Source organism: Micrasema longulum, unplaced genomic scaffold (genome assembly GCF_059751315.1).
Source record: "Micrasema longulum isolate JH-2025_06_02 unplaced genomic scaffold, ASM5975131v1 h1tg000362l, whole genome shotgun sequence".
Classification (NCBI taxonomy): domain Eukaryota; kingdom Metazoa; phylum Arthropoda; class Insecta; order Trichoptera; family Brachycentridae; genus Micrasema; species Micrasema longulum.
This window is the reverse complement of record NW_028277564.1, coordinates 581,485-725,663: the sequence shown is the minus strand read 5'-3', so window position 1 is coordinate 725,663 and position 144,179 is coordinate 581,485.

Genomic DNA, 144,179 nt, shown 5'->3' with positions numbered 1-144,179 from the left:
AAAAGAATTTGAATTAAAATCATTTAAGTATAAGGTAATAACAATTGTAAGAATATAAGTTTTGTTTGAATGAATATAATAAAAACTGTATACAATACAATGTAATACATACTGTATAGAATATAATAAAAACTATAAACGTATTTTTATTATTATATAAATATATAAAATGCAGTTCCACCAAGAAATGTCAGTAGAAAAACTCAATATATTATGAAAAAAATAAGTTTACGAGTATATAGATTCCACTAACTGTATATCTACATAATATCTAAATTTATTGCAACATGTGAAAAAACATTTTTGAGAAGGGAATATGGAAGTCTAGGCATTTATAGGGCTTATGATCTGTCACTGGCCACTGGCTGGTTTAAGTGGCCGATTTACACACTGAGTAACATTCACCACTCTAAATCACAACTCTTTTCAGTTCTTTTACTTCACAAAAGTCAACAGAAGAGTTGAAGATATGTGGATGTTTTAACATAGACATAATAGTGAGTGTTCCACAATGTGTAAAGTGGTCATTTAAACCAGCCAAAGGGCTCTGTAAATGTCTAGAACTCCGCATTTCATTTTTTTATTATTCCATGTCCGCTCCGTAATTGGAACATATAGTATCCACAAAGATCCTTCAAGCATCTCTGTCAGCTGCCAGCTCCTGTGCATCCTCCCAAGTCAGATTCACGTCCCGTAGCTCTGAGACGAACTGCAGGCAAACAGTCAGCAGTGGACGTCCAGGATGTCGAGAACCTGATGCCTTGTAAAGTAGGTAAACGTGCTCAAGGCTCTCAGGAGGCATCCGCAGTATATGGCCAAGCCAACCATATCCCTTCCACTTGGTGACAGTCGTCACCAGAGTTTGCTCCGTCAGTTCTCTTTTTACTTCATTCCTCACAAAGTCAAACCACCGCACACCCAAGATTCTTTTGAGACACATATTTTCAAAACTCAGGATTTTGCTGTTTTGGGCCCTAGGGTACCATGATTCGCATCCGTAGAGCAGAATAGGTGTTATATAGGTGGCATTTAATTTTTACTGATTTTTACTTTTTTATCCGACCTCCAGACAGCCTTCATACTGTTGAATGTGGTGCCTGCTTTTCTTCTCGCACTCCCAGAAAGCTGCCATTTTCTGTAACATATAAAGTATTCTTAGGTATTTGAAACTCTCGACCCTTTCGATGTTTTATTTTGACAGAGTCAGGGGATTTTGGGCATCAAGGCACGAAGTGTTACACAGTACATAGAGTTTTTTCAATATTGATTTTTAAACCCATGCATGCGGTGTACCTGTTTAGGCTATCACCAGTGGCCTGAAGACTTCTGACTGAATCGTCAATTATAACTGCATCATCGGCATACTCTAGGTAGAAGAGTTTTTGGGAAGACGAGATTGATATTTCTCGATCTAGTGGAATTGACTTCCTTAGGATGAAGTTCTCGACGTTGGCAATCACTTCTAAAAATACCTCTTTACCTTGCGCTGCTCGGAACAGCTTTTCCACATATCTCATTCCGGTCCAGTCTCTTATGTTGCGCAGTCAAGACGTTTTCCTTCTGCCAGGTCTACGATGACCCTCAATCTTGCCCATTTGTATATGTTGGAGGATTTTATACTTGTCTCCACGCAGAGTGTGACCCAGATAGGAGATCTTATGGACCTTTATACATTTTAACAATTGTCTGTTTTTTTTTTTTTTTTTTGCACCACAACAGGCCAGGAGGCCTAATTACAGTGGTGAATTACATCACAGAGCACCCAGGCTTGAGAAAAATCACATTTTAATTTTTGTTTTCTCACCGGGAATCGAACCCGGAACCTTCCGTGCGTGAGTCAAGCGTCTTGACCACTACACCACGGAGGCGTCTGTTGTAATAAGCTCTCACCAGGACCATTTACATTGCTGACTTGATCTGTCCGCATTACACGAAGCATTCTTCTGTAAAGCCACATCTCGAATGCCTCCAACCGGTTCATAGTGTGTGCTTTTAAAGTCCAGGCTTCTGAGCCATACAACAGATCAGACCAAACATAACACTTTACCATTCTGTGCATAAGTTTTAAATTCAATTTATCATTGCAGAATATTGTTATCCTTTTGTTGAAAGTATTACGGGTTTTTTCGGTCATGCATTTCACCTCCATATCTGGGTCTACAGTCTTTGGAATAATACTGCCGAGGGATTTGAATTGGCCCACCATTTCCAACAATTCATTTCCTAGCCGTAAAATAATGCTAGAGTTGTCTGCTCTGCCAAAGCCATCCACTTCGTCTTCTTTATGTTTATGCTTAAGCCCGATTAATTATTAATATTTAATAAATATTGCGACATGTAGCAACTTTACAGAAGAGCCAATCAAAGTTTTTTTTTTAAATTGAAAGAATCTAATACCTTATTATTTTAGCGTGATTCCTACATAATTTAAAATAGGATATTATTTATTAATTTAAAAAAAAATTTTCATTGACTCTTTTGTAAAGTTGCCACATGTCGCTTGGCATCTTTTTCCTTTCCAGCGTCGATATATTTATACACTTTACAAATACGTGGTAAATGAGAAATGAATATTCAAAAGCTTTACCTATTTGCCATTTGCTTAAATGGGTGCTCTCTTGTGACCCTTCTTAATGAAACGATGTTACCAACGTTAGTTAACTCCCCAGGAAAGGAATAAAAGATTCTGGGGATAGCAATCCGTAATAATCGTTTGTCATAGGAATCGAATATGCTCCTCGGATAAAAAGGATTTTTGTAGGATAGACTTTGTAACAATACTAAACATTCTTATTAAAAAATCATGATATTAAATTAAAGTGAGATAGAGATTTGAAATAAGCAAAATTAATTGGTAACCGTGGACGTTTTACTATTTTTTATTTTACTTCCTTTTACGTTTTTCATTATTTTTTGTTTCTCAATAATCTAAGTTCATCTTTTGCCGTTCCCCTTTCCTTAACAGATATGGCAAGCTATATATTATTAGTGATAAGAATTATGTTAAAATGTTTTTTTTAAAAAAAAGCACTTGATTTTGTACGTTAATTGAGTTTCTTAAGTGTAATTATAACTTAGTCAAGTACAAATAAGATTTTAGTAAGTCTAGACAGTTTTAATTATATTTTAAAGAAATTAAATGTTTGCAATCTATGTTGTCATAAATTCAGTGACTAATTATAAAAACAATTTTCAACACATAGTTTTTCTCTTTAGGTTTGTTGAAAAACAACTTGAAAATTAAAATACGTAAAGTTCTTAACTCTGGAAATATTTCAACTAAATAAAACAAATACAATATTGAACGTTTAATATTATTATCAAAATAGTTGTAAAAACGAAAATAAGCTTATGGAAAATCATCATCATTCCTTAATCCGCACCTGGTAGTGAATAGTGCACTGCATTGTTAAATAAAGTTCAGCGTATCTTGATCAGTCTAACGTTTTAGGTGCCAGTAGAGTGACAAAGAAACATTCCAGTGAAAGCTACCCTGTAAACAAATATTTTACGTAGACCCTCCTAGAAATCAAACTCAGGACCAAGAGCATGGTAGGCGAACGCGCCAATCACTGCACTACGAGACGGACATTTTTCCACTTGATTTCCTATTTGCAGGAGTTTTATCTGAGAACAGCTATCGAGTAAAAAACTCGTACAGAGTTCTTGTTCTATTTCACACTCAGAGTTGCATTTTTTATCCGCCCGGACACAGACAATGGAGTTAGAAAGTTAAAAAATTAATAGTATATTCCAGACGTTTTCTGTAAAAAAAACTATAATCCTGAAATACACGAATACTACGGTTCTATTTGTTAACCTTTAAACAATTTATAAATTCTAATTTACATACATACTAAAAAATATCAAGAATTATTATACGGCTAATGTGGAAGTTCAAACATTGTCAATTTTCAGATTTTCTGAGGATTCTAAGATTTCTAAGTGTGAAATTTGAAAACCAAAAAAATATTACAGGTCAAAGCTTTGTAAAGTAGATTTCCATATCCTATTTCCTAATTATTACTACTACTCTCCTTAAATATCCGTCTTTTATAAAAAACTGTTTATCTGTAGCATTTGAATCTTTATATTTGACAATGTTTTTCCTTCTTTCTATTTTTTCATATTTATGTATTTATTTCGTTAATATTTTTGGTTCTTATGTGTATTTACCTACTTGATACTATTGTTATAGTTATGCAATTTTATAATTTTTTGTTATGTTTTAATATACGTATTTTTTATATATTTTTTCATATTTATGTTCAATATATGTTAAAGGCAATTTATGCCGTTTATGTAAAATAAATAAAACAAATAAGTAATTACGCAATACATAAGCACACTATTATTTTTTAAATTGTAAAAAAGACAAGGCGTTTATAATAATAAAATCAAATCAAATCAACATAAAAAGGGCTTTTTTTTAAACACTTATTTCTTATTTTTTCTACAGATAGGTTTCAAAGCTACACTAGCCTCTTTACTAAGGTAAAGTTAACCAATTAATCTTATTTTATTTTATTTATAACACTGTTTACTAAATATTACATGTAAACATATAGAGCTAATAAGTCAAGTCTTTTTGTCATGTTATTCTCGTTTTAAGGAGGGATTTTATCATCACGAATAACCACAAAATTAGTGTTTCAAATATGTATTTTATAAAATTAAATCAATCACAAAGAATCGAGCATAAAAACGGGTTGAATTAATTATTGCGAGGAAAAAAAATTCTTTCGGGGCTTTAAAACAAATTTGTTATTTCAGAAATTGAGTGTTCAACTATTTAAAGTTTGTAAATTTAATTCAGGAAACGAGTCATAAAAAATAAATAAAGCCTAAAAAAACTCTATTAAGACCCTTACCAACCCTTAGCTGACGTTTTAAAAATCAAAGATATAAAATATTTATGAAAAACTCTTATCTTTCATTATTCCCTTTCTGCTCCAAATAGTGCATAAGGCATTGGGTTTGTATACAATCGTACAGAATTTGACCATTTTTGTTACACGAAGATAAGATAATTTGTTTTGCGCGTCAGATTCCAGTCCAGAGACTATGAAATATTATAATAAAAACCCCCCTTTTAAACAAATATTCCATGTTGACCAAGAGGCGGATATGTATTTGAACAACTTGTGATTGATAAAAAAGTTCACAGAACTGAATTGTGGTCTCGTGGTAGTGTAGCGGATTTGCGGATCAAAGTTCGCTCTTCGTTCTACCACAACTTACTCAAATGCCAATTTTTGATATGGTTATTGAGACTCATAAAAAACGGGTTTAAAACGAATTATAATAAATAAATAAAATAAATAATAATTTTAATAAATAAAACAATAAATAAATAAACAGGTATGCATACATACGCATATTTTTAAAAGAGTGCTTTTCCTATATCAGAGGATGATATTGCCAGTTGATTGTGAAAGTTTACTTTAAAAGGGCAAAAGAGAAGAGATTGGAATGCACATCTTAATGAATCCACCCAGACTGCCTCAAATTGCGTTGCACAGCCAAGCTCAAGGAAGAGCACTTCTGAGCAGACCACCAAGAAAATAGATCGACCGCTGGGAATCAATCTTGCAGGAGGCTAACCTTCTCTTGAAGAACAGGCCACAAGGCCAACAGTAAAAAGAAGAAGATGTGAAAGATGAACAAATTGATTTCTTTACGCCTTTACCTCTACTTTGTAATTCAAATGTGATAAATTTTCTTCCAATAGATCTTATTTCTTTCTAAAACTTGATCGGGGTAAAAACAGTTATTTAGAGTTCCCAATTCCCAAGTAAGTCCTAAAGGTTATTTGCAGGTTAAAGGGTGGAGTAGGGTTGAAAGCGAGAGCATGTTTTCCCGAGGGTTCCTGTATTAGCGTCGTTTGTTGGTGCCTATTATGTAATACGCTTCAAACTTTGCTTGAAAAATTCGCTGGCATAACTTTCCTGATATTATTTCGAGCATGGAGAGAATCTACTCAAAATGGCCTCATCCAAAACGGGGTAAATTGTATATTTGCGTAAAATATTTTTCCGTCTTTTGCACCCCACTTTCGTACTTCAAAGTATTTTAATCCAAGTTTTCACTAGCAAAATCCAAAGATTATTCATAGAGTTATCATTTTGAAGAGCATAACTCAATTTTATTTACATATCTTGTCTAATAAACGTTTTCAAGTATTTAACTATTCCTTGTGTATTTGTGTGAAAGTGTGCAAGGGTGAGTGACGTTGGAATTGTGTGCGTAGGTATGCCTACTAAGGTGGTTCGATTTCTTATTTTTTGGAACTTCAAAACGGCCCTATGCTAAAAATATGTTCTATGGCCTGCAAATTTAGAGAAAAATAAACAAAAAATATATTTAAACGATATTATTTGTCGCGAGACTGTTGGAGTTTAGGTATTTCAACATTTCATGGTGGTATTAAAATATTTTTTTTTGGTGAGGAAATTTTTTTAAAAGATAAAACATGGAAAATGGATACAATTTTTTAAAATTATGTTCATTGAGCAGTTACTGAATATTTTTTATGTTTGAAGCACTTACTTTGTGGAACATTATTATTTAATATATTAAAATAAAATAAATTCACTTTGTTTATATGTACCACTTATATTTTAAACAAAAAACAAAAACAAATTATTCAAAATCTATTTCTGTTTTCAAACAAAAGGGATTTAAATATTAATAGACGGCGGAGAAGGTTTTTATACATTAACAATTATTTAAATAAAATTTTAAAAGATTTACCGGATGACATAAAACCAGCATTTTACACAACCAATAATATAGGAAGTATACTAAAAAACACTAAACAAAGAACTGATAAATTAGATCGATCAGGCATTCACAAGTTGATATGCCATGGCTGCAAGTCATTTTATGTAGAAAAAAAATTACGTACTTTTAAAACTAGAGTTAAAGAACATATGAGATGTATTGAAAACAATATTTTTTATGAGTTTGCTGACCATATCCTAACAAATAGTCACTCATTCAACTTTGAAGATGGTGTCTTAAAATTGTCTTTATGTATATTTGTCTTATGTCTAGTACTGGAAATTCTATAAAAAGTCTGTCTGTAGAGTATTGGTAAGGCTTTTTGCTGGCTACTCTTAGTAAGGCTTTTTGGGATTTTTAGGATTTTTAAATATAAGAAGCGAAAAAAAAGTACATTTATTATATGTTTTCAAATAATATTTAGAAAAATGTAATAAAAGCAAAAGATACCGCAATTATAAGGTAAAAAATAAATACAAAAACCGGAATACCAAAATTTAAAACAGAAGTGTCTGCATAATTAATAGGCACAAAGCCTTTTAATAAAAACATTATTTCTTTATATATCTATATCTATATCTATATCTATATCTATATCTATATCTATATCTATATCTATATCTATATCTATATCTATATCTATATCTATATCTATATCTATATCTATATCTATATCTATATCTATATCTATATCTATATCTATATCTATATCTATATCTATATCTATATCTATATCTATATCTATATCTATATCTATATCTATATCTATATCTATATCTATATCTATATCTATATCTATATCTATATCTATATCTATATCTATATCTATATCTATATCTATATCTATATCTATATCTATATCTATATCTATATCTATATCTATATCTATATCTATATCTATATCTATATCTATATCTATATCTATATCTATATCTATATCTATATCTATATCTATATCTATATCTATATCTATATCTATATCTATATCTATATCTATATCTATATCTATATCTATATCTATATCTATATCTACTGTAGTAGTGACTGCCTATAGACTAGTTTGTGCAGGTATTGGCTCTATTGCGTTCCTGTATAAACCTGCATAGATAGGCCTGACTATTTATATATTACTTACGCCGTAAAATTCGCTAATAATTTATTCATTATTATTTAACATAACGTCCATATTATTTTATTATATATCTAACCTTGTGCGGACCCCCTGAATTGTCCAGGGACCCCTTAATCAACTTTAATTTTCCACGGACCCCCTGAATGATCCCGGGGACCCCTGGTGATCCGCAAGGACCACTTTGGGAAGCACTGATCTAGTGCAAAGCTAGTTTCTCAGAATACTTCGGCTTGAAACATATCCCATAAAAACTCCTCCTTATGGGTATAAAGTGTAAGGCGAGGGTGGTAAATAAATATACGAGTATGACTAGTAAAATCACGTATAATTCGGCTTTGAATGCTTAGCCCTAATTTAGAGGATTTAAATTCAAATGTAAGCGCCTGAAGTTTGATTTATTAATTTTGTCCATACCACGTAATAGTGCATTTGCATTAAAAATACATGAAATGGTGTGGTGGGAGATTTTAATGATAATATTATGCAAAATCTCACAATAATCTAAGGAAGATAAGTAAATTTCCGTAATTCATTAAATTTATAAAACCATAGTGAGGGTCTTTTAAATATATTGGTACAACTATTATTTACAACGTAATCAAATATTTCTCAATTCCAAAATTAAAACAACACCGCAACTTCATTAAACTCACAGAGGAAATTTCAGAGGAAATTTTTTCTTTAATGAAATGAACAAAGGAAATAAAAAATGTAGCCAGGAGTAAGGAAAACAACATATTTAAGAAAGAAGACAAAAAAAATATTCATAATTCTTTTTTTATTTCAATGGAACAGAGTGAGACAAATTATTGAAACATGTGCTGGCGGTGTACTTAAAGAGAAGATTCTATTATATAAAAAACGTTTATTGTTTTATTACAATGTACAGGGTCCAACTAAGGGGGCTTATAAGGGAAAGATTTTTTTTTTAAATTCCATCTGCTGATTTATTAAAATTCTATCGCTATTATTTTTTATTCTATTTATTTCTAAAATTTCTAATCTATCTAACCTTTGGCCTTTATGTCCAAGATGTATTTTTTTTTTGTTTCGTCAAAATTATGTTTTAATTCATTTAAATGTGATGCATAGTTTGATATATCGTTATTAAATCTATGTGAAGCAAAATGTTCTTTCAGTCTATATTTGATTGCTCTCCGGTTTTTCGTATATATGAACCAGGACAAGTACATGTTAATTCATATATTCCGCTTTTTTTCAAATTTGTTGACCTGATCTTTACTATTAATTAATGTTTGGCCCAAAGATTTTTTATTATAAAACGAAACTAAAAGATTATTTTTTTGAAACACTTGTTTTATTTTATTGCTAGTATTTCCGATATAATTTAATTTTACCCACTTTTTATTCTTATTTTTGTCGATAGATGTAAGTCCTGCACATGATTGAGTGAAAAAGTGGAAATGTAGCAAGTATTTTTTAATTAATAACATAAGTAAATTTAAGTTATTTTATCATTACAATGGAATTCCATCAAGAATTTTTGATAAATAATTTAAATAAAACAAATATATATGTTTAATCCATGTAAAAAATGTAAACTGTTGTAAAATTATGTATATTTTTCTAAATAAACATACTAAAAAAACATTTTAACAAAAACGAACTACTTTAAAAGACGTAACGAGTTCTTCTAAATCAATCAATGATAGTCTTGTGATATATTTCCGGTTTCCGGGTAGCCAACCCATCAATCATGAGAACTCACTGAAAAGAACTAGTGACGTCACGCGCGGAGTAATTAAAAAATCGTATCAATAATAATACGATACATGAAAAAAATATTTTTTTGTTAGTTTGATGGTCTATTAACAAATGAAAAAATGAAAAAAAACACCCAATTTCCTCATTCTGTAATTGAAAATATATATGCACGTAGAATTGAACCGACGAACATTTACTAATTAAAAAAAATAAATAATTTTGTTGATTTACTTTATTAAAAAAAAAACTTATTCTTCTTCTGGTGCCTTATCAGGACCCCCTGACGTTGGCAATCACTGCAGCGAAAGCATCTCAGTCCTGCGCTACTCCGCAGCCATTGGATGTACTCGCTTATTGGATGTACTCGCCACAGTGATTCCCGCGAAAAGATGACCAGAGTGGTTTCCTGTTGCTTTCTCTGGTTAAAAAATAAATAATAAAATAAATAAGTAAACAGGCACCGTGGCGCAGTTGGTTAGACGGCCAACTGTGAAACTGACGTCGCAGGTTCGATTCCCGCCAGTTGCAAGAAAGAAATCCAAGAAATATTTTTTTCTCAATTGGTCCGGGTGTTGTGGTGTATTTTTCATTACCTCCTTCCATATCCCCACTATCCCACCTGCTGACAAGCCTCAAAATAGAGGCTTAGCGGGTTATTCCTTTAAAATAATAATTTTAAAAAATAAGTACAAACTATTTTAGTTTTTTTTTATCATAAAGGTGTTTATGAAAACCCTACAAGATATGGCAAATAATGAAGTGGTAGTTAAATTATAATCCGTTTTTTCTTAGAAAAACATTTGATGTTAAACCCAAACACGAGAACAAACGGCAGATTAATTAAGTGGATTTAATTTATAACTGGTCACGCAAAGGTTAACTAGTAACCAAACGTTTAAATACGTTTGGGAAAAGCGAAGTGATATTTTATTATGTAAGATATATGTTTTGACTAACAATATTTTGGGCATTCCTAAATCTTTGTAGACAAATTCTGGATTTCCCTGGCGGGAGTAATATTAATACTAAAAATATACCACATCATTCTATAGTAATTCTTTTCCGTTCAAGGTACCAGAATTTGTAATGAGCGTCCTCTTCACGAAAAAATTCACCTTCACAACATATATATCCTTAGCACCCTGACTTCGCTTCATTTTTAAAAATTACCTTTCTTTCCTGGACCTTTTCCTATTTCCTTCCAAACTTACCTAATCCCACATTCCTCATTACATGTGCAAAACAAAAGTATTTTCGGCGGAAAAAATTAAGAAAGGCGTGCTGCGTTGGTTTAGACATGTAGAGCTAATGAACGGTAAAAGAACGGCTAAAAGGATTCACGACGCGAATATTAATGGTTTGAAAAAACGAGGAAGACTGAAAAAAACATGGCATGACCCAATCCAACAAATACTTGAAGATGGACATGCCAACAGTCAGAATAATCACCGCACGTACACGAGAAAATGTATGGATGTAAAGAAAGCGAGGTCTGTATTAAAAGAAAGAGTATATGGTATTATTTCCCCTTTGCCTACCCCTACGGGAAAACGGTAATTGTTTGTTGGTTTTTTATTCGCAAAATCAGTAATTAAAAAATATATTGCAGCTATTAACTAAATGTATATGAAAATGTCAACACGGATTATTAAATGTAAATTTTAAGTGTAGTTAAATTTGTATTATATTTTATGCAAAAAGGGGCTTTATTGGGGGGAGGGTAATTTTATCGAGGGGAGAAATCTTTTGTGTGCAAGCACGCGACTTTTATAAATCAGGAGTTGTTTATTATTTTGGGGAAAAGGCAAATACGTTTTTTATTTTTAACCATAAATCAGATTTTGAATAATCAGTAAAGGGATTTGTCTACCTAACTAAATTATTTTTATTCAACCCCGAATACACGTAATTTAAGATTTATTTACTGAAGAGTTAAAAGTATAAGATTATTTGTTTGTACTTGTTGGAATAATTATATTATATAGAACATCGGTTTTAACATTTAACTAAAGATTTTTTTGTCTAATTTAATTTTATAAATAGTAATATATATAAGTAATGGCATTATTGTAAAATAATGCGTGTTCATTAATTGCAGTCAGGATATAGTATATAAATAATTTGTTGCTATTTTTGTATTTATTGTCATAACCATTTGTTTACTCATTTGAACAACACGTTTTACTAAAACTAAACCTACCTATTCAAAATGTCATCATTAGCCGAGATAGTGAATATAATAGACAAAAAAATTTAATGATTTAAAAAGTTCCTAAAAGAGAAAATGATGAAATTTAACCAGTCACGAAATTTTTCTAGCCTGGAAGTAGCTGAGACGAAAAACATTATCACTTTACACAAGAAAAAAAAATCTAAAATGGAGCACGAGGTAAATAATTGAAAAAAACAGTATTTTATTTCGGAGCGCTACTACTACAGAAGGGAACAGGAGGAGAGGATTAAAAATATTTAAATCGAAAGAAACAAAGAAGATTTACTCTCAACTATATGCAAAATAGGTAAATCAGTCAGCAATGAAATTCAACCCAACGGTATCGATTTCATTCATCGGATTTATATTTCTATACAGATTAAATTTTGTCGGGTTAAAGGCTGTAGTCTTTAAAAAAGAAAAAAAATCATACGGTTTTGCCATTTTAAAACACAATAAATTCAAAATTAAACCGTTAAAAAAAGGACATCAACATTTGATTAAAAAAATCGTTGTCTAATGTTTATATAACTTTAATAAAAATAATTACTTTTCGACCGGCAGATGACGCCTTTTGAAATTTAGACTAAACTTAAGAACATTGGTACTCATGTAAAGACGAAGTATTCAAGTATTTTTTAAATTTTAAGGTATGTAATTGATAAAAAAAAGTGATTGAAGCAATATTATATTTTTTTGGTTTGAAAAGAAATACATGCATTGTAAATTACAGAAAGTTTGTGGTATTTTTTTAAACTCGTAAAATTCTGCTTTCAAGAATCGTTATAGAATAAATTCAGATCAAACCCCTCTTTATACACACAATTTATTTATTTATTTATCAATTTGAATTGTTCAAACTCTACGCAAACCTAACTGGATTAAATGGATTACAGTTTTTCTTTAAGAAAAAAAACACCGTAGGAGAACTGTGATACAATTGTAAACAAAATGAAAATATCCGATTAAGCATATTTTGTTATGAAAAGCTTTTCTCTTTTATTTCAACATAAAATTTTCGGTAAGCATTGCTTAATGGATGAAATTCGCAATATTGGCACCTTAAACCTAAACTGTCTAGCGTTGTGCTTAAACTTACTTCAGAACAACAAACCTAGAAATTAGTTTATTTTGAACAATTACGAAAATAATTGAACTGAAAAGGGAATTATAGTGGTCAAATTAAATTTAATGTCAAAAGTTAATTCAAAAGACACCGAAAACCTCTTTGAGAAGGAAGTATGAAAGTCTAATAATTCCCTCATAGATGAAATTATTTTTTTAAATCCCTTTCTGCACCACAATGCTTAAAATATTATTAAAAACCCTTTCTGTCTTTGTTTGCGTGAGATATTTATAGACAGCTTTCAAAAAAATATTTTAATAAAATAATTTTTATAAAAGAGATTCATTAGATCTAATTCATTACATGTTTTTTTTCGTATATATGCCTTAAATTTAAAAAAATTAATAATGTCGTTTTTTGTCTTACCTTTATTTATATATTTTTCAGTTTAAGACGTTCAATTTTTTTCATATTTTTAAGGTACTTTGAACTATTTAATTATTTGTTTAGAATACAAACAGATGTACAGTTAAAATGATTATAAATACAAACTTTAAAAAATGTATATACAGCCTGTACCTGGGAAGATAGATCATCGGTAGCAGAGCGATGGTGGACCCTAATGCCTATCAATTTATCTCCAATGTACGTTCCGCGGTATTCAGTCGTTTAAAAGTTATTCGGATTTGAAGAAATTTTAGTTAAAAAGTAAATTTTAGACTAGATGACCTAAGTGTAGCCAAAATATCTGTCTGTCTGTCTAGTTTGCGATCGTAATTTTCTTTTCAAATAGCTCAAAAGTAGGTTTTTCATCCTACAATACAGTTTTGAGTCGTTATTTGATTGAATTCCAAATAAAAAATATTTTTTATAAAAAAATCTGCCAACTTAATTTTTCAACTAACTTTTAAGGGCTCCTTAATATTTTTTTCAAACTATTTTAAAAACTACTCTTATTTATGGACGAGTAACCCTGTAAATTTCATTAATCTCGTGCTTTTTTTTTTGGCACAAAAATTTTTTTTAGTGCATTTTTGTTGAAAAATTAAATTGGCAGATTTTTTTTACAAAATATTTTAATATATTGATAAGTCAAATAATGATTTAAAATTGTGTTGTTGAATAAAAGGCCTACTATTGAGGTACTTGGAAAAAAAATACGGTCGTAGACTTGAGGCTGTAGTCTGGTAAAACGCACGCAAAATTACGAAATCATACGATTTCGCCATTTTAAAACTAATGTTGTTTTTTAATCGCGCTATAATAAAAAAAGAAATATTTGATAATAACAATATTTTTAAATGGTATTTCTGTTAAAAAATATACTTAAAAGTTTTATGTAACTAAAATATAATTACTTTTAGACCGGCAGATTACGCCATTTCAAATTAAGACTAAACTTAGGTATCTGGGATCTCAATAAAGACAAAGTATTAAACTAAAATTTGTTCTAATTATTTAAAGATAATAAATTGAAAATGAAAGTGGCGGAAGCAATTTTTTTTTTGTTTTTGAAAAGAAGTACAAGCATTTTAAATCACATACATTTTTTTGACCCTTTCTTTTATTACTAGGTAAAATTATGCCTTCAGTAATACTTATTTTTTAGAAATTTATATTCAAATATTTTAGTTGAAAACTTTTTTTACAAAATTGTATTCTCTTTTATTTTCAAAAGATGAAAATTCTGATTGAAATATTTAATTTATAACAACATCTCATTTGCGTTTTTATGACCTTCATACCTGCCCTTACCGAAACGATATGTTAATTAAATTTAAATTAAATTAAAATTATTGTTTTCTCATCGAGAATCGAACCCAAAATCTTCCGTGCGTAAGTTAAGTATCTTAGCAATTACACCACGGAGGCTCGGCCGCCATAAATATATTTGAATAAAAATAATCGACTTTTTACGAGACACAAAAATTAATTTAATAAAAAGTCTGTTGCTAAAGACATCACATTAATTAAAAATAGAGGCTGATTATAAAAATACAATATTTACATTGATGTTTAAGAAGGTAGTTTCCATATTTGACTGGCAGATAGGTTTTTCTAAAAATGCATCATTCCTCTTTTGTCTAAGCAGCATTGAACAAAGACGAAAATTCCCACTAGGAATTGGTTGCAGACATATCATACGTGTAGATGTTGTAATTTCCTACCTATAGAAAAAGATGCACTCTCTTTAAAATGAAAAAAATATCTTGTCTCTTACAAAAGTGCAATACAAAAGATCCCCGTTTGTATGATTTTTCGTAGTTTTACTTTCAACAGATTTTTATTTTCTGAGGTTGGGTTTGTTCTTAGACTATTGAAGTTAATTTCCTTTTTTTTCAAAGAATTTGACGTATATTCGTAACTTTGTTTTTGTAGTTCGGTAGTGATTAATTAAATATATAGGGTGGCCGGAGAAATGACGCCCAAAAGGAGAATGTAGGTGCTTCATATTGAGGGGTATCCCTTGTATGTTCCGCGATTTTGCGTAGTTTTTGAGTTATAATTTTTTTAATGAGTTTTGGATTGGATTGGTTTTATTTTATTTTTTAATTTCTGGAATTTTTTTTCGTAACTCATTAAAAAAAAAACATCTTTCACGCATAAATTAATCACTTAACTAACATGCAAATACTTAAATACACTTTCACCTTTATCATCACCGTAGTAAACATACTTAGTATTTACAAAAAAATATATAAATTACATTCAAAGTTAAAGGGGATGCAAACACCACCATGTCCGAATATGCACTAAAATTAGGTTAATAATATTTAGCGATATATTGCAGAATGTGTGGAGGTGGAGGTTAGGAAGGAGAGGGGCTAGAAGATTGAAAGTTACACAATTGGTTAATTTTTAAATAAAAAAGTGGGATACTTAAAAAAAATAAATTGATAATTTATTAGGGGAATAAGCCTTTTTTAAATATGAAACAACTCCATGTTGTCTAATTTAAGTCCTTTTTTATTATTTTAATGTAAAATTAAACCAGGTACTTCTCGAATCCGGTTGATATAAAAAATCGATAAGGGGTTAGATACTATAATTATACTTACAAACATTCATTAAAATAATTGGCCACAATGTTAGTACTTTGAACAAAAATTGGATATATTATTAATATTCAAAGCATTAACTTTGTGGTCTAACATTTTAATATTATGTTAATAAAATTTGTATAAAACCACTCACCGACTTATCTGTCTACCGGTCTATGCAAATCTACTATGGTGAAGGTATGTAGTGATATTTGCATGTTGGTGTAGTGTTGTTGTCCTGACGAAGAGACGGGTTACGTCTTGAAACCGGTAGACAGATAAGTCGGTGAGTGGTTTTATACAAATTTTATTAACATAATATTAAAAATTATATAGTTTTCAATCTGTTTTAATATCTGACAATCGGTTAAATTGATTTAATTTTTTTATAACATACAGATTATTGCAACATTGAAAAGTCTCAAATTCAAAATTTTATCGGAATGAAAAGCGATTATCAAATGGACTGATAAATTTTAGCTACTGCGGTCATAATAAATAAAATTCTTGTCGTGCTAAAGTTAATGATACGTGAAATAAATTTGATAGAACTACTGTAACGCTATAACAGCAATTAAGCGAAGTCCCGTAACAAAAAACACGGCAAAAAGGATCAACCCAAAAGTATAATCCCAGAGATTTGATAAGGAAGTTTACATTGCGAAAAACATACTATAAATTATTCGGATTAGCCATTTTCTAACGCAAAATCGAGAGTTTGTTAAACTGAAGATAGATTTGATAATGCTGCAAGCCTTTTTTCAAAAATATGATATTTGAAGTACTTACTTAGTAATTATACGTATGAAATGAAGCTATTATTTATACATTTTACATCTTAAGGTAAGTTTGTTGATTTTAATCATATTTTTTAGTTCATTTTTAAGTTTCTATTTATATAGATAAATTTGAAATGTCTGATAAAAATATGGTATTTACAGTGTAATATGTCGATCTCACTAAAACTGTCATTTTAAGTAATCTGTATTCTTCAAAGAGTGCTATTTTTTATATTAACAAATTACAACAGGGATGGAGAATACCTTTAAAAAGGGAAAATGGAAATCTAGGCATTTACAGGGCTTATGACCTGTCATTGGCTGGTTTAAGTGGCCACTTTACACACTGTGTAACATTCACCATTTTGCCTATATTTGAACATCCATATTTCTTCAACTTTTCCATTCGTTGATTTTAGTGAAGTTAAAGAGCTGAAACCTTTATTGTTGTAAAGAGATTCATCTGACTGAATTATTTCACATACTAGGCAACACCTAAAAACAATTTTTCAATTTTTTAACTTCTTCTTGGACCAGTTGGTTTCATTACAATATTTGAGTTTGTCCAAATGTTCGTAGACAAAAGACTGGATTTTATATAATTAGTCATTGAGTTAGGAATGTCGAAGAGTACAGATTGACGAGTTCTACGGACAGGAACTCGATATGAAATGTTTCTAACGATTTCTGGGCTATCAATTAAGTTATTAACAATTTTAAAGAGAAAACTTATATCTTACATTGCGAGTTGCGAGATTTTAAACCTTATGAAAATATTTCTTATTACATAAGTAAATTGTAATAAGAAGATTCAGGCTTGAGAAAAAAAGTATTTAAGTTTCGCGTTTTTACCGGGAATTGAACCAGGAACCTTATGTGCGTGGGTCCAGTATCTTAACCACTCTACCACGGAGACTGCCAAAAAGTTGAATATAGTTATGCAGAAAGCAGCCAGCCATAGAAATGTGAAACTGAGATAATAGAACTTTTGTAAAAATAGTGAATTATCAAATCTACACAACTGATATAATGTTTTTTATTTTGATAAATGATAAATAATGCATACATTCATTTGTTTCATAATACAATAAATAATTTGATTATGTACTCGTATTTGTAAGTCTGGCTGATCACATATCCTAAGATGTAAATTTTGCAGAAAACAGCCTGCCCTAAAAAAACTCTAATGTATGTTGGATGGGTTTATTTATTTATTTATATTATTTATATTTCCCCACTATGTGACGTTGAAAGGGGTTCTGGAGCGACAGTGAAAGGGACATTGAAAGTTGTGAATATTTGTTCTCGGTTTTTCTTACAGAATTTGGTTAGAACTACACCTGGATCCAATAAATCAAGTCATTTTTTTCCCTAAAAGGGTGGTAATTTGGTATGATTATTTTCGAAGCTAGACAGGAGTGGACTAAAAGAGAGAAAAAAAATTGTTGTTAAAAACAAAGTTGTTTTATTTATTTTATTATAATGAATAACAAAGTTAGTGCTTTAATACAAAATTTATATTTAGAATAAAATGTTGTAAATGTTTCCATCTTCCATATTCCCTTCTCCAAAATACTTTTCTTCTGTGTTGGCATTATTTCTAATCAAATGAAAATTTTTTAAAGTTGCATTTGCACTACAATATATCGTATTATATTAAGTGTTTTTGAGCCTCCTTGCTTGCGTTTTGAGTATAACGAGGAAGTTTAGTGTTTTTGTATAAATATTTTTTGTAGACTATCAAACTAAGCCAATAAGTTTATTTATTTTTTTTGTTTCGTAATATCATCGTTATGATTTTAAATTTTTTTGTAATTACTCCACCCGTGACGCCACTAGTTGTCATCGGTGAGTTTTCTTGACATTTAAAAAAAGAACCTCGTATGCATGAAAACACGCTAAACATGGCTTCCCGGAAACCGGAAATATATCAAAATACATTATTTATTCTTATTTGTTTGTAAATTTTTTAAACCACTTTAATTTTTTTATTACACTTCTAATCGTCACCAGCTTTTTATACTAATAATAACATAGGTAAAATATTAACAAATTGTAAAGATAAGGATGATAAATTGAATCATTCGGGAATTTGTAAATTAAATTGTTTAAATTGCCCAAATTTCTATATTAGAAAAACTTCACGTTTTAATTTAAAGTTAGAATCAAAGAACATATAAGATGTCTGAGTAATAATATTTTTTTAGAATTTGCAAATCATCGTATATCCGAAAACCATGAATTTAATCAAGAAACGTGTGTAGAAATTTTGCATGTCAATAAAAATGGTTATCGTTTAGATAATTTAGAACGATTAGAAATTAGTAAAGCTATTAATCAAAAACTTCAAATAATCAATTAAATTTAACTTCGAGTCCTCTTTTAAAACTATTCCCGTTATGATTTATTTTATCTCCTTTCTCTCTCTTTCTTTCAATTTTCTGTCTCTTTCATACAATATTTTATTATATAAATAGCAACGCGTGTAATTATAAGTTAGTTGAATTCCTGACGATGAGGTAGTAACCTCGAAACCGGTCGATGTGTAATAAAAAAATTAAAGTGGTTTATACAAATTTAATAAGTGTAAAATGTCATACCACAAAGTGAAAAATGTTTTTGAAAACAATAATACATTATTTATTGGCTATTCTAAACAGCTGTCCACCAGGACTTGTGAAGTTTTATTGCCAAATTGTGAATTTCAAATGTTTCTTCTTTATGTTGATTCTTCTATCTTCAATATATATAAATATGCATGTAAATCTTAATCAATAAATAAAAGTAGTTAATTTTTCTTGAAATGTATTTTAATTAATTTTTTCATGCATTTTCAAAAAACGTCGGCGTATAATTAAATGGTTTAATTTATACCGCGTGTAATAAAACATTTTTTACATCCAACTTTTCCGTAGCACTGAACTTCGTCATTGAAAATGGTTTTTAAAATTATTTATGTATTTTTAAGCAACGCACGAAACTGTTTAAAACGGGTTTGCAGCTACGCTTCCGCTTTTAAAATATTACGAAAGAGAATTAAAAAAGTTAGCGATTTTGTTGAGTTTGTTTTATTTTAGTTATGACTAAGTTTATGGATAAAATTATACACTAAGGGAACTTTAAATGATTCCGCGAGTCGTTAGAACAAACTAAATAGCCAAGCATCCATTATCACGTTTCCGTGATGAGTTCTCCGAAAGGGTAAGCAGTAAAAAAAAGAAATTTGAGAGGGAGAGAACAGGCCTGGATACATAAATTAAAATAAAAAAATAATAATCAAAGGATACTTCTTTTACATGTTTTAGATATAAATACAGGTCTGAGTGCTAGATGGAAACAGTTTCTTGGTCAAGTGTTTTCGACTTAATGGCAACTCTCAAGTAAAAATCCTGAAAAAGGAAATCAAGAGTTCGCCTCGTATTTCTGGCAAGATCGACATTAAAATTTTGGGTTTGATGGTGATTTTCCTTTCGTAGTAACGAACTCCTGAAGATGGAAATCGAACGTAATACGGAATTGGCTGTAACTAGAGGTGTTGAAACTCCGCTCCAAAGGTTAGATGGGCCTATTTCTTTTACCTAGACGTGAGCATGAGACTTTGAAATAAGCACTGGTGTGTAAATCACCATATAGTCCAAATGATTTCAGGTCACTGAGAATTCAGGAGTCGACTCCATTCTTATGCCTTTGTTAATGATCCAGGTTACTCTTGCGGTGCGTTAAATCAAACGGCCGAACATGTACTATGGAATTGTCTCTTTCTGAATGAGGAAAGGGAAGTAATGTTGGACAATCGGATGGATGTTACCAGACCAGTGTGGAATCCTGATTCATTTAAAAACAGTAGGAATTTCAGATTATTAACTCAAAGTAAGTCAAAAGTGATGGTATTTGAAAGAGGAAGTGAGGTTACCGACTGCATAATAAATGTAAACAACGAATGTCTTGAACAAGTAGAAGAATTTGTGTATTTCGAAAGCATGTTTTCAAGAGATAGAAAAGTAGAAAAATACGTTGAAAGGAGAGTGAATGCGGGCAACAAAATGAACGGAGCACCAAGCACAGTAATTGCTAATAAAAATATGTCAATCGAAACTAAACTCTCAGTGCACAACAGATTTTTAGTCCTAACACTTATGTATGGAAGTGTAACACGAAACTGGCAGGGAAAGGATGAAAGCCAAATGAACGCGGTTGAAATGGATCTCTTAGACGAATGTGTAGGAAATCAATGTATGAAAGGGTTACAAATGATGAAATCAGGCGAGAGTGTAAATCTGAGTCAAGTGTAATTGATAAGAATTAGAAAACGTCTCTGAGATGGTTTGGTCACGTAGAACAAATGGACGACGAAAAATTGGTAAAACAAGTATATATGGCGAAAATGAACGGTAACGTGAGACGAGGACGACCAAAGAAGACGTGGCATGATCAGAGCGAGAGGAAATTTCATAGAAAGAAGAGCCATAAATGCGTATGGAGAGAGGACCAGGGCGTATATACTCCCTCGCATAGTAAAGAGACTCCCGGACGTAATAAAGAATAGTGATATGAATAAAAACAAAGTAAAATTGATTTTAAAAATCTTTTTCTTAAATTATAAGTTAAGTGTGTAAAAAAAATATAAAAAAATGGGGAAACCAAACAATTTAAAACAGTGTCAAAAAAAGTGTTTGTTTATTATTTTTTATATATTTCGTTATCAAAAAAGACTTGATTTACTTGTATTTAATTTTTTTAAACTTTTATTTTATTGATATTTTTAAGATTTTTTAAAAAATATTTTATGTAAACATTATCATATTGTGTTACAAAAATGTTTAAAGAGAGAAATCCCTGCAAAAAAACTGCTTTTGCAGTTTGGCGGGAATTAAAAAAATTGTTTAGAATTAAAAAAAAAAAAAAAAAGATAAACCAAAATCTTAAGTCTGGTCATGTCAAAAGCAGACAGAACCGAAGGGCATGTATGACAAGATGTATTAATGTGTAAGAAGCTAGGAATATATGCCAGGATAGACGTGTGTGGCGGTCCATTCTCTCTGCCTACCTCAAGAGCAATAAAATCTTGCACTCATTTATCCGGACAATCGGAATTTGCCTGTATTAAATGTTCCTATAAATAGAATGTGCATCTTAAATAATTCAGTATGGAGTTTTGATCGATCTAATTAGTTTATTATAGAAATAAAAGACGAGTTATACTTTAATCCACAAATTTGGAACATTCTCTATCTTTGAAACCAGTCTCAAAGATGTCACGAAAGCGATGAAACCGGTCACTGGATATTCCAAATTTGTGAATTAAAGTATCACTCGTCTTTTATTTCTGTAATAAATTACAATGAACTTCCATCAAGAGTTTTCACTAACAAACTTAAACGTTTTAGATCTAATTAGTGTAACTTCCATATTTAAAAAAAAAATCTTGTTTTATATTTGGTATATGTATTTACTTAAATTTCCATTTAATCTTTGTTATTTGTGGAAATTTTTAATTGAGGTGTAATGTTATGACCATTTCCTTTAGTTGGACATACGATTAAAGCGTACTGTTTTTATCCTATTTATTTATTTTTTTACTAGTTTTTATCATGGTAAAGATAATATAAATTCACGAGTAATATTAAGTAAAATAAAATATATTTTTATTTATTTTAATTATATAAATGTACACGGTACAAATGCCTTGACATAATCATAAATACATTAAAAATAACGACAACAATAACAAACAACAAACTATGGCGCCGTTTCCCCGTAGAGGTAGGCAAAGAGGATAGAACGCTATATCACTCTGTCTTTGCATGAAGATCTCGCTTCCTCTACATTCATACATCTTCTGATGCACGCACGCGATTATTCCTTCTCTTGACATGTCCATCTTCAAGTATTTGATGGACTTGATCGTGTCATGTCTTTCACGGTCTTTCTCGTTTTCTGCATCCATCAACATTCCCATCATAGATCATTTTAGCCATTCTTTTGCTGTCCATTCGCTCCACATGTTCAAACCAACGCAACACCCCTTTCTTGATTCTGTCGATAATGCAAGTCTCAGCATTACATAGTTCACGGATCTCGACATTTGTGCACCTATCATACATCGTTTCGCCACACATTCGCCTGAGAGATCGCATTTCGACAGCATTTAACCTACTTTCAAAATTATTTTTTTCGATTCCACACTTCGCTCCCATATATTAGAGTTGGCACTAGAACTCCATTGTAAACTGCTAGTTTTGCCTCCGGCGATAAACATTCGTTTGCCAAAGTAAATTTCAGTGCACCATTCACCTTGTTTCCGGCACTCATCCTCCTTTCAATATCTTTCTCAGTCTTTCCATCCCTAGTAAACATACTCCCGAGATACACAAATTCTTCTACTTGATTCAGAATATCTTTGTTCACACTGATCTCACATTTAGTTATATTTTCATCCCTTTCAGAAGCCATCACTTTCGATTTATCAACATTCACTAGCAAATCGCCTTTCTTGCATACATCGTAGATTTTTGTTACCAAGAATTGCAGGTCTTCTTTGCTGCTAGCAAGAAGCACGGCATCATCAGCATACAGAAGTTCCATAAAGAAACTAAAAAACAATAAAAAAACATATAGTTATACATATTCAACAGTTGATTTTTACATTGTACTATATTATAATACTATGCGATACATTATGCGTAACATACTTGGGTAAAAAAATAAAAATAAAGATAGCGTAGTAAATTTAAAATGGCAAAAATCATACATTTTTAATTTGTTGGTATTGTTGCAGTACATTGAATGCCCTAAGTATAATACAAACCGGATCATGCTAAGAACTCAAGGGTTCACAAGTTCACAAATAAAATAAAAAAAAACTAAAACTAAAAATAAAATGTTAAAATCGAAAATCTGGTCATTTGTAAATATACAGGGTGTTCATTAAACCCTGTCACATCCGAAACCACGATGATCAGTATAAGCAAAAAGACATATTGGCACATTAAAATATTTTTTTAGAATGAATAAGATTTTTTAAAAAAATATCAAAAAAAGCAAATGGTTATTTACTTCTGCAGGGATGAAACGAGGAGGAGAAAAGGGGGAATCTGATACTGCGCCGTGCTTTCTTCTCTTCTTCCCTGCAGAAGTAAGCAACCATTTGTTTTTTTAAAAATATTTTATTTAAAAAAAAATCTTTGTTCTAAATATTTTTTAAATATGCCTCTATGTCTTCTTGCCCATACTGATCATTGTGGTTTCGGATGCGACAGGGTTTAAAGAACACCCTGTATATTAAACATATATTTAATTATAAATTTCTTTTTCTCTTTTAACAAATTAAAATGTTAACAACAGTCAGAATCCTAAACTATTTAGTTCATTTTTATAATTGATTATATTTATAGTTAAATTTCACGGTGATGCCGACGTACAAATAATTCAATAGTTACGGCATTTTTATGACTAAGAATTAGTTTATGTTATTTTAATTATCAAGAATTAAACTGTTTATAAATCCGATTAAGGTTATATTGTATAATTAAGAGTACGCCATTAGGTTCTAAATTGGTCAGGATTAAGTTTAACGATGTCGACAGCCACCAGATGGCAATATTGCCAACTTAGATAGAACATTTACCGTAAAATGTTCTTAAATAATACATTTATACAAAAAAATTACTTAACGATGTCGTCTTTATCAATTTGAAACACTTATTTTTATGAGTTTTTTTGTAATATAAAGGGAAAAAATATAAGAACTAAATATGGAATCTAGGCATTAACTCAAATGTAAGACCTTACCTTCATGTTAACATCGAGATCGGTTGCGTTTGGTGTACGGATATAGCGCCCTATGCACCATCGGGTGCAGATAAGGGAACGAGGATTATTCATTTTTTAAATTATTACAAAAGGGCGGAAATACAAAAGGTAGACATTTACAGGGCTTATGATTTGTAATAAACTGGTTTAAGTGATCAGTTTACACACTGTGTAACATTCACCAACCTGCCTATGTTTGAACATCCGCATTCTTTCAATTATTTGGAAAAGTCAACAGATGGAGGAATTTTAAGAATATGGATTTTCAAACGAAGACAGAAGAGTGAATGATGTGCAGTGTGTAATGTTTACACTTAAACCTGCCAATAACAGGTAAGTCATGTAAATGCCTGGACTTGCAAATTCCCTTCTTTTCGATGTTCTGCATCTCTTTTGTAATATGCTTATCTCCATAACTCCCTTCGGGATTGCAGCATTTTTTGTCTACAACTTTTGAACAAACTGGAAGAGACCATTGCAGGAGACTGATGCGAGATATTGCATAGATTTTTTATAATATTAAGCGTGTTGTCCAAATGTTTATAAAAATATATGCTCACGTAATCATTTTTAATTTTGCTATTATTTAATAATGTACAGGCTTCCACTTTCCATATATGTTGTATCCCAACACAACACAGGGCTCTTGGCCTCATAGAGTTAGGGATACGTTATTTTTTTTGTAACATATATGTATTTATATTTGTATGAATAAATAAATAAATAATCCAAAATATCGTTAAATAATAATAAGATTACACGTTCTGCGGCGCCATAAAGTTCGAAAGCAATGGAAAATTCCTCTTGGAGACTTTTTGATTAAAATACTGTGATTGAAACAAATAAAATATTGACAAAGTTAGCCTCGACGTCCACGTACGGTTACTGAATCAGGTTATTCATGCGTCCGGAAACAGCCTAATAAAAGATACATACATTCTTTCTTGTGAATAGTTACATGCCAAAATGGCACCCCATGAATTCTTCAACAAAGCTTTAACGTACCCGAATACACAGGCACAGGGGGTCGATAAAACCTTAGTTCGCCATCGACATTCCAGGCACATTGCCCAATTTATTTTATATGTATTGGGTCATTCCCCGGTAATGAGACAGGCATCACCTTAGGTGCCATGAAATACATTCCACGTTAAAAACTACAGCGAAAAGTCACGTAAAAAATCTAAGGCGAAACACGACATTTTTTCTTCTCTTTGAAGAGGAAAGCGTTTTTAAAATTGAGGATCAAATTTTGATCGATAGTAAAAAATAAATACGTAAATTATATCATTATACATTTATTCATGCCTAATATCAGATTTAACTTGTGTCCGAGCGCATAATAATATCTTATAATATATATACACATGTTCCTCTTTCTTTGTGTCTACTCATTTAGTGTCCATGCGGCTCGACTGTGGAATCATCTCCCATCCACTATCAAAGATGTTACTACATTATCTCTGTTTAAATCACGTCTGAAGAAACACTTCCTTTCTCTTCCTTAATCTCTTCTTTTTTTCCCTCTTTTTTCCTTTTTCCCATTGAGTAATAGTTTTGATTTAAGGTAATTTATAAACAAATACGTTTTTTAATCTTTTTTTTCTTTTGAATATGTTCTGTAATTTGATTCATAAAAATAAAACTTTTATTTTATTGGTTGGTTGGAAGAAATTGCCAATAATTAAATAAATATACACAGAGTTATACATTTTTACATATATCATTAAATATTTGTACATAACCACTGACCGAATTTTCTGTGTCTACTGGTTTCGAGACATACCCGTCTCTTCATCAGGACACCAATTAAACCAACACGAAAAACCCAATATACACCTTCACCATAGTTACATAAAAATATAAAAGCAACACGACAAACATTTTAATAAGCAACCCTTACATGCACTGATTAGGTTATGAAAATATTTTATGTTATGTTGGTTTTATATTTCCTAGTTCGTGTTGGTTTTATATTTTTGTGCAACAACTATGGTGAAGTTGTATAGTGAGTTATGCATGTTGGTTTAATTGGTATCCTGGCGAAGAGACGGGTACGTCTCGAAACCGATAAACATAAAAAAGTCGGGAAGTGGTTATATACAAATATTAAATAACATTTGATAAAATGTTTGACCACTAAGTTAACGCTTTAAATATCATTTATATGTATATTTGATGTAATTACTTTCCTAAATAATTATACATTTTCTTAAGAATACAGTTTTGTGTCGGAAATAGAACCCGAACCCCGGATGTGTGCTTTCGACTTATGGCTATTCTTCATTAAAAATCCAGAAAACGGAAATCGAGTGGGGATTAGTCCGATTCGTACTGCAGTGGTAGGCGCATTTGCCTGCCATGCTTGAGGTCTTGGATTCGATTCCCAGCAGGGTGGACATTTTTAATCGTGGTTTTTTTGATGTTCCTGCACTACAGAATAAAAGTATCACCTTACCTTCGATGTAATATTCCTCGATACAGCACATCATTTTTCAGCAATTCATTTTCTGTTCAAAGGTGATAGACTTCAAAATAAGCTACCTCTTCGTAAAAAAGGCACCTTCTCTGGCAACCTTAAAAAAAACGCCTGAAAAATTACTAAATATTCTTATAACCCTAACCTCCCGAAATGTTGATGTTTTGTTAAAAATGTTTTTACTCCCCTTCTTTTTACCCTTTAATATGTACGTATATAACATAATGTATTTTGATTTAAGTTAATGTGTGTAAGTCTTATCTCTCTATTAAAAAAAACCGCTGTTATTTTGAATTAATTAGGTTTTTTCATGTATGTGTCTTCTGACATAATATTTTATTTTTTAGTACAAATTTTTGACCGACTCTTCTTATGACGAGTCTGTTTTTTTGGTTGGCTGGAAGATATTACTTTTAGCAATGAGTCCGCCAAAGTAATTATGATCAAGATATGCTGAAATTAGAGCATGAATTCTGAACTTTATGCACTACTAAAAGCGGATGAAGAAATTATGATAAGGATACTTTATTACAATCGAATTCAGAAGATATCGATAAACTCTTACTTAAAAAATATATACACTCTACCAAAAAGTGTCTTTTACGCAACTATGAATGAAATACTTTTTTAAACAAACTATCATGCCGTTTTCCGTAAGGGTAGACAGAGAGAATAGAACTCCACACTACTCTGTCTTTGCATGCATACCTCGCTTCCTCTATATTTATACATCTTTTTATATACGCACGAGCATTATTCCGGCTTTTGAAATGTCCATTAAAATTGAAGAAAAATAAATATTTAATTACCGACATATTTTTAATACGAATTATTTCAGACAAAAGAAAATTTAAATATACGTAAGTAAATAGAAATAGCATTAATATGATTGTTTGCAAACAAATATCCCAGAATTATAATAAATTAAATAAAACAATAGAGAAGAGACAAATGTCGGAGAAATTTGTCGTTATGTGTATTATATCGCATCAAATATCATCTAATTAAAAATAAATAAAAGTTTTAAACTGATTTCAACTAAATTAAGAAACATGAGTACTGAAAATTCACTTTAAAAAGTTACATTCATGGCTTGTTAAGTAGCTTAAAATATTTCCAGTAAGCAAGTCAAATTGAAATCTTAAATCATCAAATTATGTAACAAACGAACAAACAAACCATCCGCCGTTTCTTCGTAGGAGTAGGCAGAGAGGTAAGAATGCCACGTCACTCTATCTTGATACATACAGCCTTTGCTATCTCTACATTCATACATCTTCTCATGCACGCACGCTGATTATTCCTACTCTTGACATGTCCATCTTCAAGTATTTGATGGACTTGATTGTGCTACGTGTTTCTCGGTCATCCCCGTGTTTTGGATCCATTAATATTTGCATCGTAGATCTTTTTAGCCGTTCTTTCGCTGTCCATTCGATCTACTTGTCCAAACCAACGCAGCACCCTTTTTTGATTCCTTTCAACTGGTTGGTACCATTTACAAAAATAAAATAAATATTTTATCGACGAAGAAAACTGGTAAAACCACCCTTTATAGAGAAGGCGACTCGGGATAGGGAGATTCCAAACTTTTTATGAAATATGATCTGTATTATAATGCCATCAGAGAGCAGGTATCGTAAAATGATTGCACGCACGATCCGTACTTTTCTTGAAGGAATGAAATTGGAAACAAAGAAATAGGGAATTGAATGACGAACTAAGAGATGTGAATTTGAATAAGTGCCTTGGATATAAATATAATACAAAAGTATATAAATATGGATGTTTGAAAACTTTGAAATATATCCATTCTTCTTACATAACGCTTCAATACACATCGTAAAAATTTTCAAATAATAAATCAATAATACTGAAGAATTTCGAGAAAAAATTGCTTCGTCTCTACGACTTACTGTTGAAATCTTTGAACCTGTATCAAAAAAGGCGAGAAAATTTTGGCTATAAAATAACCATTGATGTGGAAATTGCATATTAAATAGCGTGTCCAAATTTCACCCTGCCACGATTTACCGTTTCGGAGGAGTTTCTGTGACGGACAAACAAAAATACACACGTATCTTCAGATTCATAATAAAGATAAAAAAAGGTTTTCAAGAAATTAAAAAGAAAACTTTTATTTTATATTTTATTCTTGAAGCACCCTCTCAATTTTCGTCCACAATTTAACATTTTTCTCTAACCCATACGGTGTCTATGGGGCTCGACTAGGGAATATTCTTCCATTCACTTTCAAGGATGTTTCTACAGAAGCTCTGTTTAAATTCCACCTGAAGAAATACATCCTTTCTCTTTCTTTAATTTTTCATTTTTTTCTTTCTTTTTATTTCTTTTTTCTCATTAAAGATCAGTACTGATATCCATTAAACAGAGTACACATATTTATAAACATCATTCTATTTTAATGATTATTACTGTTTTATTATTTTTTGTTTTTCTATTTATTTCGTGTAATTTTTTTCTAATTTATATTCGAAGTTATATAATTTCAAATTACTAAATAACTTTAACAGTGAAAGTTGCCCTCTAAGCAGAAGAATAAGTTTCTTCACTGAAAAATTACAGTTATAAGATTAACTAAACATATAAATGTAGACTGTAATAGAAAAAAATACAGTATTATTATGTAACTATTAATTAATTGATATTGCTAGTTTTATTTTTTTTCTCACATACGCTTTTAACTTTTTATAAAAACATATTTTGTTAATTGGTTGGTTGGGAAAACTTGCAGTTTGGCAAAAGGTGAGTCCTTTTGGCAATAGCTTAAAGCAGGAAACAAAAAAAAAGAAAAAAAAATATTTTAAAAAAGGAATAACTCGCTAAGCCTCTATTTTGAGGCTTGTCAGGAGGGGTATGAAAGGAAGTAATGAAAAATACATCACAACACCCAGACCAATTGAGAAAAAAAAAATTTTTTTTCTTGCAACCGATGGGAATCGAACCCGCGACGCAAGATTCATAGTTGGCCGTCTAACCAACTGCGCCACGGATTAAAATAACGATAAAATTTAGAGATTCAGATCTGGCTAGTAAGATAAACTGTCGATTTAGGGGTGTAATGTTAATTCGCCTTCTTGAGGTGCACCCTGGATAACGCTAGATGAATTGACACTGACTGACGCCAGACAATAGGGATTTAAAAAAAAAAATTAACTGTTAAAGGTCTATGAAATACCGTTTAGTAAAAAAAAATTGCGAATTATAAGAAGCATAAAGAATTATTTTTAATTAAAAATTTTAAATTCGGGCAAAAACGGTCATTCCATTGGCCACGCCCGTAATACGTCACGATTCATGTTTATTTATTCCTAGCCATTAAAATTAGTTAAGAACATTATCACAAATCTTGACGTCACGATAACCAAGGCCGAAAACGTCGCGTTTTTCTAGCAACGTGTTTTTATTAAATTTCTTTTCAACATTTATGTATGAAAATATTTCTCCACAATATCCATATTGATTTTGAAAATTCAATTAATTATTCTTAATTAATTTCATATGTTTTTATCGGTATTCGTAGTATGTGATATTTCCCTATTCCTGCTTTATAAGGAATAAAGAAAATAATATAAATATATATACAAGTATATATAAAAATTTACAAATAAAAATACGTAAAATACCTACTTTATCTTACAAAAATAATGAGTATAAATATTATTTCGACACGTAGCGAAATTAAATAATTATTCTATGTAAATATGTATGTATCCGAGGTATTTCAGGACTTCATGACCTATATAATATATTAATTTTTGAACGATCTTTTCAAAACTTCACTTAAAATCGAATTCCTTTGATCTCGCAATATTGCTGCAAGGTGGATTTAGGAGATTTAGTCTGGAACGATCTTTCTGCAATTGCTGCTATACGAACTTCGTATATTATATGCAGTGGCTGAATATGTAGTCTTGTACGTACACGTTGAACTCAGACCGGAAGGAAGTCCGTAAAGGAAATAGCCAATCCGGTGGACAGCCTTTATCTAAAGCCTGATTAAGACGTTCGAGGTAAAACTAGAGAAATGCAGGAAACCGTGTTTTTAAAATCTAGAAAAATTATTACAATAAGTCGTAATATATCTCTATAATAAAAGATAACCCTTTTGAGAAATAGAAAAAAATGATTGTTTTCAATGCAGCACAGTCAAAATAACTACACAAAAATACTACAGTGACTTACCTGTGACTATTTAAAAATATATATTAGAAACAAATTTATAATCATACAAAATCCTTAAGCGGTTTCTAAAAATTATTGATCACATTTTTTTTCCAGATACATTTCCGTATATCTAGAAGATTTTTAATGTGGCAAGGTGGCTAAAATTTGGTTAAGTGACTTTGTTTGTTTATTATTTAAATAATGCAAGACAAAAAAGATAGTAAAAGGAAGATAATACTTCGAATAATTATTTATTTATTTTTACATAAACGGCATAAATTGCCTTTGACATATATTGAACATAACAGCCAGGATTTGTAGACGGTACCACCTATTTCATGTACCAATAAGTAAAACATCGTATGTTAAAAATGCTTTTTTTCGTAGGACTTTTTCAATGTACAATACAAAATTTAAAAATATAGGTTACACAAACATCACTTTGTCAGATTTAAAATTTACACTAAAAATGTATTATGTAACTTAGTAGACATTATAATAATAAATATGTACATCTCGCATCCCCTCCTTATCCTCTCTTCAAGCATTTTTGTCCTTATCCCGCCCAATTTACAGTAACTTAATGTTCTTAAAATAAATATTTAAAAATCTTTGATTATTGATGAGTACATGAAAATAACATTTTCATATGTATAAATTGTATGTATTTATTTGATATGTAATATATTTTCTTTACTAACTTTGTATACTATGTGGAAATTAGTTATTAGTTCTAAGTTTATACACTATATCTGTTTGTTTACTAAAAATATGTATGTAGAACTGTTGATTTCCCAAATAAAATAAAATAAATAAATAAAATAATATGTAAAAAAAAATTTATTTTTTTTTACACCACAACAGGCTTTGAGGCCCAATAACATTGGTTAATTATATCATAGTACACCCAGGCTTTAGAAAAAACACATTTAATTTTTGTGTTCTCACCGGGAATCGAACCCAGAACCTTTGTGTGTGAGTAAAGTGTCTTAACCACTACACCACGGAAGCCACCAAAATCGACTATTTTAAGGTTAGAGATTTTTGCCTGAAGGACGACGATATAGCCCTTCTGGGTAACTCCACTAATAAACCAAAATATTCCAACCAACCAAAAAATACTACTAGTCAAAATAAAAATTTGTAAAAAAATAAAAAATATATATGAATACACCTTTATTTTTAAATAATAGCGGTTTTTTAGTAGATAGATTTGGTTTGCACATACAGACTTATTATTTAAAATACAAACGTTATACGCATTTTTATGGATCATAGGTACTAAACTTCTAGATAATTTAATACTCTAGAGGTCTAGTACCTCCCCATAGGAGATCACCAAATCTTAACGGGCAATATACCCGCCATTATATGTATAAACATTGTACATATATGTTTATTTGTATAAAGTGTATAAAAAAAAACATATTTGGACATATTCAAAATATTGTGAACTTACTATTAAATAATATCACGAGATAGACTGATGGTTTTACCTTCACCTAAGTTTTTCCAAGGTAGTCAAGGGTCGACTTATTCTCTTTGTTCTCAATATATTAAAGATTCTTCAGGCTCTATAGAATTCTGTATAAAGATGGGAGAGCCGAAATTACAAAACAACCTGCACTGTTGAATTTCACAAAATCCCGAGAAAATACTTTAAGAAAACATTAACATGTCATAATAAAATTAAAATGAAACAACTTTGTTTTTAACCACTTATTTTATATTTTTTCTACCGATCGATTTCAAAACTACACAAGCTTCTTTATCAAGGTACCTTTAACTAATGATTTTTTTTCTATTTTATTTTTATTTTATTTTTGATACATATTATGGAACTAATAAGTGCTTTTGTCATGATGTTCTTTTAATTACGGAAAGGGCGAATACATAAATTTAATATTTTATTCAAAAAACATAAGTATACAGTCCTGTATTTCAAAATAAAATAAAGATATTAAATTTAATATTAAAAACACAAATTATTAAGGTTTGATAAATGAAATAAAAAAAAAATCGTTAGAAAAGAAAGAATTATACATTATCGGCAAACGCATTTTTCTTTGTTCTTGAAAATGACTTTTCGGAAAAGTATTTTTAAACAATGCGGAAGTAACACAAAAAATTGGGTATAAAAACGTATTCTTACTCGTGGTAAAAATTAAAGTATTCAATTACATGGCGAATTTTCTCGAAAATGCATGAAAATAGTTATATAAATGGTTTTAATAAAAATGAACTGCTTTGCAACGTCACACATTTATGTGTCCACATGTTTGCAATAGCAAATAAATTATAGCGTTATTATTTTGTTGAGGCAACCGGGTGGTTTAGCCTATGTTTTTTTCTCTTGGAAGTTATGTTTCACTGTTCAGATGTGTGTTTTGATTACTCACCAATCAGAACTCGGGATATCGCGGGACATTTCGATGTTTCGGTGAGGATTTTAAAATTATGAAACTTTAAAAAATCATAGCAATGATAATATATATGAGCCTATATAATCGTATAAAGCTTTAAAAATTCTTTAAAATATTTGTGAAGAATACAGAACGTTTCTTCTAAACATAAAATTTGTACTCGTCCAGAATGATTTAGACACTTATTTACTTCTGACTAAATTATAAAAAAAAAAAAAAAAAAAAAAATAGTGCAAAGATCCAGTTTTCACAAATATAATAAGAAAACATGTTACACAGTGAAGAGAAAAAATAACATAATATATAAGATAAAAGAGAAGAGCAAGAAGGAATTTGTTGAATTAGTTAAATTTTATTTACCAAACCTCAATAATACATCTCACAATATTTTTTTTTTCTGGGATATGTTTTTAGGTCGTTTCGTTGAGGCGTATATTATTTAACTTTCTTATTCTTGTTTTTAAGGCCCAAAATTACCCGCAAACGAGTGGAGGCGTATAAAAAACGTCTTTAGAAATTGTACAAAAACTAAATTATTAAAATCGTACTTTATAAAAATTTATTTTTTCCCACAAATCAATTATTTCAGGAAGCTGAACTTTTGGAGCTACGAGAAATCTTTTTTCAGAAATGTCTAAAATATTTTTATGCGCGGATATTTTTTTCTAAAAAAAATAAAAGATTTAGGTAAAGATTGAATAGTCCACTTATTGTAAATCCAGACTCGCGCAAAGACATTAAATTTTCATACCTCCGTTCAAAGGAAATCGTTAAGATAATATGATAGAGATGAATGAATTTAATTTGTTTCGATTTAAAATTTGTCGAAGTTAGGGATTAAAAAAGCAGATTTAAATGCAACAGAAATCCAACTATCTGAACTCCGACTATCCAAATCACTTACAGAATTTCAGAAAAAAAAAATTAAGACTGAAACGCACTGCGATTTTCAAAATAATGATTCTGTTTACGCGCGCTATTGTCCTTCCCTCCGCGAATTGTCCTCCCTTTCTCCACTGTTCGTTTTGATTAGTCAGTCAGTGTGTGAAAACGGATGATGACAGTCAAACAGCTTAATTTTACCGAGATATTCAGCAAGCAATCACTTTCATTTACAGTACGGTACGTACATGCTGTACATTAGTACAGTATGTACAGTATACAGCACTTATAACTATGCTTAGTATGTAAAAGTATTGCCTTTTCATTTAATTACCTGATTAAAGCCTCTTTTTCTAACATAAAGACAGTAATGAATTAAAATATACCCCATTTTCGGAAAAAATCCAATTATCTGATTTTTTTATTTTCTGAATGGGGTGCGGTCTCAATTGATTCTGATAATTAGAGTTCTAATGTAGCTCAATTTTTTAATAAATAATATTTGCTAATTATTATTATTTCATGTTTATTAAAAAAAACTGTTTGTTCTAATATTTTCACTTCTTGTGTTTTTGATATCAGATTTATCGTTTTCTTCTGGCAGCCTTGGAAATTTAAAATAAAATATTCACACACCGAGCATGCCTCTGTGGGTTTTTTTTGTTTATGTAATAAATAATAGTGCATTTTGTAATTGTAATATATGTATATAATGGAAAGTTTTTTTTCAAACTCATTCAGCTTCCTTCTTTATCCATCTTAGAAACTGCATTACTAATCGTCATCATCATCAGCACCATTTATGGTTCGTTTTGAAATTTAGTTCCTACGCCAGCCGACAAGTTAAAGTATTTCGTTCGTTCTTTGGTCCCAGTTCGGCCTTTCTTTCTAATTGTTTGCAAATATTTTCTCCGAAAAGTCATTCCATTTGTTGTCGTCTTCATTTAGGCATGAAGAAATGGAATGCCTTTGCCTGAATTAGATTTTATGGACTATCGCATTCTGAGAGCACAAAGGAATTACAATAAAACGATCAAATTCCGTATCAAAATGAACGCAAGATGAATAAATCTGTATTGAGTATTTTTTTATTTTTCAAAATAAAATTAATTTATTTTTTCCGTTTATTCTCTACATATTTTTTTCTACAAAATGTTATACATGTCTGTTGTAATTTGTTGATCTAAATAACTCTCTAGGGGATAAAACACTGAATTTTGTATACAAACGTTTGGAAAAACTCAAAATGTTGTGATTAAACCAACTGGCCCAAGGAAAAGTAAAAAATGAAAAATTATATCAGGCGTTGTCTAGTAAGCGAAATTATTCTATTATATGAATCTCTTTACAACAATGGAAGTTTCAGCCCTTCACTGAATTCAATGGATAGGAGAATTGAAAAAATAGGGATGTTCAAACATATGCAAAATGGTGAATGTTATGTACCGTGTAAAGTGGACGCTTAAACCAGCCAACGATGGCCTCTGTGGTGTAGTGATTAAGACGCTTGACGCACACACAAAAGGTTCCAGGTTCGATTACCGGTGAGAACACAAAAATAAAACGACATGCCATAAACCCTGTAAATGTCTGGACTTCCATATTTCCTTCTCGAAAATGTTGTCTGCTGTAAATTATTGATTTTAACAATCTGTGGGGGTCGAAGTTCAGTGATGACACACGCACACACGATTTTACTGGCAATATAGGGCAACGACCAAAGAAGCAAGTCAGCTTTTTATATTTAATACAATAAAATCATGTTCTGCGCGAGCATCAGTATTTTTTTTATTTATTTTTATTTATACATTTACATTGTCCCATGCCGAGGGAAACATTAAACAAAATGTGAAATATACCTTTAATTAGTTATTTAACAAAGTTAAAATAATATAATAATTAAAAAAACGTAATTAATCTAATTTACCTAATTATCATTAACATAATAAACAATATAAACTGAAATAATCATAAAAAACAACTAATTTATATACACCAATAGACCAAGTTTCATAAACAGCTCACACATTTTACCTATTAAGATTTTTATGTACAAACATTCCATTTCCTTCTAATATTTATCAAGGAACGTAGAACTTTAGCACATATAAAATCAAATGATCAGTTTTCTTGAAATATTTTATATATCAGTCTTTCGTGACCCTACCGAGAAAAACATTTCAAGACATTTATTCCAACAGGTTGAACTAATTACTTTACTTATAGTTTGATGTCACCTAAATCCATTGACGGTGTTCCGATTTGCCAGGGAGCAAAAATTTACGAAGCTGAAATATCATTTTATCTAAAATTCTTTCATGACTATAATTTGCAGGACTGCCAGCCAATTTACTTTGACTGTATAAAAATAGAAAATAAACATTTTCTCGGTTCGAGAATTGGACACTTTCTATCTTTGAGCTTTAAGCTTCAAATAGTAAGGTAAATATATAGCTAAAAAATGACACTACGAGGCTTACAAACATTATCAAAATGCCAAAATAAAATAATTATAACTCTGCGTTACGCGAAATATCAAATTTTAGATGATTTATTTTTTTAATATTAAGCGGGTTATGGTCTTCTGGCTAGGTTGCGGACTCATGGATCAAAGTTCCGAAATTCGAACCCCATTCCAAAGCAACTTGATTCCTTTTCATTGAAAACGGCTTAAAAAATTGAAATATTTGGGTAAATGGATAATAAAAAAAACGACCAAAGACTGGTCATTATCTCTGCCTTGTGCCTTGTTTTACATATTAACTTTCTTAATTTTAAAATGTTTTTTTTTGTGCGATGCGATGTCTGATAAATTTTCTCTAAGGGTTTAAAATACGCATATTTTGAATTACCCGAAAAGGAGACGTTTCGCGTCGATTCAATATCGTGCCAAACGGCACGTGTTACGTTACCGCGTCAGACGCGCACTTCGTAGTACAATAAAAAAAAACAGTAACCTAGAAACATATATAAACCATAGTAATCGAATTTGTTTATTTGTACCAGTGCTGCATTTGGGGAAATTGCATATACTACAAAAACTGAGAGGATACCCATTTTCAGTATATAAAAAAGTTTATGTATAAATGTTTCAAAACAACATTCGGTTTTTATGGATCCCAATCAGATTCTTTCTTGAGGTTTGGGAATGTTAAAATAATATTAACTAATATTCAATATATTTTTAAAACCGTATTCCTACCAGTGCACCCCTGTAAGAAATGAAAGGTTATATTTGAATATGACTTATTTTAAGTTTTGTTTTTTTTATTTTTTTTTAAATAAAAACCTTTATTAGCATAAATAAACAATTAACAATACATTCAGTATAAAAATGGGACACGTAAGGTTGAACTTGCCAAAAAAGAGTCTGGCTCTTGTGTTTGGCAAGTTTACAAAATAACATAAAAAAGAAACAAAAAATGCAAAACAAAATAATAATAGAATAAATAAAAAATTAAACAATTTAAAAAAAAATGAGAAAATATAACACTAAAAAATTAATCGTTGTTAAATTAATCGTTAATAAATTAAATGTTAATCGATCATAAACAAATACTTCCAAATGAAAGGTTACACGATCCCTTTTCCAAAGTTTATTATAACGGTTTTCGCAGGCTTTGACGATACAAGCAGGTATTTTGGCTTTGATTTTAAACGTCAAGCTTGCGTCACACCCGTCTGGCGGTCAAAGAACGACTAATAATCACAGAGCGTTTGCGCACCAGGCTCCTGCTCAAGGCGCATCTATGTGTATCAATAGGTCGACGACCTGCACTGATAGTTATAGCATTAGAATCGTAAAAATCCGAGGTAAATATTTTATATGTTATCGACGCTATTCAAAATTTGTGAAAGTATAATATTAATCGTTCTTAACTCGAATGTTATTACTAATTTATAGCACGCGCTTTTATCCCTACAAATTTTTTCGCATATTCCTATTCTACTCGTACAACATTTACGTATTATAGACTCCTCTAACATGTGCAGTAGGTTTGCAGACTCTCGCATTCCAATGCGACGCCCTTCCGCCATTCCTCAGTGACCCGCGCTTACCTCTTGCCCCGCAAGACAAGAAATTTTATAAGGCCTTTAAAAGTCGGATTTCTAGCTCCAAAAATCAGAGTAATCCGGGCCGTCTTCTACCATTTTGTTAACGTATCTTCCTGGATCTCTCCGGTAAAGACACTTACTCAAGGCTTTCCCAGCTTAATCAGTCTGCTTTCCTTGTTTGGAACTTTCTGGTTCTAGGAAACGCCTTGACTCTCACCCCGTGAGATCATGTTATACTGATCGGTCCCTGCCACCTAGTCGCTAACCTTATTTGGTTCAACCGGGTACTTTGGCCAGACGTATAATTTGATTAATCCAGATCATAGTAATTAATCCCGAGTACCTACTCAGTGAAGCGCGAATACTGGCCTTTAGGCCCTTTAGCAAACTTTCGAATACGGTGCCAGACATCATATTACTAGAAAGAGAGAGCTAGACTGCCTTAACACCATGTGTTCCATCGCCCGGGCCATCCGAAATCGTAAATCAACTCCGTGTCGTGAAACAATAGCTCAAACGCCCCTCAATCTGTAAAATCAGTTCTTGTCAACCAGTGTAACCAACAACAGTGTATTTCTTTTATTTTCTACTACCTGTACTGTGTCATATATATGGACTAAAATAATAAATATATTTGCAATATAACCAAACGTGTTACAAATTGTAAAAGAGTTTCTTTTATTGGAATATATAATGTACAAAAGGTTTAATTGATGTATATTTTATCCGTGCACTCCTCAGGCATAATGAAAAGCAGATTTCAATTGATATAATTGAATAAAACAGCTGTTATTAGTCGATATTGTAATTCCTTCTCAGTTGGGCTGAAAAATCAATAACATTTACATTTAAGGGGAGTCAGTTGACGAATAAATTGTAAGCGTTCTCCGGCTTGAGATTATATTGGAAATGCCAGGAAATGAGAACCCGCATTCCCATCGACTTTTTAAATCGTATTTCTTCCGGAATTACACAAAAATATTTCAAGTTTAAAAGTTTTTAGGCTGGGTAATGTAATAAGAACATATGTACGAACTTTATTTGCGGAAAATATTTTTTTCCTAGAATTACTTACCGCGGCAAAACCGGATATTTCAGATAACTACATAAATATGTACGTCGGCCTCTAATAAGGGGGATTGAAATCATTACGCAAAAATGAAATTTCATTTATATCTCGATTAGAATACCAATATTTTGTATTAAAAAATGGAAAGGAAAAATATTATTTTTATAAAGTTACACACCCTTTAGTTGTAACACAATTTAATAATTTGTATTATTCTTATTAAGAAACTTTGCTGGTCTGTCTTTAAACTGAATTTTTTTTTATGTTACTATGTCAATGTCGACTGTTTGTTTCTTTAAAATAAATAAATAAATATTACATTACAATAGTAATTTGACGCATCTAAAAAATACAGAGATATTGCAACATAATGTGAAATCAGACATTATTCTTCTTTTGCCTTTCCCTTACAATAAGGATAGTGTTTACTGATATTGAAGAACGTGTCTTAGTCCTAATCTAGTTGATCCAGAGTATTATGATAAGGGTTCAAAAGATATAAACATATATATTACGATATAATATATCACGATGATATGCAATAATATTTCAATAAGTGCCATTTTTCAATTTCAATTTAATTTACCTATTTCAAAAATAACATGTACCTAACAAACTTAAATTTAATGCATACATATTATAAAAAAAGAAAGTGTAAGTACATATAAGTGACTCTAGTCAAAGAAGTATGAGAATCCTGCTCCAAAAAACCCCTTTAGATATTTGGAACAGATCAACATCCAGAGCGATATTGTTCAGCATAGCGGTAGCTCTTCCAACAGGCATAACCATCGGCTGGTTAGTTCTGTATATCGAAATTTGAAACAATCCATGCTGTCTGAGGTAATTATCAGGAACATAAAATCCAATGCTCGTCATAATCTCAGAATTATCAATCATACCGCGCAACAATCGATAAAAATTTACAGTCAAATAAACATTCCTTCTAGTCTCTAAACTGTTGTAGCCAAGCGTACCCTGGAGAAACTCAGTTGGGTAGAGCCAAGGATAATACTTGCACTCTTTCATATAGAGATATCCCAGAAACTTTTTTTGGATTTTCTCTATCATAAGAGAGTACTTCAGTTCATGTGGCCCCCAAATCATCGAGCCACTCTCGAATCTACTTCGCATCAAGGAGTTCGCATCAAAAAGTTCACATCAAGGATTTTCGAAAACCCTGGCAGTACGCAGAACGAATCTTAACACCTTCAATGCTTTATCACTGATTGTCTCTATGTGATCATGAAAAGTCAGAATGCTCACTTGAGATTCTCAGGGTACCATACTATGTTTCTTGCGTGTTGAGGACCGGAATGGGGATTCACCCGGAGCAGGAAAAAGTTTTTCAGTAATAGCATCTCTATAGAGATAATTTTCATCCTTTGAGAAAAAACAGCCACTTCAAAACGATTTAAAATTGAAATAAACTACAAATAAGCCCCAAAGTCCTGGCTTGAAAAAAATGTTCATAAGACAATTGACAGTTCATAAGACGGTATAGTTAACATTCCGTCAATTTCTATTTACCACATATTACAAAGCCGGCTTTATAGATATGTCGATACGTGTTGTCAGACAGATTAGAAAAAATGTGGAAAAAAATTTTTTTTTTTTTTTTTTCATATTGGCACTATTTTTATCAAATCTCACGTAGTCTTACGCATGTGCTCTAAATACCCTAACTTTTCAAACCAACTTCAACAGTAAGATGCTGTTATGTGTTAACGTGGCAGCATCTAGCCGAATTAATTTGGTGTTCAAAATTGACTTATTTTTGTTTGGTATTTTAAATAGGCTTTTAAGAAAAAACAAAGTGGCCACCTCAGAACGATTAAAAATTTTAAACAGCAAAAATTGTTCGGTTGAACAAATCTGTTGTCACTTTTAATGCGTAGCGGTGTGTAAGACAAAGGGTCCGTAGTGTATCTTCGTGATCGCTCGGGAGAATTCATCCTCTATTCATATTGGAAGCAATTACTAAAATATATACTATTGATAACCATTGATAAAACAAAAGATAAAAAATATAGATCAACAAATTACAACAGGGATGGAGAATACCTTAAAGAAGGGAATATGGATAATATAGTCAATGGCTGGTTTAAGTGGCCACTTTACACACTGTGTAACATTCACAATTTTGCCTATGTTTTAACATCCATATTTCTTCAATTCTTCAATTTGTTGATTTTAATGAAGTTGAAGAGCTGAAACCTTTATTGTTGTGAAGATACTCATTTGACTGAATTATTTCACATTCTAGGCAACGCCTGAAAACAATTTTCCAATTTTTTAACTTCTTCTCAGACCAGTTGGTTTTATTACAATATTTGAGTTTGTCCAAATGTTTGTCCAACTGTCCACAAACATTTAGATCAACTCAAATATCAACATATAACAACAGAGATGAAGAACATTTAAGATAAGGTAATATAGAAGTCCAGGCATCTACAGAGCTTACGACCTGTCAATGGCTGGTTTAAGTGGCCACTTTACACACTGTGTAACATTCACCATTCTGCCCTCATTCGAACATCTATATTCCTTCAATTCTTTCATCCTTTGATGTTTGTGAAGTTAAAGAGCTGAAACCTTTATTTATGCGGGTGAGATTCATCTAATTGAATTATTTCACCTACATACTAGGCAACGCCTGAAAATGTTATTTTTTTAAATTTCTATACTTCTTCATGGACCAGGTAATTTATCAACAATATTTTGCTGATAAATTACCTTACCTTAAATGTTCTTCATTTCTGTTGTAATATGTTAATATAAACAGCTCCCCAGGGAGTTGAATCCAGTCTTTGTCTACAAAAATTTGGACAAACTCAAAATATTGTTGAAACTCAAATATTGTACAAAAATATAGATTTACACACATTTTTTTGGGAAGTAACACTGTTTTCAATCATTTTTGCGTTGTTGTTATTACAAAGCCAATAGTTTTTGAGGCGTTCTGTGAAAATGTGATCTCTCTCGTTTTTGTTAAATTTTTATATAAAAGCATAGTATACATAGTTTTTTTAACATTTTTTTTGATTTATTTAGTACTTCATATATTTTAAATTTAAGAGGAAAGTTAAATAAGTAATCATATTTTTTAATGCACCTGATGTTACATCAATTATCTCAATTTGAGGTTGGCGAGGCTTAACTTATTTTTAAATAACCATCCGATTGTAAATGGCAAAAATGCCGTTGAGAAACAAATAAAATAAATTAATGACGTTATTTTTATGTGTCAAATACAACATACAAAATGTATACGTTTTAGTGCTTAAGACGTACTGCTTTAGATTGCTTCAACTCCGTCAACAAGTTATTAACATTAAAATAACACGAGTAATTATGTATGTTAATATATGATTACGTTTACCATGTTTAATTAGTTTTGCGGTGGTAAAATAACTAAGGCCAAGAAGGGGATGTATCTAACAATCATGCTGGAGGCAGTATAGTTAAAAATTCACGAACAATTAAATACAATATATAGGTCTTAGGGAAGTGCTGGGCAAGATGGTATAAATATATTTTTTGTAGATATCGACAATTCAGCAGACATATATTCTTGTTAAACATGAATGTGGGATATGTATATTGAAACAATTTCATATAAAATTAAGCGCATGATGCATTTTTTTCTTCGCCTAAGGAATATACAAAGACCAAAGACTTGAAATCCTTCTACTTTGCACTGGCAAACTCTATCATGGCGTACGGTGTAATTGCTTGGGGTAGCTGTATCAAAAAAGAGTTGGACCCAGCAGAAAAAGCGCAAAAGTCATTGATTAGGAACCATTCTGAAAAAACCGATATCAGACTTATTCTTTATTCAAGGAGTTTCAGTGCTTGATATCGGACAGCAATATTTACTGAGGGCAAAGCTGGTCGCTCACACTAACAGAGATACACATTCGTTTCTTATGATTATGAGACACGGTGTTCCAGTAGCGATTTGAATTTCCAGAAAATGGTTAGAACTTTTTTAGCGCCGAGACAATACTCCTACATAGGACAAAAGCCATATAATATAATGTCACAACTATAACAATGTTGTAAGAACCACAAGATAAAGAAATTACTGACCACATTCCTCAGTAAAATTGGTCACAGATAGTCTGAGGGGTTGATGGTGGCTGTTAGATGGCCAGCACATGTTCTTATTTGAATTGTAATTATTCATTTTTAGTTTTTTATTGATTGAACTTTTGGAGATCCTCATTACTTTTCACTCGTTACATAATATATTTTACTATATTTATAAATAAGTTTTTTCAGTACATATATACATATACATATATACACGGTTTTTCAGGACCAGACCGCGAAACTTCAGAAGAACATTCCTCTTGCTTTAAAAAAAATTGAAATAAAAATTTTCCAAAAAGTCATTAAAAAAAATTCATCTAAACTCAAAATAAAGTAAATCCTTCATTTTTCGGACAAGCGTCCCTCCACAAACCCCTACCCTTCTCCTACCTAGTTGCCTCCCTTGTCCGTGTCTGGTGCGTATCGTTTCGTAGGTCAAAAACGTTTTTATAGCATTTTTTTTTAAAGCTTACCGCGAGAAATGTTACTCTGAAATTTCGCGGTCTGGCCCTGAAAAACCATATATTTTACTTTAAATTTTGTTTTTACTACGAATTTTACGGGGTTTTGAAATATGTTATTTACTATGTCTTTAACAACATTTTTTAATGTTTTTTTACGATGTATTTTACAAATGCTTGAATCTGAAACTATGTGATAGTGCGGCAAAATAAATGAAAGTCTCAAGGGAAGTATTTAATTAAAAACATTTAATACGCAAACTGCTCACCAAAACACGACCGGTTAATGATTCCCCGTTTTTACACATACTTATTTCACCTGTTCACACCAGATAGTACATAAAGAAATGCATGATTATCTGTTTCATGAAAATAAGTTGGCCAGCTTTAGCTGCCAGTACAGGAACATGAATGAAGAACATATTAGTGTAGAGCCATTTTGTAAAATCAATATTACATATCGAAATTTCAAAAAAAAGAATTCGAGACTTCAAGCATGATAGGCGAACGCGCCAACCACTACACTACGAAACGGACTTATTTTCACTCAATTTTCCTATTCAGGACTTTTACTCGATTCGAAAGTACATGTCCTAGATCCTTTTTATTTAAAAAATAAAGAAATATTCTCGTATTTATTTAAAATTAAACACTTCGTAATTTTTTCAACATAAGAGTTTAATATATTATAATACAACTAGTTTCAGGTATTCTGAATTACCCATCATCATAATATATTAAACTCTTATGTGGTAAAAATTACAAAATGTTTAATTTTAAATAAATTCAAAATGTTTTTCCACAAAGTAAATGCTGAAACAATTAATAACAAAATATTTTCGTTCTTATAATTTACTCAAATATTTCAATTTTGGTGACCATTTTCAACGAGTTGTAAATAACTCACTATTAGAAAATGGAAATCAAGTTAGGGCAGAGTGGGATTCGAACCTCGGACCTCTGATCCGTGAGTCCGCAACACTAGTCACGGGACGACAACCCGATTCTGCTTCTAATTCCTACATAACACTGTATTCTTAATCCACCCCGACACTATATCTTATATTATACTTATCTGTAATATTCCAAACAGTTTTACATGTTCAAAACTAAAGGTTTATGATGCATTTTCACAAGTTTTCTTTTGTTTTTGTTTTTACGCAATGACAAAATAAATAATAATGACTTAATCAAACAAACTTCAGCTTGAGAAAAATCTAACTTTCTCGGGATCCTACTAGAAATTGAATTCGGAACCTTCCCACGTAAGGCAAGGTTTCAATTATGTTTTCAATTATGTATTCAATTATGTTTATTAAACTTATTAAAATAACATATTTGTTGTAATTTACAGTCATTAAACAATATTATGCTGATTTATTTTAAGATATGGAATGATTTTAAAATAATAATTATTCATAGCAAGTTTTCTTATTAATTACCTGTATAAATAATTTAAGCAAAATAGTGACATTTACTACAGAAATATATCCTTTAATTTTTACAGGATGTAGTCGTGGTTTAAAAATCGTACTTTCTATATTTGTATACTGATTTTAATCAAATAAATATTTATAACAAAATAAGTAGTGTACCTTGTCAGCTAACAATACTATTAAAATTTGTCTTATTAAGTATAAACAATTAAATGCAACAGCGATTAACAAAATAGTCATTTACTAGAGCAATGTATTTTTATTTTTTACGGGATGTAGTCGTGGTTTAAAAATCATACTTTCTATATTTGTATACTTCTTATACTGATTTGAATCAAATAAATAAATATATCAAAATAAGAAGTGTACCTCGTCAATTAACAATACTAACAAAATTTCTCTTATTAAGTATAAACAATTAAATGCAACAGCGATATTTTTTTAAAAAAGAAATCCTTTTTTATCATAAACAGCTTACTCCGTGACCGTTTTACCCCGAGATCATTTTACTCTTGCTTTCCCTACATTTGTGAAAGAGCTCTGAGCATATCGTTGAGATACAGCCGCTATCAAACGTGAATTTAATTAATATTTTATTAAGATTTTTGACACAAAGCTTTGTTGTTAGGTCTGGTTTGTGCGAGTATTTGAAAACAGGACAATGTTAGCTTTAATGAGATATGGCGATAAGTCTCCGTACTACTAGTAGATACTAAATTATAAACCTTAATTGGAATTCTAAAATGTTTAATTTTATTTAACGGTACACATTAAAAAAATTTACTGAAGACTGAAAATTTATTTAAAATGATATTTTTTTTCTAAAATATCTTGAAATAGAATATGCCCGGATGTTTGTAGACATCATCATCATTTTCTTACCCGGACTTAGTCGTGCATAGAACACTGCGTTGGTACTGCATCAATTGTTACAGTATTAATTACAGCGTACCTTGATAATTTTAAAATATCCGAATTTGACATGGCATGTAATACGAGTAAATCTAAAAATATTTAATCAAAAACAAATTTCCCGTAGATCTGAAGTTCCTCATTACTTACGCTGCAATTATACGACGAAATTGAATTAATGTGACACTGTTGATGTTAATGTCGATGTTTAGGTCCATATCTTCAAAATGTGCCAGAAGTTTATTCGCGTCCCCTTCAGCGCAAGCGGACAACTGATCGCGGATCGTGGTCGTGTCGAACAGTCGTAAATCGCATAATTCGTAAGTCGCATAGGTCCTAAGTCAACGAATAGCAGTAGATGGAAACTAACCTAACCAGTGAAATTATTCTGAATGCGTTTAGAGCACGTATTTAGTACGTAAATGTGCATTATACCGCGCTATAAATGCGTTCATAATACCAGTCCAGAGAACACTCCGTACTCATGTTAAAATGCTTTAGTGTTATATAGATTCCCTGGTAATATATATGTATTTAAATGAAATAAATTTAAAAATAAATATTCGATTGTAGATGCTAGTTTCAGATGAAATAAATAAATATTATAATTAAATTGTTCTTGGACCATATTTTAAAGGCGTAAGGCTAATAAATAGTTATTTTAAAGGGAATAGTTAATATTTGTTGCGCAAACATCGCTGAAAAGAAGTATGGAAGTAAGGCTAATTTTTTGCCTTCAAAACCTCTAAATATATTTACAACCCTTTTTCAAATGCCCAAAACAAGTTTTTCCTCTATGTTTTTCAAGTATATTTTACGAATTTCACTCGCGTCACATTCATCACTCGACACGGAGATTATGCGAAAGGCTCTACTTGCACGTAAAACGCTTGTATTGTATTTTTACATTTTGCGAATGTTATAGGGGCGGTAATATCGTTTGTACGAGTTTGTAACAGTAACACAGTAATACATTAAAAATATTTCAAATAAACTAGAAAAAATATCATGTGAATTCTTTAAAATTTAATTTTCTACACGATAAGTGTGTCTTAAAATCTACATATTTTTTTAATACTGATTTAATTAAATAATGCAATGGAAAATTTAAAGGTATTGACGTATACACATGTAGTCCACAAATACACATTACGATACAAATGTAGTTCTTTTTCTTCTTTTCCATATCCAATCCTTAGTGGAGAAAATGAAAATCACCAGTTGTCTACAGGAGGATTTATCGCCAGTCAGTATTTTCACCTCTACCTACGTCGATCCAGCGCCCTTTAGTTCCGCCGAATTAAGTCGAAAGATCCGTCATCGACGGCCTTACAGGACGGCGTGAGCCCGCTGGTTTAAAGAAGAGTCAACTTGGGTTATCGTTCTCCTGAGACATGCGTAGCACGTGTCAAAGCCAGGTCCACTGCAGTATCCTCAAGACGCTCGTTATAGAAGGCTGCTGCGTCCGTTTTCAGACTTCAATATTACTTATAAAATCGAACCACATTATACCTAATATTCTTATCAAGCACTTACTCTCAAAACTCAGAAATTTAGTGTTTTAAGCTTTGATAAGGTGCCGAAATTTGCACCCGTATTTTATTTTTTATTTATTTATTTATAATTTTATTGTAAAAAATACTTAACAGGGAATCTATATAAAACCAATTAATGTAAAATAAAATTGTGTTAAAGAATAAAGAGTGTTCTCTGTTTATAATAAATAGTCTCCATCTTACATGGCACAGCTTGTTCTAAGATGGAGATTTTCTATCTTTAGATCATAAGTAGTCCTATACTAATAAAACAATAACATTGACACCCCTGCACTTTTATCACTAATTAATTTTAATGTACCGATAAGGACAACTCGGCAAACCTACCAATACTGTGGCAACAATACTTCGACATCATATGGTAAAAATGCAGTCATCAATAGACTTCACTCCCTAGGCAATAAGTACCAGGACGTTGGTGACTCATTTTACATGAAATTTAGTACATATGGAACGGCTCTTCTTCTTTATTTCATTGGCAATAGTTCTAGGCAACTATTTGTTACTATTGTTAAAAATTTGTTATAAACTTCTTTATTAGTGTTTTTTATATTTTTTCGTTTCTTTTCTTGAGTTAATTTATAAGTAAAAAATATTTCTCTTTTTCATTTTTTTTACATCATTATATACTTTTATACATAAACATATACTATTTACCTAAATATTAGTTTTAAATAATAATACATAAATATATATATATATATATATATTTTAATGTTATTCAAAATTGTTTTCTTAATTTTTTTTAAAACTGGTTCAAAGTATTTCTAATACCAAATTACCAAAGTATTTCTAATAATTAATTATTTTTATCGATAATTCTATAACCGGCAATATTTTATTCTTTTATATAGTTTATATTTCTTATACTTTCTAAATTTGTTGATTAATAATATTGTTTTAAATGCTCTGTATTACTTATGCTTACATGTATGTATATTTAATTGTATTTGTAACTAATATGTAAAAGGCACTAAGTGCCGTTTATTTCAATAAAATAATAAAATAAAAAAACATAAAAAAGTAAAACTACTTAATTATAAATGCCTAGCTTAACAAATGTAAGAAATAAAAAGTCATTATTATACAAATATAAAGTTTATATTAGTGCCAAGAATACATGTTACTTAAACATAAATAATATGGTATAATATATAATAAAACAAATATAAAGCAATGATATACATAAACATATAAATAATATGTGTACCAATTATATAAAGTACCACGTTTTTTAATTTACATATATTTTTCAAAATAATCTCTCGCTACACTATTTATATGTGCAGTTATTTTTGTTTTAAAATTTGTTTTACATTTTAAGTCTTTTATAGGAGTACTGGCATTATACAAGAGTTGAATAACCTGCATTTCGTTTTGACCGAGTACATACTAGAGTTCCAGACAACACGCATTATGTTCAAAATATAAGTTAATTAACATATGAAGTTAGAGAGGAAAAATCTATAACTGGTAATTCTAACATGGAAGAACAAATAATGGTCTGTGTTTTCTAGCTCTTAAGTAGTTGTTTGGTGCATATAATTTTATGCGCTCTAAAGTTTTGAGATTTTACGGGTGCACGGAAATTTTAATTAAAAAATAACACAAAAATCATACGACTTCACAAAATTAACAGTTTTTATTTTAAATAAAAAAAACATTTGCATTTTTATGATCCACCCAAATATTTTATTTTGATGGCGATTTTTAACTCGATGTAAATAGCTCAATATTAGAAAATGGGTATTAAGTTCCGAACTTCCTAAAAGTGGGATTTGAAACACGGACCTTTGATCCGTCAGTCCAAAACACTGGCCACGGGACCACAACCCGATTCGGTTGAAATGATTGCATTAATACGGATGTGTTATTACGTGATAATTTAATTCATTCAAAATACAGGCCGTAAACCCGTAAACGTCTGAAGTTTACCTCTCTTAGAATAATACATCAATTTTTTTACTACCATCTATTTTATTTTATTAGTTTAGTCATATATAGTGGCTTTTAAAAAAAAATCAAAGCTTTTGAATTACTTAGGTGAATTGATCGTGTCCAATTAATTAATTCAAGATACGTTAAAAAAATATGCCATTTTTTTCTCAACCCAATGAAGTATAGTGCAAGCACTCCCTCCACACAGTCAAAATTAATTGAAAAAACAAGGGTCTTCCGATCTTTCGCTCATACTTAAAACAATTTAGTTTTAGCGGAAGAAAATTGAGAAAATCATTTTAAAATTTCAATTTCATAAACTGCTATTTTTATTGAATGTACGAGTATGTCTACTGCCTTCATTTTCAGTTACAGTAATTTTCACGGAAGGCTTACATCAGATATTGTCATTTTTCTTCATTCCAAAAAAATAATTTTCACAAATATATATAATCATAAGTTAGAATGTTTTTATGCTTTGATAAATGATAAAAAATACATGCATTTGTTTTTTTATTATACAAAAAATAATTTAACCATGTATTTGATCAGTTTTAATGATTTTTAAGGTATGGCTGCCAGCCCAACCAAAGGTAATTCTTTTGAAGAAAACAGACAGCGTCAGTAGAACTCTGATGCATGTTGTGTCATTATGTATTGATCATATTATTTTATACAACAAATATTTTGAGTATGTCTAAATGCTTGCAAACTGGCTGGATTTCCTCCCTAGGAAGTTATTCATATTTGAATTTGTTGCAACAGAGAGGGAAAACATTTTTGAGAAGGGAAGGGATGACAGGTCATAAGCCCTGTAAATGCCTAGACTTCCATATTCCCTTCTTAAAAATGTTGTCCCTCTCAATTGCAACAAATTTGAATATTATTTTGTGTTTATGTATAATACTTAATTGTGAAAAATCACTTAATTCATTTGTTATAATAATTTTTGAAATAATGTAATTATGCTTTAAAGGAATTTCGGTGATTTTCTATGTCTGGCTGACCACACAACTTTAAATAAGCATTTTGCAGAAAAAGGACAGATCTAATATCTTATTAAATCTCTGAATGTTTGAGGTGACATTTTGAAATCATGACATTTTCAGATGGTTATTTTTTTTTTGTATAAAAGCGGCATGGCTGTTTTTAGCAGAACATAGAAGTGACCCCTCCGAACCCGTAAACACCAATATCTACTTTTTTCAAAATTGTGCTTTCTGCTGCTACATTCTTAAAACAGGCATTTTTTCCTTAGATGTGGATACTGCCGAGGAGATTTTATCCTTTGTTTGGATAAATTTTTAGATTGTTACATTTTAAACATATTTAAAATTTGTTCATTGTGTAAGATGGCTCTTAAATAAACAAGTACTTCTTAAGATTTAAGAGGAAATCCAAATGGAAATATTGGATTTAAAATTGCTTCCGATAGATTCTCAAACTAAATTATTCAACGGCTTATAACTTCACCCAGATAATCCTTTTGAAAATATTACTAATCTGGAGCTAAAACAAAGAGGTAGGCTCACTGTTCGATTTTAGGGGTTGAAAAAATTGATTCCGGCTTTGAAGTCTGTTGTAAGCCCATAAAGTTATTTTAACCTCAGAATCAGAACCGACACTAACTTTCTCTTTATTCTATTTGTTTATAAAGTTTGTAATATGATTATAGAGGCATAGTACGCAATTCAATAAGTAGTTTTTGCTTTAGACTATTATTTATTTATTGATTTATTTACACCTTTTATCAAAATACAATTTTACTTTCACTTTGCCCAGCTAACAAGGGTACATACCGCGTTCCAAGCTAGGCAATTACATTCTTATATATAATAATAGTTAACAGATGAATAGAGAGCACAGACAAATAAAATATAAACTTATTTGCATACACATTTTGATACATATACATACACACATACACATATATATATTTATATACACACATATATACACACACATATACATATACCCATGCGCATACACATACATACATTCATAAAAACATAGATAATTTATTTATGCGAAACTTTATGGTTCATTAATTAGTGTTGTTTTAGATCACGCATTTTTTTCTCTTAGTTAAATAATTGCAGAGCGATTTAAAAAAGAATCACACCTATTTAAAATTGTTAAACAGGCTCTCTAGAACGAATATCTATTTATGCCTACATGAGAATTTATATTTTAAATAAATAAATTTATTTTACGTGATAAACATGATTTATTTGAACAATACAATATATCACCTAGCAGTCGGGAGTGGTTGTATGCTCACGACAAGTTTCCACGTTGAAACTATAGGTACAATGTCTATTGACCAATGGGATACACAATACACACGCGCCAAATTATTACACCAGAAATCTAGAGCGTCGACCGAAGAAAGCAACTTAGCATTTTCTCCAACAGATTACATTTATTTTATTTATTTAATTTTACAATATGCCCAAAGGGCTTTTACAAAAAATATACAGGTAAGTACCAACATAGTAAGTAAAATTTAAAAAATAAACAACGCTTTTTTGTACACATATAGAAATAATAAAAAGCATACTACTATGCAAAATAAAAAGTGCAACTTTACATAGTAAAAAAGAAATAAATATTGATATAAGAAAAGTAATTGAGTTAAAAAGCAAATTGTTAATGACTTGTAAAGAATTTAAACAAAAATAATAAAAAAATGGTATTTACAAATTAATGAACAAACAAATAATAAAAATTAGTTCACAGTAAGTATATATAAGATAAAAATATAATATATGAGACACAAAAATATTTGATACATTAATTTTAAAAAGAGATGGGATACTAATAATACAAATCAAAAACAGAGAAAAAAAATTATGAAAAAGAAAGTTTTATTACGACATTAATAATAAGTTTAAAAAAGTGCATTTAAAAACATATTGTGTAGTTCCGTTCAGTTCAGTTCAACTCAGCGTTCAGTGTTCACCTTGTCATGTTAATTTATTTAACAACTTTATATACATATACAATTTACATACATATGCATAAGGGCGGGCATATTGCCTTAAGGCAATTTCTTCCTACTTGCGCAAACCGAGAAAATTAGTGGTATATTTTTATTTTATAATTTTTTTGCATAAAATAAATATACATACTTAATAACAAGGAATCTGTAAAAACAAGTGAATAGAAAATGAAAACGAAGTGTTCTCTGTTTAGGATAGCCTCCATCTAACATGGCTCAGTCTGTTCTAAGATGGAGGTTTTTTATCGATTATAGTAAAAGTAGTTCTATACTAATATAACAATAACAAAAAAAACTAAAACCACCTTATTATGAATGCCTAGCCAATCAAATATAAGAAATTAATCATCTTTATCATACAAATATAAAATAATGTAATACATAAAATATAAATAATATGTTTACCAACTACTACGTTTATAAAGTACTACGTTTATTAAGCTACATTTATTTTTCCAAAAAATCTCTCGCTTCAATATTTATATGTGCAGTTATTTTTATTTTGAAATTTGTTTTACATTTTGAATCTTTTATATTTGGAATTAAATCATTGAATGTTTTTGGCACAATAACATTATATTGCTTTTTACCAAATATACATATATGAACATGTTTTTGGTATATTATGATATTTTCATTATAGAACAATATATTGATAAGAATATATATATATTTAAAGAAATATAAATTGACTAAATATCTACACTACACAATGAAGAGAGGTGGGGGTAGAGAGGAAAGGAAAGATGAGAATGGACAAACGCAAATGTGCAGGAAGTAACCTTTCATACGTGATTTGAATGTATTATATTCACAATGTAATAAATATTGTCGGCCTCGTGGAGTAGTGGTCAGCGCATTTGCCTACCATATAAGATGTTTTATTCCCGACATGGTTGGGATAAAACATTTATTTATAAAGGGTGTTTTTACACTAGAATATTTCATAGGACTTGCATCTGAACGGTAAAACTGATAATTTTACCTTCATTTAACAAAAATGATCAAGATTTACTGCGATTGGTGTGCCAATGCAGTGCCCTATGCACCATAAGGTGCGGAAAGGGAATGATGATGATGTTGAATAAATACACATCGAACATCAATATAATTTCTTCTGTCATCTCCAACTGCTGTATGAATTCTCCCCTAACAAAAACTAACGCAATCATACAAAACTTACAGGGTTGTTTGTCAAAATTCGAATGTCACATTTGCAGTCGTGTCATTGTTTCACAAGAACGACAATAATATTATTTTTGTCGTATTATCAACAATAATTTTTATTTTTTTTATTTTCTTTTATTCAGGAAACATACAGTACAGTTACAAAGTTTAATATTTTACACAATTGGACTTAATTCTAATGGACCAGTGAAGTTTCCATATTAAAAAGCAATTAAATCTAATGTTAATTATGAAAGTATAAAAAAGAGAAGGAAAAAGAAAACATAAATGAAAGTTGTTTAAAAATTTAAATTTAAGTGAAAAAAAAATATATTTTAAGGTTTGTAGTTTGTAGTGAGTATTTACAAATGGAAATAATATTAAAAATGAAGAAAACTTGTAAGAGTAATTAAGAATTAAGAATGGAAATAAAGAATGAAAAACATACTCAGATGTAAAAATAAAATAAAATAGTAATAACATTTTTTTTTAAAAAAGGAAAAACATAAACACATATTTATTTTAAGGGATTCAAAGAAACGATGAGAAGAATCTTTAAGTGAAATATAAGACAGTAAATTTAAATTTAGGTCAATTTAAAAAACATCTTCAATCTATACCTTAAAGTCTACTTTTTGCAGTTTTAAAGTTAAAAATGCAGAAGTAATAAAACTAAACTATTTTCTATCTGAATAAAACCAAAGTCCACTTTTGTTGCAAAAATGCTTTTTTAAGTTGAAAAAAAATCTGAAATCCATTTTGTTTTAATTAAAAAAACATCAGTAGTCCCACACTTTTTTAAAATGTACTATTATTGACTATATATTATCATAATCATCATTATTCCCTTTCCGCAACTTATAGTGCATAGGGCACTGCATTAGTAAATTAATCGCATCGTATCTTGATCATTTTTGTTACATGAAGGTAAGATGATCAGTCTTACGCTTTAGGTGCCAGTCCAGGGATTATGAAATATTATAGGGTAAAAACGCCTTTTTAAATAAATGTTTTATGTCAACCATGTCGGGAATCGAACCCAAGGCTTCTCGCATGGTAGGCAAATGCTCTGGCCACTACGCCACAAGGTATTTTTATTTTTTATTTTTTTTATTTATTTATATTTTTCATTGATAAACCCTTACGGGTTACATACATTTAACAACATATTTTTACTTTTAAAATTCACATTCTACTGTTAATAATAATATTTTTAACATCTTTTGTAAAGGTTGTCTGAGTCTTTTGTTGAGTTTTGTCTGGCAGTTTATTGTATAATTTCAGTCCACGGTTTATAAGTCACGATTGTCCTTTTCTCGTTTTAAAAGGTTGTATATGACATTTTTCTGATATTCTCGTATTGTTTTCATGTTTACTAAAGTTTTTTTCAAGTTTTAATTCTTCGTCTACAATTACATCAGTGGCTAATTTATGAATAAATTTTAATGATTCTAGTTTAAAGAGTTTAGTTACATTTTATTGTTTAGTTTGTTTAAAAATTCTTTAGTTGCTGTTAGATAGGGTAGGTCATATACATACTTTAATATTTTATTTTAGTCTTTGTAGTCTGTTTATGTCATTTTGATTTCCTGTTCCCCATAGTAGTTGCATTTAACATGTTTTAGTTTTTACATAGGCTTTATACATTATTTTTTTTCCTTTATTGGAACAAAGTTTTTGATTTAGAAAAAAAAGACTCGATAAAGTCGCCAATTTGCAAATTAAATTGTTGATATAAATTGTCCAAGTCAATTGTCTGTCTATTGTTAGTCCTAAGTATTTAACATGTTCAATTTCAGTTAATTGTTCATTATTTATGTTAGCATCTACTTTGTGACATTTTTTTCTAGATTCAAAATGGATAATACTGCATTTTTTTTCATTAAGTGTAAGTAAGTTTGTGTTTGTCCATTTAGTCAACATAGTAAGGTCTTCGTTTATGTCATTGTTTGTTAATATGTCTGTTTGATTTTTATAGAATAGTCAAATATATTACTTATATTATCTTAATTGTAAACGTAACAAATAAAAATGCTGTTATTGGTTACCAATGCCTACGCATCGTTAAACGGAAGTTTTGAAAATAATGACTTTATTAGTAAAGTAGACCTCCCCATTTTTGTTTCCATGGGTTTCATATTTATATTATACAATATAATGTTTGTTTGCTCTGACGTGCAATAAATATATTTTTATTTGAATTTCTCCAGCAATATTTGGAGTAATCTTTCTAGCGAATCCAATTTCAGGGAACCACCCGTCATATCTGGTTCAACATTAATATCAAGCGGGTATGACGTCACGAAAGTTGTCACGGAACAAGATGGCGCTAACTAACTCCTGCCTAATTTCTTTCGTTTGTCTGACTCGCGGTGATGTAATCCAGGACGTCCGCGTCCCAACGGCTGCCAACTACACACGGAAAAGCACTAGAGACAGAATTGTCGGAATTTAATATAGTATGTAAAAAATGAATAAACTTTAGTTTAAGGCTGAAGTCTGGTAAAACGCACGCAAAATGAGGAAATCATACGATTTTGCCATTTTAAAACAAATGTTTTTTTTAATCGTGCAATAAAAAAAAAAACATAAATTAGATAAAAACAATAACTTTTAAAGGTATTTCTGTTAAAAATATACTTAAAAGTTTTATGTAACTAAAATATAATTACTTTTAGACTGGCAGATTACGCCATTTTAAATTTAGACTAAACTTAGGTATCTGGGATCTCAATAAAGACTAAATATTGAGTAAAATGTGTTGTAATAATTCAAAGATAATAAATTGAAAATAAAAGTGGCAATGATTAAATTTTAATTTTTTGTTTTCAAAAAGAAATACAAGCACTTTAAATCACATACATTTTGATGATATTTTACTTTATTTCCACGTAAAATCATGCCTTCGGTAATACTTAAAAAAAAAAAATTGTTGAAATATTTTAGTTTAAACCTCTTTTTTTAGAATTGTATTCTCTTTTATTTAAAAAAAGATAATTCTGGTTGTAATATTTAATTTATAAAAATATCTTATTGACGTTCTTATGACCTTTATACCTGCCCTTACCGGTACCGATAAGGGCGTTGAAATGGAGTAATCTGCCGGTCTAAAAGTAATTATATTTTATTTACATAAAAATTTTAAGTATATTTTTTAACAGAAATAATTTATGTTTTTTTATTTTTTTAATTGCGCGATTAATAAAAAAACATTAGTTTTAAAATGGCAAAATCGTATGATTTCCTCATTTTGCATGCGTTTTACCAGACAACAGCCTTAAGAGATATACAAGGCTTTGATTATTTATGTAATATTATCTTATGAGTACTATTTCTGTATCCAGAAGTATGAAGATAAGAGTTTTGTTTGTGAGATAGAACCAGAATCCTGGACAAGTGTTTTCGACTAGATGCCTGCTCTGTTGGTGTATTTACCTACATTTTTTTATATCCTTGGCTCGATTTCTGACAAGGTGGACGTAAAATATTGATTCTAAAGGTTGTTTAAACTGCAATATTTCAATATTCCCGGACTGGTATCTGAGAATATAAAAGTGTTCTGAGGTATAAATTTAAGTACCCTGAACGAACGAATGTTTTCGATTTGATGGATACTGTCAGGTAAAAATACTGAAAAAGAAAATCGAACGAATATAAGTCTGCCTCGAAGGGCAGTGAATGGCACGTTTGCCTACTACAATTGACGTCCAGGGTTCGATCGCTGGAAGAATAAATTCGAAATGTTTGGATGTATTTTATTTGGGACAACACACGTGGTAGGAACTTAAGCTCGCCGTTATAGGGGCACGGGAAGAAAAATACTTTTTACCACCGCTAATGAAGATCACGTAAATATTGTCCTCAGAGTAATAACTCAAGAGAAACCTTATCTCTATTGCGTAGAACAAAAATGCTTTAAATTTTTGTTTTGGTTTTTAGTTTAACACAAACGTGTAACGGACGATTTCGGTTTTCGCTTACAATTCTCGGCCTGAGTATCTACGGCCCGTTGTATTGCTGTAAACTGTCGCTAACTTCGTGCTTGATAATAATGTGATAATTTTTGTCCATATGAGTGGCTATATTTGCCAGAGGCGTGTTAATACTTTACAATAAAGACACATTTGTTGATTAATTTCAGTTGTTTCCAAAATTTTAAGTTACTAACATTATGAGAACACATGTTCCAACTCAATGGGACTAAAGTCCAGTGTTGAGTTCGTACGAATAGAGCATTAGTGGAATAAAACAGCATTAAATATAATAAAAGAAGTCATAATATCATACATTTAACATATAAATATTTAAAAAAACAAAGATAACTTTTTGAAAATGATGAAATAACACCATCACCAATTTTAATAAGTAATAATCATTAAGGATTCCAATTTAAATCCCCGCTGAAAAATTGAACCTGAATTTTTACCGTAAAAATTGAACCTTGAAAATTTATGATTTAAAGCTAAATAGAGAGGTATCTCTGAGCAAAAATCGTGCAAGTTCTGGGTACTATATCATTAAAATTCTAGGAAATCTTCACGACAATTTTGTAGAGAACTCTCCGTTGTTCAACGTGTGTCAATGCTTTTTGCATTTAAAATTGTCTCCCATCCAGCATCTCAGTACACTTGAACAACTATTGAGAAATAAACAGTAATTTTAATGGTCGGGTTGTGGTTTCATTATTTATAGCTTGTTAAAAATGGCCCCCAGAACTGAAATATTTGTGTAAATCATTAGAAAGCAAATACATTTTTTTAAATACGAGAGCTTATGAAAAAATATCATGAAATATTTTTTACAGCAGCAACTGCTAACGTAGCATCCATTTACACTAATAAATTCAATAGTCTGATTCGTTGAGATTGTCAGTGTCATGTTTGAATAAGTTGTGACTTATCAGATGGTTTCCAGAGCCAAAAGTGTTAGGTCGTGTTAACCGTGCCTGTCGCGTATATGATTATACCATATGACAGGCATTTCAAAGTTTAGACAGGCGTGCGGCCGGTATTGGTCTGAGACAAGCATTTTCCAATTTTGTGCGCGTTTCTAGCGAATAAATTATCGCGCCATGGCGCGTTGCGGTATGAACGATGTAAAACTGTTTGACGAGTACGAAGTTCTCAAAAAATATTGAAAAGGCTAATAACAAATTATCTGTAAGTTAAATTACCCAATGATGCTATTTCCATAAAAGTAGGGACACGAACACTCAATTATGACATGACTGAAATACCAAAAGATTTGCCAGTTTGTAATTTCAATTTTGACGTAAAGAATATAGAGGGTATATTTTATTTCATCAATACCCAGCGGAGGAAAAAAAAGGTTTAAAAATGTATTGAGCCAGTAAAGGCGATATTGGTGACATGAGAAAATTTCAAACTTTTTCGTGAAAATTTCTAATTTTACACACAAAAAAGATCTGTTAAAAAAATGGGTAAAGATAATGAAACAATCACATTATTTTAATAATACGTATTGTATTTATTACTCAAATCTTATTTCAATAAAAATATTCATTAGTTTTTTAGCGCTTTTTACCTAAAACAGGCATTTTTCAAAAATCAGTCATTTTAGGTACGCTGAACAGGAACAGGCATCCCTTCATTCTAAATGAAGAACTTCAGCCCTATATGAAATTAGATACAAAAAATGTTTTCTTGCACTTGCTAAAAATTAGAGCATCAAATTGTGCCGTAAAATATCTTAAAAATGTACGAATTTTTTTTTTTTAAAAATAAAAACGCACTACTTTGAATGACGTCACTGGTTCATATGAACCATCCAATGATATGAGAGCTTTGAAGGATATCCGGTTTGGTCACCATACACGAACCAATCGGAAGAGCTGTCATAGAACAACCTCTGACGTCACACGCGGAGTTATTTCAGAAATACAAAACTTTAAAAAATCATAGCGCTGGTAATACGATATATAAAAATGGCCTAGTTTAATATTATATAAATAAATAAAAAAAGACACTGAACTTCCTTATTAGTTTACTCTAGTCGCGCATCATAGATTTCTTGAAAGGATTTTGTTTAAAGTTGTAAAAGAGTGTCAAAGAAGCTCATGAAATATAAAAATCAGTGTATGGTGCCTAATAATCAGTGTAATTTTCTTGCCTCCTCTTTCACAGTAGTAGCCGCTCGATTGTGGAATAATCTACCCACTAATGTTAGAGACGCCACTTCTTTATTTACATTTAAGTCAAGATTGAAATGTCACTATCTAAACATTTAAATTGTTCCTTGATCCTTCTTTTTTCCTTCCCATCCCCTCTCTTCTCTTCATAGTATAGTGTTATTATTTTTTTATATATTTTTATTTTTTTAATCTTCGTTTTTATTTTTTGTATAAAATTGTAAGATTCAATATGTCCATGTATTTATAATTTTCTCAAATTTAACGGTTTGGGTAGGTAGTAAGAAATTGCCTTAAGGCCATATGCCCGCCCTTATGTGTATGTGTATATAAAGTATCAAATTAAATAAATAAATAAATATGGTGATAATATGGTGATGCTTAAGACTGTTTACAAGTAGTATGAGCGATTTTAAAGCGCAAATGAGTCGGTTGAAGGAGGAGCAACGGTCGGAATGTCTTTCGGCTTAAAAAGAGACGAAAACGTGCAAAAAGTAAAAAAATATTTGATCAAACAGGTAATTAACTATTCAAGAGCTTACCGAAGAACTAAGCATCTTATCTGTGTATGAAATTTAAAAAAATAACCAACAATTATTAAATAATCATTGTGTAGAATTGTCTTAATAAATAACTTATTTTACTTCTTTCAAATTGAATAAACGCCTCACGGTTCAACCCCGTCCCAGGAATATGTCTTTGTCTGTTACTTGGCCACCATTAATTAGTGTCACCGCTGTTCTCGACAGGCGTCACCGCGAGCCAGTAGCAACTAGTCGCTTGTCATTCCGTTTGACGCTACAATATTTATACCGAAATAATTCCGTATTCCTGTTTTGCGAAATCATACAAGAGAAATGTTTCGTTTTACCAAGAAATAGGTACAAAATACAACGCTGGATCTTTCTGGAAAATACAGGTCCTATTCCCGATAGCATATTCGAAAATACCTGACGGTTTATCCATTTAGTATGCTTCTCGGAAATACGTCTCCCGTTCGGGATGATTCGGGATCACTCGTTGTCACTCGTTATTAATTAGCACTGTTTAATATTGCAACTCCACAAAATTGCACCTGAGTAGCGTTTGCAAACGTCACTCAACTTAAACATTCTCGTTTTCATGGTACTATCTCGGCTACGCCATAAATGTCTTATAAAAAAATTTGGTGTGTTGGATAACGTTTCCGGTATCTAAATCAGACCCGTCTGCTATTAACGAAGCAACTTCGGGTGGATTCCGAAACATTCCGAATGGATAACGCGTCGGGTATTTACAAATATGCTTCCTGGGGTGGTATTCCGAACGCGTTTACAGCGCGCTATAATCCGTATTTAGTATGTAGAAACGCGCTATACCGCGCTATAATTTCGTTTGGAATACTAGCCCTGACATGGTTAACATGAAATGTTTATTTAGGTGTTTTTACACGAGAATATTTCATAGTTTCTGGACTGGCATGTACAGCAAACCTATTTATAATGACAGCAAATAAACTGCAATTGGAGTTCCAAAGGAGTTTTCTATTCACCGTTACGTACGCACAGGGAGTGATGATGAACAATGATTCTAATAAAAATAAATAAGTATTTGCTTTAGAATCATATTTGTAATATGAAATAATCTGTTATTGTGCCTTGATTATATTTATTTTCTTAATTAAAATTTGTTAATACAAGTAAAAAAAATATTGCGTAATAGGAAAAAAACATTTATAAAGAAAAAAAAAAAATTCAAACAGAAACCGAAATATGTCTTAAATAACTTATAAATTAAATATATGTACATTTTTATTATTAGAGCGCACAGAGGAATATGTTTATGTGTGCCCTATTTGAAAATTCAAAATAGACAAAAACAATTTAAAATCTTGGAAGTAATTTATTGTACTTTCGCGATATTTTTAAGACCAGTCTTTCCATTATAAAGTTTTATTAATTTATAAAAAAATAGTTAGGAAAGGAAAAAAATTAAACATTGCGTAATAGTAAATAAATTGATTATTTTTTATATGAAAGACCTTTACTTTTATAATTAAGATTATATATATATTAATAACAGCCAGGCAGTCTCCGTGGTGTAGTATTAAAGATACTTGACTGACGCACAAAAGGTTTCAGGTTCAATTTCCGCGAGAAAACAAAAAATAAATATGATTTTTCTCAAGTCTGGGTGTATTTCGTAAAAAATGTATCAAAAAAGAAACAGTCTCGAGAATATCATGTAAGCGATGAAACCGGTCACTGGTTCCAAATTTTTGGATTCAAATATTACTTGCCTTTTATTTTTATAATAAATATTTAATTAAAAATTTTCTTTATCGTTTTCTTTGTATCTTGACTGAATATGCTTTGGAAAAACTTTTTTAGGAATAGGTACGTATTATGTGAACATAAAATAAAAATATTATTTTTTTTACAAAATTTAATCCGCTATCGGAATAAATAGAATTTTAAATGCGTAGCTTTCAATAAAGGCTTTGAGGAATGATAAAATATTTACGTTATATGCTGGTTACGTAAATTTATCTAATAGGAAAACAACTTGTGGATGAATTAGGGTACACAATGATGGAAACAAGATAGAAATTGCAGGTAGAAAAGCAATACAAAGTTTTGTTTGCAAAACATAGTTGATGCATTGGTTTACCACTAGGTCTGACCTACAAGTATTAAATTAGCTTTAGGCGGTTCGCTCCCTTTAACTAGGAACTAATTTGTACAAAACTTACTTTGTTGTTTGGAATAATTAACCTTCTTGGTAAGTTGTATTTTAAATACTAATTATTGGAAGAATACTAATGTATATTAGTCCAATGAGCAAAACAAATTGATTACGGTAGCAGAAGCACAAGTTTACGAGTAAATAGTTGAAAAAACCTATGTACTATGACATCAATATTTAATAATACTTATGCAAAATGTGTTTCTTATCCACGTCATGGCGCTGTTTTAAGCTGCAGTTTTATAGTATTTAGCCTTAAGGCCAGTAACAAAAAAAATAAAGTAAAAAAACGTTTAGTAAAACCACCCATTTTGCCGAAAATGGAATAAGTATTATTTTTTTACTGTATCCGGACGCCTAAAGAATACAGTTCTAAGTGTGAAAAATAACTAGAACCCTGGGCAAGGGTTTTTGACTCAATAGCGACTTTCAGGCAAATTCCTAATAAATGAAATCGAGTGGAAATAAGTCCGCTTCATTGCGTAATAGTTAGTGCGTTCGTCTACCATTCTTTAAGTCCTGAACTCGATCCCTGGCTGGATGCAAAATATTGTTTTAAATGATAGTTTAACACCAGAATATTTCACTGGCACCTGAAGCGTAAGACCGTGTAACACAATGATCAAGATAAGCGGCAATTAGAGTACTAATGCAGTGCTCTATGCACCATTACAATAGAATATAATAGAGAATGGACGGTTGTCTATACAATAAACGGCTTTTTTAGTAAGATTATCTTTAAATTTATTATATAAATGAAAGACAAGTGATTCTTTAATCCACAAATTTGTTATAACCAGTGACCGGTTTCATCGCTTTCGAGATGTCTTCGGGACTGGTATCTTTACTATAAAATTGAATGTATTAAAAAAAAACAGTAAGGATAGAAAATTCATTATTAAATAATAGTAATTTTAATTGAGCTATTTTTAAGCGAAGGACATTTTAATAAAGTGTTTCGAGGTGAGTTGACGTTATAATATTTTATATCTAATGAGTTAATAATGAATTGGATAATTATAGTTGTAACCAATAAGTTACTATGTTTTTTTCAAATTGATTAATTTATTAATATACACGGCACGCATGGCCTATTACCATATAAATAATGCATAGTGTGTTAAAACAATCACTTCAAATAATATGCAATTTATTAAATGAAAAAAAGCATAAAAAGTTTATATGTACATAATGTAACACAGTGGTTTCATACAATAAACAGGCTAACATATTGTACAAAAAATAAATCATTAAAAGTCGTGTAATCATTTAAAAGGTAGAAAAATGTTTTTTAAAATAAGAACAGGTAATTATAGGTAGGGTATCGAACAAAAAAAAATTACAAAATATATTTATCCCAAGTTGAAGAGAATTTTTTTTTAAATTTTAAAAATAATAATCCAAAAAATATATAAACATACGAAAATGCAAAAAAAGTAGAAAAAAAAGAATATAGAAAAAAAAATAAATTTAAAAACTATATTACAGGTAAAAAATATAATATATACTTTAGCCTAATAAATGCAAGTTACCGTTCACCATATTTGAAATAATGAAAAAGAGTTGATTTATATAAATATACTTTATGTTAAAATATCAGCAATGTCAGAATAGTTATTGCTGAGTGGTTTTAATGACATCGGCATGATCGAGGCAGTTCTGATTCTACGTGTCCCTCGTTGACTCCAGTTCGTTTTGCGTTTTGCTCTTTCTAAGACTTTCAAATACTCACTTAATATAAATTCTTGTCACGATTAATTTATTCAGTGTTGTACTTAATTTAATCGCTTTTTGCATAATCTTGAATGTATCTATTATCTATTTAAACCTCAGAAAAATTTAAGTGAGTCTTTCATTTAATTTTACGCAACCTTACAACAAAACTACGGTAAGTCATAAGTCGTCATAAGTCAACTATTTCATCCAAACAAAAAAGTTCACTACACTATAATATATTATAATGAACTTCCATCAAGAATTTTTACTTACGAACTTAAATGTTTTAAATTATATTGAATTAAATAAGCACAATACACGATATAAACAAGTATGCTTTGCATAGTTTTCCCTCCAATAAAGAAATTTTACTTCGTTGTTTAACTAAAATAACGTCCGAAGCGAATAAGGGTAAACACAATAGTGCGCCATAATCATTAAAAACTTGTTCAAGTGGATAAAAAATATTGCCCATTGCTGGTGAATTCAAGTTTCAACCAAACTAGAAACTTCAGGATTTTCAACCCTTTCTAAGGCAGCGGATAAAATATATATTGAACTGAATGTCTTTAAGCAGTATAAGTGATTACAACTTATATGTTCTGTTCAAGTACAGTGGAACCTCGCATAATAAGCACCTCTTATAATGAGTAATTCTCATAACGAGCAAAACGGATTGGCTTGAACGTATAACTTTAATCTGGTCCCCATACTATGAAAGTCACAAATATAAAATAAAAAGTGTACAAAATAAATTATTGAAATGTCTATCATACAGAAATAATTACCAATTTAATAACTACAATGAAGCAAGATAGCAAGAATACACTTTAAGATAGACTCCTTGGATAATAGACGAGATATTGCTGACTTAATGCTTTTATTCAAGCTTTTAAATGGCATTATTGACTGCCCTTATTTACTTAGTCAAATTAATTTCCATATAACCTTTAAACGTACCCGTCACACCAAATTGTTTTACTGTACCGACGTAAATATGAATGTAGAAAAAACTTCATGCATACATAGAATTTGCCACTTGTATAATAACATTATTGAAGCCAATTCGAGTGAAATATTTCACTTGAATAATAATTAATTCAAAGGGGAAATCAGCAACATGCAGTCATTGTCATCGTGGGTGAGCAATGATGAGTAACTACAATACAAAAAATCAATACTATTATTTTTTTAATTTACAAAGGCAAATATGTAACAACATTTAATTTCTTGTTTTCAAAATTCTGTCATTATGTAATGTAACTTTATTTATGACATATTACGTTTATAAGTTTGAAATCATCTTTAGTCTAGTTGGTATTAAGTTTCTATTATATTATTACTGTACAATTGTGTATATGACTGTAGATTTCAATAAATAAATTAAAAAATTAAAAAACAATGGGAAAAAATGCTCCCTTAACGAGTAATATTTCGCATAACAACTTACTTATGAGCTGGGACTTCCGCGCCATCTGATCAAGCGCACATACAATCGGTCTACATTAATGACAATGAAAGGAAGTTTTTTAGTGAAGGAGGAGGAAGTAACAGAGCAACAATCTTCTAACGCAATAAGAGAAATGCTGGAAGCATGGGAAACTGTTGCATCGTACATTGAGAAGTACGAGTATCACACAAATAAGTAGATGGCTATGCGTTCTACAAATTTATTCAATGATAATGCTATGTCACATTTTTACCAAATTTTGAAGCGTAATAAAAAAAAAAATTTCAACGAAAAAAATAATAATAAAATAGTTAGTTCGATTTTTCCATTGTTTTTTGCAAATTGAAATCGCATTCTAGATTGTTACGCTCCGTAACAATTAATAAGTTTTTGATTTTAATCGAAAAAAAACGCTGAAGAGACAATTTATGTTAACACCAGTGCCATAGAATTATAAAAGTCCAAAAAACACGTACGCGCATCAAACTGAAGCCGACTAAACTACTCATAAATGAGTGGTTTTACGTTTTGACCATTAGTTACTCTGTAGACGTCGCTTAGTACGTAATTGCCGATTTAAATTCTATTAGAATAGAATCGGGTTGTGGTCCCGTGGCTAGTGTCTCGGACTCACGGATCAAAGATCCATGGTTCGAATCCCACTCTACCCCAACTTTATTTCCATTTTCCAATAGTGAGTTATTTACAACTCATTGAAAATGACCCTCAAAAATAAATATTTGCGTAAATTATAAGAACGCAAATATTTGTTTTTCTTTAAAAAATAAATAAATATAATTATGCCGTATTTTGTCGTTTTTAAGTTTCAAAATACTACTGAAATTAAATGGGAATAGGATGGGATAGCATTTCATGTGTAAGTAGTGAATCCACATCAAATATTATTTAAGAATTCAATTATTTCACCGTCTGTCAGATTGCGAAATAAAACAAGTTTGATAAGTTGTTAGAATTGCCAGGGTAGTCGAAATTTTTACCTGGCTTTCTATAATAAGCCTTGGTTTATTATAAAACGGTAATAATTTACTTAATAACTAAATGATTATTTAATTAAAAAAAATATGTTTGTCTAATAAAAGTACTGTCTTTTTTATAGCCCAGTCAGATAAATATTTGCTGTGGTAAAGCATAACACAACAATACACAAAATTTTCGTGTATTTGTGTTGTGATAATAAATTGTTAGCAGTCTGGTAACATTACGCTTCCACTTCACGCATGCGCGCAGGCAGGATGTCAGATTTTTTGACATGACATTGCTAGTTCACTCGTTTTAATTTTTTTAAATGTTGTGTTTTATTTTAAATAAAGTTTGAAATACAATCATTCAAGATTTATGTTTCGAAAACTTTTTGTTCAAATTATTTTTAAAAATGCATGTTTATTTTATTAGATTTGCCGTCCTAAGGATATAAGTAGTTTCAAGCATTTTCGACGACATTTTGTTAAACGCATGCAGATTTGGAATCACTAAGAAAAGATATGTATTTGAGTCTTAATCACGAATCAATATTTCTTCAGGATCCATGAAATCCAGAAAGAAAAACTGCGGTAATTTGGTTTTTAGTTTATAATTATAACTAAATTAATATCTTGTTTTTTTTTTTGTACTTGTCTTGTAGTGATGACGTCTTTAGTTTTGAAACTAAAACAAAAATACTCATTAAGACTCATTCTTTCTGGCTGCGATTCGATCCTACTTGTTATTTAATGATGCTCACACTTACACACACCTGAACACTTACTCCCACACAAATACTCACAAACACACCCATACACTTACTCTCATACAAATACACATAAACACACCCTTTTGTTGTACCACAATTAAATATGTATGATTTTTATTCAAAAACTTCGCTGGTCTGTCGTTAAACTGTTTTAATCTTTTTATGTTATTGTATCATTGTCAACTGTTTCTGTAAAATAAATAAATAATAATAAATAAAAACAACATTATTTTCTTTTACCGCGTTTTTCCCAGAAACATGTCTTACTGAGATACTGGAGGCGGGTGCAGTGTATCTATGAACATGGGGGATGTTACGACTCCTTAAGTGCGCCACTGTATCTGAAAATGTTTATTTTTCTATTCTTCGTTTAAAACTATCGGTACTTTTTTTGTTTGACCAACAGAGGGTTAACAACGTCTTCGGGGAATTTGCAGTCAGAATTAAATTTCTGCTGTTGGTGAAAATCAGTTAGTTTGGAAAAAAACAAAATCAAGTGAGATTGCTGTTGCAACGGACGTGAACGTACCTGCTGGTCGAGTTTTAAACTTTCTACTTCGGTTACTTTGTTCTTAACGTTTCCTGCAAACTAAATACTACGTTTCCCCGTTGAAAACGTACACGGGTAATTAAGATAATCAACTAGTTTAATGTTTAATTACGTCTTGATTAAAACTTTATCGACCGATTTTTATTTTATTTTATTTGGAAGTTCAAAAACGATGAATAAAATACATAATATTTTGGAGTACGGTATAATCGGTTGGGGTGGTGCGAGTGACACAGTTTTAAATAGTGTATTTGTCGCACAAAAATCCATAATTAAAATAATACTCTGAGTCCCAATACAGGCATCTACTGAAGAAATATTCCATAAATCACAACTTATGACACCAAAACAATTATACGCTAAAACAATACACACTTATAGATTCAAAAACTACTCTTACTCAAATGAAAAACATTACCCCTACAATACATCACATACAAATAATAAAATTACTAGATTCTCAACATATAGACAACTTAAACAAATACAAACCAATATCACTTTAGGACAAAGGGATTTTGAGTATTATTCAATTGAAATTTAAAACCTACTTCCACTATCTATTAAAACAATTGGTAACGAAAAATTATTTAAAAAGGTTATAAAAAAATGGATAGTGGAGCTAGGTAGAAGTAAAATGGATTGTCTCATTCGCCCATACCAATATTATCAATTGCTCCAAAAATGTATAGCTTATGTTAGGTTTTTGTTATTTTCAATGTGTGTTTTGTAATATAAATAATAAAGATGAACATAAATACCTTGTTTTTAAAACTGTCTGAATATTTGTTAATTCTGTTTTTTAAGTTAGTCTTCTTTGTTTATTCTCAAATGTAATTTCAAAAAAGTATATTATTAAGTGTCCTCGGCACGGGAAACACCAGTGAGGTCACATAATTTTTTTATTAATTATAGTTTGCAAGCGAAAAATATGAATAAATAAATAAAACACAATTTGTAAGTAAGTATTGGTATCATTTTTTAAATACGAGTATATCCTCAATTATAAAACTCCACCATCTTTCATGAATGGTATTTAAAAATAAATTAAGACTCATTCTTTATGGCTGCAATACGATCCAACTTGCTATTTAATGATGCGCACACTTACACACACCTGAACACTTAATCTCACACAAATACACACAAACACACTGATTTTCATACAAATACACATAAACACACCCTTTTGCTGTACCACAATTTAATATGTATACTTTTTATTTAGAAACTTCGCTAGTCCGTTTTTAAACCGTATCTTTTTTATGTTGTTATATCATTGTCGACTGTTTGTTTCTGTAAAATAAATAAATAAATATAAAATAAGTGTGTGGTTTCATTAAATAAATTTGACTAATAATGATTGTGTTAAAAATAAGACCAATGAGGACCAGTGGTTTTTTAATTTAATTTTATTTGTAAATAGACTATTAAACTAAACCATTTCTTTTAAAAAATTGTGTTTATCGTATTATCAGCACTACGATTTTTAAAAGTTTTGTATTTCTGAAATAACTCCGCGTGTTGGAGGGTCTGATGTCTTGCAGGACACCCGCTGGCACAGCGCGGGTGTAAACTATGCAACTCGGTTATAGGCTTAGACTATACCCTATCTGCGTAATCTATAAGTGTGAAGGCACTACAATTAATGATATGAATCATAAACGTATATATATATATATAACTTCGCGTGTGTCGTCAGAGGTTCTTTTCCGGTTATTCTCGATCAGTGCTTCCCTTTGTGATATATATATATACATACAGTCATATATCAAAAAGATAGTGACAAACATAATTATAACACTAGGAGTAAAAATAAATTAGTCCCAAAATTAAAGCTAAGTTAGGTAAGCACATCGTTTGTGGGGCACTGCTCACTGCGTACGCTTCTACAATAGAATACCCGACAATGTCCTAATTATGATGGACAATAAATTCAATATTTTTATAAAAGGCATACTTATAAAAAATACATATTATGGAATAAATGAATACATGGAAGACAGCAGTATATGGAACTAACAATATTATTTTATTTGTGTTAATTTATATGATTATTTTTAGAATGTGTATTTATTTATTGAAATTTGACTATCTCTTTGTGTTGTTTTGTTTATTTATATATTGACTTTCAATTAGCCTGTAAATTAAACCTACATTGAAGAAAAAATATACAAAAAAAAAATTGTATTTAGTTGATTTCTTCTTTAGTTGTCTAAGAATGAAGAAACGTCGCGTCGGTAGTGGATTAATTTCACCTGAGACCCTGTTGCTTTTCTCTGTTATTAATTTTTTGTCTCGTTTTAATAATACTTGTGAACTTTTTAACTTAAAATACTAATATAAAGTATTTATTTTCAATTACAGTGGCGAAGTTACGCCACAGATACTTTAAAATCAGATCCAGTTTAATAAAATTCACGTTGCCAGAAAACACCCTTTAGAAAGTTGCTCAAAAGAAAATAAAAATGTCAAGGAATAATTTATCTCCTGTCGTTATTTCAATGGTAACACAAGCGCATACTGTTAATATGTCGGCAAGTAAGCGCTCTTCTTTATCTCTGTACCGCATTTGACTTGTCACGTCTGATGTTAACAGGTTTACTTTTCATATTATAATACGAGTACCCATATACATATAATGGTGTATACAATGTACACACTCGTACCAATTTACACGCGAAATGCACGAAAATGTTGCTCGTATGATTAAGTTTCATGTTCCAAACTTTTGGTATATTCGTTGAGATTATATCTAGAATAGAGTTTAGGTAAACAGTATATTCTAATTACATTCTACAGGATGGATTATTTTAGAATTGCAATGATTTTAAATGGAAAAGTTTATCAATTTGCTTTCCGTCAAAAAAACACAAGCAAACCATAATGCCATTTCCCCTTGTAACTTAGGAATATAAGACCAAAAATAGCCACAATATGTTTCATAACCAGCTGATTTTTAGCACATGTGTTCAAGATGTGGTATTTAATTATTACTCAAAACTTCTCACCCCTCCCCCGCTTGCGTCTTAGATATGTCAAACATTTTTTATGGAAACATATGAATGAAATATTTTTTAATAAAACTATTTTGGATGCAAGTTTTCATTTCTAAGATACATTTTTAGTAAAATATTTATACAAAATCTTTTACTAAAAATATAACATTTTACTATTTGATATATTTGAGTGGTTTTAATGCCTTGTATTGAAAAAAAAATCCCAACGTTCTTGATTGACCTATTATCTATAAATAATTGAACAAATTTTACTTCAATACTTTGTTTTTAATGAAAACCAATGTATCTAAATTTAGCCCTTCCAAATCTTTAAAGGGGTAAACAGACGTTAAAAAGTGATTATATTTAAATTACATAAAACTACAAAGCATATATGGTATTAAACGTACCTTAAAAAAATTTATCGTAACTACCAGAAAATGTATATACATACACATAATACAAGGCTAGCACAAAGTGAAAGCTTGTCAGTATCGAGGTTTGTAAACAAGCATGGCCAAAGAACACTTTATTATACATTTACTAAAATTTTCAATAAGATTCCTAAACGGATGTTAAAAGAAAATGTTAGAGAAACTTTTAAGAAAAAAATAATTAAATGGCTTATATGTAACAAGACTGTATCGGACATCGCCGCGCGTGCGGTAATGGGACATACAACGCGGCCTGTGACGCGGCGAACAAGCGCCAAGCATTAGACACCGACACCAAGCCGAGCGGCCCTTTTGCGGACTCCCAGGCGAAGATAATAGCAGCACGGAAAAAATAGTGGAAATGAGCACGAAGAGGCGGTCGATCCCCCGGCCGCGACTGAAGCTTCCCGAGTGGCCGCCAGGGCGACGAATGGCGCTCGGACGAGAGTGTACGATGCCAGTGTTTTTATAGTAATATGTATAAATCAAGGCTGCGTTTTTATTGAATCTACGCCCTCTCCACCTTTGATGTCGCCGCCTGCCCCTTTGAAGAATATCGCCGCAGACTCAGCCTGAAGAAAGTTATCTCACCCGAGATAGCCGGTCAAATAGCAGCTGCATAATCACCCCTATCTACAGTTCAACTGTATGCACGGCGAGGTGTCGTGTATAAAGACTTTAAGTCCGTCAAATAAATAAATAAAAACAACAGCCTCTTAAAATGGCTAAATCGTATGATTTTCCTTCTTTTTATCAGACTACAGCCTTAAGGAACGCTGCAATGCGCTTTTAAACGCCACGTTATAATGAAAAGATGCAGACGTGAAAATAACACACACTTCTGAAATAAAATAAATATATAGGTTATTCCCATACTAGTAACATCTAAGGTGTAAGTGCGTAACCCTGAACATTTTTATTTATTTAAAAAGGCATAACAATTCACGATATACATCACATTCATGAAATAATAAAAAATATGTTTACATTTGATAAGTGTAAGAGGTGTAGGTAAGGGTTGTATTGTTCCCAATACAACACCTACCTACCGGCCACAAGGTACCCCCACATACCTAGACCAACAGGCTTATTCTTCGGCTAGCCCCCTCTGTAGACACTTGTCCACTTGTTACTATTGTTCCTCTGTATATCTTGTAAATATACCACACTAAGTAAAAAAGAACAGTTTTACTACAAGACCACCAAGGCCACCCCATAACAATAAGTATATATTATTATTTCCATATACTCGCTACTATAGATATGACGCTAGCTGGCAGCTGTCAAAATGTTAAAAAATGTACCTTATAACATGACTAAACCCTCTCTTAGTTTGGAGGTAAGAGAGTTTGTCTAACATGTTTGAGGTCTTAGGATTGATTCTCGTCAAGGGCACGTTAATATATTTTTAAAACTATAATAATTTATTTGCACAAAGCACATGCACATACAGTTTACAAACATATGCACAAGGGCGGGCATATTGCCTCAAGGAAATTTCTTCCTACCCACCCAAACCGTTTAATTTGAGAAAACCATTGGTAAATTAACATATTATGATCTTTTCATTAAAAATAAAATACCTACTGATAAACATATATTAGGGTTACAGAAGCAATCTTAGAAATCTCTATCATATACGGAAAATTAGTTATTAATGCCCAAATAAACTATGCATAAAACCTAACTACCTAAATAATAGTGTAATTCAAAATCGTCTCTAAATATCGCAAAAACACAATTTAATATTTCTACTTGATACCGAAATCTTAACCTTCTCCATCGAGTTAATGAAGCATCATTAGAAATTCACAATGAGTTCACTGTTTTTTTTATTTTTTATTTGTTAATAGACTATTAAACTAATAGACTCTTCAATTTTTATGTATCGTGTTATCAGCACTACGATTTTTTAAAGTTTTGTATTTCTGAAATAATTCCACGTGTGGCGTCAGAGGTTCTTTTCCGGTTATTCTCGATCAGTTCTTCTCATTGGTCCATCCATGGTAAGCAAACAGGAAGTCTTCCATAACTCTCATATAATAGGTTGATTCATATGAACTAATGACATCATTAAAAGTAGTTCGTTTTTATTTAAGTGTTTTTTAATATTTTCTTCGTACATTTTCAGGAAACTTTGCTGGACAATTTAATGCTCCAATTATTTCCGCCCGCAAGAAAACATTTATTGTATCCAATTCCCGTAGGGCTGAAGTTCCTCATTCTTTTTTAAAAGTTTTTTGCAAATATCTCAGCAACTCTTTAAATAGACATTTCTAAGTTTGCTTCTAATATTTATTTATATAATTCTTATGTAAGTGTGATGTCACTCAACTTCTAAACGGCTTACTTGCGGTTTCCAGCGAAATGTAGATCTTTGCGTTGCACGTGTTCGTAGATATTAAAATTTTTAAAAATATCGAATCTGTAAAAAAAAATTTTTTTCATTGACTTACTAGGGTTGCATTCAACGAGAATGCACGTACAAAAAAATGGAAGGATGTTGTTTTTGTTATGATTAATAAAGTTTGTTTTTGAATGTTTACAAACAGCATTAGCTTTTTATGGATCCCAATCAGTTGACTGGACTGAACGGTTTAGGTATGTAGGAAAAAATTGCCTTAAGGCAATATGCCCGCCCTTATATGTATATATATTGTATATAATATGTAATGTATACAAATAAAGTGTAAAAAAAACAGATTCTTTCCTTACATCCCTTATAATTTCTTCCCATTTATTTCTCTTTACTGGATTTAAATAATTAATAATATTAACTGATATTAAACACATTTTTGAAAATTGCATTTATGTACAAAGTGCACCCCTGTTGGTAAGAGTAGCCGAGTTTGACATTTGCAAAAAGAATTCCATATTTGAAAACGAGTTTATTTATGTTCTGGAATTCAACAATTTGCAAGTACCTAGGTACCTACTTAAATTCAATATTTGAATATTAATAATTTTTAGTTTTGAAATTCATTCATAAACAATTACCTACGTACCTAATTATGAATGAAAACTCTTTTTCCAAGCTATTAGCAGGCAAGCCAACCTTTGGACTGGACAACGTCTGTTGGGTTAGCTTGTACTATCATGTATATTTTAAGAAATATAAAAATACTAAATAGGTACACTACTATGAAGAGAGGAAGGGGTTAAGAGAAAGAACTCAAATATTCAGGAAATGACATTTCATACGTAATTTAAATGTAAATAATGAAGGGGAGGCTCTGACACGGGTTGATTATTCCATAATTGAGCAGCTATTACTGTGAACGACGAGGCAAATCATTACTGTTTCTTTTTTTTAAAAGTGTAACCGTGCAAATGTGGGGTAAACCGTGTGGCGGACACTTCGCATATTTATTTTTTTCTGCTGAAAGAGTATATAAAGAATATTAAGATATGAAAACTTATTGTGTATAATGCACAAAATATCAAAACAATAGGAACGCCAAAATTAACAGATGATATAAATATTTTTTTATATGGGTACAGTTACAGCTGGGGCTGGGTCGGAGCCACGGGGTACATTTGGGCGTATCATAGTTTTGAGGGTTAATAATGTGTTATAAATAAAATGACTTCTAATTTGTAAAGACGCAAGTTATTGTGAATTATCAACAATGTTTTGAGAACACCAAAATGCTTGTAGACCGGCTGGATTTCCTCCCTAGGAAGTTATTTAGATCTAAATTTGTTGCCACACAGGGGAATCATTTTTGAGAAAGGAATTGGAAGTGTAGGCAGGGCTTGGCCTGTCATCGGTTGGTTTATGTGGCCACTTTACACACGAGAAGAAATATAGCATATCTACAAACATTTGGACATACTCACAACATTGTTGATTAAACTAACTGGTATTAGAAGAAGTTTAAAAACATGAAAGTTGTTTTCAGGCGTTGCCTAGTAGGTGAATTGGTTTAGCCGGATGAATCTCATCCACATGATAAAGGTTTCAGCAATTTTATTTTATAAAAGTGAACAAATGAAAGGGTTAGGGAAATTAGGATGTTTTAACATGGACAGAATGGTTAATGTTACACAGTGTATAAAGTGGTCAGTTAATCCAGCCAATAATAGGTCATATCCATGTAAATGCCTAGACTTCCATATCCCCTTCTCAATAGGGTTTTCCCTCAGCTGCAAGGAATATTTTGTGAATAATTGCTCTTCCACGCTTCATGTAATTCATCTTATGTACACACGACGATAACTTCAAATTTTAACATGTCCATCTTTAGGAATTTGACAATGCCATATCTTTCTCGGTCTTCCTCGTCTTCTATATCATCAACATTCGCATTACAAATCATTCTAGCCGTTTTTTCACTGTCCATTCACTATACATGTCCAAACCAGCGCGGCACTCCTTCATTTTTAAATTTATTTTATTATTATTATTATTATTTGCACTACAATAGGCAAAGAGGCCCAATTACAGTGGTGAATTACATCACAGAACACCCTAGGTTTAAGAAAAATCATATTTAATTTTTGTGTTCTCATCGGTAATCAAACCCGGAACCTTCCGCGTGTGAGTCAATAGTCTTGACTTGTACAACACGGACGCCGAAAGTTTTTTTTGTTTTATAGATAATGCTTGGTGGGAGTAAATATAATACAGTCTATGAAACAAGATAAAAAAGAGACAACTATTCGTGCCACCTAAAATGACTACATCGTTTGGTCAGAGGAGTCACATGTACCTTGCTCCCAAAATTTACAACACTCTACCTTTTGATTTAAAATTGAATACAAATAAACAGAAATTCAAATTATTTGTTAAAAAATGGATTTTGAATTTGGGTCCCGAAAACTGCCTTGAGATGAAAAGATGAACTCGGAATTATTATTGCATGTCTGCTATTTATATCAACACAGTGTTATCTGTTATATATATATTTTTTATTTTTTTTATGTACTAGAACATAATATAATAAAAATGTAAATGAATGCCTCGACACGGGTTATGCCCAGTGAGATGTTCACACAGAAAAAAAAAAAAGTTTTATGTGAAATAAATAAACTTAAAAAAAGAAATAATATAAATGTACATAACGCATCTATCGTACATAATTTTAATAAAAAATCGCAAGAAGGATAGCATTTTTTGAGCAATCAGGCTAATAAAAAAATCAGATATTTACAAAAATTGTTTGATTTCTAGATTGATGGATTCAAAATTGTAAAGATAAATGGTAACCGTATTTTCAAGGTAATAAAGGTTTCAAAGGTCACTAAATTTGTATAAAGTTTTAGAGAGAGGGGTGAAGGTTTCCTGTGGAATATTGTAGTCAGGGGATTTGTGATGTTTATATTGGGAACAATAATATTATGTACTCACTGAAATTCGAATACTTTGGTTTATGAATAATTTATATCAGTTCAAAAATCGGGAATATTTCAACTTTCAAATGTTTGCATGCTTGCCATTTGCAAATACAAAAATGTGGAGGAAGAACTATAAACGTAACATGGCGAGTTATTAAACCAGTTATTTGACTCGTTTTCATATATATATTTTAGTACACAAATTCAAATTGCCTGTATTAGGCATTCCTCATGGTTTTTAATTAATAAATGGATACAGAAATTACAAGAAAATCTTTTTCGGTATTTTTATAAAAATCTGTAGAGAAATAAAAGAGGTACCGAATATTAAACTCTAGTCATTTGAAATAAGTAAAAAACTAGTAATTTTTGGTGGTTTTCTACCCAAAATCTCTCTCGACTCCCGAGGGGGGGAAATCCAGTCTTTTGTCTACAAACATTTGGACAAACTCAAATATTGTAATAAAACCAACTGATCCAAGAAGAAGTTTAAAAATTTAAAAATTGTTTTCAGGCGTTGCCTAGTATGTGAAATAATTCAATCAGATGAATCTCTTCACAACAATACAGGTTTCAGCTCTTTAATTTCACTAAAATAAACAAATGGAAGAATTGAAAAAATATGGATGTTCAAATATAGGCAAAATAGTGAATGTTACACAGTGTGTAAAACGGCCACTTAAACCAGCCAATGACAGGTCATAAGCCCTGTAAATGCCTTGATTTCCATATTCCCATTATTTAAGGTATTCTCCATCGCTGTTGTAATTTGTTAATATGCATTGGTTCATCAATCGCAGTATTTCTATTAATTTTTGTCACATGAAGGTAAGATGATCAGTATCACGTTTCAGGTACCAGTCCAGGGATTATAAAATGAACGTAGTTATGCGGAAAGCAGCCAGCCATAGAAAAGTGAAATTGAGATAATAGCATTTTTGTGAAAAGAGTGAGTAATTTAATCTATTTAACAGTTGAAATGTTTTTTACTTTGGCAGTTGATAAATAATGCATACATTCGTTTTTTTATTAAACAAAAAAGAATTTGATCATGTATTGGACCAGATTCAATGTTTTTAATGACAGCCAGATCTAATATTAAATAAAACCTTGTACAAACTCTGAATGTATGAGGTGACATTCGTTTTCATGACATTTTGACATCGTGAATTTTTCAGAAGGTGATTATGAAAGTTTTTTTGGATGAAAGCGGCCTGGCTGTTTTTAACAGAACATAGAATTGACTTTCCTGGATTCGATAACATCAATAACTCCTTTTTTCAAACTTGTGGACTGGCTGCTTTCTGCATAACTACATTAAAATATTCTAGTGTGAAAACACTTATAAACACAATAAATATTTCGTATCATCCATGTCCAAAATCGAACCAGAGACCTCTTGCATGGTGGGCAAACGCGCTGACCATTACACCACGAGGCCGACTGGTTTATAGAGTAGCTACCCATTTAACGCCATTTTTGTGAAAATCACCCTAAAGGTGCTGTACAATAAATCAATATCCCAGCACGTCTTGCAGCTACAGAGCGCATGGACGATTGGGATTCTAGTTTCTCGTTTCTGAATCTGATCTATTTCAATTATAACAGATAGGAGCTAGATTACAACACGTCATGCAGCTACAAAGCGCACGAACGGTAAGAAATCTAGCCCCCATTTTACTACAATTTCATCCATTTACATGAGGTTTTAATATGGCAATGAAATTTAGTATTTGAATGATATTAAAAGAAGGAAAGATATTAATTTATATCAATATATATACCAAAAATAAGCACTGACCAGAGTAGATAATTTGTCTTCATGCGAAAAAGTAAACAATAAACAACTAAATAAATAAAGTACCGTCACAACATTATGGCTAACAAAATAAAAAATAATGTTTACATAAAAAAAATATGGGATGTTTGTTTACGGCGTGCAATATTATTTTTCAAACACTAGCAAAACCCCTCATATCAATAAATATGCGGTAAATTGTCAGATTACCCTAGTGCAAAGACACTGTCCGTCATGATAAAACGAAAGAAATTTGGAAAAGAAAAATAATTAAATTGTTGTTAATTAAATAATAAGAAGGTTGAAAAATAATTATTTTTTTCATATCGACTACACGAGAACTTTTTCATATCGACTACAGGAGAACTTTATATATTTTATATTTTTGGGAGAGCACTTCGACGAATGATGCAAAACTAAAGTTATGAATACAGATTTGAAATATAACTCTCCAATAAATTTTAATAATTTTTATTTTTAACACATTTGCGCCTAAGAGGCATTTACAATAATAACTTAAGTACAAACATTTTAGAGGATGATAATTGAAAAATATCATAAATTATCTACGAACTAACAAAGTCGTTCGAAAAAAATATTTGCGTATTATTGCTGTACCTAATACAAACAAAAAATAAAACGTAACGTTACAACAAATAATTAATAAAAGCACTTTATTAGTTTAGCCCTTTTTATTAGTTTATTTTTTAGTAACTATTCCGAAGTTGCTGATATTTTTCACATAAAGTATAGCTTATATAAATCAACTATATTTAATCATTTCAAAGATGATGAGCAGTAATTTACATTTTTTAGATTGTAGAGCTTTCTATGTTTACTTTTGTATGGGTACTATTGGGTACCATATTTACGTATATACTTATTTTTAAATTACTTTAATTGTCATTATTGTTACTATGTAAAAAAAAAAAAATTTTAGTGTATTTAATATACTTATATTTTATACCTTTTAAAGAAAAATATATATAAATTCTTTTCCTTTAAAAATTTTATCTGCACACATTGTTTAATTATTTTTTTATATCTAAATACGTTCTTTATACAAAACTGCTTTGTTATATATAGTATTTATGTAAAATAATACTTTTCAATTTAATTTTTAAGTTTTTCACATTATATTGAAATGTTTATATTATTTGAAATATGTTTCTTTTTAAGGTAAAAGGCACTGCGTGCCGTTTGTATTAATAAATAAATGTGTGAAAAGACAAAAACGCATGATAAATTATAAAAAAAAAAAATGTAGGTACCATAAATTAATTTATTTAAAAACACAATTTTTAGTTTAAATTGTAATACTAGGATACGCCGAATAAAAAACTAATAAAAATAGTAGTTTGTTCTACCGAAACCATTGTTCTTTTTATATGATAAATGTTGATCACACTAATTACAAAATTTTATTTTGTTTATTTATTTTTTGCATTACAACAGTTTAGGAGGCAAAATTACAATGGTGAATTACAACACAAAATACCCCGGCTCAAAGAAAATCACTTTTATTTTGTGTTCTCATCTGAAATCGAACCCAGAACCTTCCGTGTGTATATCTAGCTTCTCAGCCTTTAGACCACGGAAGCAGCATTTAACGACTATTAGCATTATAAAACGGTTTTTGAATTTTCTCGTTAAAATCAATGATTAATAAGCTAACTTTTTTCACGTGTAGGTAAAATATAAAAAAACTCATCCATACATTTTTTATTATGAATTATTTATCGAGCATACTTTTTATTGCAAGTTTACGGCAGTCTAAATTTTATCAGGATCTTTTTAAAAGACTTTTCGGTACTCGTTGAGTGGGTATTATACTGTCAAACTTATAACCTTTACGACATATTGATAGGTGACTGACTCTTGATACAGCCTAAACTTGGTCATGGCTAATAAAACCTACTAAAAGGGTCGTGACTCATGAACCGTATGGGTCTTTCTGATACCTGTGCGCTGTGTATTGTTACGACTTCAATTTTATATGGATATATTATTAATAAACTGTTAAGAGCAATAAGGTTATTTTATGAGATAAAGATAAAATTTTATATTCTAATGTGTTTTTCTTGTCATAATAGAACTATCGATTTGTAGGTATCTCAAATAAAACTATTATTAGATATTTAATCAGTGAATAAATAAAAATAATAACCAAGGGCACAAGCATATTCTTATGTGTGCTCTAAGAATAATACTAAAGAAATATCAAAAAAATAAATATTTATTTAAAATATAAATATTTTTACAGCCTTAAAACGGAAAAGCCAACCCTAGTTAGGAAGTTTAAAACTTAAAAAAATGCCGCCTATGTAACACTTGCATAACACATATTCTCTTGTACATATGCGAATCGTGGTAAGTCACTAGGGCATTAGCAGCAAAATACTGAAGTTTTGAGAATAAGTGTCATAGAAGAATATTTGATGGGCAGTGGTTTGACTTTGTGAGGAATGAAGAAATAAAAGAGTGGGCATCGCAAATTGGCTGGGCCATATACTGCGGATGCCTCCTGAGAACTTTAACCGCACTTGCCAAGGCATACGATTCAACAGTTTGCCAACAGTTCAAGTCAGAACTACGGGATACGAACCTGACTTAGAAGGATGCACAGGACCTAACTGCTGACAAAATTTACACGAGGCTTTTTGTGGACACGAAAGTAACGATGAGAGTTTTTATTAAAATTAGATCTGTAACAATACTCGAATAAAGCTCAGTAGACATCAAGTGAGATTAAACGAACACCTTGCTAGAATGAACCATTTCGAAACTTCTAGATGTAGGTTCTACAGTGCAGATGAAGAAACACCTACACACATTCGATGTGAATATGATGCTTGACATCTTAAAAAGAGCTTCAACTTCGGGGGCCACTGGTTAAACCTGAAGATGTTAAAGAGCTCGCCCTCTACCTAACAGACCGATACTTAAGGGATCTTGGCTTGGAGAGGGAGGTTTAGCAAAATGAAAACTCAAGCCTTCCACACAGTAGCCCGGCTCTTCATAGATCTGGGCTTGGAGGGCGAGAACTTTTCTCGTGGACCTGTCACAATCGATCTTCACAGGCTGCAGTGAGGTCAGGAGCTTGCATAGCGCTGATCCCCACTCCGAAGAATAAGATTATTCTTATTATTCTTTTGAACAATACTCAAATTAATTATGCAACGCATTTTATCTAAAAAACGCTTGAAAATTGTAAAAATTCATTTTAAAATCACAGTTCAGTTAACCAAACGTATTAACGTACAGGGTTCTTCGTTAAACCATGAATTTACTGCGCCACAAAATTGGCGTCAGCATTATTTTCAGAAATGGCCCGCGACCCTGTGATTTGATTCTATTGGATTACTTCCTATGGAGTTACGTTAAGTCTATATTCTATGAAAATAGACTAACATATCTTAAACCATTAGAAGCCAATAAAACACGTTATTTAGGGAAATACCTACGGATTTGTTGGAAAAAGTGTCAAAAATTGGGCTGACAAAATGCGCCATAAAACTGCTGATGGTGGAGGACATTTTTGTCAGATATCTTTTAAAAAAACAAACGTATATTTTTATCTCTTTGAGCCTTAATTCATTTCAACAAATATCCGCTACGTTTATTTAAATTTAAATTTATATCACGCTTTAATTAACCCAATAAAAATATTTGAAGTAACTTTTTCATCATTATCATTCCCTTTCCGCACCTAATGGTAGCTAAGACACTGAACTGGTACACAACCGCATTGTATTATGATGATTTTTTATTACATGAAGTCTAAATGATTGCTCTTAAAAGTATGAAACGAAAAATATGAATCTCATTCACAATATATATTATGTATTATTTTATTTAATAACTAAAATAAATCTTCGTTTTAAACCAGCTCATTTTTTTATTGAATTGGTGTTTATTTTGTAAAACTCCATATAATAATTTTAATACTAAAATCACAAACTGATTTTAGTCTACTTATAACCTAAACTTGTTGCAACAGAGAGAGAAAACGTTTTTGAGAAAGACATATGCAAGTCTAGGCATTTATAGAGCTTATGACCTGTCATTGGCTTAAACACGAACGCAAAAAATTTGTAAAGTTGTTTCACCTTATTAGGGCATTAAAAATTAAACGATTTTAAGTAGACTCAAATCAGCGTTAGATTTAAATATAAAATTACTTAATAATTATTTAATTACTTTCGAGTTTCAATGCTACACAAGCCTTCTTATCAAGGTATAATTCTGTAAAGTATGTCTTGATAAAGAAACTTAATTAGCCTTGAAACTAGTCGGTGATTAAATACATTTTTTCTAATTAATAACAAAAGGTTAATATTTTATTTGGATATTTAATAACCACAAAGTAAGTGCTTGAAATATTAATTATAAATATTGTTATTTAGACAAGGAGTTAAATTAAGAGAACGTCGATAGTTATATTAATAATATGTATGTGAGTAAATAAATACAAAGTTTACTTATTAAATATTGAATTACTTTGTTGGTAAAACCTCAACTTGCCTTAAATCGGGTTGAAATCTGAAGTACATAACTCAATACCAAACCATTTTGATTTAAACTTTCCTCAAAGTAAAACCACGACGCACTATAATATACTATGCTTTAGTACAAAATTTTACGACTAAGATTTCCTGAAAAGCTGTATTACAATATAAAAACATATTAAATATAAACCGTGTTTACGTAAATAACAAAACTAAGCCCCAGTAACAACAGTTCATTGAAATAAAAATGTTTTTGACTTTTGATACGTTTTTGTCAGGAAGTATATAGTTTTGTATGGGCCTTACTCATAAACTTGGTATAAAGTTACGCCTAGGCATAGTGGTAGAATACGGATGGGAATACCATCTTTTTAATAGAGTAGAATAAGGATGGTATGGCCATACTATTCTATCATTATGCCCAAGCGTAACTTTTTACCGGGTTTATAAGTATGGCCCTGTATGTAAAATAATGCCGGAACCCTGAACGAATGTTTTCTACTCGATAGGTATTATCAGGTAAAAATTGTGGGGAGTGAAAAAGAGTGAGGAAAATTCAGCTACGTAGTGTAATGGTTGGCGCATTCGCCTAACGAACTTGAGATCCTGGATTTGATTCTTGGCAGGGTCGACGTGAAATGTTTGTTTTAACGGTGGTTTACTATTGCAATATTTCACTGTCCCTGGACTGGTACCTGAAGCGTTAGACTAATCACCTCACCATTATGTAACAGATGATCAAGGAACGTTGCATTTGGTGTTCCAATGTAGTACCATATGCACCACGGGGTGCAGATAGAGAGATGATGATGTTCTAGTCAAAATTAACAAAATAGGTTGCAAGAAAAAAGTGAAGAAAACTTTCACTTTATCTGTTACAACAGAGATAGACAACATTTAAGAAAAGAAAATAAGGTTGTTTCCATATTTAAAGGGCTTACTTCGTGTAGCTAGCTCGTTTGACCCACTTTGAATCATTGACCATCTTTGCTTATTTTTGAACATTGTAGGCCCTTTATAAGGGGAAAAAAATTAGTAAGATAAATTTCATCCTTATCATTGCAGGAGACTGCTGCGAGATATTGCATACATTTATATACTACTAGCAGACTCAACAGACGTTGTCCTGCCCGAACGTTGGCTTGCCTTTATTAGCTGTTGAAACAAACGTTTCTTCATAAATAAGGACACGCGTTATATTTGTTGGACTTTTTGAGCTATTAAAATATTCGTAGTGAGGGTTAGTTTTTCCATTTATCTGTTCATGTGATTGGCTTAGAAGCCTCGTGGTGCTTATATTAAAATCGTGCAAAAATCATAACTCTAGTTCCATAATTCATGGAAAAAGTATGGGAATACGTGTTAATGAAGAAAAGTCAGACCGTGTTTTACCCTGAACATTCTAAAATTATGACACACAACTCATGCTCAACGCGAATTTAGTAAATTTTTAACCGCTTGCCGGGTTTTGGTGTGATCTTGACATTTAATTCGTGACCAAAAAAAAAAAAAAAACCAAGTTAAACAAGATCTTGTCTTCAGGTAGTATTTTTTTTGTTTAATTTTATTCAGTTGTATTTTATTTAATTTGTTCCTATATAAGGTATAAGAAAATGTGTTTACCATTGTTGGATGGACTGTATAAGTCCGTCATTAAATGAATAATAATAAAAGAAAAATGACTGCGTCGTGAAAGCGCGCAAAAACTATCCGGATAAAAGGAAAAATATTTTTTATTGATATGTGGGTACCTAGGTAAATGTTTATGATGGAGTTCTAAAACATAAAATATTTTATTTTCAAATAAAGAATTCTTTTTGCAAATGTCGAACTCGATATTTTCCAACAGTGGTGAATTTTGTGTAGGAATTTGTTTTTGAAAAATGTATCAAATGTCAGTTAAAATTATTGAGGCATTACTAAAAATTCATTTAAAATAAGCTAATATGTAGAAATTAAGATATCGTAAGATAATAAATAAATTTAGTATCCATTAAAAATAATTTTTGTTGGTAAACGTAAAAATACAAACTTTTTAATTTACAAAAAAACAACATTCTCTGAATTTTTCGGAATATGCATTTCAGTCGAATGCAACCCTGGAAGTTCGATGAAAAACACATATTGGCACCAAACTTTTTTTCTGATGAACGTATTGAAGATATTACTATTTACAAACCTAATTCACGTAAATTAGATTATTTTGCAAAAAATTGCATGTCAATTGGGAAAATTCTATGATACAAACTTTTACTTTTAGTTGGCTGTTATTAATTAATTTGTTTAAAAGTATCGCATACGTATTTCATATTCGAAGAGTTTGATACACGACCCGTGTATTTTATTTCAAAGAAATCAAAGAAGTTCAAAACATTGAAACAAATTTTACCTACCTGTTTTTATTCACTGTACGAGTATTTTCTTACAACAATAAAATATAGTTCGAATTAAGTTTATTTTTCACGTGAAGTAAGTATTTTTTTAATGGTTTAATAATTCTTTACAATTCACATTTTAAGTCGTAAGAAATTAAAACCACATACTCGCCAAAAAATTATAAAAAAGTTGTAAAAAAAGTAATATGATTTATGGTGGATCACCCTTGAAGATATATAAACAAAGAAAGCATAAAAGAACAGAAATATCTATGGTTCAAAACTTTGCATTTTTCTGTGACGGATTTAAACTATTGCGCAATAGATTGAAACCCAAAAGTTAATCAACCTGCTCTGTTCGTTAGTAGAAATGTTATAATTAAACAGTTATAAACATTTTAATTAATTGTCGTAATAACTAATTTTCATTGTGTGTTTCAACAGACAAAATCGTTTCATTAAAACGTGAAAAAATACTCGGATATTTTCGCGTTTGGCATTTTTTGACAATAATAATTTATTTGCGCGTATAATGCTCAAAAAGTGTAGTGCGTGTTTGGTTATCGATAAAATTTTGTGGCTTCTGTCCTGAAAAGTGATTAAAATTCATTATAAATTAATAAATTTTACGTGTGTTTAATATCCTCTAACGTGGGAAAACAGAACAAGAAGAAGACAGCGGTATGTACAAATACTTTATTCCCAATTTCTCATTTTTTATTGTACCGCATGTATTTCATGAATTTTATTCATATGTTTTTAAGGGCAAACAATTTGAAAACTGTGCCTTATAAACTGTTTTGTTTATAACCTCATTTTATATTTAACATAGTAATACATTTACAATTTACAAACACCAAGCAAAAAAAACATAAATAACATTAGAAATATAATCTAGAACCCCGATTACAATGGTAAGTTGACAAAGTTATTTTCAATTATTATCTATTTATAAAGTTACATTAAATTTTCTATAGAATATATGCACCCGTTTTTTTTTAAAAACAGAAGGTTACCGACGAAGATTCTTTAAATTTTCATACCATCAAAAATATTAAAGAAAAAATATATTAAATTCAAGTATCAATATGTTTCATTTTTGGGTGACACGGTGTGTGTTGGATTTGTTCCGACGTTTCGGCTACCATTGCAAGAGCCATCTTCAGAGAAAACTGACTCTTCAGTGGCTTCTGAAGCTTCTGCAATGGTAGCCAAAACGTAGGAACCAATCCAACACATACGGTATCACCCAAAAAATAAACATATTGATAACAGTGACCGTGAAAACCTTCGCACCTTTTTAAATACAAGTATAAATAAAATTGTAAACATCTAGCAATTTCATTTGTATTCATACCCCTATTATGACATGTACGTATATTTATTCGTTTGAAAGTCTTGTATAATGTACAAGGCGGGTTTAAATAGAAATTTCTTTGAACGAAGAAAATGTTATTTATTTGAAATAAAATGGTCCAGACATTAAGAGATTTTTGCTTACTGTTGAGTTATTTGTTAAGTATTATGTAATAACTTATTCTTAAACATATTATTATTTAATTCATATTAGAAAGTTATAAATAGTGTTCAATATTAAAATATTAAATGAGTCGAACTGTTCGCTGTGAATATCAATTGGTTAGGATTAGTGAAGCGCATAGTGGTTACGTAAATCGATTATTTCGATGATAAAAAAAGGATATTTGGTAAATGTTCAGTTACGTCATGTTTTTTTTATGGCGTTATTGATTAATGAATTACAAGAATTCATAATTCATTAGCATCCATTTTATATGATCATTAAAATGAAATTTCGTTTATAAAGGATCATTATTGAAAAATTTCAGTGCTTATAAGATCATAATGCGAGGTAATTTTTACTACAACCAGGTAACTTCAAAATCAGTATTTTGTACTTACTCACTAAAACACATTTTTGTATGAATGTTACAAACGAACCGTGATTCATTTGAATCATATTATTATGATTTTAATGCATGACTTGTCTATTTATAGGATTCGTGAGGGAGGATAAAAAACATTGTATTTAGTAGGTAACTCACAGATGCTGATTTTGATGTCACCTAGTTGTAATGATTACCCCGCGGTAATACATCGTACGTCTTCGATCATATATTCAAAGTACCCTCTTAATTATTATCCATTACTCCTCCTGCTTTTCGTGTTCATCCATGCCGACTGTGACCATCTCCCATCCACTACCAAAGATGTTTTTTTACAACTTTGTTTAAATCACGCCTGAAAAAACATTTATATCTTTTCCCTATACTCTCATATTTTCGTCTCCTTTATTTCCATATTCCTAATTTTATTTTGAGTAGCTATTCTGTTTTGACTTTTTTTACGTAGGTACGTATCGAAACTAAAAAAATAAATACTATCTTTTATTTTATTTGTTGGTTTTAAAAATTGCCGTCTGACAGTAAGAATGAGAATATGCAAATGTGACAATAATATTGTCCAAAAAGTAAAATAAATAACAAAAAAATGAGTTAAAAGTGTAAAATCTTTTGAATGCTTAATTATGTGTTCGTTTTCCTATTTTAAAAATTGAAAAATCACATACATGTGTAAATGCTGACAACTAAGCGACGTGGAAAAAAAACCAAATGAAAAAAAAAAGAAGATTTTAATCATTTAAATGATCCAGAAGTAGGTACAGCGCATTCGAATGTTAAAAAAGCCCATGTTTAAGTGTTAGTGCCTGTCGGTGAACCAAGTAAATAAACACATTTCGTTTGTGTTAGTAGGCACATATAAACTGAGGTTATTAAATATTTGAATCAATAATTGTATGTCTGTTATGATTGAAAATATATACGTAATCATATCTTTTTTTATTTAAATCTTAAAGTAGGGCACACATATCATACATATTGTTATGTGTGTTCTAATAATAACATTGCAAATATATTTAATTTATAAATTGTTTATCACATTTGTCTTGACCATTATTTTAAATTTTGATATGTTTTTTTCTTCATAAATATTTTTTTCCATTTCGTAATACTTTTTAATTGCTTTAAATAAAATTGAATTTTGCAACTTTGCCTTTTTCCTAAATGGAAGTCTAATTTTGGTCTTTTCTCTAGATTGTGATCGTGTTCATGCTGGTTCCGATCAATTTTTTTCCAAAATTCTGTTTTTTTATTAGAGTTTATAATTTTATGAACAAATATCATTGTATTGTAAAATATTCTTTGTTTATATGTTAATAGTTTCATTTCATTTACCATCGACTTTACCCTCGTGTATCTGTTTTTTTTCAAAATGATTCTAAAGGCTTTATTTTGTAATACAGTTAGTTTACCTATGTTTTCTTTGTTTGATAAAAATAAAATGCTACTACAGTAGTTCACGTGTGGTTCAATAATTGCTTTTAACCCACTTTTTTTACGAGTCGATCTGTTCAAGCAGTTTCTCTCATCGCTAGTTCAGTTTTGTATTTAAGATGCAACTGATGTATAATATGGCAAAGGTACATATTTTAATCCAACTTTTCAACTCCTGTAAAATGCATTCGATTTAGAGACGAATGAGTTTAATAAAGTACACTTTAACTTAGAAACGAAGAAAGTTAGACAGGTCTTTTTAGCCGATTTAAATCGCAAACACCCACTGGCGGAATACTTTTGCCAGAATTTAGCCAGTGTGTTTTATATATAATATTATCCCACGCAATGACAAAAAACGGAATTGGATTTGAATTTTTTTTTTCTTATACGCAGTAAAAATGAGAGCATTTCATTGTACGCCAAAGTTTCGTATATTTACGAGAAAAATTACAAAACTTATTTTTTTTGAAAATGAACTACTTTATAACATTTAATGTATTTTGATAGCTATGGGGTTCTACTTTTAAATATCAGCACAACTCACCGGTGACAACTCGTGGCGTCACGGGTAAAGTAATTTAAAAATTACAAAAAATCGTTGCGATGATAATACGACGCGTAATTTTTTGGTTTAGTTTGATTGTCTAATAACAAATAAAAAAACAAAACTTAGTCATTGGTTAAAAAACACATTAAAACGAATAAAACAACTTTGGCCGAAATTGTGCTTCGAAGCCTTTATCCTAAACACAGTCGAAGTAGCTGTAAAGTATTGAAACGTCTTTATAATTTTTTTACAGAGTACGTGACTATATTATCTTTTAGATAAAATAATTCCACATTTTGTTCAAATTTTATTCGAAATTCAAACATGATGAGAATTGAAATATTCTCCGGTGAACCCTTTTTATGAAATAGATATTCGACCTTTTTAAGAATGCGAAATTGCTTTTTCGATTTAAGATATTTTAACTGAGTTTGGAAGGAACCATTAGGAATTACACGGCATCACAAGGGATTAACGTCAGAATAATGTATTTTACTTACGGTTTCAATTTATAAAGCTCTTTCTCCTTTGATCTTCAAAAGCACTAAATTGTACGATTTCTTAAGATTAAGTTAAATTGAAGGCTCGCAAAATTCGTACAAAAACTTAATAGCCGTAAAAGATTAACTAAAGTTACAAATATAATTCGAATCGCTATCATTGCCATCATCATTCTATGGCCACTCCTTGGATGGAGCAAATAGTGTCACAAAGAGCTTCCCATCTCTGTTGCTCTTAAATCAGGTATGCGTTCCGTAGACGAACAGTTAGCAGCGAGCGTCCAGGACGTCCAGGACGTCGAAAACCTGATGCTTTGGCAAGCGTGGTTTTAAAGCTTTCAGAAGGCATTCCCAGTATTTAGCAGGGCCAACTGTATCACCTCCGTTTTTGACGGTGCGAAGCGTAAAACTAAATATAATTCAAATAAGGCAACTTTAAAACAACAATAAAAAATATATTTATAGTTAGAACCCAAACCGAGTATCGCACGCAACTACACTGGCTCAGCATCAGGCATAGAAGAAACATTCACATTCACATTCTATCACTTCTTCATAATATTTTAAATAATCCCACTTCTCCTGTTTATCTGAGAGAGCTCATCCAACCTCTTTCACAACACGGACTATCTCTTTTAGTAACGAGAGAACCCTTTTAATACCCTGTCATCGCTCTAATTTTCTCGCCTCCTCTTTCACAGTAGTAGCCGTTTGATTGTGGAATAATCTACCCACTAATGTTAGAGACGCCCCTTCTTTATTTACATTTAAGTCAAGATTGAAATGTCACTATCTAAATATTTAAATTATTCCTTTATCTTTCTTCTTTCCTTCCCATCCCCTCTCCTCTCTTCATAGTATAGTGTTAATTTTTTAAATATATTTTTATTTTGTTAATCTTTATTTTTAATTTTTGTATAAAATTGTAAGATTCAACATGTCCATGTATTTATAATTTTTTTAACTGATCGGTTTGGTATGGTAGAAAAAAATTGCTTTAAGGCAATATGCCCGCCCTAAATATAAAACTAATTTAAAAAACAAATCATTTTTATAAAATCCATACACTTTCCTATGACACTCTATCTACCCATATGGATTTTTTTAAAACAAAAATCATCGCCGTCCCATGAAACGATGCGATAGATCCAGCATCCCTAATCTCTTTTAGCAACCCATTAGTCCTTTATTATACATATTGTTTTGAGTTGCCTAGATTCTTGTTTTTGGGAGTCTGAAACCATCTCCTCCCCTCGTAGGATAGGGGTGAATTTCGTTATTACGCTGAACATCACCAAACATGTATTTATATTCGTACATACACATTTTCAAAGTACAAATTTTTGGCCAATTAATCTTTTGACCATTCTGGTTTTTTGGTAAACTAGAAGTTGCATTAAGCAAAAAGCCACCTTAAGGTCAAGACGCTTGACTCACGCACGGAAGGTTCGATTCCCGGTGAGAACACAAAAAATTAAAATATGATTTTTCTCAAGCCTGGGTGCTCTGTGATGTAATTCACCACTGTAATTAGGCCTCCTGGCCTGTTGTGGTGCAAAAAAAAAAAAAAAATGTAAAAAAAAAATGTAAATGTAAGTGCATTTTTATATTTTTGTACTTGAAGTTTTCAATAAATAAAATTATATTGAAAATAATGCGAACCACTATATCATCATCATTTAATCCTCATTCGCAGATCGTTGGGTTTCTAGCACCAGTTCATTATTTTTATGGTGCAAAAGACACTGCAATGGTACACCAATCATTTATTTTATTTCATGAAGGTAAGATGATCAGCATTACTCTTCAGGTAACAGTCCAGGGACTATGAAATATTAGAGTTATAATAATAAAAATACGTATATAGTTTTATTCCACTTTTATTTATGATTTTTTTCATTTCATTTTTTTATATTTTTTTTACCAGTGACCGGGTTTCTTCGTGACCAACATCGTCAGACTGGTAAAAGTAGAATAAAAGTGGTAAAAGTTGAATAAAACTATCTACGAATTTTTATTATTATAATTAAAATGCAGTTCCACCAAGAAATGTCAGTAGAAAAACTCAATATATATTATATATTTGAGTGTTAAAACACATTTTCAAATAAATATTTCATATCAACCATGTCGGGAATCAAACCCGAGATCCCTTGCGTGATAGGCGAATGCGCAGACCATTTACCCACTGGCACAAGTTGGTAACTACAAATTTTCAAGAAGTGAGATGTCTTCATAGATGTCATCAAATAATCTTTGTTCAAAAAGTAAAAGAAGATCTTTCATATTTTGTAAATTCCAAAAATTATATTTTATGATATTTGACGAGCAGTTTAATTTAGATCGCTGATTTAGGATGACGTTTTAACTTTAAGTGCCAAATCTCACAACAAGTAAAATGTAGTTACCAACTTGTGCTAGAAACCCGACGAGCTGATGGTGTCAAAGGCATTGTATTGGTACACCAAATACTGCATATCTTAATGATCTGTTACGCTTCAGGTGTCAGTCCAGCAGTGCTATTCTGAACCGCTCTGATAAAAAAGTACTTTTATTTCGAGTATTTCGTATGTAAATACGTGAGATAAAAGCTTTTTCTACGGCCGCGAGAGCGTTTGGAATATCATCCCAGGAAGTATTAAATATTGCAGTGTAGAACCATCTTTCACACTAATCTTTTACGTCCACCCTGCCAGAAATCGAACCCAGGACCTCAAGCATTGCAAGCAAATGCGCTAACTACTACACTACCAAGCGGGTTTATTTATTTATTAATATACACGGCACGCAGTGCCTTTTACCTCAAAAAGATACATATTAAAAATAATATAAACATTTCAATATAATGTGAAAAACTAAAAAATTAAGGTGAAAAGCATTATTTTTACATAAATACTATATATATAAGACAGCCGTTTTGTATAAAAAACATATTTAGATATAAAAAAATAATTGAACAACGTGTGCAGATAAAATTTGAAAAGGAAAAAATTTATATATATTTTTCTTTAAAAGGTACAAAATATAAATATCTTAAATACAATTAAATTCGACAATTAAATAATGACAATTAAAGTAATTAAAAAAATAAGTAAACATGTAAATATGGTACACAATAGTACCCATACAAAAGTAAACATAGAAAGCACTATAACCTATTTATCTCCCCTTCCTTCGCAGGATTTTTTCTCGAAAGTGGTTATTGAGTCTAAAACACTCTTCCGTCTAGGCGTATGAAGAATACAGTTCTGTGGAATGAGTAGTAAAAAAATAAGAATTATTTATTTTTTAAATGAGATGGGAATGTAGATCTTTAGGTATTTATAGGGCTTATGGACTGTCATTAGCTGGTTTAAGTGGCCACTTTATACAATGTGTAACATTTGCCGTTCTGCCTTTATTTAAAAATCCATATTTTCAGTAGCCTTATGCGAAGTGAAATCCTTCCTTGTCTATAATCATTTCTACATGCTCAAAATACTGGTGGTCTTAATTTATTTAATTGAGTGCGGCTTAAATGATCGAAGCGGTGTTTTTCTCTAACTTTATTGACAAAATCTGATAAAAGCGCCACTTTATTTATCTGTTCACATAGGAATTATCTTAATTACCCAAAACAACCAGAACCTAAGCGCTATAAGAAATGTGAGACTGTTTGAGACGAATCTTTATTCTGGAAAGTATAAAAGATAAACGTTAAGAATGAGGGAAAACTCGGAAGGATTATCTTAGAACGAGCAAAAGCTTTTCCAAAATCAGAAAAAAATGTACTTGAAGAAAGTACTTCGCAAGTACGCGGCAATGACAGTTATGTATGTGGATGTTTTTTTTTTCCGTTGTTAATAGGGTAACCAATCAAGCTATTAGAAGAGGTATATTCATTGATGTATAGTACAAAGACATTTTATTTACTAGCTACGTCTAAGATATAGAATTATTGCACTGCCCTCAATAATTTCAAAAAGAGAGAAAAATCATGAAACACATGTTATGCAACCTTGAAATTATGTGAGAAAGAGACATACATATCTATTTATTTAATATCGAGGCTTTACTGACAAAATGCATTAAGTTATTAAAACAAGTTCTGGGATAATCGCATTTCAAGCTTTTAATTCTTTTTATGCATTATTTCTTCCACAATTTCCTTTTTTTTATTTTTAAAGCTTTAAAAGAGTAATTTTTATTTTAATCATATCTTAAAATTTGAAATCAACATCTTCGCCTATATTTAAAAATATTTTGAATATATCGAGCCTTTACTGACAGAATGCAGTCTGAAGTGAACAATCCTTATTTCTTTAAAATATTTTTAAATATAGGTGCAAGATGTTCATTTAAAATTTATGCTATGCCAAAACAAAAAAATAAATGAAAATTGTGGGAGGAATAGTGAGTTGAAAAAATAAAAAAGCTTTAAATGCGATTATCCCCGAACTTATTTTAATGACTTCATTCATTCTGTCAGTAAAACCTCGATATTTATTTTTGTGTGACTTTTCACCATAGATATGACGCGAGCTTGCAGCTCTCAAAATGTTGTCATCATGTAAAATGTTGTGTAAGTGTTTTTGTATAAGGATGATTATATAGCATTTTGACTTGCCAGAAGATTTATTACTAATCTATAATATAATTACTAAAACAATGGCGCGAATTAAAAAAAATAAGAATTGTAGACAATATTGATTGAAATTTGCAATGTTAATGAACGCGAATTGAATTTAAGTTTGCGTTGAATGTGGTAAGCTGTGTCGTGTCAGTCAACCGGTACCAGCGCTGAGCGGAGAGAGTCTTATTTACGTTTTTGTTTCGCAGCAGTTGGTGACGAAGTGCGGTATGTTGGTGGGCCTGATACTGGGTGCTGCCAGTTCCCATAGTTGCTTAAAACATATATAATTATCAACTTATTCCATTATTTGGATTGTATTTACGATATTAATGTTACGTTTTTCAGAGTTTTAATGCAAAACATGTATTTTTTCACCGTAAAAGTCCGTTGGCGAATTAGAACACGGAGGACAATTACCTACAAATTAAAAAAAAAACATAATTTTCTTTGATCTTGTGACGTGCTTAGTAAATTACTCATCATTGATAACAAATAATAAATTTTATGACTTAAATGATGAAGCTCAGTGCTATGAGAAATTAGATATAAAAAATGTTTTCTTACACTCGGTAAAAAAAGAGCGTTTTTTTGTACGGCGAAGTTTCTCGGAAATGTCTGAAAACATTCATAAAAAGAATTCTAATAAAATTAACTACTTTGAAACGTTTGAAGTTCTACTGAACAGCTGTTTAGAATAGCCAATCAATTATGTGTTTCGATACATTTCCATTTTCCCGGTAACGATGTTTAGCATGTTTTGATACGTACGGGGTTTACTTTTTAAATCTCAGGACAGCTCACCGATGACAACTAGTGACGTCAATTTAAAAATTGGAAAACTTTCAAAATTCAAAGTGACGATAATACGATACACAAAAATTGAGCTACATTTTTTTTAGCTTTGTTTGATTGTCCACTAAAAAATAAATAAAATTAAAAAAAACATTAAATATTTTTATTTTATGTACCCCTTTCAAAAATATTCTGCCTTTCTCTCAGAATACCTGTCTCTGATGAAATATTTAAATGTTTGCATTAAATAATTGGTTATTTGTATAATTATGCTAATTATGGTCAACCCAGTTATGAGGCCATGTTTAATGCTTTTCACTCATTCCAAGCGACCGTTAAGCAAAGGGGCGAGTAAATAATAAAAATGGCCGTTTTAAACAATCCGAGTTGAACATAATAATAATTTATGGCAGCGTATGAATAGTCTCGCTTCCCGCCGTCAGTGTAAATTTGTTTTTCTTTTCAAACCTCGCCAAGGTAGGCGAAGGTTCGCGGGTAAATGTTTCCCGTTCCTACCGTCGCGCGTCGCGGCGCCCGGCGCCCGCGCCGGTGGCGGCCGCGGCGCTCCGGTGAGCACGGGCACGAGGAAAATTTGAAAAATGAACGCTTCCTAGTGACGAAGGTTTACGCTATAAATGCGTTGAAAGTATTGCCATCTGAGAAACGACTCACTATGAATTTCCCAAAAAGGTCCCCACTGAATTTTGAAAAAAACATTGCCGATATCGACAGTTAATGTATTTATATTTTATTTCTCCATAGATATATTATATCAAGTCGGATTGTGGTTCTGTGGCTAGTGTTTCTCTCTTCCCCACTCTTTCCCAACTTGGTTGCTATTTTCTAAAAGTGACTTAATTACTATTTACAACTCGTTAAAAATGGGCCTAAAAATGAAATATTTTGGTAAATCAACGCAAATATTTCTTTTTATTAACCATTTAGTGCCCAATTTTTCTAATTCTACCTGAAACATATTTTAATGTGTGTTTTTTATGCTAATACTGGGAAAGAAAATGTTTTTTCAAGTTTAAATTTCATATTTTAGTTTATGTGGACAATATACTACATCGGGCATTTTAAGGTTAAAAAATACAAGAATGTAAGGAAAACAAAAAATAACGTGTCTTAAAAAAATATTGTTATATAATAATGAAAGTAGCGGAAACAGTTATAACTTCCAATCTTAAAAAAAAACCAAAGAAATCACCCTTTGAACTTTAGCTAAATCACACTTTTGACAGAATACGTGCAACTGATTTTTTGTTTCAAATATTATCGAAAAAAAATTACCCTGGCAACAATTTTAATAAACATTATAATGGCTAGTATGTATACAATATAATAAACTAGTCGCCGAGTGATAAGCATGTTTCAAATCATTTTTATGAACCGATTATCGGTATGTACCAGATCGTCTGCATTGGGCATTATAGGGTTAAAAAAATAAAAATAATGATCATCCCGATTTCCACACCCAGTTATGCATAGGGCACTATATTGATAAACTAAATGCAGCGCAGATCAATAATCTTTTCATAAAAGTAAGGTGATCAGTTTAACGCTTAAGGAATAATGAAATGTTGCAGTTTTTTGTTTTTTTTTTAAATCTTTATTTTACGTCAGGTCCTCCCAGTAATCAAACCCAAGATTTCAAGAATAGTACGCAAACACAACGAGGCAAAACCTATCTTCACTCAATTTCCTGTTATATTTTTTCATTCTTTTTTTTCTATTTATTAAAAAAAAACGGTCTTGTGAATGACCCAAATATTTCAAATTTGACCCCTTTTTTTAACCAATGGCAAATAATTTTCTATAAAAAAATGGGAATTAAGTTAGGAAGAGTGGAGTTCGAACCTTCAGACTCTGATCCGTAAGTACGTAACCTGATTTAATGGTGATAAGTATTAAATAAAGATGCATGTTTATAAAATATTATTATTATTATTTTATTATTATTTTATTATTTATATTAGATTTAGTTTTCTATTACTACTTACGTTTGAAATTTCCAAAGAATCTTTAATTATTACATTTCTGACAATTCCTGTTCTAGATTATTAAGTACTGCCCTCTGGAAAACAACCTAAAGATGACTTTGAAATTAAACAAAGTTTAATAATTTCAATAATGTTTTTAATCTTAGACTTCAAAAAATATTAATTTAAACTAACATAATATCGAAAATTATACAGCAAAAAATTATATGTTTTTAAGACATGATCTTTTGATTAATTTATTTAAAAACTTCAAATTAATTTACGTTTTTGTGCGAAAACATGACATGCTATGATTATTCTATTTTAAATATGTGAGTAAATATGATATTTGTAATCTTAGTCTGTGTCCTGGCAAATGATGAATGCAGTTCTCTGTGTGAAATAGAATCCTGGACGAATGTTTTTGACTCGATTGCTACTCTCAGCTAAAAACTTGGAAAAAGGAAATAGAGGGAAAAATTGTCCTCCTCGTAGTGATGTGGTTGGTGTGTTCTAATATGCTTGAGGTCGTGGGTTCAATTCCTGAAAGGGTGGACATTAAATATTTGTTTATGAGGATAGTTTTAGAAATATTTTTACTGCAATACTTCACTAACTCTGTACTGACACCCGAAGCGTAAGACTGATAATCTTATCTTGCATTCATGTCATTCCAACTCTTTTCATTCTTCAGTATTCAGGCATTTTAAAACTTTTATACGTGATGCAATTTTGGGATTCTGTTTTTTTTTAATAGCAGCCTTATTTCTTGTAGCCTAATATACTTACTTCCGAAACTTCTTTTCCAACCCTGTCTTATTAATGAAGTATTTAGGTATTCGATTGTTTTAAAATTTAAATATGAAAACAATATAAAATAGTATACTATTCCAGTGCCGTATGCGCCATTAGGTGTGGAGAGGGAATAATAAAGCTGACGAATCTTTAAATAATGTCAATATTATTTAAAATAAAAAAAATTTTATTTTTTTATTTTTCGAAAAAAAATGTTGGCAAAATAAGGATATCATTTCAAATAATTTGAATAGTGCATACATAATTAGTAAAAACGTTTCTCCCTCCTTAATAGAATGAAAACTCGTGTTTACAGAGGGATTTCGTTTTACATTTATTTATTATATTTTATTTACATTTCATTTTTAGTATCTGAGACAGATTCCTTAAAATGAGATATTCTTTTCTAAAAGATATTTAAAATAACCGGTTTATGGACCGTGGCTAGTGTCTCAGACTTATGGCTCAAAAGTTCGTAATTTGAATCTCACTCTACCGCAACTTTATTCCTATTTTCTAATAGTGAGTTATTCACTCGGATTGTTGCGACAAATAACCTAGCTGAGCTTCTGAACTGTAATGATACACGAAAAGAGACTGTTTGATTCATTACAGGGACGATCAAGGCGAGGCTAAGTTATTTAATGGTGGTATCTAGCTCCTTTTACTTTTTTTAGTGTCCAACTTTTACGAGTGTTTTTTATTATTTGTTAATGTAATGAATCAAATTTTTTACAAGTGATTAACAATTTGCTTTTTAATTCTATCATTTTTTTTATTTTTTTTTTTTTATTTATTGGGGATATCAACAGTAATACATGTAACAAAAATATAACAAATAACATATACAGAGAATAAAACCAATGACAGATATCCACAGAAATACATTAAATACACGTACAATACATACTAGTGTGTTTGTGTAAGTGTAAGTGAGTGAGAGGGTGGGTGAGTGGGTGTTATATTGGAATGAGGGTGTCAAGTGTCTAAAATATAAATATATATAAAATATTAAGAATTAGAGATAAAATTTAATAAAATAATATAAGATAAAATAAGACTTTATTATTGAAACTAAGTATAAGACAAAAAAGTATGTTTTAAGACGCGTATTTTTAATGTTATTTTTTTACAATCAAATGGATCAATAAGGGGAAAGTTCAAATTATATTCACTAGCAAAACGTATAAGTGGAGAGTTCTGGACATAGTTCGTATGAACTGCTGGCACATGAAATAGAGAGCTCGACGTGTGATGGGTGCGGTAGCCGGGGACATTTAATGATAACTCCGACAAAAGAGCCGGACTATCAAGGCGTCCACTGAGTTTTTTATGAAGCACCCCCATGTCCAACAGTAGACGGCGATCTTTTAAAGTAAGCAAGTGGTGTTTTTTGCAAGAAGACATATAATTGAGATCGGTATACCTGCATCTCCAGTTAAGATGTCTAAGAAATGTCCATTGAATTTTCTCAAACTTTTCTTTATGTGTGACATATTGTGGAGACCAAACAGAAGAGGCATACTTGAGCAAACTGCGAACATGAGCAAAGTAGACCATTTTAATACACGCGATATCTTTAAATACCTGACATGTACGAAGTACAAAACCAAGGTTTCTATGTGCATGGGTCAGTATGTCATCGAAGTGATTCTCAAATGTAAGTTTGCTATCAAGAATAACACCCAGATCGCGTACGGTATCAACTCTCTGAACATGTTGGTTTTCTAATATATAATGATATGGGATTGGATGTCGACCTCGCAAAGAAGAAATAAGCAAACACTTTGATACATTGACGTTAATACGATTTTTCAAATAGTATTCTGTCAAACGGTTTAGATCATCTTGAAGTTTAAGATAGTCAAGGGGATTCTTAACTTTGAAGTATATTTTTTTATCATCTGCGTACATCAAAAATCTTGTGTTCATAAATACAACATCAATATCATAGAGATACGCATTGTAAAACAATGGTCCCAAATGTGAACCCTGGGTTACTCCGGAGGAAATATCAGCAAACTCAGATCGAAAGCCAACAATAACAACAGCTTGGCTTCTATTGCTGAGATAAGATAAGATCCATCTGTGAACGTCTCCTTTTACACCCAAGTTTAAAAGTTTTCTCATAAGAATGATATGATCCACTCGGCCGAAAGCTTTTTCGAAGTCTGTATAAATTACATCAACCTGCTCGAGTTTGTCCATACAATGAAAAATATAATCCATAAATTCTATCAAATTGGAGATAGTAGATTTGCCTTTCAGAAACTCATGTTGTTGGGGAGGTATTCCTTTTACTATGATTGGATAAATCCGAGAATAAACTATTTTTTATATCCATATTTTTTATTTTTTATTATGCAAATATTCACTTTTTATTTTGCATTGCAGTATGCTTTTTTTGTTTCTACATATAAAAAAAAGTGTTGTTTATTTTTTAAATTAATACTTACTTTGTTTGTACTTTTACCTGTATAGTTTTTGTAAATGCCCCTTGGGCGAATTGTAAACTTAAATAAAATTTAAAAAGCATAGATATGTATATATTTCTAGAGTTATTTCGTTTACTCTGATTCTGCTTTTATTTTTATTATTGGTATTTACGGTGAAAAATGTTAAAGTCAACTAAAGATAAATAAATTTGATAAAATCTTGCATATAACAAAAGCAAAGTACAAATAATTTGCAGCAAAATTTAAAAAAAAAATAGTGAGTTATTTACAACTCGTTGAAAACGGCTTTCAAAATGAAATATTTGTGTAAATCATAAGAACGCAAATATTTGTTTTCTTTTTAAAAGAAATACACTATTTTCTACTGTGTGGAGTTCAGGATAGCGTAGGTCTCATGTGTTTTTTAAAATTTAGATTTAAATGTTTTAATATTTGCTATTGATTTTAAGATTATTAAAGTTTTTTTTCTCAACAAATGAATAATGATTTTAATCTGCAGTTGTATTAAATCTGTGTAAACATAAATTATTTAGAATTTAGTGTTATGAAAACTTGGTAAACTAGTAGTTTTTTTTTCTTTGAATATTGCCTTAGGTATTTTTTTCCTAACCACCCAAACCGTTATTATTTAGATTACATATTGTATAAAATAATCATATTATTTTCTTCAAAAAATATATATATTGGTTATATATAAAAATTACAAAATGTTGTATTAATAAAAATACAACAACAATATTCAGTTTGTCCAAATTTTCAGTCAAAAGTACCAAATTTTATCCCCTAGGCCTAGAGAGATATATGTACTTTTTTACGGCGTCGAATTTCTGTTGTAATAATTATGTTAATATTACCAGCTCCCTAGAGGGTTAAATCCAATCTTTGTCTATATAAATTTAGACAAACTCAAAACATTCTCGATCTATCAGAAAGTTATTTCCTTTGTTAGATTTAATAAATATGTATGCACGAATAAAATATTTATATTAAAATCATCTGCTAAGAAATTAATATTTTTAATCAACGACATGTTTTGATAGGGTGACATACATATTCGTGTTGCTGGGCTTGAAATTAATTCATTGTACGTGTCGTTTATTTTCATACAAAAAAAAAAAGAATATTATGTTGTGTAACATTGAACATATGAAAGATAAAATGGAGGCGTCAGAAGCATCTGGGAATCAACCCAATACACCAAAACCCGACCCCATTCTCTCGCAAAATACAGGGTTCCTCCACAATAATAATTTTATTAAAAAAAAACGTAATTCCAATCAGTTGAATACCACATAGTAGTATTATATATGATTCACTAAACCATCGGTATGATTGTAGGTGGATTAATAAAAAGGTGCAAAAAAGATAGATTTTAATAATTATTCAAAATAATGGAGCATATCGTCTGTTTATTATAAAACAGCATTTATCGATATTATTCCTGGCCGATTAACTTTTTTTCCTATCTTTCCCCTGACCCATCCTTATGGTACCTACCTTAGATCAAAATATAAGAAATATTAAAATATAACATTTAGATTTGGAACAAAACAAAAAAACATTTCGTCATTACTAAAGATTGCATAAAAGATCTTGGATTCGTCGCGCGTCGTTGTAAAATTTATCATAAATCGTTACATAATTCATAGTGAATTTTGTCACCCAGTGCCCGAAATTGAAAAATATCCTCATCGTATTAAAGGTAGGTCCGTTTCCGTGATCTTTTCCTATCTTCAAATATTTCCAACCGCTTACAAAACTAAATGAAATTCGTTTTTCGTTAACATCGTCCATGAACGTCCATGAACCAAATACAGCGTATTTTAATTATCTGTTACATGAAGATAAGGTTACAGTCCTACGCTTCAGGTGCCAGTCCAGGAACAATGAAATAAATATTGCAGTTTAAAAAATCTTTAAAATCCATACTTAACTAAATTTTATAATTGAAACACTAACTTTGTGGTTATTCATTATAATAAAATAAATAAAACAACTTTGTTTATAACCACTAATTTATTATTATTTGTATTATTTTTTAAATTTCTTTATTTATTTGTTTTTTTCACCAACCGGTTTCAAAGCAAACAAGCTTCTTCGTCAAGGTTTACGTAACTAATAAATTCTTTAATATTTTATTTTTATCGTGTTTACCAAATACTACACGTGGAGCCAATAAAGTCTTTTTTTTCTAAAGGTATGGTAATCTGATTTGATTATTTTTAAACTATGTCAACTCCTGCCGGAGTGGACTAAAAAAAATATTGTTTATTTGGTGATTAATTATTTTTTTCATATTATAAATCGCCCTTTTAATTTCTAAGATTTCTAAGTGGTCTAATTTTAATATTTTATTTAAAAAATATATATATTATTAGTGGTTAAAAACAAAGTGGTTATATTAGTTTTTTTATACATACTTAACGTTAAATCTGCCAGGAATCGAACCCAGAATGGTGGGCAATGACGCCAACCACTACAATTGGAGGTGGACTAATTTTCACTCAAATTTCAATTTTCAAAATTTTTATCTGAAAGAAGCCATTGAGACGAAAACACTCGTCTAGATTTCTGGTTCTATTTCGCACACGGAACTGTATTTGTCTTTGCTTGGCCGCAATCATTAATTTGAGACTTATATGGTTATTTAAATACTTTAATTCAGCCCTGTAGTATGAATTGCCGGTAATCATACGAACGTGCAATGTTTGTGAGAAATTTTCACCAAGCAACATAACTATAGCTCACTCAATTACAGGTTGTTGTAAAATTCATTTCGTTGTTTTAACAATTTGCTTGGTTTCCTTTGTTTCGAAGCCTTTTGTTATTTGTCCTTTTATTCAGAAAGGTCACAGGGTTTCACCTCAACCGGCGTTTTGAGGTTTATCAATTAAAAACAAAATGTAAACATTGATTGAAACAGAATGAAAGGCGAGAGCAACTTTCTAGAAATTACCCCGATCATTAAAACGAATTTACGTTTCCACGTTCAATTTATTTTGTGCGAAGTTCTGCCAATTTAACCCTCATGAGATACCTCATGTTTATTAAGTACTATACAAATATTACTGATAACCCACCTAAAATGGACTTATTACTTATTTTATCGACGTAATTAAATTGTAATGCGATTTGCCTTGATATTACTTTGAACGTGTACGAGTTCGTACTCCAGTGTATTTATTATTCTGATTGTGGATTGATAAACGAGAAGCATATTACATATTTAACTGACAGGACGAATGGAATTGGACCTTCTTTTTACACGAGAGATACGTTCCACACAGTATTGTGTAAAAAAGTTTACTAAAAAAGTAACGATGCTGGATAGCTTTCCAGGTATTCATTTTTTTTTTTTAACTTTTACAATGTTTTTATATTGAGTTTTTCTACTGACATTTCTTGGTGGAACTGCATTTGTTTTATAATAATAAAAATACTTTATAGCTTTATTCCACTTTTATTTATAATTATTTTATAAATTTTTTACCAGCGACCGGGTTTCGTCGTGACCGACATCGTCGGACTGGTGGGAGACTAAACAAATTTCTATGTTATATACAAGTGCAAGCAGGGGTTGTAAATCATTATTTTATATAATTATGTAAATAAAAGAATTTAAATTAAAATCATTTAAGTATAAGGAAATAAAAACTGGTGTAAAATTATATATTTTACACCAGTTTTTATTATATACATTCAAACAAAACTTATATTCTTATAATTGTTATTACATTAAAACGACGTATGAAACGTCACTTCCTGAATATTTTCGTTTTTTCTTTCTCTTCCCTCTTTATCCCCTCTCTCGTAGATATTAAGTGAATTTTTATTCCTTAAAAAATACATATATACATTAATGTTTTGTTTTACAATAGAAATATTATAATATACCTACAATATGTTTATATACCACTGATTTTCTCAAATTGAACGGTTTGGGTAGGTAGGAAAAAAATGCCTTAAGGCAATATGCCCGCCCTTATGCATATTTATGTAAACTGTGTATGACTATAAAGAGTTTAAATAAATAAATGTGTTACAACCCAATGGATACTATAAATCCAGAAATAGAAGAAAATATCTACATAATAATGTAAAGTATATGGAAATGACAATGTTGTATTTTCAAAAGACATATCATTTAACTCTGAATTTAAATTCTTACCAATGTTTTTAAAAAAGTGTTTGTTTATTATTTTTTATACATTTTGGTATCAAAAAAGACTTGGTTTAATTGTATTTAATTTTATTTAACTTTTATTTTATTGACATATTTAAGATTTTTATATTTTTATGTAAACATTATTATACTGTGTTACCAAAATATTTTAAGAAAATTCCTGCAAAAAAAACTGCTTTTGCAGTTTGGCGGGAATAAAATAATTATTCAAAAGAATGCTTATTAAAAATTTTCAATAATAAAAAGAGGAAAGTAAAATCCTTTTTCCAGATTTTTTTTTAACTCAGACTATACGTTTCTCGTAGTACCCGGTAAAAAAAGTGCCACTTTCATAGTAGTAGCTGCTCGATTATAGAATAATCTACCCACAAATGTCTGAGACGCCCCTTCTTTATTTACATTTAAATCAATATTGAAATGTCGTTAATTAAATATTTGAGATTTTTCTTTCGCCTTCTTGTTTCTTTTCCTTCCCTTCTCCTCTCTTTGTAGTATAGCGTAGATTTTTAGTTAATTTTTGTTTGAAATTTTGTATGAAATTATGAGAATCTGGATGAATACCAAGAAAACGTCCATGTACTTCTTATTTCCTCATACTGAACGGTTTGGATTGGTAGGAAGAAATTGTCTTAGGGCCTCCGTGGTGTAGTGGTCAAGACGCTTGACTCACGTATGGAAGGTTCCGGGTTCCACAAAAAAAATAAATAATAATGTGATTTTTCTCAAGCCTGGGTGTTCTGTGATATAATTCACCACTGTAATTGGGCCTCCTGGCCTGTTGTGGTGCAAAAAAAATAAATTATGGCAATATGCCCGGCGCGTCCTTATATATTAATATATAATCAATATTTACCTTAAGTGGTAAATACATCAAACATAATAAAAAAACACTTTTGTAACAAATTCATTTACTATCACTATCAAGAATGGGCTCATCAACAAATATTTTTTTTTCCGGAGAACAAAAAAAAAAAAAGAAAACCCTTTTTTGTGGGACGGGTTCATGAATTTTTTAAAATAAAAAATTCCTTTTGCAAATGTCAAACTCTACGCTACTTACCGGCAGTGGTGGATTATGTGTAAGAATCCGTTTTTCAAAAATGTCTCAAATATCGGTTAATTTTTTTTAAACATTACTAAACATCCATTAAAAATATGTGAACCAATAGAAATTAAGAAATTTTTAGGAAATTTATCAATTCAGTATCCATTGAAAATAATTTATGTTTGTAAATGTTAAAATACAAACTTTTTCAATTTAAAATAAAATAACACTTTAAATTTTTTGGAATATGCACTTTAGTAGAATGCAACCCTGGAAAATCGATGAAAACACATATCCGCTTCTAACTTTTTTTCTACGCAATATATTAAAGATGTTATTATTTGTAAACTTTGAGGAAGTGAATATTTTTTTTTTTGCAAAAACCGCACGTAAAGCTATCAAGCCATTTTTGAGTTTTTGCGAGAGACAAACGGTGATTTATTTATATATATATTCAGATAATAAAAAAACAAAAATAGCTTTGTTCTACTTTTATCTATAATTTTTACTAGTTTAACGATGTCGGACACTGGGTAAAAATATAAATAAAATTATTTTAAAACCATATACGTATTTTATTATTATAATGAAGAGATTTTTGATTGATGTAATCGATATTTTTACGTACAATCACAGAAAAGGAAAAACAAAAACGTTTGTTGAAATTTTTTTAAATTTCTTTTTTGAACTACCAAAAACGAGCTCATTGCAACAATTGACGTATTTTTGTTGTCTTTTTGTTGACAGTTGTTTAAAAGATTGGGATATACATTTTTTTATTTTGGAATATTGCATTTTATCTCAATTAAAAAAAAAAAATAACAATAAAAAAATATTTAACGCCTTATATTAAGACAATATATCGAACCAGGAACCCTTGAGCAAAGGTTCGATATTATTAAGGGAACATACTCTCTCATAGTATTTGCCTCTTAAACATAGTTTTAATGATGTGAAAGATGTCGATCTCCAAAGTGATAATGTTCAGCTGCCTGACTGCTTTTCCAACCGGCAGAACCAGAGGAAGATGAGTTCTTGAAGCCGGAAGGTAAAACAGTTTGCGCTGAAGTTGTCTGAGATAACCATCAGGAATATAAAAATGGCTGAGTTCGAAGTGAGAATTCTGAGTGAGTGAGTTCTGAGTGAGAATATACACATTTATGTTTGTATGTATGTATGTCATGAAATCGTGCTGTCACGAAAAACGTACAGGCCATGCTTATAGAATATTTTTTTATCGTTTTGTTATATTTCTATTTACATGTACTGTAAACCAATGTAAATATAAGAAGAACAAAAAGTATTTTAATTTTACTTTTGGACAGCGTTATTTCAAAACCGGTTAAAACAGGGTTTAAGTGAATTTATCAAATATTTACCCTACGGTTGAACAACTAAGCACAGAGCAGTGTTTATAAATAAGGAAATTTGAATAAATTCTATCGACGACTGTCAATTAAAAATAAATATGTACATATTATATTAATCGATTGAGGTTACAGGGTTGATTGGTTCCAACAATTGTACGTAGGTTTTTTAATAATTCATGACGTATTTTAACTTAAATGAAGATAAGGGGTGAAGATAATATATTGTACGCATTTATTTATTTATCAATAGACGCAGTCCATTTCAAACATGGTGACACGAAATATAATTATTTTATAAAAAAATACAAATAGCAAGGATAAACATATTGCAACAGAGATATAAAACATTTTAGAGAAAAAAATATGGTTGTCTAGGTATTTAAAGGGCTCATGACATGTCATTGGCTAGTTTAAGTAGCCATTTTACACACTAATTATTTGAGTTTTGTTTTATTAGAATAAATATTTAAATTTCCATTTAAAAACTCGATTTCTGATCAGATAAATTGATCAATCAAATATTTGTCTTTGGGCATAATAAATAATTATTCAATGTGCGAGAGTGGGTTTGTTTGTGTTTCCTTCACATCGCAACGGAGTGACTGATCGAAGTGATTTTTTGCATTTAAGCAGTCGAAAGACTGACAAATATTTTTAACTATTTTTTATTCGGAAAAAAATATTGCTTCCTTCGGAAAAATTCTTAGTGAAATGATAATTCATGTTGATACATAGTAACGATGCAACGTCGCCTAGGACTATCGGACTACCGATTTTTTTGCAATGCGATAGTTGGAGAACCGGCAATCAATACAGGATACTTTCTTTGCCAAATATTAACATAAATATATATGTTTATATTAAAAAAAAAAAATATTTGTTTATTTTTCCGAACACGAATTAACATATGCTGAAATTACGAAAATATTATTTATTTGCAGTATGCATTTTTTTTGTTGAAGAATGTGTCTATCTGCTCCTTCCATGCTAATCCAAGACCTCAAACCTACTTTAGACTGTACCAGTATAGTTCCATGGGATGAATTCTTAATATTGAATGATAAAACTAATTAGTGACCTTATTTTTTCCCAAATCCACGCGAGCGAAGCCGCGCATAAAATCTTGTAATTTATTAATTAGTTTCTTTGTTGCTATTTCAAACCTGGATAATTTTTCCTGATTTAATACGCCTTAAATAAATCTTAATTTGCAGTTGTACTACTTAATTTTGAGTGAATGTTACAAATTGAACTAAAAAAAAAATTCATTAAAAATACACGTTGTAATGTTAAATTATGTTTTACGACCATTTTCGTCGCCAATTTTTCATTTTACCACGTAAAAACTGTGTTGTTTTTTCGCGTTATTTCTGCAAATAAATCTCATAACTCCGTTTAAATTTCCCTTAAATTTAAACACCACAAATCTACTATGTTGACTCTTGACTATTGTTACCCTAAGCGGAACATCTTGCACATTAAAAAGCAATATTTCGTGTTTTTCCCCCGTATTTGTGTAAGGTCAAACCTTTGCTTTGGCAAACCATTTTCTGGAGTGGGTGGCATAAGATTTATACCCGGGGAATAACTCTTAACGAAAGATACGCACAAGAACCTACCTTACAAATAGTACCGGTCATAAATTACGAAGCCGCTACTTAACACTATAAAACTACCAACGATTAAGAAAATCGTATGCTTTTTATTACATTTTGGTACAAATATAAACGGATATATATGTATATTTGCATCGATCAAAGTACGATACATTGTAAAAACATTGTTTTAAGGGAAATAAATCAACATTAATTGATTTGGTTTTGTGAACATCTGTTTCATTGGATGAGGTTGTCGAATCGATAATTTTATTAGCTTTATTAGTGCGATAGGCTGGTTATTCATTTGTTTATCTTAGCAGGATTGCCCAGTACAACTGTCATTGTCATGTCAGCCAGAATCAATAAACATAAAGGTTGTAATAAAATCAATGCAAATCACTAGGTTGAAATAATTTATGTGTAAAAGTAAAATATTAAAAAAAATGTATTTTCTTTCTTGTATTTGACAAAAAAAAAACGATTTATTTGTATCTTTATTACCGATCTTTCGAGCTGTTAATTAAAAAAATAAAAAATGATAATCACGGGTTATTACTAAACATTTCAATTTCTTTATATACTACATGTTTTAGTTAATAGATTTTTCTGGATTATGTTTAGTCTGCCAAACTAGGTACAGCCGGTTTTAAGGCAGACATTTTTATGCAAAAAACAATAAGATGACTTGCTGCTACTTAATTAATACAGTTATACAAAATTTAATTATACCATTTATTATTTTAAAATGTGTTTTAGTAAATATTTTTCTTTACCTTAAAAAAATCTGTAAATACATTGTTATTATAAATTTAGGTGATATAATATAAGATACCATTCATAAAAATCTCTGCTAAAAAGCCGCTGAAAGTAGATAGGTGGGATTTTAATAACTTGTAAAAAAAATAAAAAAAATCTTTAAAGTGCAAAAATGTATAGATATTAGGGTAAATATATATTTTTAAAATTATCTACTATATATTCGTCTGAAAAAATTGACGTTTATTTACGATCCGCTGCGCTGACTAGCAAGCGTTCTACTACATAGTTTGACATGATCGGATAAGTTTGTAGGAACGACAATTAGTTTTTTTTGTTTTTGACATTTAAAAGTTGAAAACCTTACAATTATAACGTGTAATTGTTAAAATGTTACCCTTGAAAATAGACGCACTTTATCTGAATTATGCTCATTATATAAATGATTAAATAATAAAAAAGACTCTTTTGACCTACTCCCCAAAATTAATCTTATCTTTCGCGTGACAAGAAATAAGTATTTATTCCATCTGCCACTCTGTAGCACTAACTATAAACAACACTCTTTCTTCTATCGATTTTGCTCAAACTATAATGCTTGTTTCTCATCTATTGATATATTTAATATGCACCTTAATTTATTTAATAATAAATTGAGACTCATTCTTTCTGGCTGCGATACGCTCCCCTTTGCTATTTATTGATGCTCAAGCTTACACACACCTGAACACTTACTCCCACACAAAAACACCTCTTAACTTATTCTCATACAAATACACACAAATACACCTCTACTCTTACTCCCATACAAATACACACAAACACACTTTTTTGTTGTACCTCAATTAAATATGTATGTTTTTTTATTTAGAAACTTCGCTGTTCTGTCTTTAAACTGCACCTTCTTATGTTATTATACTCGTATTATTGTGACTGTTTCTTTCTAAAAAAATAATAAACGTCAAAACACGCTGAAAGTCTAAAAACATGGCTACCTTGGAAACCGGAAATCTTTTGCCGGTTGTTACAAGAACATAACTCTATAATTTAAAATAAAACACGTGGTCACACAATAAACCTGTCAAGTTAAAAAAAGATTTCACGCATTTTCGAGAAACTTCGCTGTACAATTTAATGCTCTCATATTTACCTTGTAAGCCCCGTGGTGCAATGGTCAGCGCATTTGCCTACAATGCAAGAGGTCTCGGGTTCGATTCCTGAAGTGAAATATTATTTAAAAGGGTGGTTTCACTCAATAATATTTCATAGTCTCTAGATTGCTACCTGAAGTGTAAGACTGATCACTTTGTCTTCATGTAACAAAAATGATCAAGATACGCTGCGATTGGTATACCAATGCAAATACCCTATGCACCATTCAGTGCGGAAAGGAAATGATGATGATGTTTACCTCGTGTATGAAAACATTTTTTGTATCTAACTTAGCACTGAACTTTCTCATTGCCTATAAAACGCTGCGAGGGATTTTAACTTTTTTTCAGAGTAGAGTTGTTTTTTTCGTCCATTTTATACTTTATGAGCTGAACCCGGCAATGCTTTTCTATAGCTAGATTTGAGTACATACTCGTATGTAATTATTAAGTGAATTCAATCGAAAGTTTGATATCAATTTTTGTTTTTAGTTAAAATTAGATATGTACACATCACTGGCGGCTCCTGAGTGAAAACATTGGCAGTGCATTTCTTTACATTTTGTCAACTTGTATATTAAGTTTTATAATATTATGATAATACGATAGGTCTGACGTGATAAACGAGCAATAGTATGACAGCCCGCGCATCGGAACCAAAGACGCTCAATGCGCCCAACATAATACGCACGTTTTAGGTGACTAAATTTGTTCTAATATCATGTCATTCAAAGTGACAATTCAAACGAACTTCAAATCTGCGCATGCGTTAGTAATGCCCGGAATATATATATTATCTTCTCCCTCTAACGCACAATTCATCGGTATGAAGCATTGTCTGTCTCGCTCAAATGACGGTTTTAGGAGATATAGTATATTTCGTAGAAATTCAGGGTAAAGGATTGTGAAAAACAGAATATGCACTGGAACGATTGCGCATGCGAAGACAAGATGAGAAAATCGTCCGCTAGAGTCGATTTCGCTAGATCTTTTGGCGCTGGTATTAAATATAATGATTTTTTTTATTGTACCTACCTAAAAAATATTTTTACTCTCAATCAAATTACTAAATTATTTACACAAATTTTTACTTGGCAGTGCACTGCACTTATGCACATACTAAGAAACCGCCTCTGGTACACATACATTATTATTTTTGTGTTTCGGATTGCATAAATTGTGAGGATATGCGGTGACAGGAAATTTCATCTCATTCATTCATTTGAACATTGTTTTCCTGTCACTGTCTTGAAGATGCCTCTCCAATGGTATGTGAAAAAGACATCTGCATTTCGAACCTTTTATGCCTAGCCCAAGTAGACAAAATCGAAGTTTCGTTATCAGATTTTATTTTGTTATTTTTTTTAAACGGAGTATGAGAATGAAACATTCTATAAAGTAACGTTTTGTGTTTTTCAAAAACAGTTATCGTATTTGTATACCGTGCGCTCGAAGATCGCAGATAACAGTTTTTACCGGTACCATAATAAACTATTCATTAATAAACCAAACTCTTGAACACGCCCATGGTAAATATGTAAAGTACCATGATACAGAGTGAAAATACGGGAATACGTTTGTATGTGTTTTGATGTGAGCCTGATATTTTATTCGAAACCCAAATTCCTGATTTTGTGTAAAAACTGTTCGGATAAAAGGAAAAAAAGATGGTGCAACTTTTCGTTGATAAGTAGGAACCTATTTTTTTTAAAATTCCAAATCTAGAAATAATTTACATTTAAATACCGAATTTAAGTAAGTTCCGAAGTACTTGCTTTTGTTTGAATCCCAAAACAAAAAATAATTAATTTTTAAATATATACTTATTTTTTCAAATGTCAAACCATGTTCTTCTCACCAACAGTGGTGCACTTTATTTAGAAATGCGGTTTTCAAATATATATTGAATGTCAGTTAATATTATTTTAGTATTACCGAAACTCCAGTAAAAAGAATTAAATGGGTAAAAATTATAAGGAATTTAAGGAAATAATCTGATTGGGATCCATAAAAAACGAATGTTTTTTGTAAGCATTAAAAAAAACCTTTTATTATACAGAAAAAAACTTAATTCTTACATTTTTTTGTATATGCATTCTCAATGGTTGCAGCCCTGGTGAACGATAAAAAACATTTACGATCTTCACATTTTTTCTACTTCATAATATAAATATTTTAAGCGCAATAAATATGCTCATGGCAAAGATCTACATTTCGCTGAAAACTGCGCGTGAATCGATCCAGTAGTTATTCAGTATTTTGAGAACACACATATGAACATTGTCTTTTAAATATATATATACACAAATAATAAACCATTAAATAATAGATATAGAGCTTATCTAACGAATTCTCTATATCATGTCACTATTGTTTCGTTAATTATGTGTATCAATTTATCTAATTCATGACAATATTTTGAATTGATTAGCTCTCATTATTACCGTTGAAAAACTAATACATAATTTATATCTAGATGATCAATCAAATTATTTACGGAAAATTCTAGAATAGCCCCTATCTACAATATTCGAGCGATATTTTTTCAGATGAATGATTTGTTAGTTTTTGACAGTTTTGTAGGCAATAATTGACTGAAACATGATTAAGCAGTTTCAAATTTAATATTGAGTAATTTGGCGTACTATTTGATGATTCGCGTTTTTTTCCGGCTGTCCAAATATTTTATCGTAACAATTTAGACGTAATTAAGAACTGTTTTTTCAAAACTCGACATACGCTTGAAATACAGTTTTTCAGGAGATGTTTTTTTTGTAATTTACGTCAAATCACGTGAACAATGTTTTAAAAAAAAAATACATCTTACAACTACACTTGAAGGTAATCTGATTGTGAGTTTATAATTTTATTTTGTATTTGATTGGCACCTAATATAAATGATTGAAATTAGGGATTTATATTCACAATGATTTATCGTTTTTTAAAACACAATACCTTATTGTGTGATACTTTTAAATCCGGTTTTTAAGAGTTAAAAAAAAAAACAATTAGTCTCTATACTGGATTTAAATTTAAAGACAAAACGGCATTTGGGCGAATATCGTGATAAAATAAAAATATATACTTAATCGCTATCTTCTTTAAGATTAAATAAGCTAAGAATATTAAAAAACATAAAGTAAAAATTAAAACGTTTTCACACAAATTATTAAGTTTTATTTATAAGTTTTATTAAAAAATATTAAAAAAATATTAATGTTAGTTTTTATCAGGTTGAAAAATAAGAACCACAAATAAAACAAAATGGTTAAGGTCATTCGTCATTCGCTGTACAAGATATTGTGTTTGCTTTTACGTTGCACGTACCATTTTATTTGATTACAAGCCATAAAAAAAAGATTATTATTAAATTTAAATTAGCCAAAGACCTAGACGGAAGTGAGCATTTTCGACACCTCCTTTTATTCGCGTTTAATATACGGAATAAAGGAGAAATCAAATGAAGTGAATATATTATTGACCAATTTGTTTTAAAATAATGAAGGAGATATATTATTGACTAATTTGTTGTACTTTGTTTCTATTGATCTATTAATTTAGAAAAAAACGGATGTTGCTGACGTTAATACTCATACTTAAGGGAAAAGTTTTATAATTAAACTTTCAATGTGTTTTTCGAGAAAGACGTTCTAACAAATAGACTCAGTAGACACTCTTTATAAAATAAATTCTATAATACAAATATATAAAAAATAAAAAAAAGAATTTTAAATGAATAAGTCACTCAGATACCAACATAATATCAAAATTCCTAAATTCCACACAAGTCATGGTCAAAATAGCTTTGTCTTCAAAGGTGTAAAAAATTATAATAATCTTCCTAATGAAATAAAAACTATTATAAATAATATATCAATAAATGCATTTAAAGTTAATCTATAGAAATTTTTTGAACTCGTGTAAAAACAACATTAAATTTTAATTAGTATGAATGAATTATTGTTTTATGTTTATTCTTTATATATCCTATGTTTTTATTTTTCTTTTCATGTACTCGTATTAAAATTATATAAACTCTTATAAATAAACAACTAAAACAGTGTAAGTCACTCTCCAAGCATAAGAGTTAAGTCTCTTTTTTTGGAGAGTTACAGTGATAAAATTTACTAGATGTGTAAAAGTAGTTATGTTTAAAATTTTACAAAAACATGTACTTATTATGAAATTTATGAGTAAAAAAAAAAAAAAAAATTACCGACCCCGATAATTTTCATTCACTGACAGCAAATTAGTCAAAAATGAATTGTCCTTTATTCGAGGTGTCGAAAATGCTTACTTTCGTTTACTTGAAATTCCATTTTAAAGGCTTGTAATAAAATAAAACAATGTTTGTAACGTAAAAACAAACACATTTTCTTTAGATAACCTTTGCCATTTTGTTTTATTTTTAGTGTTCACTTTCATATTTGAATAAAACAGACGCAACTTATTTTAACACGCAATACTTTATAATATATTTGTATTTTGTGTTTGTCCTTTTTTTGCACCACAACAGGTCAAGAGGCCCAATTTAAGAGGTGAATTACATCGCAGGATACCTAGGCTTGATAAAATATAATTTAAGTTCTTATCGGGAATCGAACCCGAAATCTTTCAGACGTGAGCCATGTGTCTTAGCCATTACACCACGGTGACCGCCATGGAAGTATAATTGGTTGCGCCACATTTTATTATGACGGATGCTGCGTTACACGTTATTTAAAATTTACCTTCTTAAATTCGATTAAAATATAGCAACCTATCCACCCCTTCATTACATATGAGATTGGAATGTACTTGAGTTTTGCCCGTGAATAAAGGAATAAGAGATACATTTTGTCAACAATTTAGTAGAAAAAGTATTTTTAATACATTAGGAATAATTTGCAACACTTATGTACGGAAGTGAAATATGAAACTAGCAGATGAAGGATAAAAGCCGAGTAAACGGGGTCGAAATCTTGAAATGCGATATCTCAGACGAATGTGTAGGAAATCAACGTATGTCAGGGTTACGAATGATGAAATCAGGCGAGAGTGTAAATCTGAGTCAGATTTAATTGATAAGATTAAGAAAGGGTATTTAAGATGGTTTGGTCATGTAAAACGAATGGATGACGAAAGAATGGTAAAACAGGTATAGAATTTAGCAAGAATCAACTGTATCGTGAGACGAGGACGACCAAGGAAGACGTGGCATGATCAGATAAACCAAAATCTTAAGTCTGGTCATGTCAAAAGCCGGCAGAACTGAAGGGCACGTATTACAAGATGTATGAATGTGGAAGAAACTGGACATGTATGTCGGGATAGGCATGCGTGGCGGTCCATTTTACTGCGTTCTTCTACGGTGAAATGGCGTGATGGTAGTAGTAGTAGTGAAATAATGTGGTATTTTGTTGTGAATACCTGAGTACAAAGCTTCCAGCTTGGTTGATGACATTTCAAGATGCACTTAAATACAGACGAGAAATCTAAGACCAGACCCTAATATATTAAATTATAAACAAGTTTGGTTCGCCGGAAATAATTAGTCTACTTCACCGTGTCCTCTCCAGAAAAAAACAAACTGATCATAATTTGTTGCAACAGAGAGAGAAAATATTTTATGAGAAGGAAATATGAAAGGCTTTACAGAATTTATGACATGTCATTGGCTGATTTAAGTGACCAGTTTACACACTGTGTAACATTCACCATTTTGCCCATGTTCAAACATCCACATTTCCTCAACTCTTCCATTTGTTGAGTTTTATGAAGTAAAAGAGCTAAAACTTTTATCATTTGGGCCATCCGGTATGTATAAATTTATATGAATGTTTTCCATTGCGACATTTTTTTTTATTTATTTACAATTTTAAAAAACCCGTTAGGGTTACATTAGAATTTTTATATTGTCTAGTCATTTTATGTCTCGTCTAGTCTAGTTAGTTTAGTCATCATGTGCTTTTTCAGATCGATTTTAAATTTGTCTCCAGTAAAAGTTTTCAAGTAGTAAGGTAAGTTCTTGTAGTGTTTAAGTCCATTATGTAGTATTTTTGACTGTCCTGTGTTTGTCTTTGCTTTTTCAATATGATAGTGTTGTTGTTGTCTGGTGTCATATTTGTGTATGCCAGCATTTTTGACTAATATTATGTCGTCGTCTTGTATGTTTCCCAGTGTAATTTTGTGCACAAACTGGTGTGTTTTTTTGTACAGTTCAGTCGTAGAGATCAGGTAGGGAAGGTTGTATGTTAGTTTAAGAATTTTATTTTGTTGTCTTTGTATTCTTGTTATGTCTGTCTTGTTACCATATTTCGAGTTTGTCAAAATTTTTGTTGACAAGGACTGGATTCAACTCCCTAGGAAGCTGTTAATATTATCATATTACAACAGAGATAAAGAACATTTTAGAGAAAGTAATAAAGAAGTCTAGGCATCTACAGGGCTTATGACCTGTCATTGGCTGGTTTAAGTGGCCACTTTACAAACTGTGAAACATTCACCATTCTGCCCATATTTGAATATCTATATTTCTTCAATTCCGTTCATCTGTAGATGTTTTTAAAGTTAAAGAGCTGAAACCTTTATTTATGGGGGTAAGATTCATCTGATTGAATTATATCACCTACACACTAGGCAACGCCTGGACTTCTATATATTACCTTCTCTAAAATGTTATTCATCTCTGTTGTAATATGTTAATGTTTTCCGTTACGTAAAAGATAACAGAATTCTCGTGAATGCCTTTCCTATACCTCCTTGTTTTGTCAGAATTTTTTTTGTTGCATTTTTTAATCCTGAATGTTATTTAAATGACTTATTATTATTGTTTTTATGTGGCTTTATAAAGTTAAATTTAAGTGGACACATCTAATGAGGAAGTCCAGTAGATTTTATTATTTTATTTGTTAAATATACTAATTAACCAAGCCAAAAAACTAATAAAAAATCTTGAGTCGTATTATCTGCGCATTGATTTTTTAAAAATTTATATTTCAGAAATTAATCCGCGTGTGACGCCTCAAGTTCTCTTCCGCTTCATCTCGGTTAGTTCTGCCGGTTGGTTCAATGACGGCAAGTGAACCGGAAAGCTTCAACAACTCTCTTATCATTGGTTGATTCATGTGAACTAATGACGTCGTTCAATGTAGTTAGTTTATTAAAAAATATTTTCAAATATCTTTTACGTAAAATTAAAAGCATTATTTTTTAAGAAAATATTTTTTGTATCTAATTTCTCGTATTTCATTGGATGGCAAAACTTGTTTCTTTTTTTTTTTCTCTAGTAAAATAAATAACCAGCAAAATGTAATAATATTCTTCAACCACACTTTCTGTACCCTAAAGATTTTGACAGTAACCTTTCACCTGTTTATTTTAAGACTACTTTGAGGTGTCTCCTTACAATATGTTTATATTTTATCTGGTGCTTTTGTGCTTAAACACCACAGGAAGTTTGCTGAATAAAACGTTCTCGACCCTCTGAGGTGTGAAAAAATTGCAAAGGAAATAGTGTCGCGATGAGAAAGGGAATCCGAAAAATAACTAAGATACAATTTTCAGAAAGATAGCTTTATAGGTGTGTCTGTACTAAATTCCAAAGAAACGCAAAAAATAAGAAATGGGAAAAATCGGGGCTAAATGTAAAGGTGTTTCTTAAAATAACTCCAATAACTCAAATACGTTTTAAAGAAGATTTTGTTTGTTTGAATCCATAAAAGCTAAAATGTCTGTGCGTGGGCAACCTTTCAAAAAAAAAGATAACGTACAAGTATATTTAAATGATTGTTTTCTATTCAGGCGGATGAAGGATACAATTCTTCTTCGTCTTCTACATCCTTATTCTCTCTCATGCTGGATGAAGGCCTCTTCCAAACGTTTCCACTCCTTTATGTCCTCTACTTTTATCGTCTTTGCTCTGCTTGCTATCGAAGTAATGTCGTCGGTCCTTTTTTTGTCGCCTTACATCTATTCTTTTGTTTGCCTATGGTCTCTCCTTCATTATGCTGGGTGTCCACCTGTCGTCGTTTTGTCTTGTAAAGTTGGTTTATCTTTGTTTACATCGTGGTGTGTGTGCGAAATAGAACCAGAACCCCGGACAATTGCTTTAGACTCGATGGCAACTCGCAAGTAAAAATTCAGTGGAGATAATTCCGTCTTGTTCTGCAGTGGTTGGTGCATTTGCTTATTATGAAGTTCTGGATTCAATTCTTGGTATCAATTTTCATAATAAAGTTTATGGTTTTAAATATAAAAATAAAAAAAATAACATATTACAACAGAAATGAAGAACGTTTAAGAGAAGGTGATATAGAAGTCTAGTCATCTACAGGACTTATGACCTGTCAATGGCTGGTTTAAAAAGCCACTTTACACACTGTGTAACATTCACCAGTTCTTCACAGTCATTCACAGTCTAAAAATATACAGTCCTTGTCTACAAAAATTTGGACAAACTCAAACTATTGTTGATGAATCCACCTGGTCTATGAAGAAGTATCGAAATCACATAAAATAACATTTTCAGGCGTTGGCTAGTATGTAGGTGAAATAATTCATTTAGATAAATCTCACCCGCATAAAAAAAGGTTTCAGCTCTTTAATTTCACAAACATCAACAGATGAAATAATTGAAGGAATATAGATGTTCAAATATGGGCAGAATAGTGAATGTTACACAGTGTAAAGTGCCCACTTAAACCAGCCATTGACAGGTCATAAGCCCTGTAGATGCCTAGACTTCTATATTACCTTCTCTTAAATGTTCTTAATCTCTGTTGTAATATGTTAATATAAACAGCTCCCCAGGGAGTTGAATCCAGTCCTTGTCTACAAAAATTTGGATAAACTCAAACTATTGTTGTTGAAAATTATAATTATGAGAAAAAAAACTGTAATTAAAACTGAAAAACGAACTCATCTTATTTATTAATTATAAATAAATAAATAAATAATATATCTTGCTCCATCAGAGAGGTCCATCAAATACCTGTAAAAATAGTTAAAACATATGTTATTATGAATAAAAATAATCTGATTTTCCGGATGAATGAATCAAAAATCCGAATTTAGATAAACCATTAAATAAAGGCAATGTTTTGAAAGAAAACGAAAAAATAAAAAGTTATTTCGGTAATGCTTATTTTAAAAAATGATAGCCATTTGGAATCACATTAAAAACTTATTTAACCATGTTCAGCAAAGGTAATTGCTTTGACAAAGAAAGCCAATATAAAATCGCATAAATATAAGGTAGCCGCCGCCCTTTTTATTTTTTATTAAAAAATATCTTTTATTTTCTCACAACAACCAAGATGCAATTGGGATGGCTGAAGTTCGAATGAAGGAAGTTCTTTTGTATATTACTTTAGAAAAAGCGAAACTGTTTTAATTATACGATTTGAGATATTACTTTAAACTGAGTTTCTTTCCCAGAATATGGAATTAGAAACTAACATACTAGCCTAGTTTATAAGCTCCACGAACGCGGGCGGAACAACATAATACGTTGCTATGAAATTACGAATGTATTTAAGTGGACTTGAACATTTTATTTTGTCATTTCCTTTATTACGAGCATACTGACTATGTAACATGTGTTTCCTGGTAAGGTGATTACTGCAATGCAGCTTGTTCACTTTGTTTAGAATGCTCGTGAGTTAGAAAAATGATAACACATGTCCACTATCAACAAACTCAAGTGTCATGTTTTTTCAACGCAAAAAACTGCGGAACAAAAATACAGGGGAAAAATAAAAATGTACAGTAATTTTCTATTTTGAATATTTAGATTTACAAAGGTCCTTTGTTCTGCCGTCATAAGAAAAAATAACGCATCTAACATTTTTTTCGTAAATGACTTAAATACGTATTCGAAATCAGAAAAAAATACGCATCTACTAAAAATACATCCATCTTTCTAAAATAACCACAACCCTATTATTTTCACGATTAAATTAGACTAAACTGCAAAAAGTCTTAAAGATACTAAATATAAAAGGCTTTTTTGACTTATTTAATTATTAAAGACTAATTAAAATACTTATTTTTTCTTCTATTCCGTTTTTAAAAACATCTGAAATAATTATACTTGTTTTCAATCAAATTTAAGATCTGCTGGTAATTTCGAAGTTTATTGATTATTAGGTCAGCGTTACCAGTTTGAAAAACAGTAAATGGCTAGTAACGTCTATTTTATTTAGTTGAGTAGAATCAATTGGCTCATAACACTAAAAAAGAAAGACGTTTACTTGATTGCTAAATAAAAAGGGCGTTTCTAGCTAGAAACGTCTTTTCATTGAAGAATAACATATTTTCTTGTATTTTTTTTTACTAAAAAAAAGATGAAAATGTTAATTTTGAAATATATAACGTAACATTTATTAAAATGAATGTATATATTCCGTTAGAACAAACCATAATACATACTGTCGGATAATAATATACTTAATTTTTGTAGTATTTTTCACACAGCAAATTTGTCAATCTCCAAGTTACAAAATATTTATTTTCTCCGTTTTTTGTTTTATGTAGGAACGTTCTTCTTTCTTATGACGGCAGTATTTCAGGTCCTGACTGGCTAGACATTTCCTGTGTTCAGGCAGGACCTTATTTGATACTTGTGTTTTTTCATTGGATTGTACAAAAACAATTAAAATTTTCTTCCTCTTCCTTTTGGTCTAGGTCGTATGACCTGTTAGTGAATGTGGGCTGTCTTTGGATGATGACATCCAGCTGTACTTCTATCTTTTTGGAGCCCTTCTGGTACTCTTCTGCTGCAGTAGATTCTAGACATGATTTTCGCAAACCTCTCAAAACTTTTTCACCTCACTATGTCTTCAACACCACAGACAGACTTTATCGTTTCATTTCTTATCCGATCTCTAAGAGTTCTGCTTGCAATGGAGCGTAGGGTTCTCATTTCTGCTACTCTGAGAAGGACTATTGTTCTGCTGGTGTTTGTTCTCACTTCCATCTCGTAGGTCATGATGGGTTGGACGAATGTCGTTTAAATCAAAACTTTAGTGATAAAAATTAAAAATTAAATGTAAATGACAAGAAAAAATAAAGTAAATAAAAATAAACCTAGAGCTGAAATAGTTACCTAGAAATACTAAAATCGTATATTTTTTATTTATTTAAATAACCCGTCAGGGTTATATAAACATATTCAATATCAATTCACGTTATGTCTCGTCTGGTTTGTTTATATTTATAGTACCTGTTTTTATTTATTTAAACGCCTATAGATTACATAACTGATAAAATGTAAACCAAAGAAAATAATAAACATGAGTGATCAACAAAAATAAAGTTAAAAAGTATTTAGATGCCCAGAGTTTAAAAAAATTAATGCAAATTTCAGAATAATAAAATAAAAACATTGGTATGTATTTAAGAAATCTGAAATACTGTTGAAATCAACTCCTCTATCATCCACAACAATGTGACTCACCAGCCATACATTGAGCAAAGTCTCTTTGTGGGAACGCGATCTTGTAGGAATGCAATCTTGTAGGAACGCAATCTTGTAGGAACGCAATCTTGTAAGAACGCAATCTTGTAGGAACGCAATCTTGTAGAAAAGAAAAGATTGTAACATCTCGATTCGAGTTCAGGCGGTAAATTTAAATGATGATATATGTAGCAACTAGAGACCGAGATCCACTCGAGCGGATGATTTTCTCATCTTGTCTACGCATGCGCAATCGTCACCGTGCATATCTTTTACAGCGAATTTGTATGGAAAACACAATATCTGCTTAAACCCTAATTTGAGCGAGATAGACAACGCTTCGTATTGTTGATGAGAGAGAAGACAATATAGACACATACTCCGGACATTGCCAACGCATGTGCAGTTTTGACGTATGAAATTTGTTTGCATCGTCACTTTGAACATACATAATGAGATAATATTAGTACGAATTTAGTTGATTTAGTGACATATTATAATGAGCGTATAAAACAGTAAGCGAATAAAAGCAATAGTGGATTAGGCATTCTTGTTTCTGATGTGGGATCTGTCATTTTTATCGCTCGTTTACCATGTCAGTATTATCAGATTATAATTATATTATTAAACTTAAAATACAATTCGACTAAATGTAAAGAAATGCACTACCGAGGTTTTTGACCAAGAGCCAGTGGTGGCAACCTTCATAGTTAATGTGTCGCAACCAGATGTTTTTCGTTTCGATACACGTTATCAAATTAGTAAAATAATTTATTTTGATTTATTTTTCCAACATGCATGTCTCAAATTGCCGTTTCAAATAAAGTTTTTGTTAATAACTCGAAGGTTTGATAAGGTCTTCGGATTTGAGTCTATACTTAAATGGTAAAGACTTTGCAATTAAACATACTGTGAATGTTTTTATGATGGATAACAATGTAGTATTGAAATCAAACGAACTAATGCCAATCTAATTACTTAAAAAGAAATCCCATGCTATATCCCTTTTAAATCCCAGAATAATTAATCTACTCGGTACAATGATGTTCTCGACACAATAGTCCCCGTCCTAACTTATAAATGAGATGTTTAGAAGTTTTCTTTTACAAGGAGACAAAGGAACCGGCGAATTTTGATTTATTAGCCAGGGAGAGTCAAAATACACCGAAGAGGGAAATAATGTTCTCAGAAATGGGAATATAGGGGAAGGTTTTCCTGAAAGGATAAGAGATGGTGATTAGGAGTGAGTAAGATGAAAGAATAGGCACCATCTGCGAAGAAAAGATGCATTTTTTTATATTGCTACGGACTCAAGAGTTCAAAACTTAATGGATTTTTTGTTTCGTGAAACCACAAATAGCTACGCATTATTTATGCTTAATTAACGATGTTCATAACATCTTAGGAATCAATGTGAACTTTCAATAACATTACACTTATATTTAAAAAAATATCAAAAACAGATTTTTGAACTTTCTATTTCTATTTTACCTACAAAAACAAAACAGTCATCGAATATAAATTTGTAAATGTTAGACGCGTTATCCGTTCGGTATCAGTCGGAAATACGTCTCCCGTTCGGAATGTGTCGGAATCAATCGGGCGCTAGTTATTAATTAGGACTGTTCGATTTCATAACTCTCAAAATCACCCCTGAATAGCACTTGCCAACATCACTTAACATAAACAATCTGGTTTTCATTGTATTGTTATTTATATGCCATAAATAACAGTATAATTAAATTAACTGTATTGTTATTTACTCTGTCCTCATCCCTTAACTTTCTTACGAGCTCTTTTTTTTCTCATGTCTTATATATTATTTTTCTCTTTACTGTGTAACATGTTCTCTCAATATATTTGTGAAAAACTTTACTGGATGTATGTACTATTTTTTATATTCTGTATTCTTATATAGCAACTTTTTAGGTTTCTATCGGTGATTACTAAGATGGGTAACGCGTCAGATATCTTCATCCGACTTGCCTGCTATTTACAAAGTACCTTTTGAGTGGGTTCCGAAACATTCCGAATGGATAATGCATCGGATATTTACGAATTAAAATTATTATTTTTTTCCAAAATAACATCACAAATAACAAAATATTTAAGGCGTTATATTGGGACAGCATATCAAACCAAGAACCCTACAGCAATGGATCGACATTACTTAGGTATAATACTCTCTAATAGCAAGAGTGTTTGTCTCTTAAACATAGTTTCAATGATGCAAAAGATGTCGATCTCCAAAGTGATAATATTAGAGTCAGGATGGTTCTGGAAGCCGTGAGGTAAAACAATCTCAGTGTGTTGACTCATGCCTGCCTATGAATTTTCCAAAAAAATATTAGGGACAAATTATAACGCTCATTACTACTAGTACTGCCTTTACACCATTTCCCCGTAGGGGTAGGCAGAGCGAATGGACCGCCACACACGTCTGTCCTGGCATATATTCCTAGTATCTTGTCATACATGCCCTTCGGTTCTGTCTGCTTTTGACATGACCAGACTTAAGATTTCGGTTTATCTGATCATGCCACGTCTTTCTTGGTCGTCTTTTTCTCACGTTACCGTTCATTTTTGCGATATGTATTTGTTTTACCATTCTTTAGTCGTCCATTCGTTTCACATGACCAAACCATCTCAGAGACCCTTTCATAATATTTTCATTTATACTTGACTCAGATTTACACTCTGGCCTGATTTCTTCATTCGTAACCCTGTCATACATTGATTTCCTACACATTCGTTTAAGAGTTCGCATTTCAACCGCGTTCACTCGGCTTTCATCTTTCCTCTGCCAGTTCCACGTTTTACTTCCATACATAAGTTTTGGGACTAAAACACCGTTGTGCACTGCCAGATTAGCTTTGACATATTTTTATTAGCGATTGACATATTTTTATTAGCAATTACTGTGCTAAGTGCGCCGTTCATTTTGTTGACCGCATTCACTCTCCTTACAACATTTTTTCTACTCTTCCATCTCTTAAAAACATGCTTTCCAGATACACAAATTCTTCTATTTGTTCAAGACATTCGTCGTTTACGTTTATTATGCAGTCAGTAACCTCACTTCCCCTTTCAAATACCATAACTTTTGACTTACTTTTGTTCATCGCCAACTCGTTCTCCAGGTATGCATCATACATTATAAATACTATTTTTTGCAAATCCTCGTTGCTGCTTGCTAACAGAACTGCATGATCAGCATACAACATGCAACTTACTGAAAAATTATACATTTTTGCTCCAATACTTCTACATTCTATCTCTTTAGAAATGATGATAATAATGGTGTATTTCTCATAACTTTCCATGTCCCTTTTTTCCCACCTGCTGACTCGCTTTAAAATACAAAATGGTAACTTTGTGAGTTTTATTTATTTTTATTAATTCATATTTTTTGTCTTCATGTTGTTTGCTTCTGAAGTTTCATATTTACTGTCAAACTAACCGTTGTAATAAAAGTCTTGGAAGATCAATAATGATAACTGCTATCAAATACGTTGGGTAATATATTACGTGACATTGTATGCGCACAGGGGCATAGGTAAGCTTGGTGATATTAAATTGAAAAGAAATGTTTCTTTGAATTGAAATACTCTTCGAGTTTGATCGAGCGCTTACCGCGAATTTCGTCATATTTTTTCGGTACTAAAATTTCAAATACGAAGTTAAGGTAGGCAAAATATCAACATGCAAATAATTAAACTGTTTTTAAAGATCACGTATTTTTTTAATAAACTGTATATCATTATTGTATTGTCCTTGTTTACCTAAACTTCATAGTTTGAATTGGTGCGTAGGTTTTTTTTTATTTATTATAATTTGGAAAGGTGAAAGTTACGCGATTGTTTCATTTAATTGAAAAAGTGGGCTATTTTATTTTTATTTTCTTTTATTTAGGAAACATACAGTACAGTTACATAGTTTTATATTTTACACAGTTAGACTTAACTCCAATGGACCAGTGAAGTTTCCATATTTTAAAGTAATTATATGTAAGGCTATTAATTAAAGTACAAAAAAGAGAAAGAAAAAAAACACAAACAGAAGTTGTTTAAAAATTAAAATTGAAGTAAAAAGTGAAGAAAATTTGTAAAAGTAATTATAAGTTAAGAATTAAAATAAATAATGAAAAACATGCTCAGATGTAAAAATTAAAATAAAATAATAATAACAATTTTAAAAAGGAAAAACATAAATATACACATAGATGTTTTAAGGAATTCAAAGAAACGATGAGAAGAATCTTTAAAGAATTTTTAAATAAGACCATAAATTTTATATACAATATAATTAATTGAAAATACGAGTAGTTTAAAAGTATAAAAACATGTCAATGCAGGAGATAATGGTTGTGAGCTATGTTGAAGAGATATTTGATTATTTATTAGGGGAAGGTTATTTTTTAAAGGTTGGTTTGAGAATTGTTTGAGAGTTGAAGAGTTGAGAGTTGTTGAATAGATATTTGATTATTTATTAGGGGAAGGTTATTTTTAAAAGTTTATTTATAGTGAAACCACCTTCATGTTATATAAATTACCTAAGTCAATTTTTAGTATTTTAATGTAAATTTTTCACTCCTGTTATTAAGATAGTGTTTTGAATTTATGGAGTGATTGGCTAACTTTGAAAAATATTATTATTTAAATATTTTATGTTTATCTAGTGAATGTTATTACAAAGAGACTGGTACGTCTCGTAACCGGTAGACATGAAAAGCTGGTTAATGGTTGTATACTAAAATTAGTTAAAATTAATGTTCATAAAGGTCATAAACCCTGTAACCATATCCCCTTCTCTAAAATATTTTTCATCCCTGTTGTTGTAGTGTGTAGTCTGCCTGGGGTTTGAAATCCAGTCTTTTGTCTACAAAAATTTTAACAAACATAAAATATTGTAAAATAAATTCCATTTTACGGAGGACAAATTTAAGTAACATTTTTTAATAAACGTAGGTTTACATAATATGTTTTCTTACTTTATTTTAGTTACTGTTGTGTAATCTATTTATTCGGCCTCGTGGTGTAATGGTCAGCGCATTTGCCTACCATGCAAGAGGTCTCGGGTTCGATTCCAGACAGGATAAATTTGAAATATTTATTCAATAGAGGGTTCTCCCACTAAATTATTTCATAGTCACTGGACTGGTACCTGAATCGTAAGACTGATCATCTTACATTTATGCAACAAAAATAATCAAGATACGCTGCAATTGGTGTACCAATGCAGTGTCCTATGCACCACTAGGTGCGGATAGAAAATGATGATGATGATGAATCTATTTATTTTATAATAAAAGTAATGTCCATTTGACCATTCGATTTCGGTGACTCGCAATTGAACGTAGTTATACAGAAGGCAGCCAGTTTACAATTTTGAAAATGTTCTATATTGGTGTTATCAAGCGCAGATTCTATGTTCTGCTAAAAACAGCTAGACCGCTTTCATATAAAAAAAACTGTAATAATCACCTACTTAAAATAGTGTCGATCACAAAAACGACATTTCTCAATTTACAAAAAACACCTACAACATTACAAAAATCTTACGTTACTTTAAAAATCATTAAAATTGGTCAAGCACATAATTAGATTCTTATTTATAATATGGTAAAAAAACTCATGTTTTAATTGTTCATCATTTGTAGAAGTCAAAAACAGTCGAACTGTTGTGTAAATTCGATTATTGACTTTTCATAAAAGTGCTATTACCTCTGTTTGACTTTTCTATGGCTGGCTGCTTTCTGCATAACTACGTTAAATTTTTCTTAGGATTAAAAGTGCACCGTGACTTTGAAAGGGTTAAGAACCACTAATTAGTAAATAAAAGATTTACACCATTTTGTGTAATGATTTTTTTTCTTAAATATTGAACTCCTTTGAACGTTAACACAAAGCATGGCGTCATAACTCGCAAAAAAAAAAGATTTTAAAGGTAATATTTTATTCTGTGCTTTACAAATACAATATCCCAGTCATCACGACGATACGTTTGTTAAATAACATGAATATTGAAGTAAAAGAGAGAAAAAAGGGTAATATTTCCTCGCTAAAGCTTATTTTAATATGCTTTCAAAGTTTTGTTAACATGACGTAGTTCTGACACACTTCGTTTTTTCACTTCGCTGCTGTCAATTTGTCAATTTTATAAGCAACATCATTTTCCCTTCTTTTCTTAAAAGCACATCTGTGATTTTACGTAACCGGTGAAAATTCATTAATAAAATTGTTTTTTTTTTATGTTTTATTGAAAAGGTTGTCAGCAGATGGGAAACAGAAGATATGGAAAGAGGTTATGAAAAATGTACCAAAACACCTAGACCATTAGAGAAAAAATCTTGGATTTTTTTCTTGCAACTGCCGGGAATCAAACCTAACTCACTTGAAATTAAAACAGCATTTTTAATTTTGCAAATACATTTTGGTACCTACTTAGATAATTCAAAGAAAAGAAACCTAAAAATTGAGTACCGCGTAATTAATAGTAAAAAAAACAGAAATGGAAGTTTTAATTTAGAAAACGAATTTATTTTATATTCAAATAAATATGATTTTTAATTGTTACAAAACTATTGAGTTTAGCAATAACATTTTGAGTTTGTCCAAATTTTTGTAGACAAGGACTGGATCCAGCTTCCTGAGGAACTGTTTATATCAACATATTACAACAAAAATGAAAAACATTTCAGTTCTTTAACTTCCGAAATATCAACAGATTAAATAATTTAAAGAATATAGATGTTCAAATATGGGCAGAATAGTGAATTTTACAGTGTGTTAAGTGGCCACTTAAACTAGCCAATGACAGGTCATAAGCCTTGTAGATGCCCAGACTTCTATATTACCTTCTCTAAAATGTTTTAAATCTATGTTGCAATATGTTAATTTTGAATGTAATTAAAGTTATTTGACATTATTTAAACTATTGGATCTAATTTGGATGTAATTTTAATTATTGGTCATTTTTTAAACTATTTAACTAAATTTTAACTATTTGACGTAAATACAACTTTTGGATATTGCTTCAATTATTGAACGTTAACTATTGGATGTAATTTCAACAATTCTTCAAAATTTAAACTATTCCACTTAATTTAAACTATCCGATAAAATCTGAACTACTGGACTCAGTTTAAATTATTGGACATTGTGTAAAATATTGGACATAATTGCAACTTTGGGAGATAATCGTAACTTTTCGGCTAGGTATATTATATAAATAAAAAATACACATCAGGATCCGTTAAAACCAAAATATTTTTTCATTCTGTTGTAAATCATTTTAAATGTGTCTAATATCAAATAAGACAACTAGAAAGTAACAATATTCCGACTGTTATAATTATGCGAATATCTTTAAAAATTAAATAATAATTTGAAGTGTATCTCTGGCTAAGTAGAACAGGTTATTTGATCTTAGTAGTGGCACTAATATTTTGAAAAAACCTGTTTTACTTGGATATGACCCAATTTTATTCATAGACAAATATTATTTCTATAGAAGCACATTATGCCAAGCAGGCAATAATTTATGACGCTTCAAATTTCTATAACGCGACAAATAATCCACCCCTAGTTAAGGAACTTACCAACTAACTGAATAAAGAAAAATATTATAACACGTGTTAAATATTTCAGAATGAAACTTAAGTACCATTTCAGGAAAATAATCAAAGACGGTAGTAGACTCAAACAAAAAATCCATCATATGTGCTTATTTGTAAAATAAAGTTGTAGGTTTTACATTAAAAAAAAAATATTTTTATTTTTAAAAATATTTAATGTTTTGTAATTTTTATTTTTATTTTTGGAAAAAAAACTACAAAAGGAAAAACAAAACGAAATACTACACCAAAAGAAGCACAAGCTCTTGTGCTTGTAAAAACCTTAGAGCACGTACTAAGGTTAAAACCATGAATTCTCTAAATATTAATTCAAATTAGAATTCCACTTAATTAAAATGTTTTTTTGGATTTAATTAATGAAAACCAACTCAAATTTATTAAAAAAGAGAGGAAATACCCTTTTGAGAAGGGAATGTCGAAATAGTATAGACATTTACACAAATTTATTTACTTCTCAAAAATTGATTTTTGAATAGTGCCTTATGCGCAATGTATTATGATTAAATATGGATAACGGTTTCAGGATGAAATCTAAAAAAAAAAAAAAAAAAACTGTTGGTATGTTTTGAATTGAGTTGATTATAGCAGTTAAGTGGAACCGCGCGTTAAAAACATAGAAATGTATTAATAACTTATCAAGCACATAATTTATTCACAGGAAACATAAAGTCCATTTATCACAACGAAGCACGACCGTGAGAGAACTATTACAAGGGAAAATATTCTTCTTAAGGGAAATTGTCTGAATTTTTCTCCGAGTTTTCGGATGTTATCAAAAAGTTGGGAAACTTTGTACAAATGTGGCTCGGTATGATAAAATATATACCTTTGTTGTCAGTCTTGACCTTGTTATAAGCTTAGAGTATATCTATACTCTAAGGTTATAAGAATAAAAATAATGACAGAATTGACGAAGAAAAACAAAGTTTTCCAAATGTTTTTAACGGCAAAGATAACAATCCTGAGAAATCAAAATATCTTCATTTGTAAATAACCAAAACCAAAATTACGATTGTGGTGTAGGAGATTTACAGATATCTATTTATTATTGGTGCTTAATGTTTATTTTTCGTTTGCTGCTGCTTTTTTTCCTAAGGTCGCGTTCGGTATACGTATTTTATTGTTTTGGATTCGTGTGTATTTAATTCAAGTGTCAATCTGTCATATCCTTCGACATCCAGTGACCCTTGTTTTGAGTTACACAGTTCTGACGTCACTTCCTCTCCTGGCGGTGTGTTAAAAAGGCAGTAGCTTGTAACTTTTGAAACAAACAATAACAAACGAAAAAACCTTCTTCAAAATCGATCGAAGATCACATGCGTGGATCAACAAATACAAAATCGGATAACGCAAAGTGCTAGTAAAAACGATTGATCTATCCTGGAACCTGTACCAAAAAGAAAAAAAACGTATCGCCTTATCCCTTTCATTTAATTCCTGGATTTACACTTTTAACATAACGTTTATCGCGAAATCGAGCGTACCCAGTTTTGTGTGAATACATTTCGACAAAAGGCATCCTTTCTTTACAGTTCCAAGGTATCGCGGAAATTAACGAGACAACAGTTATAAATTTAATAATAACAACAATACAAATATTGGACTGTTAGCACTGAAATTGGAACATCACTGGCGGTCTTCGTAAGGTACTGGTTAGTGACCAAACGAAACAATGCTTTGATCTGAAAATAATACAGAATTAGTTTTTTTTTGTTTCGGCCGAAATCTAAACAGAAACTTATTTAAATAAATTATTTGTAATTTATTGTGTACAAATATTTTGTAGATTTCCTTATTAAAGTTTCGTCAGGTATCCAAAATAAAACACTTTTATTGGATTGAAACCTAATTTAAAAAAATAAACACATGTGACGCGTTTCGTTTTGTTAAGACATTTTCAAAACTTTTTTTAAAAAACGTTTTGATAATGTCCTAACAAGACAAAACACGTCAAATATATATTTATTTTAAAAAGTAAGACGAAATCCAATACAAGTGTTTTATTTTGGATACCTTACCAAAAGTTAAAAGTCACTTAAAAATGTTCAAAATTAGGCGTTTTTATTGTAAAACCTTACGAGTTCAGTAAAATAAGTGTTAAATGGCACAAGTTTTATTGTACAAGCAACTTAACAAGATCTTGTACCATTTTCTGACCCACGTTATATGAGCTTAAGTCACCAATCACACCCCACTTCATGACCCACTTTTTACGAAATTTCTAAAGATATGAGAGTTGAAACTTCTAATGCCTGTCATATCACAGCTGATAGCATTATACAGCTTGGATCCTGAGAAAGGTACATGTCTATGTCCTAATCTAGTTTAACAGGGGTGCTTTCATGTTAGGGATAAGTCTTTGACAGCTTCGATTTTGATAATGGGAAAATAAAGTTATTATGAATAAATACTGGAATATCTGTATACAATACTCCATTCTTATAAGCACATCGTTTCGGATGTAGAATATAGTTCTGTATGTGCAGAATCCAGAAGTTCAGAATCCTGAACGAGTGCTTTGAACGCGATAGCTACTCTCGTTAAAAATCCTGAAAAAGGAAAAAGTGGAGATTAGTCCGCCTCGAAGTGTTGTGGTTAGCGCGTTTGTTTTTTATGCTTTAAGATTTCCGGGTTCAATTCCTAGAAAGGTAGCCATGAAATGATATTTCATAATTTTGTCCTATTGGGTATAAGGGTGTGTGTACCGCAGATTTATACCGCGAACACCTTTGGCCCAATTAAAATGTTTCGGCCAAATCCACGTCGAGCAGTAAAATTATGGTGGACTGACATTTATGATTTTGTTTTGTATTGACCTATTTAAAAATTTAGTAAGCGGCTACTCTAGGGTAAAAATCCCGCAAAACGAAATTGATTGGAAGTAAGTCGGCTTGGTCTCATGGTGTACTGGTTATTGCGTTTGTCAGGCAATAAATAAAAAAATATAATAAATAAATAACTCTAAAAAAGGCGCTAACTTAACTCTAATGATAGCCAGGTAATTGAAAATAAACATTAATAAAAACAATTTTTCTCTGAAATTGTGATTTTCAACCTTTTCCTAAACTTATTTGTTATTACTGATTTACATTTGAACAAAATGAAAAATGAATCACAAAAAAAAATTGAAAACAATAATGACACCCAACAAAACCATAATCTTGCATTTCGATTCCAGACACACGCGAAATTTTGTATGATTAAGCTGTTGTGTTTTTTTTGTAAAAGAAAAAAACGAAGTCGTGTTTGATGATAGATACGTGTTGCTAGGGGCTCATGATTGCGTGATGCGGGAGGTACACAATATTCTACAACCACCCTGTACCCACCGGCAGGGTAAGATCTCAAAACGTAGTAAGTGATATACTAAACAACCGTTCAGTGTTTTAGGAAATTAGACGTAAAAAAGATTTTTAGACGAGCGAAAAACTTCATGCGTTAGCCAAGTTTCTCGAAAATATATGCAAAAATGTTTTTAAAAATTATTTATTAAATTATATAATTATACATTTTAACAATTTTCAAATTTCGATTTTCATATTTTTACTAAAACTAAAATTCTACCAAACCACTTTCTGTAGCTTGTTAGTGGAGATTATATTTATACTAACTTATTTAATATTATCTACATTTATAAAAACAATGCATAACAGATATAAATTAATAGCCGGAAAGATCAGAATATATATGTATATACAAATAATAGAAATATTTTTTTTTTCTTAATTTATTTTTTAAGTACAAGAAAATATTTATTTATATATATTTATGGAACGGAATGTATACATCTAGGCATTTAAAATATTCTTCATCTCTGTTGAATTATATTAAAATTAATAGCTCCCAAGGGGGTTGCATCCAGTTTTTGTCATCAAAAAATTGTATAAACTAAAAAAAAAACATGTATTTAACTTCTTAGAATTTCACGGCCGTTAAGATGCACAATAAGTTTTTCTAGGTTATTATGCCGTGTGTCGTTCGTACTCTTTACCGACGTTTCGGATCGCGTTACAGCGTCCATCATCAGGGTTGATGTCGAAACGTCGGTAAAGAGTACGAACGACACACGGCATAATAACCCAAAAAAACTTATTGTGCAAAATATGTATTGTTTGGAGATTTTTTTCGTTTACAGTTTAAATACAGTGTAAAACTCAACTGTTAAATTAACTTAATTATATTTAGATTATTTACAATGACAAAATACGTCGTTTTACTTTACATATTACATTACATTACATATTTTATTAATACAAAATATACTTAATCAGCAAAAGTGTTAGAATGAGGAGATAAACTATATTATGACACTATTAAAAGTCGATAAAAGATCGTCACATGTCACTCGTGCGATATTTAAATTCCCCTTTCTTTTCCAAAATAAAGAAAAACTTCTGTGCTCGGTAAAGGACATTACACTTCAAATTTATTATAACAATATTATCAGTTACTAGAGTTTGAAATTGGACAGCTGTCTTGTATGCGGTGATTTCCTTAGGGAATTTCCGTATACGACGGAATACCTCTCGCGTATCCACAACTGTCTTCAGATGAATTCATTTCTGATGGATGATTTACTTATAGGATGATGAACTTCTTAAGATTATTCCGATACTGACAAGTTGAGGTTTAGTTATAGCTAAAGACCTCCTGCGGAAAATTTTTTTTTCACTAAAATATTGAAATTTTAACCATATTATAATATTTTTTATTACATACTTGTTGCCAGGCAAATGTCGCCATATATTTGGTTACAGTTCGTTAAAAGCTTCAACTTTTTATATTTTTTATTAATAACAAATAAAAATACAATGTTACAACTAACTATTTTTTTAATATATTAATTAAAAACATATATTCACATTAAAGTTTCCCATTACGTAAAAGAAATACATAATCATTGTGGACATAATGGGGAGTGACGTCTTATAATAGTTTATTTTATTTTAATAAATAATATTTTTAGGATAACATATATAATGTTCTAGGTTATAGGTCACATATTTTCTGATAGATAAAAAAGATTTTTTGGGAAATATAATATGTTCATTATACATATGAACGGCAAGAATATTAAATGATTGGCATTTGGCAAAAAAAATAATTATTTGGATATGTCTGATTCTTTGCAGAGAGATTCTGGATTTTTTTCCCGTCAGTCTAGGCAGTAACAGAGATTATGATCTGTCATGGCTGGATTGAGTATTTCATCACACTTTCATTAACTCTAAACTACGAAAAAAAAACAATAGTTAAGTGGAAGGCGAGCTAGTAGCTTAATAACAAAAAATAGAAAAAATAATGAAGTAAAAACAAAAGAAAAAAAAAACAATCAAATAATTATTGAAGTGCTTTGATGATATAAAAAAATATGGAGACTCAAATAGTGTTTGATTAAATCATTTTAGCCTTTTCCTTTTTTCTAATTTTGTATAAATATATATATATATATTTTTCTTTAATTTATTCCAAAGTAAATTCTAATTTATTTGAAAGAACACATATGTGTAGGTAAAATATATTTAAAAAATGATTCTCCGGAACTTGCCTATGGTCCAACTTGAAATGAATAAATTCCCCAAAAAGTTCATAATATACAACAATAATTTAAAAAATGTAAATTATAACAACAAAAAAATATTAAATTCCTGGCTTCAATTCTGTTAAAAATATCTTTTAAGATAACTCAAATTGAATCAATATTAATTGTAACGTTTTCGTAAAAATATTTAATATCGTGCTGTGTAGTGGCACCATACGATACTGGCTATTTATATATTTTTCCTGAAGTCCTATAAGTTTTTAAAAGTGTTAAAATGGTATCATATGATGCCTATAAAAACATTAAAAAATATCTATCAGATGGCGGTAAATGCAAAAAAAAATTAAGGATTAATTTTGTTTAAAACGGTTTTGTGTGTTTAATTTATGTGAAAATCACAAACATTTTAACGTTGGGGAATTTCATTTTTTATTATTTATTAATCTTTACCAACTAACTAATAAGTTAATAAAAAAACTTTAATCTAAATTGTTAATTCACGCTCGAAGAGGTTAAAGAAGGTTTACATGAGTTTTTTTCATGCAATCTATTTTGACGAAAACTATAGACTTGTTGAGCCTTTAAATCCACAATGCTTCAAATGCATGTTTTCTGTCAATCAGTTTTGAACTATGGAATCATTGGATGTGGATGTTCAAATGACACATTGCTCAAGCGTATATTCATCACACGAAAAATTACAATAAAAATTATCCATTATTATGAGAACAAATTCCCTCGATATATTAAAAACTAAAATAAAATAAATATAAGAAAAGTTTTAACTCTCTATGAATACAAACATTATTCACTATCTCCCATGACACTCAACACAATTACTATAGTTACTGGACACTCCACCCTGATGCTGCAAAAGCAAAAAATAAACACAACTTTCAGTCAAGGAGGAATTGTCTATTTTCTCATTAAAGTGTATGTCTACAAGCACAATTAGTAAGAACTATCAATATCAATTTTCTATTATGAAATGGATAATGGAGGTAGATTGCGCACGGACTGATGAGTGGATCAAGCAAAATAAGTAGAAATGTATTTTTATTTATATTTTTTTGTTTGTAAGTTTTACATGATTTTATTACGATTGATGTGTATTTGAGATTATGATTTCAAAATTATTTCCCTTTAGCAAGGGATACCCAAGTAAAGGAGTATTATCTTAAATGCTAAAAAAAAAATGCATTGTGAAATAACAAATAAATAAATGATTAACATAAAAAAACAAGTTTTTAAAACAGTTTTTTCAATGCAACCGGCTCATATTCAATATTTAATTCCCCTTTACTCGTGAATATGATAAGTACCCTGTTGGGTTACCCAGGGAACAAAATGTTATTCAGTAGCCAAACCACATTCATTTAGGTACTGCATGTTCTTCGCTAATACGACATGCATATGTATCGCAAACCGATATGCACAAATGGCGCTAATGTTAAAAACATTCAAACATAATTATATCAAAGCTGTTTTACATTCCCTTTAGTATTACATGAGTTACATAATATTTTATGCTTTGATCTTTTATTATTTTTTTCCTTTGGATTACTATATTTTTGTTTTTCTCCTTAATAATTAATTAATATGGTTATATAAAATAATAAAATAATAATAATGAGGTGAAATGCAGAATAGAAGCAGCCCGAACAGGATTTAACAAAATGAAAAATCTTCTTTGTGACGATAATATAAACCTTAAACTGAGACAACGAATGGTCAAATGTTATATATGGTCTGTCTTACTGTACGGTGTAGAGGTGTGGACTCTAAAAGTTAATATTATAAACCACCTTGAAGCATTTGAAATGTGGATTCACCGTAGAATGTTAAGAATATCTTGGACCGATATGATAACCAACAATTATTACGTAGAGCCAATACTAAAAGAGATCTATTTACCACTTTTAAGCTCCGTAAGATTTTATGATTTGGCCATGTGTTGAGAGGTGATAAATATGCCATACTTCAGCTTGTCATGAAATGGAAGATCGAGGGACGTATAGGGGTCGGAATAAAACGGCTTTCCTGGCTTCAAAATATCCGAGCATGGACCAGGATTAGAACTGTAGAGGAGCTGTTTCGCACTGCTCAGGATAGGGAAGCTTTCTCCCAAGTGATCGTCAACGTCGGGGAGACCCGAAATGACACGTGAAGAAGAAGAAGCTATAAAATGATACTTGTTTTTATTATTCGGTGTACAACTTTGCTTCCGTCGTTTTCCTGTAGATAGCTGTAGTGGTAAGTAGTGGTCGAAATAAATTAACCATACACGTCATGCAATAAATTTGAGTATCTGTCATTATAATCTCATTGAAACATTAGTCGACTTGTGACTTGTGTATTAAAAATGACAGTTTACAAGTCAAATTTTCGTCATTTTCGGGAGGTTTTAATTTTCTGCCTCAACATGAAAAGATCTACGGCTGAAGCTCATCGAATGCTTTCTAATACTCATGGTGAGGGCGCTTTTAGTATAACAACGTATTGTGAGTGGTTTTAACGCAAAAATGGTGATTTTCACGCCGAAGACAGCCACAGTGGTGGAGAGAGAAGATTTTCGAAGATGCTGAATTAGAGGCATTACTTGATGAAGACTCCTGTTAAAGTCAAGAAGAATTGGCACGATCATTGGGGGTAACTCAACAAGTTATTTTTAAACGCTTCTAAACCATAAAAATGATTCAGAAGCAAGAAAATTGAGTGTTGTACTCATTGAAACCGAGAGTTGCTTGAAAGGCAAAGACGGAAAGGGATTTCTGCATCACTGGCTTGGCTGCAATTCGAGTTCCGCTCGCACCCTACCCATCCAACCAATTAAAATATATTTATTATTTGACTAAAAATGTTTGTCTTAAAATCATATTTGATATCCAATTTTGGCATAATTGATCTCAATAAAAAAGTTGTTCTAATAAAGCCATCTCTATTTTTAAACGCATACTTTTTAAAATATTTTTTTAAGCCAATCAACAGGCGTAAGTAAGCCCTAATAGATTGGCATTAATGAGTAATACTTTATCTAAACATTTTATACTTAAATTAACAAAGTGTATAATTAACAACAGGTTTGTATGTATATAGCATAATCTAGGCGGAATTGGCAAGTGTGACATTGCGAGTCAGGAGAGACCTTAACGCTTGCTTCTTAAATGCCTGCTCTTGCTGTAGAAACACATCGACAGTACCGTTTAGTGAAATTTCGTTTACTGTTCTGAGGATCCTTGGCAGAGGGGAAAATAATTTGATGTTAGTTTTATAATTTCCCACAGCAATGACAGCATTGGTACGCAAGTTACGGCGAGGTACATTAACGTTTATCTGAGCAAGGATATCATTAGCATCTATACAGTTAGATATTAATTTGTGCAAGAATATCAAACCAGCTAAAATCCTTCTGAATACTTTATTTGACAGACTTTGAATGTGTACGGCAGCTTAAGTTTTGTCCAATCCTTCAGTTTACTTTATTTCGTGGCATCTATTATATAATAAATGATACGAGATAACAAGAAATTATCAAGAGCATGAAAATCTTAGGATTTTTGCTGCGGACGATACGGGATTTCAAGTCTATAAAAATAACGAAAACATCGTATGTTGCTCTGGTGCTAAGTCAACTCGAATATAAATCTGTTTTATGGTAATCGTATTGCAGGGTTCATGTCAAGGACATCATAAAAGTTCAGCATAAGTTTTTGCATTTTATCAATTTCAAATTAAATAATGTGATTGAATATATAAACGACACATACTAAAATAATTATTTGAATATACAAACATCAGAAAACAGACGAAAATAAAATAAATAGATTTTTTTATTTAACATAATAACATAAATGTTCGATTGACGTCAAATTATAAATTTTATGAGGGTGCTAGAGCCTGGTCGAGTCATCCGATGTTATACTATATTCTACTGCGGTCAATCGTCGACCAATTACAGCGCGAATTCACCAGTAGTATGGATGCATGTACTTGTGAACCAATATACTAACAGGAGCCTTGTAAATTTTAAAAATCAATGTATATGTTAAATGTCAATTCGTCACACGACTTGGAATTCTTTGGGATAGTTCTTCCAGCTTTTCGTAGATCTCTTCGCGACTAAACAGTGTGGGATGAAGTTGGATTGGCATGGTTTAGCTCGAAGTCTTAGGTCTTTTGTTTTTATGAATATATTGCATACAACTATTGTTTTGCCTTTGATTGTCTTTGCTTATTAGTTTTATGTTCTTTTTTTCAGTTTCTTGGATAAAATAAAAATAAATAAAATGTCAAACAGAAATGAATATTCTGTTTTTATTGTATTAAAATATTATGTACCAAGCTGCTTTAAACTTTTAAACTGTATTTCTTTAAGTAACATATGTTTGTATTTTATTATCTTACTTTTTTATTTTTAATGTCTTGAACAAAATTTTTACAATTTAACAGCTCTTTAAATTTTTCAATTCCAACTTTATTTATAAACATTGTTCTATTTTGTTATTCCTTTATATTATTATGTTTAAATTTACGTTGTTTATATACTCGTATTTTATATAACTGTATTTTATTTTATTTTATTTTATTTGGGAAATCAACAGTTCTACATACATATTTTTAGTAAACAAACAGATATAGTGTATAAACTCAGAACTAATAACAGATTTCAACATAGTATACAAAGTTAGTAAAGAAAATATATTACATATCAAATAAATACATACAATTTATACATATAAAAATGTTATTTTCATGTACTCAATAATCAAAGATTTTTAAATATTTATTTTAAGAACATTAAGTTACTGTAAATTGGGGGGTATAAGGACAAAAATGCTTGAAGAGAGGATAAGGAGGGGAGGGGAGATGTACATATTTATTATTATAATGTCTACTAAGTTACATAATACATTTTTAGTGTAAATTTTAAATCTGACAGAGTGATGTTTGTGTAATCTATATTTTTAAATTTTGTATTGTACGAGTACATTGAAAAAGTCCTACGAAAAAAAGCATTTTTAACATACGATGTTTTACTTATTGTTTGTATGTAAAAACCTTATGGGTGTAAAAAACATATAAAATAAAATAAAATAAAGATGCGCTGAGATTGGAGTAACATCTCTAGGGACGGAAAGTGAATGATGATGATGATCATTATTAATGTCACTAATTACGAGGAAGCCTCTAGGCCTTGGGCCTTTTAAAAAGTATTTATTTTTTGGTATCTTACAATTTAGTAAATGTCATACGTAATTATGATCCATGCCTTATAAAGCCCTCCGGTTTTCAATGGTGATAATGTGGTTATAATACATGTCCAATGAATATTAGATTATGTCAAACAATCTAGCCGAATCACCATCAATCACTCTAACTATATGTACATGCATTGCTGATGGGGTCGATGGGGAAAACAGAATAGTTTATTTTTCTTTCACTCAAATGTACTATATATTTATTAACGATGTTTAATCTTCATTATTCAAATATCTGACATATTTATACACGCAACTTTAACGTTATTCTGATATTGAAAATAATTAACCGTAATAATTTATTTACATATTTACACCGCGGAACATTGTATCTTTTTCAACTATAATTTTGAACACATCAATAAGATATTTATTTTTATTTTGTAATTTGAAGCACTTACTTTGTGGTTATTAATTATAACACAACATATATATTTCAATAAAAAAAAGGAAAAATACTTGATGTTCCGGACACGCTGAAAACGATGGAAGCCGTCATTAATATTGTATAAATTATTTTTGTTTTGGTATTTCATTTACGTCGAATATTTCAAAGTAAAGGGCCCCGATATATGTCAAAACCAAGTGCTGAATCCTGAATGAGTGGGTACATTTAAAATACACGTTCAGTTACAAACAGCGACGAACTAGACCTTCAAATCGACAAATTCTACTCCATCATCACTGACGCCATATCTGAAGCCTTTACCCCCATTCCTTTCCCCTTGCAACAATCACCTTCAACTCCCTCCCCATATTAATAAACTGATCTTATCAAAACATATAGCACGAAGAAAATGGCGAAAATTTCAAGGCCCTAACGACAAAAAGCTCACCAACCATTTTCAGAGTAAGGTTAGAGCGGCTCTCTTAGAATTAAGAAATAAATTCTGGAGAGATAAACTCGACAGCGTCAATTTCCAAAACGGCACCCTTTAGAAAATCTCTAAAATTTTGCGAAACCCCACCCCCTTTAATAACCCTATTCACGCCCCAACCGGCTTCTTCTTCGAGGACAAAGACAAAGCCGAAACCTTTGCAGATAGTCTCGAGCTCCAATTCAGCCCGAACTACTCTAATAACAACATCCTTTTCATAGAAAAATAAATAAGAAAATCAACTCAGTCCCCAGATCCCCTGAAAAAACAACACGCTTTTTGCTACACCGGCCGAAATCTTAAAAATCATCCGAAACCGCCCAAACAGAAAAGTTCCGGGACTCGATAGAATCCCCAATATCGCCCTAAAATCTCTCCCCTTCAAAGATGTCCTTCACCTGACATACCTCATCAACTACGCCTTCAGACTTCAGTACTTTCCAAAAATTTGGAAAGACGCTAATGTAGTTCTTTTCTCCAAACCAGGAAAAGACCCAAAATTCTGTGACAACTACAGACCTATAAGCCTCATTTCAAACGTTGGCAAGATTTTCGAGAAAACCATTCTAGCCCAACTTTCAAAACACATCCGGACCAAAAACATCCTACCCGACGAACAGCATGGCTTCAGAGCCAATTATTCGACCCTATATCAATTGCTCACAGTTGTTAAAAGTATCATTGAAGGATTTTTGAAAAATCTGACTACCGGCGCAATTTTTCTGGACGTCTCCAAAGCTTTCGAAAAAGTCTGGCACAACGGACTTCTCTACAAACTTCATCAAACCGACATTGACCCTCAACTATATGGACTTCTTAAATCTTTTCTTAAACATAAAACATTTAAAGTTAAATTAAAAAACGCCTCCTCCACCATCAGACGAATGACAGCCGGGGTCCCCCAAGGCTCCATACTCTCCCCCCTTCTATATAATATTTACATGCACGACCTTCCCATCCGCGTCGTCGGCCATTCCTTCATATCACTCTACGCCGATGACACAGCTATCCTCACTCAATCAGCCAGTACCAAAATTATCACTCATAGACTACAGACTTAGCGCTCAGTGCTCTCTTGGTACGCTGGGCTCCTAGGCCTCCCCTTTACGTCGGGTGAGCCGATTGAGAGAAACCAGGGAGACGAAGCCGCTATCCTCCCCTGTAACGGGTTGGTTACACTTAATTCCTTATTATATACTCAAATATTAAAATTTTCAGACCATTTCCTAAAAGTCGTAAATAACTTGTGAAAAATGGAAATCGAGTCGTGGTAGAGGGGGATAACCTCCGACCTTTAGCCCGCTAATCCACAATACTTTTACAGGACCACAACCCGGTTCGAATATATAATATAAAATAAATGTAAAACAACTTTGTTTTTAAACAATTATTTTTAATTTTTCTACCGATTGGTCAAAGATTTATAATTCCCATCTTTACAAGAGCAATTTGACAAAATTACTAGACTCGTTGGCTACGTAATATGTTTCGATGTATATTTATTTGATAATATTTCGTAATCACTATTAAAATAAAATAGAATAAGATTCATTCGTTAGGTAAACCATGATAAAGATGCTTGTGTAGCATAGAAACCGGTCGGTAAAGAAATTAAAGTAATGCGTTAAAATTAAAATAGAAATATTTATTTTATTAAAACAGTAAGTATATAATGTAAAATGAGAGGTGAATTTTGATGTCATATCAGTGATGATTTTGATGTAGATTTTTTTTGTCGTACTTAGAAAATATGAGGCTCTGTGAATTTTTACCTTAGGAATATAATACTATTAAAGTCTAGTGAAAAAAAAGCATTTTTAACAAGCGATAAAAACTTTTGTTTAGTGCCAAAACGTCGGCTCAGTTTACGGGACATGCAGAATTTTCCGTCCAAAAATGCCGCGTAGAAAAAACTTTCCTATTAAACTTTTTTGCGGAAATTAAATTACTGTACCTGCCGAAGTTTAAGCGTTTTACTTTTCCGAGTTTTTTATTCTGACAGTGTAGCTTTCAAAGATGACATGGTAAAAAAATCTGGTCAAGCTATAAATTTCGTATTATTTTTCAATGACACAATCTAAAATAATGTACACGAACGCGTATAGTGGGATTTGATCCGGATAAAGAGATGGGTATATCTCGAAACCGGGAGTCGGTAAGTAGTTATTTTATTTTATTGAAATAAACGACACTTAGTGATTCTTATATATAAGTTGCAAATAATAAAATACATACATACATGTAAGTGAAATAAGTAAAATAAAGTATTTAAAATAAATTATT